Source organism: Crinia signifera, chromosome 1, assembly GCF_055691185.1.
Source record: "Crinia signifera chromosome 1, ASM5569118v1, whole genome shotgun sequence".
Lineage (NCBI taxonomy): Eukaryota > Metazoa > Chordata > Amphibia > Anura > Myobatrachidae > Crinia > Crinia signifera.
The window spans coordinates 478528713-478672891 of record NC_139217.1 but is presented as its reverse complement, the minus strand read 5'-3'; the positions used below and the strand labels follow the sequence as shown (position 1 = coordinate 478672891).

The 144179-nt window shown below is 48.7% G+C and overlaps 1 protein-coding gene across 1 annotated transcript; it reads left to right on the top strand.

The window, feature by feature from the left end:
* The first annotated feature begins 75259 nt into the window (after positions 1 to 75259).
* On the top strand, positions 75260 to 132514 carry LOC146032683 (kunitz-type serine protease inhibitor vestiginin-3-like). The gene is made up of 5 exons (XM_083158508.1): positions 75260 to 75491; positions 112126 to 112311; positions 120568 to 120624; positions 128792 to 128870; positions 132403 to 132514. Exons 1-5 carry the CDS (start codon positions 75428 to 75430, stop codon positions 132455 to 132457), a joined length of 441 nt encoding a protein of 146 aa, XP_083014634.1. The 5' UTR covers positions 75260 to 75427; the 3' UTR covers positions 132458 to 132514.
* The last annotated feature ends 11665 nt before the right edge of the window (positions 132515 to 144179 follow it).

Below are 144179 nucleotides of genomic sequence, written 5' to 3'. Positions count from 1 at the left end.
AACATTGTCTGATGCAGAGAGAGTTCCGTCCTGCTGAGGTTTACTCATTAAACCATAGTCTACCTACAGTATCTCTCATTAGACATACATGAGTCACAGGAAAAATAGAGGCAGAAAGGGTGCAGCAAGCACTCCAAAGAATTATGTGGGCTCTGATCTTCGTAAATACCTGGGTTCCCAAAACAACCCTGACATGGCTACAGACCCTATCTATGCCTCCCCGACTAATTCCTCTTTTTCAGAAGATTCTTCAGAGTTGAGAGAACCCCCTTCAATGTCCGAGCAGCCAAATAAGAATGATATACAACAGATATACCAATTATTACAGACGCTCCCTACCAAGTCAGATATCCCCACCAAGGCCGATTTTGCTTCCTTGGAAAATAAACTACGAGATGTGGTACACACTAAAATCACGGGGATAAAAGAAGAGATGACACAGTTGGGCTCACGTGCTGAGATCTTGGAGAGCTCAGGTGAGGAGATGAATACCTTTCACAAAGCCCTAGTGGTCACTATTAAACTACAAGCTGAGGAGATTCAATCCCTTAGAGATCATCTTGATGATATCGACAACAGGGGGCGAAGAAATAACCTCAGGATTAGAGGGATTCCGGAAGATATCCCCCAACAGAATTTACATGATGTCCTGACCAATATCTTCAATGAAATATTGGAAAATGACCCTAATGAATCAATCACTCTTGATAGAGCCCAGAGGCTTACAATCAGAGCACCCAAGAGATATCTGCAGACTTCACTAAGTCCTATCCTTTCAGCATTATGGCAACATGTGGAGGAAAAACGGCCACTTTACACCATCCAGAAGACGTCCCATCCTCCTTAGGAATTCCAGCTGTGGAGACACCAGATTGGCACTCCCTCCGTTCCCAGATTCTTCCTCCACAAGCCCCTCCATCCAGCTCTCCATTTCGACGTGTGGGAAAGTCTCCCAAGCCCAGCTCCCAAATTCATGCTTCAACATCTTCACCTTCTGCTGCATCTTCAAAAGCGAAGACATGAAAAATGACTTTCTGCTCATATACATTTCCTTTATATGGAGAAGATGGATGGAAACCTGTGGGCCCATGAATATTGGAGCCTCACATAAGTACAGTTCTTGATTATTTACTCTTTACTAACTTTATGGTGTCTAGGCCTCTCCAAGGTCAATTTATGGCCTTTTTCGGTACTCTTTTGGGGTTAACATGTCTAATCTTATTTAGATGATATAGTTTTACACTTTTTGGTAGATATTTTTGTCATTACCCTGACCTTAGCATATTTTGACAAATTTGTCATCTTTTTTTTTTCTATGATCTATTCATAGTAGTTGTTGACATTACGATTTCCAAGCATACCATCTTTTTACTATGCATGCTCCTAGATCACGCTATTTTTTCATTCTAGCCTAGAAATTGTTTATATCCAGTAAATTTTTATTATTATCATAATGTTTAATACAACCATTCTAACTGTCGTTTCGGGATTAAGCCCCGTTTGTCCCCCCTGTTGCCCACTGTGCACTGCACAACATGTCCCTAGGCCTGGTAGTGGTCTTAGTTCTATTTCCACCCAGTGGACTAGGAGCAGTGTATATGTTTTTGTTCTTTCAATTCTCAACATTGTGTCACGCTAGCAGTAGCACCAACTGGAGTGTAACGGAGGCTAGGTGCCTTGATGTAAGGTTTTTGCATAGACGACAGAAGGGAGGGATGCAATTGGATAAAAGAAAACCAGTTTTAATAAAGATACTGCGATACAGAAGATGAACTGTGGCACAAAGGTAATACTGAGGATATGAAATAACCAGAGTCAATGATATATAAAACTTATTGGAAAGTTCGTAGTGGATGGATAACGAGGTTGAAAACTGAAGATGACTTGAAGTGTAGATTTGAAGAATAAACATAAACTTGAATAGTTGATTTGAAGGATTTACTTGAAGAGATGATTGAATTGAAGATTGAATGATTGAATGAAAGATTGGATGATTGGATGGTTGGATGATTGGAAGATTGGATGGTTGATAGGATGAATCCGGGAAGTATTGCAGCAGGCCTCAGTAGCTGTGACCAGGGATAGTTGCAGTGGAAGTAACCATCTGGTGAGGAAAGGGTGATCCCCTTTGGGGGGCTAACCTTGTCAGGCCCGTAGAGGCGGCAGCAGGGTTCTGCAGGTGGATGGTCTTCACAGCAGGCGAGCAGGAGTGGATTCAGTCTGGAGATAGCTAACAGGCAGCAGCGCTTTGAGCAGGAGTGGGAGTCAGATGCCTAGGGAAAGGACATCATTGTACTGACTGCCTGTTTGGCCCAGCTGGTCAGTATTTAAAAGGAGAGAAACCAACAAGATGGCCGCCACTAGGGAAGGCAACAGGTTTCAGAATCAGGAAGTGTGTGCAGTACACTCCAGGCAGCGTGTCCAGCAAGGCCCAGGCAGAGTTCACAGCATCATGGCGCCTCAGTGTGGGAGGCATGGGTGGCAGACATGGTGGTCGTGACAGCACCCCCTCCTTTACGAGTGGCCCCAGGACACTCCTTAGGCTTAGCTGGACATTTCCTGTGAAAATCTTTGATTAGTTTGGGTGCGTTTACCTCTGTGGCATTGGTCCAAGAACTCTCTTCTGGGCCATATCCTTTCCAGTGGATAAGGTACTGGAGTCTCTTGTACCTTATACGAGAGTCCAGGATGCGACCAACTTCATATTCCACGGCTCTGTGAGTAAAGACTTTTGGAGATTTGGGGAGACTTGCATGATATTTGTTTAGAATCAATGGTTTGAGTTAGGAGACATGAAAAGATTTGGGAACCCTTAAATAATGAGGTCATTTTAATTTGTAGGCAATCGGGTTGATGATCTGCATGATTGGAAAAGGGCAGATGAACCGCGGTGCAAACTTCATTGAGGGGACCCGAAGGCGAAGATTCCGTGTGGACAGCCATACCTTATCACCTACTTTTAAATTTGGAACTGCTCTTCTTCTTCTATCGGCAAATTTTTTGTACCTTTGAGAGGCGCTGACCAAGGATTTCCTGACCTTTCTCCAATGGTGACGCAGTTGCTGGAGAGTCAAGGTTACCGCTGGCACAGATGTCGAAGGAAGTCGCTGGAAATCAGGAACCTTGGGATGGAAGCCATTGTTAATAATGAAAGGAGTAGAAGAAGCAGACGAGTGATATCGATTGTTATGGCCAAACTCGGCCCATGGCAATTCCTCAACCCAATCATCTTGAGAAGAGGACACATGTAAACATAAAAATGTTTCTACATCCTGATTGACTCTTTCCGTTTGGTCATAAAATTGTGGATGATAGGCTGTACTAAAGTTGATTTGCATCTTGAGAACTTTACACAATGCTCTCCAGAACTTGGCCACAAACTGAACCCCTCGATCGGACACAATCTCTTCGGGTAGTCCATGGACTCTGAAGATCTCTTTTATAAACAAATCAGCAAGCTTGGGAGCTGAAGGTAACCCCTTCAGAGTTATGAAATGCGCCATTTTCGAGAATCGATCGATAACCACCCATATGGTAATATAACCATCTGAGGATGGTAGATCTGTGATGAAGTCCATCGACAAATGAGTTCACGGTCCCCGTGGGATTGAGAGTGGCCTCAATGGACCTATTGGCGCAAGATTAGATGACTTATGTTGGGCACAATGAGGACAGGATGCAATATACTCTTGCACATCCTTTTTTAAAGCAGGCCACCAATATTTTCGGGACAATAATTCATAGGTCTTTTGAACCCCTGGGTGCCCGGAGAATTTTGAATCGTGGGCCCACCGCAAGACTTGACTCCTTGAATTAGGTCTGACAAACGTTTTACCTGGAGGCACCGATACTTGCACTGTGGTAGCAGCAAAGGCACTTGGATCCAGAATTGGACTTCCTTCAAAGGATCTGGACTCCTCCTCTGTTTCCCATGACCTACAAAGAGCATCTGCTTTGCGGTTCTTTACTCCTGGAGAGAAAGACAACTTATAATTAAATCTGGCAAAGAATAATGCCCATCTGGCCTGCCGAGGATTAAGACATTGTGCATTTTTTAGATAAAGCAAATTTATATGATCGGTAACAACGTTAATAATATGAACTGCCCCCTCCAATAAATAATGCCATTCTTCTAGTGCCATCTTGATGGCCAATAATTCCTGATCCCCTATGGCATAATTTTGTTCAACCGATGAGAATCTTTTTGAGAAAAACCCACAGGGGTGTAACTGTCCATCGCTCTTTGCCTGGGAGAGTACAGCTCCTACACCGATGGAAGAGGCGTCAACCTCCAATGTAAAAGGCAAAGTGACGTCTGGTTGGGCCAGCACTGGTGCTGTGATGAATTTTCTCTTGAGAGTGATAAAAGCCTTGGAAGCTTCAGGATTCCATTTAGAGGGTTTGGCACCTTTACGAGTGAGCGCAGTGATGGGGGCAACAATTGTAGAAAATCCTTTGATAAATTTTCTGTAATAGTTCGCAAATCCGAGGAACCTTTGGACCCCTCGGAGAGTATGAGGCTGAGGCCAAGACTGAGTTGCCTCTACTTTGGCTGGATCCATTTCTAGACCAGAGCCTGACACGATATATCCCAGGAAGGGTATAGAAGACACCTTGAAAATGCATTTCTCCAACTTACAGAAGAGAAGATTTTTTCTAAGACATGACAGTACCTCTCTGACGAGTTCTTGATGCTCCTGACGACTGTTGGAAAATATAAGAATATCGTCGAGATAAACCACAACATGTTTGTACAGAAGGTCTCTAAATAGCTCATTCATATAGGACTGAAAAACTGCGGAAGCTTTACTCAATCCAAAAGGCATAACGAGATACTCATAATGTCCATCTCTAGTATTGAAGGCAGTTTTCCATTCATCCCCTTCCCGGATGCGGATAAGATTGTAGGCTCCGCGTAGATCTAGCTTAGTAAAGATGGTGGCTCCCTTAATACGATCGAACAATTCTGTAATAAGTGGCAGTGGGTAACGATTCTTAATGGTGATTTCATTCAGGCCACAGTAATCGATAATCTATACAGAAAAAAGAGGTATAGGATAATCTGCGCTCCCAGACTGCAGCACTGTACACGCCAAGGATTACCAATCCCAAAATTCACAATACAAATACAACAGAGGACGAGTACAATTGCGCTGTCTGAATAAAATAATCCACCAATTTATAAGTAGATTTCCACCTGATGGGATAATCAGAGGGTCTGGGCGAGGGGTCAGAGAGATATAGATAATGGGGGTATCGCCCCCTGCAACTGACCTCTCTGCCGTGCCCTATGGGCATATAAAGGTATCTTTAATCCACATGGTATTCAGCCTCAATATTTTCAATCAGATCAGAGCTCACCTTGGGTCAATGCCCTATGGGCATATAAAGGTATCTTTCTCCTGTCTCCTTGATTCAGCAGGGTCCAATTATCACCAGTCACGGATCAGTGAAAAAAGGTAATTTTATTCCAATCACGACAGGTTATAACAATAAAAAATTAAAAAATCAGAAGATAAAAAGGTACTTGGGATAGGATCCACCGGAGCTAAGTCCGACCACCCTCACCTCACCCGGGTATAGAGAAGAAGGTAGGTGTCCTCAAGATGGAAAAAGTGACACTGGAATCCCAAACAAGTGCCTAGGCTCAGTTCCTCCAGCCAACGCGTTTCGGGCCTCACCTAGGGCCCTTTTTCAAGGTATGGAGGAAGGAGAGTGGGACCAGGTATATATACCTGTCCTCATTTGCATAAAACAGGGACATAATAAAAACCAGTCATGGATCTCATTAAAAAAACTTCCTATATAATACAATAAGACAGTGCTATTCGCTATCATTCAAAATCCGAAATGAAAGAAAACAAACACACATGTATATAAGCAATACTAATAGTATTGCTTATATACATGTGTGTTTGTTTTCTTTCATTTCGGATTTTGAATGATAGCGAATAGCACTGTCTTATTGTATTATATAGGAAGTTTTTTTAATGAGATCCATGACTGGTTTTTATTATGTCCCTGTTTTATGCAAATGAGGACAGGTATATATACCTGGTCCCACTCTCCTTCCTCCATACCTTGAAAAAGGGCCCTAGGTGAGGCCCGAAACGCGTTGGATGGAGGAACTGAGCCTAGGCACTTGTTTGGGATTCCAGTGTCACTTTTTCCATCTTGAGGACACCTACCTTCTTCTCTATACCCGGGTGAGGTGAGGGTGGTCGGACGTAGCTCCGGTGGATCCTATCCCAAGTGCCTTTTTATCTTCTGATTTTTTAATTTTTTATTGTTATAACCTGTCGTGATTGGAATAAAATTACCTTTTTTCACTGATCCGTGACTGGTGATAATTGGACCCTGCTGAATCAAGGAGACAGGAGAAAGATACCTTTATATGCCCATAGGGCATTGACCCAAGGTGAGCTCTGATCTGATTGAAAATATTGAGGCTGAATACCATGTGGATTAAAGATACCTTTATATGCCCATAGGGCACGGCAGAGAGGTCAGTTGCAGGGGGCGATACCCCCATTATCTATATCTCTCTGACCCCTCGCCCAGACCCTCTGATTATCCCATCAGGTGGAAATCTACTTATAAATTGGTGGATTATTTTATTCAGACAGCGCAATTGTACTCGTCCTCTGTTGTATTTGCACAGTAATCGATAAGGCCGCAACCCTCCATCCTTTTTCTTAACGAAGACAAACCTAGCCCCAGCAGGAGAGGATGAAGGACGAATGAACCCTTTGGCAAGGTTTTCTTTTATGTACTCTGACATTGCATGTGTCTCTGGCACGGACAATGGGTACGTACGGCCTCGTGGAGGATTTTTGCCTGGTAGCAATTTGATGGGACAGTCCCAAGGATGATGAGGAGGTAATTGGTCAGTAGCTTTCTTGCAGAATACGTCAGCGAAGTCTCTATATGAGGTAGGTAACCCTTCTGGGATTTGGAGGTTGACTTGACGGGATGGTGTCACCGTTTTAAGGCAGGACTTGGTGCAGGATGAACCCCACGCCAAGACCTGGGACGAGGCCCAATCAATACTAGGGTTATGGGCACGTAACCAGGGGAGGCCCAAAACAATTGGGTATGTTGACTTGGGTATGACAGGAAACTGTATTTTTTCTACATGCAACAGACCGATTTGTAGGGTTAAAGGTTGGGTTTGCAAAGTAACAGTCTCACCTAATATACGACTCCCATCCACAGCTGTTAGATATACTGGACGCTGAAGGGGAACAGTAGGTAATTGCCAACGTTTGACAACATCAGCCGTGATGAATCCAGGAGTGCTGGTAAATGTCGGAGCTGTTGTTTGACTTGTAGTGATACTTGAAAAATACAGTCTTTAGTATTTGGAGAGGTAGTAACAACTCCTAACCTGCCCTCTCTCTTACAGGTTAGGTTCTGGCGTTTCCCAGTCTCTTGGGACAAGAATCCATGGAATGCTGAGGATCAGCGCAATAGAGACAGAGATGTTCATCATGCCGACGTCTTCGTTCGGCTGAGGACAACTTGAAACGGTTAACCTGCATAGGTTCTTCCGTCGGTAGTGGCGGAGTTTTGGGTATAGTTAGATGCCGACTAGGAGATGCTCGACTTTTCTCTTGATGTCTCTCTCTGAGTCTTAGGTTGATCGTGCATAAGGAGATTAGATCCTCCAACTTGGAAGGCAGGTCTCTAGCCACTAGTTCGTCTTTAATTTTGTCGGCGAGGCCATTCAGGAAGGCTGCGAGGAAAGCCTCCTTGTTCCATGCTAGCTCAGCTGCCAGAATTTTAAACTGGATAAGGTATTGACCCACTGTCCTGGAACCTTGACGTAGGCGTAGTATCTCAGTGGCAGCAGAACTAATTCGACCTGGATCATCGAAGATAATTTTAAAAGTACTGATAAATCGAGCATACAGTAGTCTGACAGCAGTGGATCTGCTTTTTCCCATAAGGGAGATGCCCAATTGAGGGCTGGGCCGGTAAGTAGTGATATCACATAGGCAACCTTGGTCCGGTCTGTAGGCAAATACGAGGATTGGAGTTCAAAATTAATTTCACATTGATTTATGAAATCCCTACAGTTTTGGGGATTGCCGTCCAATTTGGTTGGAGTAGATAACTGGAGATGAGCTGTGACTCCTGTCGTTGAAACTATGGGTCTGGGCGATGGCACTGGAGTAGGAGTTGACCCTTGATTCAAAGTGGTCTGTATATTGTCCAGTCTTTTAGACAGGTCCTGGAGGGCATGAAAGACCTGCTCCTGGGCAGCTTCCTGGTGATCCAGGCGGGCCGTAAGTTGTTGAACAGGGGCAGTTCCTCGCTCCTGACCTGATGCTGGATCCATGGAGTCAGTACAAACTGTCACGCTAGCAGTAGCACCAGCTGGAGTGTAACGGATACTAGGTGCCTTGATGTAAGGTTTTTGCATAGACGACAGAAGGGAGGGATGCAATAGGATAAAAGAAAACCAGTTTTAATAAAGATACTGCTATACAGAAGATGAAATGTGGCACAAAGGTAATACTGAAGATATGAAATAACCAGAGTCAATGATATATAAAACTTATTGTAAAGTTCGTAGTGGATGAATAACGAGGTTGAAAACTGAAGATGACTTGAAGTGTAGATTTGAAGAATAAACGTAAACTTGAATAGTTGATTTGAAGGACTTACTTGAAGAGATGATTGAATTGAAGATTGAATGATTGAATGAAAGATTGGATGATTGAATGGTTGAATGATTGGACGATTGGATGGTTGGATGATTGGGTGATTGGATGATTGGAAGATTGGATGGTTTATAGGATGAATCCGGGAAGTATTGCAGCAGGCCTCAGTAGCTGTGACCAGGGAGAGTTGCAGTGGAAGTAACCATCTGGTGAGGAAAGGGTGATCCCCTTTGGGGAGCTAACCTTGTCAGGCCCGTAGAGGCGGCAGCAGGGTTCTGCAGGTGGATGGTCTTCACAGCAGGCGAGCAGGAGTGGATTCAGTCTGGAGATAGCTGACAGGCAGCAGCGCTTTCAGCAGGAGTGGGAGTCAGATGCCTAGGGAAAGGACATCATTGTACTGACTGACTGTTTGGCCCAGCTGGTCAGTATTTAAAAGGAGAGCTGCACTGTAATTGACTGAAGGTAATTGGTAGTGCAGCCTGGTTGGAGAAACCAACAAGATGGCCGCCGCCAGGGAAGGCGACAGGTTTCAGAACCAGGAAGTATGTGCAGTACACTCCAGGCAGCGTGTCCAGCAAGGCCCAGGCAGAGTTCACAGCATCATGGCGCCTCAGTGTGGGAGGCATGGGTGGCAGACATGGTGGTCGTGACACATTGCCCTTCATTGCCTTGATTCTACAATGTGAGCGTTTCCTTTTTTCCTTTTTCTATTCTTATCTTTCTTCCTCTTTCCTTTGCTGTGGTCCCCTATTAATTTGGAGTAAGCTACTCTTCCTGCTCCCTGATGGTTAATATTAAAGTTGTGTCCACAAATATCAAAGGCCTAAATATTCCCAAGAGGAGGTCTCGCGCACCTAGAAAAAGCAGATATTGCGTTTTTACAGGAGACGCACTTCCGGGAGGGGGTGGCTCCTCCTCTCGGGAAAAAAAAATTCCAGACTAATTTATTTTCCAATAACCCATTAGGGAAAACATTAGGAGTGGCGATTCTGGTTTCACGCCATGTGGCTATCTCAGATGCTATATGTCGCCCAATAGTCCCAGGGAGAGCCTTACTGTTAAATTGCAAGATCTCTAACTGTGACTTCTCCCTACTGAATTTGTATGCCCCGAACAAACACCAACCAGCCTTCATTGAAATTTTTTTGAACTTAGCTCAACCTTATTTGATAGGTACAGTGATATGTGGGGGTGATTTCAATTGGACAATTGACCCTAGACTAGATTCCTCAAACCCTGTTTCCACAGAACGCCTGGATAAATTGCACCGTAAGGTTCGAAAAATTTTACATGAATACCAACTTATTGACCCCCTGGCATATTCAACACCCCTCTACTAAGGACTACACTTTTTTCTCTCACCCAAAGTATATTCAAGAATAGACTATATTTATATCTCACATAGATTTCTAAACTTCTACACAAATCTCATATTGGACAAATCTCCTGGTCAGACCATGCACCTATTTCTCTAACCCTCAATCTCCTCTCGTCACATTCTCAAAAGTATTTCATGGAGATTAAGGGGGAAATTTACTAATATGGATTCGTATTTTAAAGTAGAAAAAAGTCGTATTCGTAGGGAAATAATCGTGAATTTCTGTCGTATTCGTGAAATGTTCATTTATCAAGTGCAAAATTCGTAGATTCGTGAAATTTGTATTGTCGTAAACATGTCATATTGAGATCGTATTCGTATTTTTAAATACGATTACGCATATTTACGAAAAGTCTACACCATCGATAGAATACGCCTGATTTTTGCATTGGCTAGGCGTATTTTCACCATTTACTAAAAATTCGTATTCGTGAATTCGTAAAATCGGATTCCTAAACACCTACGATTCGTAATCAAACTCGTGAAAAAAAATACACCTTCCTTTGCAAGGTGTATTTTGAAGTGTCTTTCGCCTGCTTCAATGGGACACATGTGTTATCATTTTAACAATACATCACAGACCATTGTAATCCCAAATGTGTGCCTTATAAAAGCCAAATAACTACCTACAAACACTTCCTGACTTCTAGCATGGCAGACTATATGCTATATCAGGGTGCTTCAGTGTGGGCTTTGAGAGACCTGATGTCTTGGCAGTGCCAAGGAAGAAGACGACTCATGCGCTGTCTCAGGCTAGCACAAACTGCTGGCTGTGTTGTACTTTCTGGCATCTGGCAGTTTTCAACATGTCACTGGCCAAGGCATTGGCATATCTCAGCCCACACTGTCCAGGTACCTGACCCAGGTGCTTGAAGCCCTTCAGCCACATATAGATGCCTCAATCTGCTTCCCAAGCCAGGAGACAGAGTGGCATGATGTTAGGGTAGCATTCCATCGCATTGCATGCATGCCAAATGTGCTTGGTGCTATTGACTGCACACACATTCCGCTGAGACCACCTCGGGATACTGCCCGTTCCTATTATAACCGACATGGAAGCACAAGCACCAACGTGCAGGTGGTCTGTGATGCCAATCTTAAGATCATGAGTGTGTTTGCAGGCTACCCTGGCTCATGTCATGACTCCTATATCCTCGGCCAGTCAGTCCTCTTTGATGAGTTTGAAGCCGGATCAATGGCAGAGGGCTGGCTACTGGGTAAGTCTCTAATACTGTATAAACTGCTGTATGCGATACATAGGGAATTGATTACACATGTGTGTTTATCTCTCTGGCTTTTTGTGTGATTATGAATACATTATAATCTGTCTCTGTCTCCCTCTATAGGAGCAGATGTATTAAGCTTGGAGAAGAGATAAACTGGAGATAAAGCGGAGAAAAGGGTAAAAGGAGATAAAGCACCAGCCAATCAGCTCCCAACTGTCTTTTTTCAAACACAGCTGATTGGCTGGTGCTTTATCTCCTTTTACCTTTTCTCCGCTTTATCTCCAGTTTAACTCTTCTCCAAGCTTAATAAATCTGCCCCATATCTCTCTCTCTATCTCTCTAAGGACCAGATGCACTAAGCTTCAAAAGTGATAGAATGGAGAGTGATAAACAACCTGCCAATCAGCTCCTACCTTCCATGTCACAGGCTGTGTTTGAAAATTGTCAGACAAGAGCTGATTGGCTGGTTGTTTATCACTCTCCATTTTATCACTTTTCAAGCTTAGTACATCTGGCCCTAAGACAGATGTCAGCGAGGCACCACTACACACAGATCAAATACACCTGTTACTGTTGTAAAGTCAGCTGTAACCAGCAGTTATGGTGACTCATACATCAGCTAAGTTGATCAAAGACATGGCCAGCAACTGACATCCTGGTACCAGCCAGCCCAGGAGAACAAGCCCCATACACATGTGTGAGAAGAACACACACTCATGCAGGAAAACATGCTGTGCTGTGGCCTGAGTTCATGTAACATTTGTAGTGTACAAATTGACTTTGTGTTAGCGTTGCACTATGCCAATTATTCTTTTATGATGGTAGTTCAATGTTTTCAACAACGTGGGTCAGAGCATGTGCAGTGCAGGTGGGCCAGATGTAACATGTGCAGAGTCAGATACATTTGGCTTGGGCAGTGCCGGTGCAAGGCGCCTGAGCGCCCCAGGCGGGGGGGGCACCCCGGCGCTCACCCGCTCTACGGGGGGGTGGGGGAGGAATACGGCCGCCATGCTGCTCCTGGGGGGGGGGGGGACACCACTCACCCTTAAGGAGGACCTCAGGTGACGGTCCAGCGAGCGAGCGGGCGGGCGGGCGGGAGAGCTCAGTCCCGATGCATGTTAATTGACATTTTCCTCCACCCGCACCGCGTACAGCCACTCAGCCGGGCAGCGCTGAGCACATGGCTCACCCTCAGACGCTGAACGGCTGTACGCGTGGGGGAAAATGTCGTTAACATGCATCGGGACTGAACTGCGCACAGCACAGTGAGCCCTCCCTCCTGCCCTGCTTCCAACCATTGCCTAGTGGTGGCGCCAGCCCTGGGCTTGAGTGTGTGGAAGCAGAAATGTAAAGAGCTGTGTTTTTACAAATAAGTACATTATTTAGGCTGCACAGGAATTAAAAATCATAGAAATATATAAAACTGTTTATATCCATGTTACATCTGCCCCACCTGCACTGCACAAGAGTTTGAAAATGTGGATTGTGAAATTTTGGTGTGCTGAGAGCAGAATAAATGTATGTCCACTAATAACCCTTGAGCAGCTAAAGCCCACCTGAAGCACTCACACAGTAAAACATACATGTATGTGATTGAACCTGTGATTTCCTAAACAAGATCAGTGACGCACAGCATTAATACACATTCAATTAGCAGGTCACATGATCAATAAAAACTGCAGTTAGTGGGTATAATGTTTACAACACTGTAATATTGCAAATGGCTAAAACCAGGATGAAAAGCAGTAGCCTTCTGGACTTTCAGAGTAATGAAGAAATGATGTCAGCTGCTGCACTGATGAGCTGTGCAAACAAGGGTGTGTCAAATTAGGTGAGGAGAATCATTAATTCGTATTGAAGGTTATGAGCAGATATTATGTTATTGTCTGCATATATATATATATATATATATATATATATATATATATATATATATATATAGTTCTGTACACACTTACAGATGTTATGTCTGATGTAAGTGTTGGGAACAAAAATCTGGAAAAGTAAGGTTGGGAATTACAAGGGCAGAAATGGTGGCAAACGCTTGTAAAGAGTGATGAGTATTGTGGTTTGCAGTGTTTCTGCAGACCTAACCTGTGCTATTGTGTTGTAATGCAAACAGTGTGTGCTATACATTAAACTGAAGTTTTGGCGCCTCCACGACTTATATATGGCTGTGAGAGACCTCCCAAGTGTAAAACAAATACACCAATCACGATTCTGGTTTCATTTTCATAGTGATGCATGTGGAATTAAATACAATTTTTTGTATTTCATTTCACGAAAATTCGTAAAATATCCTGGTTTTTAAACAAACTTCCCTAGGACATTTGTATTTCAATTTACGATTCTACAAAAATACGAAACATTTGTAAAACAAAATACGAATGGCTACGACATCGAAAAATACGAATTTTTCAATTACGACTACATAGTAAATTAAAGCCCGGAACACGACTTTTTCTACAACAATGCCATTCGTACACATTCGTAATCGGTCGTAGGTAAAATACGAATACGAATTTTTAGGTTTTCCATATTAGTAAATTTCCCCCTGAATGTCTCACTCTTACATGACCCTCTGGGGGACATTTACCAAAATGGATTCGTAGAAAAAAGGTGTATTCGTAGGCAGAAATACACCTTTTTTTTACAAATTTGTATTTTCGGGATTTACAATCCCAAAAATACAACAATTCGTAGTCCTAAAGATGGAACATTCGTATTTGTATTTACAAATACGAATGTCTACACCATCGATAGGATACGACAGAAATCACCATTCAAAAGAATGGTGGTTTCTGATTTACTAAGCAGCCGTACTAAAAATACGGCTGCTTAGTGGTGTAAAACACCCACGCAAATACGACAGGAAAATAGAACACCATTTTCCTGTCGTATTTGCTTTAAGCCTGCACGGATCAGTCAGATCCGTGCAGGCTTCAGTGTAAAAAAATATAAAAAAAATGTAATATAAAAAAAAAAACAGCGTGGGGTCCCCCCCACAGCCGTAACCAGCACCAGGCTGACGGAGCCTGGAGCCGGTAATTAAAAATCAGGGAACACGACAAATAGGGGTTCCCCGATTTTTAACAACCAGCCCCAGGCTCCTGCTCTGGGGCTGGTTCCCAAAATACGGGGGACAAAATGAGTAGGGGTCCCCCGTATTTTAAGAACCAGCCCCAGGCAAAACCAGCCAGCAGGGTAATGCCACAGCCGGGGGGAGACTTTTTATACAAGTCCCCCCCGGCCAAAGCATTAACCCTACCGACCAGTCAGCCTGGCCAGGGGCCCTGGGGGAGTGGGGACCCCCCCAATGAAGGGGTCCCCCCCCTCCAGGACTTACCTGACCAGGCTGAAGCCTGGTGCTGTCCTCGATGCCCCTGGGCGGTGGGCATCGAGCTGATAGTGGTGTAAAAAATAGAACAAACTATTGTTTTTTGCTGTGGCACTACAAGTGCCAGCAAGCCTCCCCAGCAAGCTGGGACTTGGAGAACCACAAGTCCCAGCCTGCTGGGCATTAAAGGGCCCGCTGGGTCTTGTAGTGCCACAGTAAAAAAAATAGTTAAATAAAACACACTGACACCCATTTTAAATAAAAGTTTAATACACACATTACACACATACTGATACTTACCTTTCTTGATCCCGTAGGTAGCCCTGGTCCTGATGTCCTGTGTCGTCCTCCAGGTCCATGTCGGCTGTCTGCGTCGTCCTCCAGGTCCATGTCGACGGTCCGTGTCGTCCTCCAGGTCCATGGCGGTGTCTGGGTCCGAAGAAATCCATGTTGGAGCTGTGGAAGGAAATCCTACTCACCTGGTCCTGCGCTGAAGAAGTCTTCTCTTGATCCGACGTAATCCAGGTAATGTTGAAGCTGTCGCCGGTCCCCGCTGTCTCCGCTGTCTCTGTATCGCGCTGAGGAGAGATGCTGAGATGTTTCATATTCGGCGCCTCTCCTCAGACTGAATTCTATTGGCCGCCTAGCGGCCAATCAGGAGCCGAGAAAGTCGGCTCACTTTAGCTGAAGAAGAGAGCTAAAGTGAGCTACACATGTCCCCTCCTGTGTATTTCTGATATACTTTATTGTTATTTTTAGAGCAACTGCAGCTGTGATAATCAAGTCGTCTAATGCCCCTGATGAAGTCACGTGGTTGACGAAACGCGTTGGGCCTGCTGTTATACTGAATTATCACAGATTTTGTCATATTGATTCCTATATATGATTATATCATCACTGTATTTTCTATGAGCCGTGTTATGGGCTTTTATTAAATTTTTATATTGTGTAAAAAAAGTTGTGTACTTTCACCTTTAAGCGCACTCTGTTCCTGTTCTGTATTTCTATCTGTTTTGGGTCTCAGCTAACGGGGGACTCTCAGAGTTGCTGCTATTCTATATTGGGGCGCGGACCTTTGGGTACTTTCGTTCTTTTTTTATATATATATATATACAAGACATGTTTTTTGCAGATCCGATGTTTTCAAGTCACATCCTATTTTTTCAAAAGATATATTGATGACCTGTTGTTATTTTGGGTTGGGGACCAGCATGTTCTCACTGATGCCATTGATATGTATAATTCCAAACCAGGTCCAATTAAATTTACCTTTGAAATAAGCAAATCCCAACTGCATTTTCTTGATGTGGATATCCAGATCACTAATAATCTCATTTCCACCACTGTCTATACCAAAAGTACGGACCGCAATACATTGCTTAAAGCCCAGAGCTGTCACCCTAAAAGTCTGATCAATGGACTCCCATATTCACAAATGTTACGTATCTTCCGCATCAATAGTGATAGAAACAACAGCATTAAACAAATTGATTGCCTTATTTCTAAATTCCTTGATAGAGGTTATGACCTCAAAACACTTTTACAACATAAGCAAAAAGTGCTTCAGCTGGATCGTAATACATTATTGACCCCCAAATCTAACAGTGTTCCTGTTAATGATAACCTTGAGAATACCAGAGTCCCGTGGGTGAATAAATTTAACCAAGCCTCCACCTTAATCAACAAAACTACTAGACATTATTGGCCAATTATCCAAAGTGATAAATCACTTCCGTTCAGCAATAAATCAATTATGCCTTGTTACTCACGAGGGAAAAATCTCCGTGACCTTTTAGTCAAGACACAAATCTCCATTCCCAAAAGCAACAAAATCTTTTTCCATACCAGTAAAAACGGGTGCTTTAAATGCCCATGTGTTACATGCCAGTATCTCCTCACTGGTGATGAATTTCTCCATCCCCATACTGGCCACAAATATAAAATTAAATACCGCTTTTCATGTGAATCCAGCTACATTATATACCTTATCGTATGCCCTTGCAGTCTTTACTACATAGGCAAAACGGAGCGCAAGTTTAAAGAAAGAATGGGTGCGCATCGCAGCTCCATTAAACAAGCTCTGCTCAGTGGTAATAGTGATCAGCCAGTAGCGCGACACTTTGCTGAGTGTCGACACGCGCTTAACACCCTTTGCTACCGCATAATCGACTGTGTTCCCCCTTCCATCAGAGGAGGTGATCGTGCCAAAAAGCTTCTGCAGCTTGAAGCACGCTGGATACACCGCTTGAATGTGGTCTCCCCTAAGGGTTTGAATGAATTCCTGCCACTGTCTGTATTCCGCTAATATGACAGAATCATATTTTCTATTCCCTATCATGTAATGTGAACTGTACTTCTATGATGCATATATATGTAACTCATTTTGCCATTTATTGTATCGGTGATATTTTGCTGATCATTGAAACTCTGCATTATTCTCACAGAATGTTTTCATGTTACCATGGTGATCCCTACAAACGTCCTTACGTTGCCTGCGGGCTGTAACTCTGTGACGTCACTCCCCATCTGAGGGGCGGTCGCTATTGCTCCGTCCTCAGACGCTGTTCCCCTGTATGTGTCTATAAAGGTATGTTTTATTGCACTTGTACTTTATCCTGATGACAAATGTAATACATTTGAAACGTTGTTGAAGCAACCAGTGTGTTGTGTGTTTATTTCGCATGGACTACAAGCCGACTGAGTGCCGCACCTTCCCACTACTTATATATATATATATATATATATATATATATATATATATATATATATATATAGGGTTGTTTTAGGCGGCACTCCGACGGCTTTCACAAGAATTATGACCACGCAATTTTCATCAAGATCTTTCGAGTTTAATGCTCGTCATCAGGAATATATATATATGGTTATGCTATACCATCAATGGAAAACTGTTCTACATCAGTCATAAACCATCAATGATTGTGAATTATCGTTGTTTGATGGCTATCCCTACTGCTGCCTGGCTGTAATAATCCCAGATGGCAACTGTGCTGAAACTGTAATGCTGACCTTACGGCTCTGAGTTACAGAGATCAGACTAGAGCAGCCGGAGAACACACGGCCACTGTGTACACATACAGTCCACAAGCAGGGGCATCCAAAGGTCAGTTGAGCCCAAGAAAAGGGGGGGGGGGGGCATGGCCAATGAATGGGGTGTGGCAACACCCCTTGAAAGAAAACATCATTTGTGCAGGGTGTAGGATCCTCTCCTCCTCACACACAGAGGGAGATAGAGGACAGGCTGTCAAACTCTGCCTCTCCCTGTCACACTGTGCCTCCCTCTTTCACACTGTTCCGCCCCCTGCCTCTCTCTGTCACACTCTGCCTCCCGTCATATTCTGCCTCCGCATCACACAGTGCCTCCCTCCCTCATTTGTGCATGGTGTGGGATCCTCGCCTCCTCACACACAGAGGGAGATAGAGGACAGGCTGTGGGCACTGAGCACATATGTGCTGAGCTGGGGATAGAGGCTGCGCTGTGGCAGCAGTCTGTCATCTCTCTCCCCACTGCCTAGCTCCCTGCAATGGGAGTCATTCTAAATTGACACAGCCGCCCTGTGTGCAGCGACTCAATACTGCTATACACAGCATTAATCCTTGAGGACCGACATCCACTCCTATTGCCGGCATTCCTAAGTGCTAATACTACGGCGCTGTGAAATATCCACCGAAACAGCAATTAAACACCCGGCTCCGAGCCGCTCTGCTCAATACTCCGGACCCTGCTTACGGCCGCCTGACTGATTGACACCTGGGCGGCATTCAGGTGTATACTAGTGCCTAGTGGGGCAGTACGGATGGTGTCAGGGTTACATTACTGCCTCACAGTGCTGAGGTCAAGGGTTCTATTCCCACCATGTGTTATATATACGGGGCAGTACGGATGGTGTAATGGTTACATTACTGCCTCACAGTGCTGAGGTCAAGGGTTCTATTCCCACCATGTGTTATATATATGGGGCAGTACGGATGGTGTAATGGTTACATTACTGCCTCACAGCACTGAGGTCATGGGTTCTATCCCCACCATGTGTTATATATACGGGCAGTATGGATGGTGTAATGTTAGCATTACTGCCTCACAGCACTGAGGTCATGGGTTCTATCCCCACCATGTGTTATATATACGGGGCAGTACGGATGGTGTAATGGTTACATTACTGCCTCACAGTGCTGGGGTCAAGGGTTCTATTCCCACCATGTGTTATATATACAGGGCAGTACGGATGGTGTAATGGTTACATTACTGCCTCACAGCGCTGAGGTCAAGGGTTCTATTCCCACCATGTGTTATATATACGGGGCAGTACGGACGGTGTAATGGTAAGCATTACTGCCTCACAGCACTGAGGTCATGGGTTCTATTCCCACCATGTGTTATATATACAGGGCAGTACGGATGGTGTAATGGTTACATTACTGCCTCACAGCGCTGAGGTCATGGGTTCTATTCCCACCATGTGTTATATATACGGGGCAGTACGCATGGTGTAATGGTTAGCATTACTGCCTCACAGCGCTGAGGTCATGGGATCTATCCCCACCATGTGTTATATATATGGGACAGTACGGATGGTGTAATGGTAAGAATTACTGCCTCACAGCACTGAGGTCATGGGTTCTATTCCCACCATGTGTTATATATACAGGGCAGTACGGATGGTGTAATGGTTAGCATTACTGCCTCACAGCGCTGAGGTCATGGGTTCTATTCCCACCATGTGTTATATATACGGGGCAGTACAGATGGTGTCATGGTTATATTACTGCCTCACAGCGCTGAGGTCATGGGTTCTATTCCCACCATGTGTTATATATACGGGGCAGTACGGACGGTGTAATGGTTATATTACTGCCTCACAGTGCTGAGGTCATGGGTTCTATTCCCACCATGTGTTATATATACGGGGCAGCACGGATGGTGTAATGGTTAGCATTACTGCCTCAGAGCGCTGAGGTCATGGGTTCTATCCCCACCATGTGTTATATATACGGGGCAGTACAGATGGTGTCATGGTTAGCATTACTGCCTCAGAGCGCTGAGGTCATGGGTTCTATCCCCACCATGTGCTATATATATGGGGCAGTACGGATGGTGTAATGGTTAGCATTACTGCCTCACAGCCCTGAGGTCATGGGTTCTATCCCCACCATGTGTTATATATACGGGGCAGTACGGCCGGTGTAACAATTATAGCATTACTGCCTCACAGCCCTGAGGTCATGGGTTCTATCCCCACCATGTGTTATATATACAGGGCAGTACGGATGGTGTAATGGTTACATTACTGCCTCACAGCGCTGAGGTCATGGGTTCTATCCCCACCATGTGTTATATATACGGGGCAGTACGGACGGTGTAATGGTTACATTACTGCCTCACAGCACTGAGGTCATGGGTTCTATCCCCACCATGTGTTATATATACAGGGCAGTACGGATGGTGTAATGGTTATATTACTGCCTCACAGCACTGAGGTCATGGGTTATATCCCCACCATGTGTTATATATACAGGGCAGTACGGATGGTGTCATGGTTAACATTACTGCCTCACAGCACTGAGGTCATGGGTTAGATTTCCACCATGAACTGTGCGGAGTTTTCCTCCCACAATCCAAAAATATACTGGTAGGTTAATTGGCTCCCAACAACATTAACCCTAAAATTAATGTGTGTGCGTGTACATGTGGTAGGGAACATAGATTGTAAGCTCCACTGGGGCAGGGACTGATGTGAATATTCAACTATACTCTGTAAAGCGCTGTGGAATATGTGTGCTCTATATAATAACTGGTAATAATAGTCTCTGTACAGCGCTGAGGAATATGTGTGCGCTATGTAATAACTGGTAATAATATTCTCTGTACAGCGCTGTGGAATATGTGTGCGCTATATAAATACCTGGTAATAATATTCTCTGTACAGCGCTGCAGAATATGTGTGTGCTATATAATAACTGGTAATAATATTATCTGTACAGCGCTGCGGAATATGTGTGCGCTATATAATAACTGATAATAATAGTCTCTGTACAGCGCTGTGGAATATGTGTGCGCTATATAATAACTGGTAATAATAGTCTCTGTACAGCGCTGTGGAATATGTGTGCGCTATATAATAACTGGTAATAATAATCTCTGTACAGCGCTGCGGAATATGTGTGCGCTGTATAATAACTGGTAATAATAGTCTCTATACAGCACTGCGGAATATGTGTGCGCTATATTATAACTGGTAATAAGTCTCTGTACAGCGCTGTGGAATATGTGTGCGCTATATAATAACTGGTTATAATAGTCTCTGTACAGCGCTGCGGAATATGTGTGTGCTATATAATAACTGGTAATAATAGTCTCTGTACAGCGCTGCGGAATATGTGTGCGCTATATAATAACTGGTAATAATATTCTCTGTACAGTGCTGCGGAATATGTGTGCACTATATAATAACTGGTAATAATATTCTCTGTACAGCGCTGCGGAATATGTGTGTGCTATATAATAACTGGTAATAATAGTCTCTGTACAGCGCTGCGGAATATGTGTGTGCGCTATATAAATAACTGGTAATAATATTCTCTGTACAGTCCTGCGGAATATGTGTGCACTATATAATAACTGGTAATAATATCCTCTGTACAGCGCTGTGGAATATGTGTGCGCTATATAATAACTGGTAATAATAGTCTGTACAGCGCTGCGGAATATGTGTGCGCTATATAAATAACTGGTAATAATATTCTCTGTACAGCGCTGCGGAATATGTGTGCGCTCTATAATAACTGGTAATAATATTCTCTGTACAGTGCTGTGGAATATGTGTGCGCTATATAATAACTGGTAATAATATTCTCTGTACAGCGCTGCGGAATATGTGTGCACTATATAATAACTGGTAATAATATTCTCAGTACAGCGCTGCGGAATATGTGTGTGCGCTATATAAATAACTGGTAATAATATTCTCTGTACAGTCCTGCGGAATATGTGTGCACTATATAATAACTGGTAATAATAGTCTCTGTACAGCGCTGCGGAATATGTGTGCGCTATATAGTAACTGGTAATAATAGTCTGTACAGTGCTGTGGAATATGTGTGCGCTATATAATAACTGGCAATAATATTCTCAGTACAGCGCTGCGGAATATGTGTGCGCTATATAATAACTGGTAATAATATTCTCTGTACAGTGCTGTGGAATATGTGTGCGCTATATAATAACTGGTAATAATATTCTCTGTACAGCGCTGCGGAATATGTGTGCGCTATATAATAACTGGTAATAATATTCTCAGTACAGCGCTGCGGAATATGTGTGTGCGCTATATAAATAACTGGTAATAATATTCCCTGTACAGCGCTGCGGAATATGTGTGCGCTATATAATAACTGGTAATAATATTCTCTGTACAGCGCTGCGGAATATGTGTGCGCTATATAATAACTGGTAATAATATTCTCTGTACAGCGCTGCGGAATATGTGTGCGCTTTATAATAAATGGTAATAATAGTCTCTGTACAGTGCTGCGGAATATGTGTGCGCTATATAATAACTGGTAATAATAATCACTGTACAGCGCTGCGGAATATGTGTGCGCTATATAATAACTGGTAATAATAGTCTCTGTATAGCGCTGCGGAATATGTGTGCGCTATATAATAACTGGTAATAATAGTCTCTGTACAGTGCTGCGGAATATGTGTGCGCTATATAATAACTGGTAATTATAGTCTCTGTACAGCGCTGCGGAATATGTGTGCGCTATATAGTAACTGGTAATAATATTCTCTGTACAGTCCTGCGGAATATGTGTGCACTATATAATAACTGGTAATAATAGTCTCTGTACAGCGCTGCGGAATATGTGTGCGCTATATAGTAACTGGTAATAATAGTCTGTACAGCGCTGTGGAATATGTGTGCGCTATATAAATAACTGGTAATAATATTCTCTGTACAGCGCTGCGGAATATGTGTGCGCTATATAATAACTGGTAATAATAGTCTCTGTACAGCGCTGTGGAATATGTGTGCGCTATATAAATAACTGGTAATAATATTCTCTGTACAGTCCTGCGGAATATGTGTGCACTATATAATAACTGGTAATAATATTCTCTGTACAGCGCTGCTGAATATGTGTGCACTATATAATAACTGGTAATAATATTCTCTGTACAGCGCTGTGGAATATGTGTGCGCTATATAATAACTGGTAATAATAGTCTGTACAGCGCTGCGGAATATGTGTGCGCTATATAAATAACTGGTAATAATAGTCTGTACAGCGCTGCGGAATATGTGTGCGCTATATAATAACTGGTAATAAATAAATAATAACTAGTGCCAGCAGCTTGGATTCTCATCAAAGCAGGACGGCCGGTGGAACGGTGCCGTTAAAACCCCAGTTATTCCAATACTGCAGGAGCCCAGCTGTAAACCTTCTGACAGCGAGGAGGGTCCTTGTGGACACCACCATCTACATCTATGTTCACCTGTGTTTATATAGTGCCCCCCCCCCCATCCATCCATCCATACCAGATGTGAGTATTTGGTGACTGTACTATTACCATTAAGGGCACCTTGATTCCAATTCATGGAGTAATAACCTGCACTATGTGGAACCCTAACCCTATTTTTAGTGTAATTGTTTCATAGATTATAGTTATTCTGTGTAATGTGATTTGTTTTAACTAAAATTGTTTTTAAATTTTTCAATCACTTATTGATTCATTATTTATACACCAAGCACCAAACGGTACTGTTTCTTTTTGTTTTACCAATCAGAGGGTGGCATCCCGCTACCGTAGAGGCTGCCAGTGTACAATACACTTACATAGCATTTACCCGTAGCTAACCATAACCCATAGACACCTGCTACTTCAACTCCCTGCAATGGGGCAGAGGGAAGGGGGATCTGGGCATCCCCAGCAGACCTGGGCCCGGGTAAAAGGCATCTGCTCCCCAGAGGTAAAACTATCATTGGTGCAGCAGGTGCACTGCACCGGGCACCTGAGGACTAATGGGCCCACTACTGCCGCTGTCACCATCTTCTGTCACCCACTGTTTTTCCCTATCACGCGCTACCTCCCATATCACACTCTAACTCTCATGTAACACTGTGCCTCCCCCTGTCACACTGTGCCTCTCCATGGCACATTGTGCCTTTCCTTGCCTCTCCATCACACTCTGCCTCACCCTGTCACACAGTGCCTTCCCCTGCTTCTCCCTGTCACACTCTACCTCCCCCTGCCCCTCCATGTCACACTCTACCCCCCATGCCTCTCCCCTGTCACACTTTGCCTCCCCCATCACACAGTGCCTCCCCTGCCTCTCCCTGTCATACTCTACTTCCCCTTGCCCCTCCATGTCACACTCTACCCCCCATGCCTCTCCCCTGTCACACTCTGCCTCCCCCATCACACAGTGCCTCCCCTTTCCTCTCTTTGTCACACTCTACCTCCCCCTTCCTCTCCCACTCTACCTCCCCTGTCACACTGTGCCTCCCCCTTCCTCTCTGTCACACTCTACCTCCCCCTGCCCCTCCATGTCACACTCTACCCCCCATGCCTCTCCCCTGTCACACTCTGCCTCCCCCATCACACAGTGCCTCCCCTGCCTCTCCCTGTCATACTCTACTTCCCCCTGCCCCTCCATGTCACACTCTACCCCCCATGCCTCTCCCCTGTCACACTCTGCCTCCCCCATCACACAGTGCCTCCCCTTTCCTCTCTTTGTCACAATCTACCTCCCCCTTCCTCTCCCACTCTACCTCCCCTGTCACACTGTGCCTCCCCCTTCCTCTCTGTCACACTCTACCTCCCCCTGCCTCTCCCACTCTACCTCCCCTGTCACACTGTGCCTCGCCCTGCCAAACTCTCCCTCCCCGTGTCTCTACCTGCCACACTCTGCTCCCCCTGTCACACTCTGCTCCCCCTATCACACTGTGCCTCCGCCTGTCACACCCTGCCTCCGCCTGCCACACCCTGCATCTCCCTGTCACACTGTGCCTCCCCCTTTCACACTCTCCCTGTCGCATGCTGCGGTATTGTGTATTATCACGGCGCCCACTACTCCATTTGCGTAGAGGGCTATTCAGGGTAGTGAAATTGCATCGCATTGCATGCCATATTGTATGGCATGCGATGCGATTTTCCTATGCTCTGCGTCAGTGAATCCATTAAAAACATATGATGCAATAAAAAATCGAATCGCATTGCATGCCATTATTGTATGGCATGTGATGCGATGAGATATCACTTACATAGGGTTTATTTAAAAGGGTTCTGCAATGATACAACAAATTCAGGACTTATTCAGGACTTACATGTCTGTGTAACTATGTCTGTGCCAAGGACTGGACTGTGATGTGATCCTGTGTTCTTTTCTGTCATTACAGGTAAATATCACTATTGCTATACTGGCCTGTCTGCTCCTGCAGCCTAACAGGGAATCAAATATATTGATTGGGTAATCTAAGACAGTGCTAATATTATTTATAGATTTGAGAGCTCTTGTATAAGTTTAAACTAATTTGTCTTCAAGTGCTGGCAATCTGCTATTTGAATGTTTGTTTATATTTGAGTTTTATTGCCTGCCTTGTAATTGGGGAGGGGTTGATTGTTCAGGCTTTGATTAGTTGTATTGACTTCACATGGACAGAATCCATCATTTATAAGGGAGCCTCACTAGGCTGTTGGGTTATTTTATAAGTGTTCTGTAATGATACAACAAATTCAGGACTTATTCAGGATGAAAACAGATGAACTCATCACCAAGACATCTTCAAGCCTAAGAAAGTTTAAAAACCCTTTGCTTTAACCTCTAAAATTGAACGTATGTACCTAACCTGCACTCCTATATACTCACACTGTCACTATGCTGCCTGTTTGTGTATGTGATTCATCCATTCTAATAACATAATCTGCTTCTATATTGCAATACTTGTGTTTGTACATTTAGACATTGCAAATTTGCTAATTGGAGCCATATTAGGCTGGTGCCTGCTTCACCAAATACAGGGTAACTCTACAACTGAAAACATTTACTTCACTGCATGCCATAGCATTGTATGCAATCTATGGTCAGCTGTGCTAATCAGCGTGCACTCACATATATGTACTGTATGCAATCTATGGTCAGCTGTGCTAATCAGCGTGCACTCACATATATGTACTGTATGCAATCTATGGTCAGCTGTGCTAATCAGCGTGCGCTCACATATATGTACTGTATGCAATCTATGGTCAGCTGTGCTAGTCAGCGTGCACTCACATATATGTACTGTATGCAATCTATGGTCAGCTGTGCTAGTCAGCGTGCACTCACATATATGTACTGTATGCAATCTATGGTCAGCTGTGCTAATCAGCGTGCACTCACATATATGTACTGTATGCAATCTATGGTCAGCTGTGCTAATCAGCGTGCACTCACATATATGTACTGTATGCAATCTATGGTCAGCTGTGCTAATCAGCGTGCGCTCACATATATGTACTGTATGCAATCTATGGTCAGCTGTGCTAGTCAGCGTGCACTCACATATATGTACTGTATGCAATCTATGGTCAGCTGTGCTAGTCAGCGTGCACTCACATATATGTACTGTATGCAATCTATGGTCAGCTGTGCTAATCAGCGTGCACTCACATATAGGTACTGTATGCAATCTATGGTCAGCTGTGCTAATCAGCGTGCACTCACATATATGTACTGTATGCAATCTATGGTCAGCTGTGCTAATCAGCGTGCACTCACATATAGGTACTGTATGCAATCTATGGTCAGCTGTGCTAATCAGCGTGCACTCACATATATGTAGGGTTTATAAATTACTATCTGAGCAACACCAGTAAGCTGGTATTAACTATTGCAAGTCTAATATAACTCTTGGCCTATAGAACTGTTCAAATACACCATGTACTACAAACTATTGCTCTGCTTCGCTCTCCATGGTTTTCTCTCAAAATCAGTCTCTTCTCTCTCTCTCCCTGAAGCTCAGCCCTCTATACACATTTCTGCCTCCATTATCCACACCCCTCTTATTAACACTCATGAGATTTTTACATATCTCTCTACATTGAAACAACATTCACAAACCACCTGCAGCTACACCTATCTCTCTCTACTGCTTCTATTAGCTGGTGACATTTCACTTAATCCAGGCCCCAGCTGCTTGCCCCGCTCGCAGGCACCTAACTCTCAGGAACATAGTAATCCAGCTAACCTCATAAACATCAAATGCCTCCCTTCATCCCCCAAATCACTAAAATGTGCGTTATGGAATGCACGCTCTGTTGGCAACAAATTAACATCCATCAACGAACTCTTTATTTCAAACAACTTCAACCTGCTGGCTATAACAGAAACATGGCTCTCACAATCAGACACAGCCTCCCCTGCAGCCCTGTCACATGGTGCTCTCCACTTCACACACTCACCCAGGCTTGGTGACAGCAGAGGAGGTGGGGTTGTACTATTACTATCCCAATCCTTCACATACACAGTTATACCACAGGTTCCATCACTCACATTCACATCATTTGAAGTAAATTCCATCAGAACTTACACTCCTTTCTCGCTGCGTGTTGCAGCTATCTATCGCCCACCTGGGCAGCCAACACGATTTCTGGAAGATTTTTCTGCCTGGCTCCCTCACTTCCTTTCTGCTGACATCTCAACCATCATCATGGGTGACTTCAACATTGCTATTGATAGCCCAAAATCTGCTGCTCATGCCTCCAAACTACTCTCTCTAACCTCCTCTCTCGGCCTCTCCCAATGGACTGACTCCTCTACTCATCGGGATGGCCACTGTCTTGATCTGATATTCACTAAGTTGTGCTCAGTGTCGGAATTCACCAATTCTCCTTTCCCTCTCTCAGATCACAACCTTATCACCTGCATGCTGTCCTCTAGTACTTCTAACTCAAAAACACAGAAATCCTTTAATCCACCTCAAGCCCGCAGAAATATTAATGATATTAATTTTCAAGTACTCTCCTCCTCACTGCAACAACAGCTTGCTCCTATTTCTGAATTCACCTCTCCTGAGATGGCGGTATCACACCTAAACCTAACCCTCAAAACAGCCCTGGATGAAGTGGCTCCAGTTACCCACCACACTCCACGTAGGCCTAGACGCCAACCGTGGCACTCTAAATTAACGAGACACCTACAAAATATCTCACGCAAAGCTGAGCGTAAATGGCGTAAATCTCACAGTCCAATGGATTTCTTTACATATAAGAATATCTACCAGTACTATAGTTATGCCGACTTTTTAATACATTTAAATCCCTTCTCAACCCTCCCTCACCCAAGCCACCAACCACTATCCATGCACAAGATCTTGCTTCCTACTTCAGGGATAAGATTGACAAGATAAGAGATGAATTGGTATGCTCCAACTCAGTTGGTGATATGCTCAATTCCATACCTGAGCCCTCTGAAGCATTTGCTTCATTTGATCCCACAAATGAAGATGAAGTATCTGCACTTTTCTCTGCCTCCCACTCTACTACCTCTCTTCTTGACCCTATACCCTCGCAAATAAGTAAATCTCTGTCTCCTGTGCTCATTCCAATCTTAACTAAAATCTGTAACCTCTCTTTCTCTACTGGTGTCTTTCCTTCATTGTTCAAACAAGCTCTTATTACTCCGATTCTGAAAAAAACAGAATTCTGATCCAAGCTCTCTCAAACTACCGTCCCATTTCTCAACTTCCATGCACCGCCAAACTACTTGAAAGACTTGCTTATACTCGCCTCACACACTTTATTAACTCGCACAACTTAATGGACCCGCATCAGTCAGGCTTTCGTGCCCAACACTCCACAGAGACAGCACTGACTAAAGTTGTGAATGATCTGGTCACTGCTAAGTCTAAAGGCCACTACTCACTACTAATTCTTCTAGATCTCTCTGCTGCTTTTGACACTGTTGACCACAGACTTCTCATACAAACACTACAATCCATAGGTCTTAAAGACACAGCCCTCTCTTGGTTCTCATCCTACCTCTCTAACCGCTCCTTTAGTGTTCGTTTCTCTGATTCTACCTCCTCTTCGCTACCTCTTTCAGTTGGAGTACCTCAGGGTTCAGTTTTAGGTCCCCTGCTTTTCTCAATCTATACCTCATCTCTTGGCAAACTAATCAGCTCCTTTGGATTTCAGTATCATCTGTATGCGGATGATACTCAGCTCTACCTATCCTCCCCGGACCTGTCCCCATCTGTATTGAGCCGTGTCTCTGAATGCCTTTCTGCTGTTTCATCCTGGATGTCATCTCGCCACCTCAAACTTAATATCTCAAAAACAGAATTAATTATATTTCCGCCAATAAATAGTAGTTACCAACCTAATATCTCTATCGCTGTTGAGAAGATGACAATCACTCCTACCTCTCAAGCTCGCTGCCTAGGTGTTATCCTTGACTCAGAACTTTCCTTTGTACCCACATTCAATCTGTCTCAAAATCATGCCACATGCACCTAAAAAACATATTTAAATTTCGCCCTTACTTTACACAAGACACTGCAAAAACTCTAATCCATGCTCTCATCATCTCACGCATTGATTATTGCAATAGTCTCCTTATTGGCCTTCCCAATACAGACTCTCACCACTACAGTCCATTATGAATGCAGCTGCAAGGCTAATCTTCCTAGCCAGACGTTCATCGTCTGCAAAGCTACTCTGTCAGTCACTTCATTGGTTACCTGTATTCTACCGTATTCAATACAAAATTCTTTTACTTACACACAAAGCCATAAACCAAACTACACCAACATACATATCTTCTCTTATCTCAAAGTATCATCCAACACGACCTCTACGCTCCTCCCAAGATCTGCGTCTCTCATCCACACTCATTACCCGCTCCCATTCCCGACTGCAGGACTTTCTTCGGGCTGCACCCACTCTGTGGAATGCCCTCCCAAGCACAATAAGACTCTCCTCCAGTCTCCAAACCTATAAGCATTCCCTGAAAACTCATCTCTTCAGGCAAGCTTATCAAATTCCGGAACCAGTCACAGAACCTTGCGTTCTGGTGGAATCGATGCAATAAAGAATACAGTATCTATCCTTATGTATCAATGCCTATTTCCCTATAGATTGTAAGCTTGCGAGCAGGGCCCTCCTACATTTTGACTGTCTGTAAATACCCTGTTTTGTTGTATCACTGTCTGCTATTGTAAAGCGCAACGGAATATGCTACGCTATATAAGAAACTGTTAATAAATAAATAAATAAATATCAGTTCTGATGGAACCTAGAATAATGCCATTTAATGGTAAAATTACATATAATCCTTATTGTGCAGGTGGTGGTGTCCCAAAGTGGTTGCTGCAGCTGGAAGCCCAAGTGGAAACAAGTGGCGGTTTACTTTTCCAGAGTAAGGGAATCCAAGTAAGACCAAAGTGACCCAGTAATTTCTGATCAGCAGGTTCTCCCTGACATGTTTCGCCGTCCAACTGACAGGCTTTATCAAAGGTGTAGCACCATGTGTAAAGTCCAGGTTTTTATACCCAAAGGCAGGAAGTCCATTTAAACAAATAATATATCAATTAACCAATTAGACATAATAAAAATGTATCTATATATATATATAAATATTCACATGTATACACTGTTATGCATAAAGCAGGCAGACCTATTATAGGAAAAATAAAGAATTATATTCACCCTTTGTAATCTGTAAAGAGAGGAGATCGCAATCATCGCGTCTCATTTCCGAACCTAAGCCGGGCTGGAACTTCCGGTGTTTGGAACGCTAGTGACACGCATCTCACGCATCACTTCCACCCCAACTTAGTTATTCGACAGCGTAAGTGCCCGATTTGCATGCGATTTGCGGCCGGTTCGATCCGCGATGCGATTTGCATGCAATTCCGTCCTAGCACCCCCACTATCCAAGTCAGCCCGAAGCGTGGCGAGCTCAGCGAGCCCTGTGAGGAGACGCGATAGTGTCTTCCCAACCTGTTCATACCCCCACTATCCACGTAGGCGTGGAGTTGATTTTATAAAGTGTGGTGAGCTCAGCGAGCCACCGAGCCCGAAGTGCGTCGAGCGCAGCGAGCCCCACAAGGGGACGCAGAAAACGATCCCGAAGCGTGGCGAGCAGACACAGACTACTTGATGTGTATTCCGCGTCCGCTCGCCATGCTTCGGGATCATTTTAAGCGTCCGCTCACCACGCTTCGGGCTCGGTGGCTCGCTACACTTTATAAAATCAACTCCACGCCGATATGTATAGTGGGGGTATGAACAGGTCGGGAGGACGTTTACCGCATCCCCTCGTGGGGCACGCTGCGCTCACCGCACTTCGCCACGCAAATCGGCCACGAAATCGTGGCAAAATGGCCGCAAATCGCATGGGATTTGCATGCGATTTTGCGGACGCCGTGACAATGCACAAGTACCGAAATCTCATTTATCTCAACATTTAATGGCGAGTACCGCCAAATAAAAGAGATTGTAAACAAAAACTTTAACTTGCTTAAATGTGATCCCCTATTAAGAGATCTGTTGCCTACCAGACCTAGCTTTATATTTAGAAGAAATAAAACTGTTAAAAACATTCTAGCTCGCAGTTTATTCAAAAACACAAACAAAGAAAAGAAGACCTTCTGGTTAAAACCTATGGCCCTTATTCTGATTGATGCGTACTTTTCCGCATACTTTCGGATAGCGTCTTTACGGCGTCTGCGCATGCGTCGAGAACGCAACGCGCATGTGCCACGCATTGACTCCGTACCTGTTCGTGCAAATCCCGTACAAAACTGTGCACCGCAATCAGTCTGGAAATATGGGCGTATTATGGGCGTCATGCGGAATGACACATGGGCGTAGTTTCAAAGTGGGCAAAACTGGGAGGAAACATGGGCGGACACGGGGGAGTACACTTATGTTGGGGGGCGTGCATTCGGATAGCACTCCGAATGCACGCGAACAAAACCGATAGAAATGTGCGGTGTCCATAAGCAAGTATTGCTTTGCGGAAACCACTCGGTCCTGCGGTAGGCGAACGGAACGCCTAATGACTACAAGCATTAACACCTGAACCCAATACAATCGACTCCTTTACTCATTACTCACTAATGGCACGCTTGTCAGTGCTTTAATTGAAACCATTGCTGCTTCAAGGAACCTTTACTAAACACACACATATGCTGTACTTGTCACACACTTTTAAACTGCTAAGAATGGACATCACTGAATATTAATACTATCAATACACATGTGTATTCTACATGTACTAATTAAACCACACAATTTTGGTTAACTAAAGAAATTTATTTAAATACATTTCACAGACAATGACACTGTGAAGCAATAAAAAAAAAAAAAATACAAAATACCAAAAACCATGCCAGGAATGTACCTAAATAAATTATAATACAAAATAAATATTTTATGCAAGTTCGAAGTTGTTGGTTTTCTTTGCACATTAAACAGTATATGTGTAGATTGTTTATAATATTTTACACAGGGACAAATACAAACCATTGTACTTCAATTGCTGTAAGGGTTAATGTGTGCAATGCATGTGTTAGGCATGGTTGTAAGGATATATTGGCATGTAATTGATTCCAATTCCAAATAAACCTTTTTTTAGGAGGATAGGTAATTGAATAAGTGGGTCATGTGATGTATTGCAGAATAGACATAATAGTGGGTAGTTTTGCGTAAATACACCGCTTCCGTGCGGATGCACCGCTTGCCATCCATTCGGATGCGGTATCACCGTGCATACTCTGTAATACCGTGCAGAATCTGAGTGTTTCCCCCGCACACGCATGGTTTGTATGTCGTCCGTAAACACGCCCTGTTCTTAAAGAGTGAGTCCGTCCGAATGCGGAGGACACGTGGGCGTTTCTACGGACGATGGCCGCACGCGGCCGCACTGACTGGCGTGCGGACCGCACCGTAAGAATTCGGGAATATCCGCACCGATCAGAATAAGGGCCTATATGTGGATGTTACAAATGTAATAAAACTAGACGTATAACATGTGGACACATCCAAGACAAAACCCAGGAGGTTGACATCTTGAATGAAAAATTATGAAATGAAATCTTTTATCAACTGTGAAACAGTATACGTAATATATCACTAACGTGTTCTTGCGGTCCTAAATATATAGGCTGCACAATACGTTCCCTGAAGGAACGGTTTAGGGAACACAGGAGAAATATAACACTCATAGTGTTTCGCAACATTATTTGATACACCATAATAGTGACCCAAAATGTTTAAGTGTCATAGGATTAGAACATATTGAAGGAACTATGGGGTTTATTCTAGTTCATTCTTTCTGACAAAATCCTTCTTAGATGGACAAAACCATGTGCACTGCAGGGGGGCAGATGTAACATGTGCAGAGAGAATTAGATTTGGGTGAGTTATTTTGTTTCTGTGCAGGGAAAATACTGACTGCTTTATTTTACACTGCAATATAGATCTCACTTTGAAGAAAAACCCCACCCAAATCTAATTCTCTCTGCACAAGTTACATCTGCCCCACCCGCAGTGCACATGGTTTTGTCCATCTAAGAAGGATTTTGTCAGAAAGAATGAACTAGAATAACCCCCTATGAGAGGAGGAGATCGTTGTAAGACCCTATGGAAGCAAGAAGTATATTGGATGCATAAAATGAATAATAATTAATAATAATAATAATATTATATCATATCTCTCTGTGTTTTATATACAGAAAAAGGATTTGAATTTTTGTTATGCTTTTCTTGTATAGATGCGCGATTATACTAAACGATATGATGGCGCTTGAAATCTCTAAACAGATAACTAAGGGCCTTATTCTGGTTGGTGCGTACTTTCCCGTATACTTTCGGATGGCGTTTTTTATCCGTCTGCGCATGCGTGGGGAACGCTATGCGCATGTGCCACGCATGGTCTCCTTACTTGTACTCAATAATACCGTACAGAAATGTGCACCGCAAACACTCGGGAAATATGGGCGTATTATGGGCGTCATTCGGAATGACACAGGGGCGTAGTTTCAAAGTGGGCTAAACTGGGCGGAAACATGGGCGGACACGGGGGAGTACACTTATTTTGGTTGGCGCGGACAGCACACCGAACAAAAAGGGAAGAAATATGCGGTGTTCATAAGCAAGTATTGCTTTGCGGACACCACTCGGTCATGCACTAGGCAATCGGAACGCCTAATCAGGACGGACGCACCTCAACCAATGTCAGCTGAACACAATACAATCACCTACTTTACTCATTACTTGTTAATTACACGCTTGTCAGTGCTTCTATTGGAACCATTGCAGCTTAAATGGAACATTACTAAACACACACATATATGCTGCATTTTTCACACACTTTTACACTGCAAATAATGAACACAACTTAATATTAATAATACAAATACACATGTCACTTCTACATGTATCAATTAAACCACACATAAACTCCCCATCAGGTATCCCCCAGGTCCACACCTTTCCATCTCACCATAAACTTAACCTAAACCTTAATAACTAACTTATATAATAAAAAAGACACAGACACAAGTGCTGGCGTTTCAAAATGAATGTCAATTTATTTTGACAATTAAACTAACTATATATATAATGGTGGCGGCACCAAAGAACGGTCACTATAGGAAAGTGGGGTTAAAGATGTTACCATACACACCATCGCTGGTGATCGCTCTCCCCGGTCATCCACTCGTGCTAGTGGTGACCACCCCCCGGGCGGAAGCATGGCCGATGACCATCGATGTCAGGAGAGAGCGACACCCCACTATCTACACACACACACATCAAGATCTTACAAGGATGACCGTTCTTTACCGCCGCCGAAGAGAAAAGAAATAGGGAAGGGTGGGTGGGGCTTTTTCAGACAGATGGAGTACTTCCTGTAAGTATGTTCCTTTTCTTCCCTGTCTGTACCCTCCCACTGCTCTGATAGGCCTTGTGCCCATCCTATTAGCATATCAGCTGACCTTCCAGCGTAACCTGGGGAACCCATCAGGGGTTTATGCTCACTCAGTGCTTATTCAGCATTCGTGGTTCTTAAACTCCCCATCAGGTATCCCCCAGGTCCACACCTTTCCATCTCACCATAAACTTAACCTAAACCTTAATAACTAACTTATATAATAAAAAAGACACAGACACAAGTGCTGGCGTTTCAAAATGAATGTCAATTTATTTTGACAATTAAACTAACTATATATATAATGGTGGCGGCACCAAAGAACGGTCACTATAGGAAAGTGGGGTTAAAGATGTTACCATACACACCATCGCTGGTGATCGCTCTCCCCGGTCATCCACTCGTGCTAGTGGTGACCACCCCCCGGGCGGAAGCATGGCCGATGACCATCGATGTCAGGAGAGAGCGACACCCCACTATCTACACACACACATCAAGATCTTACAAGGATGACCGTTCTTTTCCGCCACAGCAAGGCCCTAAGCCGCAGCACCGCCACCAAGTAGGAAACGCTCAGCACTGTGTATCTAACCAACTAAAGACATCGCCCAAAAACAGAGCCACGCCCTCCGGGCTCAGATGAACACCATCGCTCCTATACAGCGCACTCCGCTGAAAGCTGATGGCGTCATGGCGAATAACACCCCCACCATTGGTCAGCAGATATTATTCAACTGCAGCGTTCACCGTCTTCCGTGAACGCTCCAGGCGGGGGCAGGACATCGCATTCCTCCACACTATCCTCGATATAATGGAGGACCACACCAACTTACATGCAGGCAGATACAATGAAATAAAATAGAGGTCCCGCACAATCACAGAGCGTAGCTCCAGAGCGGTCACCCGCCCTAAGTCATTGCCACCCAGGTGGAATATAATGACTCTCGGGACCCCAAAATTTCGCAGGGCTCGAATCAGCCCAGCCTGCAGCCCTTTCCACAACATACCTCTCTCACCCAGCCACCTAACCTCCCCAGCTCGACCAAACACACGTACATCAGAGGCGATGTTTGCCCTGGAAGCCCAATAGACAAAGGAATGTCCAATCATCCATATGGACTTAACGTCCTGTCGACCTGAAATATTTATAGAGAGGTTAGAAGGCTGTCGACAAGCTTGCATACCACGCATTCACCACACTTGTTAGGAGAGAGGAATGAGAAAAACCGTGGCCAACCAGCTCTTGAGGCACAAAACACACCGTCTGGAGTAAACTAACAAGTACGCCATGCCTGATTGTAATTATAGCCGAATTGTGCCCCCAGACGGATGTAAAAAAAAACACCTCAAGGCCCCCACTGGAAGTTGACGAGCGCTTATGCGTCCAGTCGACCATGGTGAAAAGTGACAGATAAAGCTGGCCGAATGTACCTCCGGAATGCTGCCGAGCGCCATCGACCCAGAGATTGAATCTCTGCGTCGGAGCGGCCCTCCGCAGCCGCCGAGGTAGCAGCCCCAATCCTAAAGGAATGAGACCCAAATTCCTTAGGATCGAGACCCAAGACGTGACAAAATTGGTATTTGGTGAGCGGTGACCCATCCTCGTGCATCAGCCATGCGCCTGGAAGGTCCGGGCGCACCTGGGCGAAGGCCGAGACCAACGTCACAGGGCACGCCCTCTCCACCGTGCACGGGAGCAAGGACAGCCACCGCCCCCTCCCCGCCTGGTCCGTCTTGGAACGTCGCAGGTGACATAGCACCGAGTCAGCTTGGACCACCAAGTCGTCCACGGCCAAAGGCGAGGGCGTCCGTTTTGACGGGGCCACCAGCTCCCCAATCCTGAAGGCCCCGTGGTATGCCATCACGTACGCCGTGCGGAACAAGAGTACCTCGTAATAAGGCCAGCAGATGTCCCCCAGGGCATCCAGCAGTGCTGGAAGTAACGACATATCAATGGGACGCCTGCAGTCCGGGGGAGCGGGTGTAGCCCGCCGCCAACCACGCAACGCCCTAGACACCAAAAATGACCGGGACGGGTCCGCCCTACCCTGCAGTGAGGAGAAAAACGACACCCCTGCCAAAACCCTGCGCACGGAGGCGACAGAGCGACCATTGGAGTATGCACTCCATACAAAGGCCACCATGGCCGCTTCAGGTGTCTTACCTGCTTACGGAGCAGACAGTCTGAACTGCTCCCACTCCTGCCATCCAGCCTGATAGCAGTGGAGCGTCCGTGGCGCGATAGCCCGCATGGCTAGCCCCTCCATTCCGGCCTGATCATCTGCCAAATATAAGAGGGACAGCATTCACCAACAATAGATGCATCAGGAGCCAGGGCCCGAAACTTCTCCCAGTCGGCCCTGGACAGTGCGTCTGCCACAGAGTTCTCTACTCCGGGAACATGTTGTGCCACAAACTGTATGTTGAACAGTAAGCATCGCAGCACCAATCGCGCAAGCAGACGAACTACAGGCATGGAAGCTGAACCCTGCCTGTTAATAGAGTGAACCACTCCCAAATTATCGCACCAAAATATGATGCTGGAGTCGCGAAGCCTGTCTGCCCATAGCTCCAGCGCCACTACAATGGGGAACAGCTCCAAGAGCAGTAAGTTTTTTGTGAGCCCTTCCGACACCCATTCTACCGGCCATGGGGCAGCGCACCACGACCCGTGCAGGAAGGCTCCGAAACCCACCCCGCCCGCTGCATCAGTATACAATTGTAACTGCGCATTGGTGCACGGGCTCGCAGGCCAAATCAGGACACCGTTGAACTGCTCCAGGAAAGAGAGCCAAGTGCGTAAATCCCTCTTGATCTCTGCAGAGAGACGTACATAATGGAGGGGGTGCCTGACGCCTGACATGGATCTCTCCAACTTTCTACAAAAAACTCTACCCATGGGTATGACCCTACAAGCAAAATGCAGAAGTCCCAGTAGTGACTGAAGCTGGCGCAACTGTAGCTTACCCGTGGCCAATGCCAGGCTAATGGCTCTGCGTAGCCGAGACAGCTTGTCCTGTGGGAGGCGGCAACAGGCCGCCACTGTGTCTATTTCTATACCCAAGAAGGACAGGCACTGCACTGGGCCCTCCGTCTTGTCCTCCGCAATGGGGACCCCGAACTCCCTGAAAAGATCCTGCAGGTATGTCAGCAGAAGCTTGCATCGCTGGGAACCGGCAGGGCCCACACACAAGAAGTCATCCAAGTAGTGGGCCACCCCAGTTTCGCCTGAACCCGCCTCTACGCACCAATGCAAGAAACTGCTAAATCTCTCGAAATAGGCGCAAGAAATCGAGCAGCCCATCGGTAAGCACCTGTCCACGTAAAAACCCGTGGGCAGGCGAAATCCCATGAACCGGAATGATTCCGGATGGAGAGGGAGAAGGCGAAAGGCGGACTCAATGTCCACCTTGGCCAGCAAAGCCCCGTGTCCGTGGCTGCGCACTATATCAAGAGCCTGCTCAAACGACTGGTACCGCACACGGCACAAGTGTTCAGGGATGGCGTCATTAACAGAACTGCCCGGGGGGTGGGACAAGTGTTGTATAAGCCTAAACTTGCCGCTAGCCTTCTTGGGGACCACCCCCACCGGGGAGAGAACCAGGTTCTCTATAGGGGGAGATGGGAAGGGGCCCACCATCCTACCCAAGCTCACCTCTTTGCCCACCTTTTCCAACACTATCCCGGGCATCTGCATTGCGGATTTTAAATTACGGGGGGCATGCGCTACCACCTCCCCCTGGATTGGTAGGCGGAAACCCAGGAGGAAGCCTTGCTCTAAAAATTTTGCCTCCTCCCTACACGGGTACCGTCCCAGCCAGCCGGCCAGGCGGTTAACCCGTACAGGAGAAGGGGCCTTACTGAGGTGCGCCCCCGGCTGTTGAAGCCTGGGAGGTGCCTCCCTGCTTTCCCTTCCTGCAATCCCTAAATGGGTGATTGCCCCAGCATTTTGAGCATGCATGCTTGAACTTGCAAGAAGCTCCCAGGGCGCAACCCGCTCCGTTAAATGCAAAGCAACGCCCGGCGGGGGCACCCCCCGCCCTACCGCGAAAGGGTTGTTGTTGCTTGCGAGGGGCGGGGCTGGAGGCTGGTGTAGCCGCAGGAGCAACCGCAGGAGCAACCGCAGGAGCAACCGCAGGAGCGGCCGCCGGCTTTGGCCCCATCCAAATCTCCACGTCTTTACACCCCAACGCCATAATGGCCAGCCCTGACTGCTTGCGACGGAAGCTCTCATCATATGAGCGCCATGAGGAGTCGGCATCTGACAGGAACATCTGATGAATCATGTGCATGTAGCGCACCATGTTCATGTGTTCCTGCGGTCTTGTTTCTAAGTAACAAGCCGCGAACATAAACATGCCCGCCTGCCACCGGTGATAGGTGCAGTAGGCCTCCTCCCCAATACCCCCTCGCCTCTTCGCCGCGCGATATTCCTTTTCAGCCTGCGCCGTCATGGAGAAGAAGCTGACGTACTTCCCGTCCCTAATGCGTTCTTGAACGCTGCGCCTGAGTCCCCTGAGCACTGCCGTGTTCTCGCATTGGACTACCTTTCCCCTAGGGAACAACGGGGACCCCGAGCTACCGCTGGAACTGGAGTGCCTACGGCGCCTATGCCTGTGCCGCCTGCGGGATTTACGGCCTCCCCCCTCCTCCGACGTTCCCGAATCGGACCCGCCAGAGGAAGAGGAGGTATGCGCGGCCCTACGCCTGCGCCGCTTGCGCTTAGACGCTGACCCACCTGAAGTACCTTCCACTGGTACGAAGCTCATCTGGGAGGGCTCCTCCACCAAACCCACAGGCGGGGTCCCAGAAGCAACGATTCTGGGACCTTGTCTTGTAGCCACGGCTGGGGCTGCCCCACCTGACAGGGCTGGGGCAGGGATCACTGAAGTGGCCGGAGGAGCAGGACTGCCGTCCAGAGCCCCCCCTACCTGCGCAGGTGACTGCCTCATAAAATTGGATAGCAGGGACAGGAACTGCTGTACCCCCCCATCTGCAGCCGCAGGTAGCGGGGGGATTGAAATGGGTATGGGTGCAGGAGGGGCAGGGGGCTGAGAGCTGCGTATTGGGACAAGCCTGGCCCTTCTAAGCAGCTGCCGCCCAGCCAGGTGCAGAGAGGACCTCATCCCTGTGGCCCTAACTCCCGTGGGGGTGTCAGCAGGGGCTGCTGGCCCCATCTGGGCCCTATTCGGCCCCTGACCCCCTCCCCTGGCTCGCCCACGGCCTCTACTTGGTCTATTAATAGTGGGAGAGGGGGCTCCGGATGGGAGACCCCCTTGGGTCAGCCTGGAAGCCAGGATGGGGATGGATGAGGGGCGGAGGCTGGGTGAGGCCCTAGCATCATGGGGCTGAGTGTGGGTGTGCAGCCTCGCAGGCGCTGACCTGCCCCTGGCGCTGGACCGTGCGGAAGGCCGTGATCCAGGCCTAGCAGCCGCGCCATCGTTTATGCGGGGGCCTAGGCCTCTTCCGCGGACCTGTGCAGCACGGGCTCTACCCCTGCCCGACCCCCCTTGGACTCCGCGACCCCCGCCGCGCGCGCCGCGGCCTGTAGTGGCTGTACGCGAGGTCCGGCGCCGGGCCGCGTCACCAGCCGGCGCCGCGACCATCGCGCCAGTCTGTGCGGGCGGCTCAGGCGCCGCCAGACCCCGGCGCGATCCCCTCCGGTCCCCACTAGAACCACCAGGGACCACGCCGCTAGGCCCAGCGACCTCCCAGGCAGCCTCCGCATAGTCATGGAGGCGGGCAGGCGGGCGGGTAGCCCTGCGCGGCCTGTAGGCCATAATGCAATTGCGCAGGTAGGCTGGCTAATCCAACCAGGTAGAGAGGGACAGATGAAGATAGAGAGGGACAGATCTAGAAGACAGAAAGAAAGAATATAGAGTTGAAGGCTCCGTTTGTAAGGATACAATAGATATTTGCTGCAGAGCAGCGCTTGCCTGATCCTGCAGCAGCTTTTTCAGACAGAGGGAGAACTTCCTGTAAGTATGTTCCTTTTCTTCCCTGTCTGTACCCTCCCACTGCTCTGATAGGCCTTGTGCCCATCCTATTAGCATATCAGCTGACCTTCCAGCGTAACCTGGGGAACCCATCAGGGGTTTATGCTCACTCAGTGCTTATTCAGCATTCGTGGTTCTTTTGGGGGGGAACAAAAAAACATTTATTAAATTAACTTATAAAATAAATTAGAAATAAAAGGTAGCATACCTGCAATAAAAGTAAATAATATATAATAAATACATGTATTATAGACATACATAGCCACAGCAGAATCATTAGGAACACATCAGGTGGCTTCACAACAAAAGTATAGCACCAACACTTCAAGTACAGCACACAGTAATGGTAGCCAAAACGGGCCAACAGGGGAACCAAACATGACATTTGAACCGAGGGCAAATGTGGGGACCCTCTGCACGGAATTGGACACAGGATGCTGACACACACAGCTCAATGAAAGATTTGGGAAGACATAAGGGTGGAGATTAATGCGGACACAAGTTCATTTGCGAGCACGTTTGCCCCTGGCAGGCTCCTTGCCACGTGCAGCAGCTCTTCGCCCACGGCCACGGTCAGATGGTGGGTCAGGTGGAGCACATGCTGGGGAGGGGGTGGATGGTCTTCCCCCTCTGGCAGCAGGGAGTGCTGATGGTGGGAATGCACCAGAAACGGGTGACATTAGGAGCCTATTGCTGGCAACTAGCTCCACCATAAGATCATTATGGCGGAGGAGTTCATTTTGCCGCAGGGCTTGATCAGCCAGTACCTGCAGGCTAGCAGCAATAGCTTGCTGGCTGGCACTCATAGCCTGCAGGCTCTCAGCGATACTCTGCTGGCTGCTGGTCAAACCCTGCAACACCTCCTCGGCCCTACGCACCCGCTCTGATGCCGACTCTCCCTGCTGCTGAATATTGACAAGCACATGCCCCCACGTGGCCAATTCAGCCGCGGACATTGGCGGCTGCTGCTGCACGGGCCTGCTACTGGGGCCAGGTGGCACAGACTCCTCAACCTCCTCAAGAGATTGTTGACCAAGCGGTGGGGATGCTGGTGAAAGAGAAAATTCCAATTACCACACATTCCATGCAAAATTCAATACATCTACTTATGACATGGCAAATAATTACCTTCAAGCAAAGAAGCCATGACTTCCGCTGGGGACTCGCTGTCCATGGTGCTCACCCCCCAGACCTCCTCCACTGCAATGCAGCACTCGGCCATCTCCTCCAGGGGGGTGAGCTTCAGCTTTGAAGGCATGGGGCCAGCCCCAGAGGTGTGGCTGTGTTCCCACCGCTGGGTCAATTTCTTTTTGAGGTTCGTTTTGAAGTCGTGCCACCTGCAATAAAAGTGTACATATTAATACATGTCACTCCTCATGTTTGCTGTAACACCATTGCAATCTGAAACATAATACAACATGTGCCTCCTGACACCAAACTTAGATTATAATAATTTTGAAAAACAACCCTTAGAAGATACAATCACACTCAGCCTACAATAACTATCAATTCAATGACATGGCAAACATGTCTGTGGCTTCAAGCAACGTCACCGCCCATTGACCAACTCCATCTAATTTATAATGTAAACATTGCTGGACTTGTACTGCTCAAATGTAACACACATGAACTTGCCTCTTCTTAACGTGCTCCGCCTCACGAACTTGTGGAGCCACCGTATTAATCTCCGCCGTTATGTCCTCCCAGATCTTCCATCTCCTTGTGTGTGTCAACTTTTCCTGTGGGCACTCGATCAAATCCCGTGCCCGGGTCACCAGGATGGCAAGCTCCTGCGGTTCGTATGCCATGTTTCTGGTGGTTGGTTCCTCTGTTGCCCGATTGCGGCCACGGCCACGACCACTGGCACCGCCACTGCCACGGCCACGGCCACCGGTTGCTGTACTTGAAGTGCTGGCCAGGCTACTCTGTTGGGAAGCCACCTGCTGTGTTCCCAATGATTCTGCTGATGCTGAGGATGGGCCAGCTGCCAATTGGCCTGATGTCGATGGCCCATCTGGCTGCTCTTCCCCCAATGGCTGTTCAGGGTTGATGGGGACATAGGTGGTGCTGGAGTCCATCTGAGCAAATAGGTCCTGCAACTCCTGCTCTTCCTCAGATAGGGATGCAGACATGTGTGCAACAACATTGCATTTGCCAAACACACCTTTATATAGTATTTCTGTAATTGGCGTACATCAGCGACACCCTGCGTTCCGTACGGCCGCGTTCCGTACGGCAGCGTCAACCGTGCGGCGCATAGGCCACGCCCCTTGCTGCGCAAAAATATTTAAAAAAAACCTGGCAAACTGAGTAAGTCTGATTTAGTAGGTAAATGCAGATATGAACACCAATGACCAAATAAAACTGAGGTCAAACATGAAATGTATATGTGAATGTACATCTGTACTGTGAACTTGTTTGGTATGTAGTACAACTGACAATACCCATTCCATATGTAAATCCAGTCCACCACTTAGGCACAAGTAATCAGTGCTAGCATCCAAATCACATGTGAAAGCTCTCCAAATTCAGCCTTGATGCTAGCTACTTTTCAGCTGGAGCGGCGATGGTCTGATCTGAGGCGCCGGGAGCCCGAAAAGCTCCAGCAAATAAGGGCCAGCATTGCACGCTGTAAGTGTTTACACATTAAATGGCCAATTGTACATTAATGCTTACATGACCTTTTTTGTCCCAATAAGGTTACCTGGTTCATCATGAGTTAACCATGACATACTCTATCTGTGTGGTACCTCATGTTAGACATGCTGTAATGTGTGTGTAATATGTCATTTTTTGGGATGCATGATGAATGAACAATTCATGTGACTTATTTAACACTCTGCATTTTGATTTCCCTTACAGCACGTGACCGTGCAAGACGGGCCCGTGAAGAGGCCCAGGAGGTGGAGGCCCCCCCTGAAGAAGTGGCTGAGGAGGAGGCCACAGAAGTGGCCGAGGAGGAGGCCGCAGAAGTGGCCGAGGAGGAGGCCGCAGAAGTGGCCGAGGAGGAGGCCATAGAAATGGCAGAGGCGGAGGCCCCAGAAGTGGGCGAGGAGGCCACAGAAGTGCCAGAGGAGGAGGTGGCCGAGGAGTTGGTGGAAGAGGAGGAGCCATGCGAGGTGGTGGAGGAAGCAGTAATTGGTAGGTAAACATAAGGCATCATTAATAATTGGTGGTAGTACTATTTGTTAGGTACCACTGGTGAATCTAGTGTGTTTTACTCAATTATTATTTAATAAACTAAAGTGGGTTACAACAGACACACTTAGGGGTTAGAGGCCCAAGCTGCAAAGGTGGAATCTAGAGCCTCAGGTAGGTGATGCGTTTTGGTATATGGAGGGCCTTTCTATTTGTTTGGTGTAAGGAAGCGGCTTAGTGCAGCAGCTTCACCTATCTGGCAATGTGACTATGAATCCGGAAGTAAGGGGTAGAGGGACTAGGCTAGCCTTTAAATGTGGTATCCATCCATCCATGTATCCATGTATCCATCCATCCATCCATCCATCCATGTTTCTATCTATCATGCAGTTTAGCTATTAAGCAGTGACATGCAGGTATATATGTATGGCAAAATGTGGCATGTAGTATTGGATGTAGCTTTGGAGTAGATTGGTGAGTGTTAAGGTGAGTGTTAAGGCAGGAGATTTTCAGTCACATATTCATTAGTGTAAGCCAGTGTGTGTGTGTGTGTGTGTGTGTGTGTGTGTGTGTGTGTGTGTGTGTGTGTGTGTGTGTGTGTGTGTGTCTATTTTTATTTTTACCAATACAAACAGTATTGGCTATGTAATTGTTTTTATGTATGAATTCTCATGCTGTAGGTACTTAAGATTGACTGTACAAGGTCAACCTGAATAGCATAATTAATGTTGTTCCCCCTTTAACATGCCCACAGATCCACAGAGGCAAGCCGCCAGATTAAGAGGGGCCCTACTCAGGCTGCGGCAGCTCCTTATTGAGATGGTCGCAGAGGTGGAGGCTGTCTGTGACCTGCTTGTTTGATTTTTTGTTGGTTTTTTACTCTGTTGTAAATTTATAATAAATATTTGTGTTGACAGTTCAAAGTGGTATGTGTGTTATTATTTTTTTTAACAGTAAAAATATAACTATAAATATATATATTTAAATAATGGTGTTTAGTTATATAAGGTGCAAAATGTATATACATATTCATAGATAACACATGGGCGTAAAGGGGCAAGAAAAAACGTGGTGCACTTAGCATGATGAAAGGGTTAATGTAAAGTGGGAGTAAAGTGTTTAATGATTAATTAGAGAAATAATAGATGACCATTAAAAACAATCCCTGAATGAGGTTGGCTAATTGCATAAGTGGGTAGTGGCACAGATTTGGCTCTTATGAGAATAGTGTTGATTTGTGCGTAAATACTCCGCATCGGTGCGTACGGCCAGCTTCCCGTACGTTCTAACGCGGTAAGACCATGCTTACGCTGCAAGACCGTGCAGAATCTGTGCGTGTCCACCGCACACGCAAGGTTTGTATGTCGTCCGTACACACGCCCTGTTCTTAAAGAGTGAGTCCGTCCGAATGCGGGGGACCCGTGGGCGTTTCTACGGACGATGTCCGCACGCCACCGCACAGCGTTGGATGCGGCTCACAGGCCGGGGTGCCGCTTACACTGTCGAATAACTAAGTTGGGGTGGAAGTGATGCGTGAGATGCATGTCACTAGCGTTCCAAACACCGGAAGTTCCAGCCCGGCTTAGGTTCTGGAACTTGGAAATGAGACGCGATGATTGCGATCTCCTCTCTTTACAGATTACAAAGGGTGAATATAATTCTTTCTTTTTTCCTATAATAGGTCTGCCTGCTTTATGCATAACAGTGTATACATGTGAATATTTATATATATATAGATAAATTTTTATTATGTCTAATTGGTTAATTGATATATGGACTTCCTGCCTTTGGGTATAAAAACCTGGACTTTACACATGGGCCCTTATTCTGATCGGTGCGGATATTCCCGCATGCGGACGGACCGCCGATGTTGATCGTCTGCGCATGTGCAGAGGTCACTCTGCGCATGTGCAGGCGATTTCGCCGCACGGATTCTTTATACGCCGCACAGGGGGCGTAGAGGGGCGTGAGGGGCTACTTATCCTCATTACCCTATGCATACGCCCCCCGTTTCATGGGCGTTCCCATGCAAACGCGGGGCGTATGCATGGTAATGAGGCCGTGACGCGTGGGTACGGGGCGGGCATCTGACATCGCCGGATGTCAGCTGCCCGCCCCCATACATGTTTTCACACGGACAAGTGTCCGTGTGGTCTTGTGTTGCGGGACCTGGTGGAGCGTGCGGCCCTGCATTCGATGTTCGGCGACCATCGAATGCAGGGGCAGCTCCCAAGACGGAGGAGGCGTATCCCCGTCCAATTTCATGCGGATCGCCACATATCCGCGTACGGACGGCAGGTGGCGATCCGTATGGAAGGCGGGGATTCGCCTGCACGGTTGCGGCCGCATATTCTGATCGGGCCGCACCGATCAGAATAAGGGCCATGGTGCTACACCTTTGAAAAAGCCTGTCAGTTGGACGGCGAAACATGTCAGGGAGAACCCGCTGATCAGAAATTACTGGGTCACTTTGGTCTTACTTGGATTCCCTTACTCTGGAAAAGTAAACCGCCACTTGTTTCCACTTGGGCTACCAGCTGCAGCAACCACTTTGGGACACCACCACCTGCACAATAAATATTACAATCCGCATAATCGTGAGGATTCCCGGTACTCCAACAGGGGATAACAATCTCCCTCCAGCGTGACCACAATCCAGCAAGGTATATCAGAAAAGTGGGTCCCACTTACCATCCAGTTTTCTGATGGACTAACCCAAGGAAACCAAAACGCATAAATACCTCCATACCAAAAGGAATCAAAGCGGGACTCCAGACCAATAAGTATCAGACCCATTTCTTTTTACATTGCAATTTTATTTCAAATTGTATATTGTATTGTACACAGTTGTGACTACTGATTGATATATGTGTTTTTTATTTACATACCCAGTGCTTAAGGCACATAAATATTATTATTAATTTACCACACATACCACAAAATGGGATTTCCAAGTCCTTGAATCAGGTGAGTCTGAAGATCTTTTCTTCCTCAGAGGTACAGCTCGCAGGCAGCAGCGCGCCATCACAGGTCATATCCTAAACTTTGTTTTGGAGTCGTATTATTATTAATTTAATTAACCATTATATTTATTTTTAGCGCTCCACTTATATCCTTGTTTCTTTGTACTTTCTATAGGGGCGTGACACCCCCTAGTACATGCTTTCCCAACCACGGTCCTCAAGGCACACCAGCAGTGCAGCTTTTAGTGATATCCAGGCTTCAGCACAGATGGTTTAATCAGAATCCCTCAGATACTAATTAAGTCACCTGTGCTCAAGCCTGGATACCTACAAAACCTGCACGGTTGGTGTGCCTTGAGGACCGTGGTTGGGAATGCCTGTACTAGTAGGAGCAGCTTGACCAACCACCCTATTAGGTGCCCATAAAACTCCTAGCCGTAAGGCTATAATGGGCCCTACATACGCAGAGATTTGTGCCAGAGATACATAACGGGAGATTTCAAATCTGTCACAACTGTCACAGAAAAGTGACGTAAAAAACTGCACTTTATCACAAAAATAATGATATATGGCAGGGGTTCCCAATCTTTTTCTAGTCACGGCACCCTAGAGTATCAGAATTTTTCCACGGCACCCCTAGGCCCCAAAAAATATATATCAAATGAAGTAGATTGTGTTTCTATGTGCTTCTTAGGGTCAGTTATGTGGTAAAGGGCAGGATTTGGTTCTGATTGTGCACATTTTATGATTGGCAGCCACCAGCACTGGTTTTGTCCAGAAATAATTGATCATAAATAATTTGAATTGGTCCTGGACGACCAACCCGAGGCACCCCTGCAAGTGTCCCGAGGCACCCCAGGGAGCCTAGGCGCACAGTTTGGGAACCACTGTTATATGGTATAGACAGTAATTTCCTAAATAAACTTAATAAAATAAATGTCCTTAATATATAAACAATGGTGGCATAGTGCCGGTCCCCCCCCCCCTCACCCTCCCTCCCCCAAGCAAGTAGTGGCAAATAAAACAACTTAATCATTGGTGGCCAGTGCCCCCCCCCCCCCCAAAAAAAATCCTTTTAATTCATTGGTGGCTAGTGGACACCCCCCCCCCCCCCAAAAAAAATCCTTTTAAGTCATTGGTGGCCAGTGCCCCCCCCCCCAAATCCTTTTAATTCATTGGTGGCAAACGGCCCACCAAAATCCCTTTAATTCATTGGTGGCCAGTGGCTGGAATTCCCCCCAGCACCCCACCACACACAATCACTGGGGCGGCACAATGGGAGCAAAAAAATATATATATACTTACCCAGTCCAGAGTCCAGCATCGTGTCCTCTATCTCCCGCAGCGTCCTTTGTGAAGAGAGCGGGCGTGTCGCAGGAGGCAGCGTCAGCCGGTCAGTGGGACTGCAGGACAGGTGAGCATCGGCGGGGCGGGGTCTGCGGGCTTGATGGCGGAGTTCGGCGTCTTCAGTCGCTCAGAACAGCCCTGCTCATCTGCCCGCGGCCACACATGCGGGAGATGAGCAGGAGCTTTCTGAGCGACTGCTCTGAATTGTACGGCAGGTCCGTTCTGAATCTTGGACAGATTCAGAACGGCGGGGGTGCGCATGTAAATCGCTGTGTGGGCTATATACTCTCGAAGTCGAGTTGCATACACGCCATTTTAGAATGGTATGGCCATCTTGGTTCGCTGAGTGACGCAAATAAGGTATAATAACCAAGCTTTGTAATAAGGCGAACCCAGTGCGCTGCCATACTAAGACACATAAATTCATATCCCACACTCACAAATAATAAAATATAGTTAATATGGTTTTAATTCGCAGCACATAGTTTAACTGGTAATACACAATCTTTCCTGGACAAATTTTGCATCTATATGTTCCGTCTCTCATGCGCAGCACTCCGGTCCTTGTTAAAAGTTCGCAAGTCCTAATGGCCAACAGTTATGGATCAATTCCATAATCAATGGTCATTTTGCCATGTGCTCAGAGAAATCTAGGAGATCAGGATGCAGCTGGTTTCAGTGTTGATTTACGACCCCTATGACGATGCCTGAAGACAAAGGACACTGAAGTTCACTCCCCTGCACCAATCCGCAAGAAGCGACATCTGATCCCCTGACCAATCGAGACCTTATTAACCCCCCTTAATTTGGACACTATAAGAGAGCAGAACCTGCATTTGGGAGCTCTTTCTCTTCTACCCCTCATATCTCCGGGACTGTATTCTAACAGAATATAGTAAGCGTGGACCGGACAGTACAGCTCTTTAGATGAGACGGTAAACTTTTGCATTCCTGTATGTAGATTCTGTATTTTGTGGCTGGTTGTATTTTTATCTCTTTTTTTCCCTGTTAGCATAGATTCCATTGTTATATTGTATTACAGAGTGTATATCTTGTAATCTGTATTTTCTTATTTCTGTAACCCCCTGTTCTCCGCTAGTGACCTAAATATATGATACTGGGACTAAATCCCTTTATTTATCACTCTGTCTCTCCCTGTCACACTCTACCTCCCCCTGACTCTCCCTGTAAAACTCTACCTCGCCCACTCTACCTTCCCTGTTACACTCTGCATCCCCCTGTCACACTGTGCCTCTCCCTGCCTCTCACTGCCACAATCTACCTCCCCTTGCCTCTCCCTGTCACACTCTTCCTCCCCTGCCTCTCACTGTCACACTCTACCTCCCCCTGTCACACTGTATTTTCCCTGTCACAATGTGCCTCTCCATCTCACTCTGCCTATCCATCCCACTCTGCCTCTTCCTGTCACACTCTGCCTCCCCTGTCACACTCTGCCTCCCCTGTCACACCTTCCCTCCACCTGTCACATTCTACCTCCCCCGTCACACTGCATCGCCCCCTGCCTCTCCTTGTCACATGCTGCTTCCCCCTGACTCTCCCTGTCACACTCTACCTCGCCCAATCTACCTTCCCTGTTACACTCTGAATCTCTGTCACACTGTGCCTCCCCCTGCCACACTCTACCTCCCCTTGCCTCTCCCTGTCACACTCTTCCTCCCCTGCCTCTCACTGCCATACTTTACCTCCCCCTGTCACACTGTATTTTCCCTGTCACAATGCGCCTCTCCATCACACTCTGCCTCTTCCTGTCACACCTTCCCTCCCCATCACACCCTGCCTCTCCCCGTCACACCCTGCCTCTCCCTGTCACACCCTGCCTCCCCCTGTCACACCCTGTCACACTCTGCCTCCCTCGGCCCCCTGTCACACTCTGCATCTCTCTGTCACACTGTGCCTCCCCCTTTCACACTCTCCCTGTCACACCATGCCTTACTCTGCCTCTACCTGCACTTGAGCTCACCACTCACAAGTTCTGCCACTCCTCTCAATGCCACTGCCCACAAGGTGTACACACACACATAGCCATACTGTAGCTGTATTATAGGGGTATGCTGCTTGCCCAGTCTGCCTCTGCTCCTCACTGCCTACAATAGTATTCCCCTCCAGCTTGCTGGTGTCTTCTAGCAACATAAAACACAGGACTATTACTGTATGGGGGGAGCTGGCTGTTCCTGTCTGGGTGTATGTTGGGTTGTGGCCTGGAACCTATGATAACCCTGTTGCTGTGCCTGAGAAGACTCGACAGAAAGCCGGCACATCCTTTACTTTCTGCATGGGGCTAGCTGCCACTGGGGTGGGTGAAGCAAAATGGCCAGGCAGCTCCCAAAATTGGGACCCCTGAGATGCCTTGTTAAATTCGAGTTGCACACATGCCATTTTAGGATAGTATGGCCGCCAGTTTGGTTCGCAGAGTTGCGCAAATAAAGTATTATACCCGAGTCTGTGTAGCGAAGTGGACCATAAGCGCAGCCATACTAATACACATAAATTCATAATACCATACTTACACAAAATAAAATATAGTTAATTAAAGGTTTAGTGCACCACACATTGGTTAATCAGCAATACACTATTATGACTGTATAATGTTTAGTATCGTTATGTTCCGTTTCTCATGCGCAGCACTCCGGTCGTAGCGAAAACTTCGCAAATCATAAGGTCCGATAATTACGGCAAAAATCCATATTACATGTACTATTTCTGTTAGAACTGTGTGAGACAAAGGAATCAAGTTATAACCGGTTCTTGTTGCTTTTTTACGACCCCGACGACGATGCCATCACACATAGGACACACAGTGTACTTACACTCCCCCTGCACCAATCCAAATCAAGTGTAATACTTTACTCCAATCCCTGAGGACTTGACATTTGAACCCTTGACCAATGGAAACGGCCTTTGACCCCCCCTTTTGGACCCTATAAATATAGCAATCCCTGAGCTGGCTCGGTCACTTCGGCACTGCATCTATCCCTTCACCATTGACCGGGCTAAAGTTCTATTTGAACATAGCGAGCTCCGACCAGACTGCGCTGCGCATATTTGATGAGACGGTAAACGGTTGCATTCCTTGTGCTTACTTATACTGTTTATTGGCTGATTGTATTCTGTACCTGTTTTCTTTCCCTTAGTAGCTTCTCACTTGTATTTAGTATTGTTAAGCGAACTGTATCACGTGTTATATTGTGTTTCTTCTTTCTGTACCCCCTTGTTGTCCGCTAGGGACTAATACATTATTTGGAGAATCAATCTCCTCACTTTGAGTTATATACTTGTCTCGACTCTCATTCTCATCTAGCGATAAAAGTGTATTAGGGACATTGTCCTTAAAGGTATTCGCAGTTTAGGTACTGAGTACTGTGAAAGGATACTCAATTACTGGTATTGGTTTAGCGTGTACAATAACACGGAAAGGGTACGCTACGCTGTGTTCGCACGTAGCTAGGTTAAAAGGGTAAGCAGATTACGGATAGAGTACGTAAGCTGCGCATTTCACTTATTGTCCATCTGGTTATATTTATATCGATATTGATAATTGGGGGCTTCGTCCGAGCGTTACACCTTTAAAACATTGTACCAGGCGTGGTACTTGAGCCTATACCAGCAAAAGGGTGGAAAGTGATCATTTAACCATTGCTCGAGAGGCCAAGTCCGCGGCGGTACAGGGTTTGAAAGCTGCTAGCGTATGAACCCGAGGTATAATAAGTGAAATCCAAAGAGAAATTACGTAACGTGTTTAAAGTATATAAAGTGTTTTGTATTTAGTAAGCTGTACTTCTGCTTGCCACAAGTAGTTTAACAGGGAATAGTGTCTTGAATTGCTTGTTTATAGTACAGTATATGTGCCACGTGCAATGAAATTTCGCACACGGGGAGGCAAAGGCCTGTGTTTATTATAGTACATAGAGGATCCATTCTGTGCAAAACTATAACCTTTTACTGTTAGTTACTGCAGAGCCAGGGACTCCGCCACGTGGCGACAAGTTCTGGGCCTTTACAGTAACGTAAAGCGTCTGCTGTGTATTACGTAAGGTACGCACACACGTGCTTACGTTAGGAAACTTCGTATCTTAGTATGTAATTTACGGATTTAGTGCGGGATTTATTTTGCATCTTTATACGTAACATTCGGACCGAGTTAAGGGATTTATTTAGCATTTCTTAGCAATTACTGCATTCAGCGAAACCCGATTGCGACCTTACAAATACACTGTAGAACACGTGGGTGGCCGATCCATGCATATGTGGCTGTTCGCGGGCACTGCATACGCAGCACACATAGGAGCCCAGAGGGGGCTAGTATTAATCACAAGCTCTATTTAACAGTATACTAACATACTGTTGATAAAGCAGTAATTAATACAAGAAAGTATAGTGCTTTCAACTCAATTCTTTTCTCTTTCAAAAAGCAAACAATTCAAGCATTATTTTAATAGATTTCTATAGCCATTCAAGGGGTTTACACTCGCAATAAGTATCTGGTGAGAAACTACCAACCAGGGTAAGTTTTCTGTACATAAATATTGTAAGTTTTAAGTGTAAGGCCCAGGTGTAAATAGCATCCAGTGTGAAAATCATTGGGTGAACGGGCGCATGACTGTGTGACCCATAGCGCAGTCCAGATAGAAGGATAGTATTTGTGTGTTGAAATAGGACATATAGGTGTGCGTGACGACATGCCCATAGGAACTGCCCCTTTCGTGGACCCGTCTATTTGGATCCTCCGGAAGGGTACAAGAAGCTAAATCGGAACCCAGTGATCTGATTAGCCCCTTTAGAAAACCAGTTTTGAAGGATACAGGAAAAACAAGTTTTTTTGTGTTCTGCAAAATTCGGCCGCACCCTGCAAGTCGACTAGCGATTCGTTTCTAGCCGAAAGACTGTGGTGATTGAGTACACATCCTCGTAGACTGAGTGTCACGCTTAAGTGCGGAAATGTTTCAGGGTATTGAGAAGGAGTGCTTTGGGTACTGCTCACTGATAAATTACCCACCGGCCTCTCTTGGCATGAACCTTCCATTCCCATAATGGGGAACAGTAGCTCACACCAGGGGGTCGTGCTACATAGGGAAGAATTACGCCGACCACAAGGATCGGCGGCATTCATAATGTTCAGGAAGCACGGTGAACGAGCAGTTGTTTACCAAGATAAATGGAAAAAGATGACAGAGGGTAGCAAGTTAGAATTTCCTAGTGTTGGTAGTTTTGACACAGAAATCTTATCAGCAGTCAAAGATGAAATATGTTTACTCTCCTCACGTAAGAAAAGAGTGAAACACATTGAAATTCTTAAATTGTGGCAGAAGGAAGGTCAGGAACAAAGGGGAACTGCAATTGCAGATACAATCAGCCGTAGGAATGCAACCGCAACCGCTCCTCCCCCCCATATGTGGCGGAGGGGTTAATAACCGCTAAACAGAATATAAGCAAAAATGTAACTGTTACTAACTTGTACCCTGTTTTATCCCCTTACAAGGAAATCACAGAGGAAAATGATCTGCTGTTGACATCGGTAATCTCCCATGCAATTAACATGCATGAAGGAAAGGCTGAACCAGCAAAACCTGCTGTTGGGGCTCCAGCACAGGAAGAGAAGACGGCTGATGCCAACCATGCAGTTGTAGATACAGGTAAGAAAGCACCACACAGTACAGACACAATTGACTCCACACCAGGACCCAGTAATGCGGACGTGGTGCAAACGTACCCTGTATGCACACTGGAGGTTCCCTATGGTAAGGCAGAAAGAGAGGGTGTGATACCTACAAGGAAAATTACCATGTTAAATCCATGGACACGGTTAGAACTGCGGTCCATCATTTCAGATTTTCCTGATCCTAGGAAAGATCTGGCATTGTGCCAGAAATTTGTAAAGGATCTGGGAAACTCTGATGAACCAACCAACAAGGATTGGAGAATCATGTTGAGGGCCTGTCTCCCTACCCACATAGACATCCCGAAATTCCTTCAGGATAGTGGGTTGAAAGGGGACAAAGAAATAAATGATGAGATCAACCAGGAAAATATACGCCTAATCAACTTACAATTAGGGGTACATTTTCCTGCGGCAGTGGAATATAGCAAGATATTCACCATCAAACAAAAGGATGGTGAACCCGCTTGCGAATATTTCACCAGGCAAAAAAAGAGAAAGGAAGTGGCGCTGGTTTGATGAAAGGTATAAATGTTTAATAACAATTAAGAATAATCAGTACAATTGCACAATATAAACAAGTAATAAAAATGAAATAATAAAATTAATTGGGAATCAAGTGGATAAAAACAAATTAATTTGTTATGAATGGACCGGAAGCTGAAATGATAAATGGAGTAATATGACCAGTTCCGTGGAATATAGGGGTATAATGATGCAGATAATCAAGAGGCCCACTGGGCTGATAGTTACCACACGATGTCTCAGATGGTCTAGTCCCAGATACAATTAGGAGAGTGTCCTCAATTGAATGCGGTGGTGGGGCCACAATGGGCAATGACCCGATGTTTGCGGGGGCTTAGATGGTATATAGCCAGATACTTCCCACTCCGCTAGAGGTCCCAATTAGCTGTTGTTGAAAGGCAGGTTTCCTCAAGGTTGGTAGACTTGGGTGGTAGATGATGTAAGTGGCCAACCTCGATTCCTGCGCTCAGTGTGACCAATATGTCCAGCTGGGATGATGACCAATGGTGGTGGCAAACTGAGAGAGCGTGGGTGATGAAACAGGGGTGATCCAGATGGTAAGGGTGGGCGATGGTATTCAATAAATACAATTAGTCCGGTCCAGAGTAACTCCTAACGCGTTTCGCTGCTTAGGGGTGCAGCTTTATCAAAGGTGGAGTGTGTACTGTTAGCCATGGGGTTTTTATACCCATGGACAAATGAGTGAGTCATAACACCTGTGGTGTAATTAACAAACAACATAATCTATATAAAAAAAATTGTATCAACAGAAGGCAAAGCAATAGTAATATACACTAGGTTATTAGTATAAAGCAGGGATGTAGAAACGAGTGTTGTAAAACATATTATCAAATAATAATTGTAGTGACAGGAGAAATGTATGGAGACGATAATAAGCCAATCAGTATGAGAGATACTAGTTTTTGCATAATCTTGTGAGTCATTGTCATGGTGATCGGCAGCCAGTCCAATCAAAAGTCTTAGCTGTCCGATCACGTGACAATAAGCAGCGTGTTGCCGGGACCCGGAAGTGTCAGGGTCCTGCGTGCGATACAAGCCTCGTTTCAGGCTCCGTCAGTGAGAGGCTTCAAACACGTGACAGCGTGTCAAGCCTCGTATTGGTATTACACAGAGATTGGTCAAATTTCGAAGCATATTAAATCATGCTCTGTTTGTGGGTCCGTGCGGGAATCTATAATCAACATAAGAGATGAGGGACACTGGGACTTATGAATAAGAGCTGACGTGCAAATTATTAAAGAAACGGGGTCAAGATGAGAAGCCCGAGGTGTGTGTTCTTATATAAACACAAGGCAGTATATTTTTAATTAGACACATCTATAGAAGATTCAAACATATAGCATATAGTATAAACGGGCAGAGAGATAGCTTGGATCGGTTGTCATGGTATTCGTTGGGATCACGTGATGTTTATCAGAATCACAGTGTATAAAGAGCTATTCTGTATAAATCTATACATGATATCAATTCAAAAAGCATATGTATATATACATCATAATAATAATAATAAAATTAATAGTGATAATAAATAATAATAATAATAAAATATAAAATATATAATATATATAATATATGGTATTAATAATAATGAGTAATCAGTAGATAAATAAAAATAAATATGAAAAATGATAATAATAATAATAAAAATAAAAATAAATATAAAAATAATAATAAAAATAAATATAAAATAAAAATAAAAATAAAAATGAAAAAAATACATATAAATGAGGTCTGGTATATAACTAAGCTTAGGGACAGAGAGATGCATCTAGTGCTCGATAGAAAATAGAGTCACATGGAACACGTTAGGTCGATATCTAGTATCTCGTAACATATATGGTTTAAGTTGTGAGTGACCCAGAGAGATATTTTGGAGCTAATGGAAGCTCAACTAGATAACGCTATTGAGCTCCACGGCTTCATTTAGGCCATTCGGGAAAAGGGAGTCCATCCGATACATCCAATGGACTTCTTTCCTGCATAAAGATTTAAAGCGATCACCACCCCTTGTTGTTGTTGGGATGGATTCAACTCCTGTTAGGGTTAGGGAGCCAGGATCTCCATTATGTATATCAGCAAAGTGTCGTGAGACACTATGTGTGGATATCTTGTTTAAAATGTTCCGCCTGTGTTCCAGGAATCTCTGTTTGAGGGGACGGGTAGTCCGACCCACATAACAGAGATCACAGGCACAGCGCAGAACATAGATGACATAACAAGTATTGCAATTTATAAAGTTTTTGATATGGTAAGTGAGATCCTCACCATTCATATAGATACTATTGCATTTTTTGGGCACAAATTGACATGTGAGGCAACGGTTTGCCCCACATTTGAAGAAGCCATTGGCCATACTTGTTATGTCATCTATGTTCTGCGCTGTGCCTGTGATCTCTGTTATGTGGGTCGGACTACCCGTCCCCTCAAACAGAGATTCCTGGAACACAGGCGGAACATTTTAAACAAGATATCCACACATAGTGTCTCACGACACTTTGCTGATATACATAATGGAGATCCTGGCTCCCTAACCCTAACAGGAGTTGAATCCATCCCAACAACAACAAGGGGTGGTGATCGCTTTAAATCTTTATGCAGGAAAGAAGTCCATTGGATGTATCGGATGGACTCCCTTTTCCCGAATGGCCTAAATGAAGCCGTGGAGCTCAATAGCGTTATCTAGTTGAGCTTCCATTAGCTCCAAAATATCTCTCTGGGTCACTCACAACTTAAACCATATATGTTACGAGATACTAGATATCGACCTAACGTGTTCCATGTGACTCTATTTTCTATCGAGCACTAGATGCATCTCATTGTCCCTAAGCTTAGTTATATACCAGACCTCATTTATATGTATTTTTTTCATTTTTATTTTTATTTTTATTTTATATTTATATTTATTTTTATTATTATTTTTATTTTTATATTTATTTTTATTTTTATTATTATTATCATTTTTCATATTTATTTTTATTTTTATTTATCTACTGATTACTCATTATTATTAATACCATATATTATATATATTATATATTTTATATTTTATTATTATTATTTATTATCACTATTAATTTTATTATTATTATTATGATGTATATATACATATGCTTTTTGAATTGATATCATGTATAGATTTATACAGAATAGCTCTTTATACACTGTGATTCTGATAAACATCACGTGATCCCAACGAATACCATGACAACCGATCCAAGCTATCTCTCTGCCCGTTTATACTATATGCTATATGTTTGAATCTTCTATAGATGTGTCTAATTAAAAATATACTGCCTTGTGTTTATATAAGAACACACACCTCGGGCTTCTCATCTTGACCCCGTTTCTTTAATAATTTGCACGTCAGCTCTTATTCATAAGTCCCAGTGTCCCTCATCTCTTATGTTGATTATAGATTCCCGCACGGACCCACAAACAGAGCATGATTTAATATGCTTCGAAATTTGACCAATCTCTGTGTAATACCAATACGAGGCTTGACACGCTGTCACGTGTTTGAAGCCTCTCACTGACGGAGCCTGAAACGAGGCTTGTATCGCACGCAGGACCCTGACACTTCCGGGTCCCGGCAACACGCTGCTTATTGTCACGTGATCGGACAGCTAAGACTTTTGATTGGACTGGCTGCCGATCACCATGACAATGACTCACAAGATTATGCAAAAACTAGTATCTCTCATACTGATTGGCTTATTATCGTCTCCATACATTTCTCCTGTCACTACAATTATTATTTGATAATATGTTTTACAACACTCGTTTCTACATCCCTGCTTTATACTAATAACCTAGTGTATATTACTATTGCTTTGCCTTCTGTTGATACAATTTTTTTTATATAGATTATGTTGTTTGTTAATTACACCACAGGTGTTATGACTCACTCATTTGTCCATGGGTATAAAAACCCCATGGCTTACAGTACACACTCCACCTTTGATAAAGCTGCACCCCTAAGCAGCGAAACGCGTTAGGAGTTACTCTGGACCGGACTAATTGTATTTATTGAATACCATCGCCCACCCTTACCATCTGGATCACCCCTGTTTCATCACCCACGCTCTCTCAGTTTGCCACCACCATTGGTCATCATCCCAGCTGGACATATTGGTCACACTGAGCGCAGGAATCGAGGTTGGCCACTTACATCATCTACCACCCAAGTCTACCAACCTTGAGGAAACCTGCCTTTCAACAACAGCTAATTGGGACCTCTAGCGGAGTGGGAAGTATCTGGCTATATACCATCTAAGCCCCCGCAAACATCGGGTCATTGCCCATTGTGGCCCCACCACCGCATTCAATTGAGGACACTCTCCTAATTGTATCTGGGACTAGACCATCTGAGACATCGTGTGGTAACTATCAGCCCAGTGGGCCTCTTGATTATCTGCATCATTATACCCTTATATTCCACGGAACTGGTCATATTACTCCATTCATAATTTCAGCTTCCGGTCCATTCATAACAAATTAATTTGTTTTTATCCACTTGATTCCCAATTCATTTTATTATTTCATTTTTATTACTTGTTTATATTGTGCAATTGTACTGATTATTCTTAATTGTTATTAAACATTTATACCTTTCATCAAACCAGCGCCACTTCCTTTCTCTTTTTTTGCTTGGTCCTTGGGGCTGACAACCCCTTTTTAAGTGGCAGCTCTTAGCGAGACACCCTTGATAGCGCCTGTCGGTGCACCCCAGGGGGCACACCTTTCTTCAAATATTTCACCAGGGCCTTGCTAATGGTATCAAAACACACTGGTGTCTCCGAACCTAAGGAGGGAAATGATTGTCTCTGTGCTAGTGGAAGGGTTTAGAGAAAACCTGAGAGTTAGAGTTCAGACATCCTTCCCCAATTGGCGTGGAATGACAGTAGATGCCCTACGGGAATCTGCTGTCGAACACGACCTGAACACAAAGAAACACCGAGACCTGCAAACCAAAAAATTAATAATGGTCAGCATCCAAGCTCTCAGTAATGCCCCTAACATGGCCGCACACCACAAGAGCTCCAGAGACATAGGTAGAAGGCCAATAGTATGCTACAACTGCAATAAGGAAGGACATTACTCCAAACACTGCAGCTCAGGAAACCCCAGGAGATACAATGCACATAGATGAGACTGGGAGCCTCACCAGGGTGAGACACGGAGATACCCAACCCCTAGACAATGGGAGGAGGCAGACAGGTCACGCAACATGCCTCCCCCCCATTTGATGGCTGACTAAGTGCTAAGAGCAACACAGGTGTTGATATTGCTGGGGTAAGGCAAACCTTTTTGGTTGATACAGGGGCGGCCAGATCTGTTCTCAATACTCCTCTAAACTTGGGTTTCACTGATCAATCAGTAGCAGCAATTGGGGTAACAGGAAAAGGGCAACATTACCCACTGACGAAACCAGCAGACGTTACAATCGGGCCTTTGCATACCAAACATTCTTTCCTGTTGGCTGCAGCGGCTCCGACTAGCCTCCTGGGTAGAGACTTACTATGTAAGATGGGATGTGTCATCTATTGCACCCCCGATGGGGTATTTCTGGATACTCCTAGAAATCTTGCACAGGAAGTGCAAGATTTGCTGGACACTCCTCAAAGGCTAATGTTGCACTCAACTGTTATAGATTCAAACCCATCTAAGGTAGCTGAAATTACAGCTCAAATACCAAGTTCCCTTTGGACTAAAGATGGACAGGATGCTGGGTTGATGGCAAACGTAGCTCGAGTAGAGATCCGTTTAAAAGAAGGCAGGGTAGCCCCAAAAATACCACAATACCCTTTAAAACCTGAAGTTGAACTAGGTGTGTATCCTGTGATCCAACGATTGCTCCAGCAAGAAATCCTAATTCGAACCTCTAGCACGTCCAATAGTCCCATCTTTCCTGTGAAAAAGAGTGGGGGGAGGGGCTACAGACTAGTGCAGGATCTAAGAGGGGTAAACAAAGTAGTTGAGAGCCAATTCCCCGTAGTGCCAAACCCAGCTGTCATCCTGATGCAAATTCCACCTCACTGTACACACTTCACAGTCATTGATTTGTATTCTGCCTTCTTCTCTGTCCCTTTGCACCCTGACAGCCAATACCTTTTTGCTTTCACTTACAGAGGAGTACAGTATACCTGGACCCGACTCCCTCAGGGATTCATAGACAGCCCTAGCATCTTCTCCCAGGCCTTGCATGATTGTTTACAATCCTTTCAACCCTTGAGTGTTTCGATACTAATACAATATGTTGATGACCTATTGTTGTGTTCTGAATCACTGGAGTCATCAGTGGCTGACACTCGACAGCTGCTGATGCACCTCTCAGAGACAGGACATAAAGTATCAAAGGATAAATTACAATTATGCCAGAACAGGGTTAAGTATCTGGGCCACTGTCTTACCCAAGGGTTGAGACACCTCACTGACGACCGAATCCAAGCGATTCAAAACATGGTACTGCCGCAGACCCAGCACCAGATCCGTACGTTCCTAGGCATGTGTGGATATTGTCGCAATTGGATCCCAGGATTCTCTATTCTAGCATTACCACTACAAGAAATGGTTTCCTCAACTAAGCCAGATCGGGTCTCTCATACTGAGGAATCTGAGCTGGCTTTCGAGGAGTTAAAAGTGAGCCTAACAAAGGCTCCAGCACTGGGAATGCCAGATTACGGGAAACCCTTTGAACTGTACGGAACAGAATCAGCTGGGTGTGCGGCAGGAGTACTTGTCCAAAAACATGGTGATGCCAACCGACCAGTAGCGTACTACAGTTGCCAATTGGACACAGTAGCACGCTCACTCCCAACTTGCTTACGAAGCATAGCTGCAATAGCACAACTAGTAAGCAAGAGTGAGGATGTGGTGTTAGGACACGATTTAACTGTTCATGCTCCCCATGCTGTCTCTGCCCTACTAAACTCTGCCCAAACTCGACATGTGTCCTCAGCACGGTTCACCAAGTGGGAACTGGCGCTGATGGCCACAGTAAATATTACCACAAAGCGATGCAACACATTGAACCCAGCCACATTCCTACCTCATGTGCCCTCCAAGGCACAAAGGGTGGGGGTTTCTGGGAATGTTGCTGAAAATGGTAAGGCAGAGTTTAGTGAAGGTGAGAACAAACATGATTGCATGACCTACCTGAATCAGACCTTTACAGCACGTACTGACATAAGCGACAGCCCATTAAGTGAGGTAGACATAACCTTATTCACTGATGGTAGCTTTCATAGACAAACGGAGATGGTAGAGCTGTGCACAGGCTACGCCGTAGTAGATGGAGAAGGTATTCTTGAAGCTGAACCCCTAGTACCACCTCACTCGGCACAGGTAGCGGAACTGGTGGCATTGACCAGAGCATGTGAAATGGACAAAGGGAAATCAGTCAATATATATACCAACTCCAGATATGCTTTTGGAGTAGTGCATGATTTTGGGGCTCTATGGCGCCTCAGAAATTTCATGACGGCAGCTGGCACACCAGTGGCACATGCAACATATATCAGAAAACTTCTGGGAGCTATCTAGCTACCAGACAGAGTGGCTGTTGTCAAGTGCAAAGCGCATACATCAGAGAAGGATCCGGTGTCCCTTGGTAACAGCCGCGCTGATGAGGCAGCGAAAAGGGCCGCATGCCCTGTAAATATCTCTTCTCCCCCTACGAATCTTAGCACACTTAACATGGTATCCACATCAAAACTGATAGACATGCAGAATTTGTGTTCCCCACAGGAAAGAGCAGTATGGAAGTCGAAGGGATGTCGAAGTCCACCGGACTTTGGAGAGATGGACACGGGAAACCAGTGGCCCCCAGGGCATACCTTCCTAGTCTAGCCGAGGCGGCCCATGGGCTGACACACCTTGGGAAGGAAGGTATGTGCAAGCTGGTAAAGGCCTACTGGTGTGCACCAGGGTTCGCTTCTCAAGCAGGTAGAGTGGCAATGTCATGCCTCACCTGTTTGAGGAAGAACATTGGAAAAGCCATCCCAACAGAGCCATCCCACATCCCTCCTACAGAAGGCCCTTTCCAGGTAATACAAATCGACTTCATACAGTTACCACCCTGTAGAAATTTGAAATATGTGTTAGTATGTGTTGACATGTTTTCCAGCTGGGTGGAGGCTTTCCCCGCTGCCTCCAACACTGCTACTTTTACAGCTAAGAAAATATGTCAAGAGTTTGTCTGTAGATATGGTATCCCAAAGGTTATCAAGAGTGACAGAGGCACTCATTTCACAGGAGAAGTCTTCCAAATCATGTGTAAACTCCTGGGAATTAATAGTAAACTTCATACTCCATATCGAACCCAAGCGAGCGCCAAAGTTGAGAGAATGAATGGTACTATTAAGAACAAATTGGGTAAAGTTATGGCCGAAACAGGGTTGTTATGGCCAGAGGCACTGCCCATTGTGCTGTATAGCATTAGGACCACTCCCAGAGCTCCGCTTAACCTGTCCCCCTTCGAGATATTGTTCGGCCGGCAGCCACACGTCATGATAGACCCACAGGATGATCTAAAATGTAACAATGAACTGACTGTGCAATATATCCTAAAGCTAAACAAACAGCTGAGGAAACAGCAAAAGGAACTGAACTTGTTGACACCTGACATGCCTATTGAGAACTGTCATAATCTTAAACCAGGAGACTTTGATAGACCGTTGGGAAGGACCGTACCAAGTTTTGTTGACCAGCACTACTTCAATTAAAGTTGCAGAGAGAGAGACTTGGATACATTCGTGCCACTGCAAGAAAGCCAGTAACCCCGGAATCCCCTTGTGTAGAGAGCGAAAAAGAAGAAATATCGCTAGAGGCATTGTTCCGGGAGGATTGAAAAGCAGCCAAGGTCGAGCAACCTGTACGAGCAAAGTTAAAGGACCAGGCAAATACAAGGCCCCTGGTAGAGAGGATGGGAGGACTACAAGCAACAGGTTCATGGTTCTATTTCTATTCCCTTGTTTTCTTTCTATTTCCCCTTCACCCAAAGATACTCGGTGGCTGCCACACCCTAGAGCAAACGGAGCGGAGTTCTGATAGTGTACTAATCGACCCAGATCAAGGTGAAGTAGTAGTAGTAGTAGTACGTTTATTTATAAGGCGCCACAAGGTGTCCGCAGCGCCGTACATAGCAAACAAAAAACAAGTTACAAGGTAACGTACAGGGTGTGTTGAAAAATACAGTATAAATAGGGGTATAGCTGGTAGAACTAAAATCAGCATCAGTTCAAAATTAGGTGTCAAAATTGTCGAGGAGACTGAAGATGAAGTAGAGGAAGGGAAGAACAGGACAGGAGCACAGGTGAGGTAAAGAGGTAGGGTGAGTACGTGAGGAAGGAGGGCTCTACTCATAAGAGTTAACATACTAAAAGGAGGTGGGTGGACAAAAACGAAAAACAATAGGAATAAGCCTGTAAGCCTGATACTTTACCCATAACAGGAGATGGTAAGAGGTATGAGGGAAACGTAGTTCAAGGGCAATGTGATGAGTTATTGTCTGGTGAATACTGTGTTTGTAGATATTGTCAACCAAAGATGGAAGAAGAATGCATCCAGCGATGTCATTCAATGGGTAAGGCAACTACGAGCCGACATTCTTTGAGTGATTACCACCAGGGCGGGCGCCACCACTAGGCAAATCTAGGCATTTGCCTAGGGCGCCGGCCACTGGAGGGCGGCATTTCCCCCCCCCCCCCTGTGCCGCAGGGGTACCTGTCCTGCGGCTGTGTATATAAAGCTTGCAGCGGCGGCAGAGGGGGGTCCCTGCAGTCAAGAAATAACTAGCGCTATCTGCCTGGCTACGCGGAAGCGATTCTGTTGTGGAAACACTGACTGCACGCTGATTGGCTGAGATTCAGCCAATCAGCGTGCGCCGTGCGGCCAGTGTTTTCAGAATCACAACAGAAGCGCTTCCGCGTAGCCAGGCGGATAGCGCTCATTATTTCTTGACTGCAGGGACCCCCCGCTGCCGCCGCCGCAAGCTTTATATACACAGCCACAGGACAGGTACACCCCCCCCCCCCGGCACCGGGGCGCCCCCACCCCGACTCGCCTGGGGCGCTCCGGTGCCTTGCACCGGCCCTGATTACCACTCATTAGTGGGTAAGGTCTTAAACCAAACAGAATGCTGGGTGTGTTCACAAGTATTACACAAAAGAAGTTGTGTAGGCCTAGTCCCATATCCATTAAATATATCTGAGATAAGCGTCTTAAATAAGGGGAGGCCACTGGATAAGAAATACCTGTATACCAGGTCCCCTAGTCTTAGATTACATCCATACCAGGTGGATAAGTCCCTGGTGTGTATGAACTTCTCTAGTTCCAGACAGATTTGTACTTGGGAAGTGACATGGTACAACCAGACGATAACTTACTCCCAGCGTCCAGATGGAGAGCCCATTGATAAGGAATTGTTATTAAAGATCCGCACCAGTGGAAGACACTATAAATATGTTTACACTGTAAAGAAAAAGAAAATGATGGCTAGCAGAGTATCCGCCGGTTATTGTAATATGACCTTACAGCCAGAAACCTGTGAAGAACAGGTCAGGGAGCAGGGGACGGGAATGTTCTTATGGATATTGTGTGATAAAATCATGAAATATTCTGTCCCTTATTTTCTCCCTGATGATGTTTATTATATTTGTGGTAGAAGGGCATACAAATGGCTCTCCATGAACTACGTTGGAATTTGTTATTTAGGTAGAGTGTTACCCGAAGTAATGACCCTTACCCATGATGAAATGGTAAGCATACACAAAGGTATACCTCCTCCTTACACTCATACCCATTATGACCAAATCCACAAAAGGGATTTAACAATCAAGAAGGAACCCCTAGCTTCTGAATTGATACACAAATCATTCGGTATTCAACTCCTCATTGCATTAGACATTTCCCATACCGCCAGGGGAGTCATTAATTTTAAGTATATTCAAGCATTAGCAAGCTTGGTAGACAATATTACTGAGATTTATGATGACACCTTTAGATACACTGGGAGGGAGTTACAAGCATATAAAAAAGAGCTATTTCAACATCGGATGGTGTTGAACTATTTGACAGCCATGACAGGAGGATATTGTGTCACCCTCTCTACACAGTTTGGGGTAAAGTGTTGTACTTACATTACCAACAATACTGAAGACCCAGAAGAAATAATCGATCATCGGATGGATGAGATTCTTCAGCTTAAATGGGAATTTAAGTGATAAGGTCAGCGAATGGACCTCCTGGTTGAACCCAATGCATTGGTTCTCCGGGCTAGGAGAATGGGCGCAAGGAATCATAGCTAGTATCGGAAAACTACTCCTCTGCATCAGTGGTGCCATCGTAATCTTTGTGTTATTGTTTAAATGTGTTAAAATGGTGACCCGGGGAAAAACCAAACGTACTGAAATCATGAGTGTAAGAACGAGGGATGCAGAGGAAGACAAGGGTTTGGTATATGACCCTAGAATTGAAACCATCACCCACTAAAAGATACCATATCTGAAAAATTGTATATATTGTAACCTCCCTTGTTTTTATTTTTATCCCAAAAACTGTATATTATCCTTTGTCACCCTGAGTAGATTGTTCGATAAATGTGGCCCCTCGTTTATCCATAATCCTGTATGGCCTAGCGCAGATGGTTTACTCCCCTTCTATGTAAAATTCGAAGATCCCAAATTGTTTTGTTAGGATTATGAATTTCTGTTGTGTTTTTAGGAAATATTTTGTACTGTGACATGAAGATCGACATGGTGAAGAATGACGACATGATCCGGAACCAGGACAAGGCACCGGATCAAGACTCTGGGACCTACCTACGGGATCAAGATAGGTAAGTATCAGTGTGTGTGTAATGTATGTATTAAACTTTTATTTTTCAGGTGTCAGTGTGTATTTATTTAACTATTTTTTTTATTGTGGAACTACAAGACCCAGCGGGCCCTTTAATGCCCAGCAGGCTGGGACTTGTGGTTCTCCAAGTCCCAGCTTGCAGGGGAGGCTTGCTGGGACTCATAGTTCCACAGTTTAAAACAATAGTTTATTCTTCTATTTTTTTACACCAAGATCAGCTTGATGCCCACCGCCCAGGGGCATCGAGGACAGCACCAGGCTTCAGCCTGGTCAGGTAAGTCCTGGAGGGGGGGACCCCTTTATTGGAGGGGTCCCCACTCCCCCAGGGCCCCTGGCCAGGTTAACTGGTCAGAGGGTTAATGCTTTGGCCAGGGGGACTTGTATAAAAAGTCTCCCCCCGGCTGTGGCATTACCCTGCTGGCTGGTTTGGCCTGGGGCTGGTTCTTAAAATACGGGGGACCCCTAGTCATTTTGTCCCCCATATTTTGGGAACCAGCCCCGGACCTGGAGCCTGGGGCTGGTTGTTAAAAATCAGGGAACCCCTATTTGTCGGGTTCCCTGATTTTTAATTACCGTCCCCGGCTCTTTCAGCCTGGTGCTGGTTACAGCTGTGGGGGGGACCCCACGCTGTTTTTTTTATTTATTTATTTAAATTTCCTTTTTTTTTACACTAAAGCCTGCACGGATCTGACTGATCCGTGCAGGCTAAAGCCAAATACGACAGGAACATCAAGGTGTATTTTCCTGTCATATTTTCGTGCCTGTTTTACACCAATTAGCAGCTGTATTATCAATACTGCTGCTCAGTAAATCAGGAACCACCATTCTTTTGAATGGTGATTCCTGTCGTATCCTATCGATGGTGTAGGTATTCGTATTTGTAAATACAAATACGAATGTCCCATCATCAGGAATACGAATTGTTGTATTTTCGGGATAGTAAATCCCGAAAATACAAATGTGTAAAAAGTAGGTGTATTTCTGCCTACGAATAAACCTATTTTTTACGAATCCATATTGGTAAATTTCCCCCTAAATGTCACCCCAGACTCTGCACTTGTATAACAGGTGACAATGAAGGAGGGTCTGTAGGTACAACTACATGTTCTCTGTGACAGTGAGCAGTGCTGTGGGGAGAGAGGAAACCGGGTGTGACAGTGAGCAGTGCTGTGGGGAGATAGGAACATTGGGTGTGACAATGAGCAGTGCTATGGGGAGAAAGGAACATTGGGTGTGACAATGAGCAGTGCTGTGGGGAGAAAGGAACACCGGGCATGACAGCGAGCAGTGCTATGGGGAAAGAGGAACATTGGGTGTGACAACTAGCAGTGCTGTGGGGAGAGAGGAACACTGGGTGTGACAGTGAGCAGTGCTGTGGGGAGAGAGGAACACCGGGTGTGACAGTGAGCAGTGCTGTGGGGAGAGAGGAAACTGGGTGTGACAATGAGCAGTGCTGTGGGGAGAGAGGAACACCGGGCATGACAGCGAGCAGTGCTGTGGGGAGAGAGGAACACCAGGTGTGACAGTGAGCAGTGCTGTGGGGAGAGAGGAACACCAGGTGTGACAGTGAGCAGTGCTGTGGGGAGAGAGGAACACCAGGTGTGACAGTGAGCAGTGCTGTAGGGAGAGAGGAACACCACGTGTGACAGTGAGCAGTGCTGTGGGGAGAGAGGAACACCAGGGGTGACAGTGAGCAGTGCTGTGGGGAGAGAGGAACACCAGGTGTGACAGTGAGCAGTGCTGTGGGGAGAGAGGAACACCAGGTGTGACAGTGAGCAGTGCTGTGGGGAGAGAGGAACACCAGCTGTGACAGTGAGCAGTGCTGTGGGGAGAGAGGAACACTAGGTGTGACAGCGAGCAGTGCTGTGGGGAGAGAGGAACACCAGGTGTGACAGTGAGCAGTGCTGTGGGGAGAGAGGAACACCAGGTGTGTCAGTGAGCAGTGCTGTGGGGAGAGAGGAACACCAGGTGTGACAGTGAGCAGTGCTGTGGGGAGAGAGGAACACCAGGTGTGACAGCGAGCAGTGCTGTGGGGAGAGAGGAACACCAGGTGTGACAGCGAGCAGTGCTGTGGGGAGAGAGGAACACCAGGTGTGACAGTGAGCAGTGCTGTGGGGAGAGAGGAACACCAGGTGTGGCAGCGAGCAGTGTTGTGGGGAGAGAGGAACACCAGGTGTGACAGTGAGCAGTGCTGTGGGGAGAGAGGAACACCAGCTGTGACAGTGAGCAGTGCTGTGGGGAGAGAGGAACACCAGCTGTGACAGTGAGCAGTGCTGTGGGGAGAGAGGAACACCAGGTGTGACAGTGAGTAGTGCTGTGGGGAGAGAGGAACACCAGGTGTGACAGTGAGCAGTGCTGTGGGGAGAGAGGAACACCAGGTGTGACAATGAGCAGTGCTATAGGGAGAGAGGAACACCAGGTGTGACAGTGAGCAGTGCTGTGGGGAGAGAGGAACACCAGGTGTGACAATGAGCAGTGCTATGGGGAGAGAGGAACACCAGGTGTGACAGTGAGCAGTGCTGTGGGGAGAGAGGAACACCAGGTGTGACAGTGAGCAGTGCTGTGGGGAGAAAGGAACATTGGGTGTGACAGTGAGCAGTGCTGTGGGGAGAGAGGAACACTAGGTGTGACAGTGAGCAGTGCTGTGGGGAGAGAGGAACATTGGGTGTGAAAATGAGCAGTGCTGTGGGGAGAAAGGAACACCGGGCATGACAGCGAGCAGTGCTATGGGGAGAAAGGAACACCGGGGCCTGACAGCGAGCAGTGCTGTGGGTGTGAAAGGTTTGACAACGCTCAGTTCACAGAGCAATCAGAAGGCAATCCTGGAGAAAAGGAAAACAGTGATCACATGACTGTGGCTGCTGCCAGTGCATAGTAAAGTGGACTGGGCCCTCCCCTCTCATCAGAGCAGCAGGGCCCGGGACAGTTGTACCCCTGATGGTGGCCCTGGCTACACCTAGCTGGTCGCTGTGACAGTGAGCAGTGCTGTGTGGAGAGAGGAACACCAGCTGTGACAGTGAGCAGTGCTGTGGGGATAGAGAAACACCAGGTATGACAGTGAGCAGTGCTGTGGGGAGAGAGGAACACCAGCTGTGACAGTGATCAGTGCTGTGGGGAGAGAGGAACACCAGGTGTGACAGTGAGCAGTGCTGTGGGGAGAGAGGAACACCACATGTGACAGTGAGCAGTGCTGTGGGGAGAGAGGAACACCAGGTGTTACAGTGAGCAGTGCTGTGGGGAGAGAGGAACACCAGGTGTGACAATGAGCAGTGCTATGGGGAGAGAGAAACACCAGGTATGACAGTGAGCAGTGCTGTGGGGAGAGAGGAACACCAGGTGTGACAGTGAGCAGTGCTGTGGGTAGAGAGGAACACCAGGTGTGACAGTGAGCAGTGCTGTGGGGAGAGAGTAACACCACGTGTGACAGTGAGCAGTGCTGTGGGGAGAGAGGAACACCAGGTGTTACAGTGAGCAGTGCTGTGGGGAGAGAGGAACACCAGGTGTGACAATGAGCAGTGCTATGGGGAGAGAGGAACACCAGGTGTGACAGTGAGCAGTGCTGTGGGGAGAGAGGAACACCACGTGTGACAGTGAGCAGTGCTGTGGGGAGAGAGGAACACCAGGTGTGACAGTGAGCAGTGCTGTGGGGAGAGAGGAACACCAGGTGTGACAGTGAGCAGTGCTGTGGGGAGAGAGGAACACCACGTGTGACAGTGAGCAGTGCTATGGGGAGAGAGGAACACCAGGTGTGACAGTGAGCAGTGCTGTGGGGAGAGAGGAACACCAGGTGTGACAGTGAGCAGTGCTGTGGGGAGAGAGGAAACTGGGTGTGACAATGAGCAGTGCTGTGGGGAGAGAGGAAACTGGGTGTGACAATGAGCAGTGCTGTGGGGAGAGAGGAACACCGGGCATGACAGCGAGCAGTGCTGTGGGGAGAGAGGAACACCAGGTGTGACAGTGAGCAGTGCTGTGGGGAGAGAGGAACACTAGGTGTGACAGTGAGCAGTGCTGTGGGGAGAGAGGAACACCAGGTGTGACAGTGAGCAGTGCTGTGGGGAGAGAGGAACACCAGGTGTGACAGTGAGCAGTGCTGTGGGGAGAGAGGAACACCAGGTGTGACAGTGAGCAGTGCTGTGGGGAGAGAGGAACACCAGGTGTGACAGTGAGCAGTGCTGTGGGGAGAGAGGAACACCAGGTGTGACAGTGAGCAGTGCTGTGGGGAGAGAGGAACACCAGCTGTGACAGTGAGCAGTGCTGTGGGGAGAGAGGAACACTAGGTGTGACAGCGAGCAGTGCTGTGGGGAGAGAGGAACACCAGGTGTGACAGTGAGCAGTGCTGTGGGGAGAGAGGAACACCAGGTGTGTCAGTGAGCAGTGCTGTGGGGAGAGAGGAACACCAGGTGTGACAGTGAGCAGTGCTGTGGGGAGAGAGGAACACCAGGTGTGACAGCGAGCAGTGCTGTGGGGAGAGAGGAACACCAGGTGTGACAGCGAGCAGTGCTGTGGGGAGAGAGGAACACCAGGTGTGACAGCGAGCAGTGTTGTGGGGAGAGAGGAACACCAGGTGTGACAGTGAGCAGTGCTGTGGGGAGAGAGGAACACCAGCTGTGACAGTGAGCAGTGCTGTGGGGAGAGAGGAACACCAGCTGTGACAGTGAGCAGTGCTGTGGGGATAGAGGAACACCAGGTGGGACAGTGAGTAGTGCTGTGGGGAGAGAGGAACACCAGGTGTGACAGTGAGCAGTGCTGTGGGGAGAGAGGAACACCAGGTGTGACAATGAGCAGTGCTATAGGGAGAGAGGAACACCAGGTGTGACAGTGAGCAGTGCTGTGGGGAGAAAGGAACATTGGGTGTGACAGTGAGCAGTGCTGTGGGGAGAGAGGAACACCAGGTGTGACAGTGAGCAGTGCTGTGGGGAGAGAGGAACATTGGGTGTGAAAATGAGCAGTGCTGTGGGGAGAAAGGAACACCGGGCATGACAGCGAGCAGTGCTATGGGGAGAAAGGAACACCGGGGCGTGACAGCGAGCAGTGCTGTGGGTGTGAAAGGTTTGACAACGCTCAGTTCACAGAGCAATCAGAAGGCAATCCTGGAGAAAAGGAAAACAGTGATCACATGACTGTGGCTGCTGCCAGTGCATAGTAGAGTGGACTGGGCCCTCCCCTCTCATCAGAGCAGCAGGGCCCGGGACAGTTGTACCCCTGATGGTGGCCCTGGCTACACCTAGTTGGTCGCTGTGACAGTGAGCAGTGCTGTGTGGAGAGAGGAACACCAGCTGTGACAGTGAGCAGTGCTGTGGGGAGAGAGAAACACCAGGTATGACAGTGAGCAGTGCTGTGGGGAGAGAGGAACACCAGCTGTGACAGTGATCAGTGCTGTGGGGAGAGAGGAACACCAGGTGTGACAGTGAGAAGTGCTGTGGGGAGAGAGGAACACCACGTGTGACAGTGAGCAGTGCTGTGGGGAGAGAGGAACACCAGGTGTTACAGTGAGCAGTGCTGTGGGGAGAGAGGAACACCAGCTGTGACAGTGAACAGTGCTGTGGGGAGAGAGGAACACCAGCTGTGACAGTGAGCAGTGCTGTGGGGATAGAGGAACACCAGGTGGGACAGTGAGTAGTGCTGTGGGGAGAGAGGAACACCAGGTGTGACAGTGAGCAGTGCTGTGGGGAGAGAGGAACACCAGGTGTGACAATGAGCAGTGCTATAGGGAGAGAGGAACACCAGGTGTGACAGTGAGCAGTGCTGTGGGGAGAAAGGAACATTGGGTGTGACAGTGAGCAGTGCTGTGGGGAGAGAGGAACACCAGGTGTGACAGTGAGCAGTGCTGTGGGGAGAGAGGAACATTGGGTGTGAAAATGAGCAGTGCTGTGGGGAGAAAGGAACACCGGGCATGACAGCGAGCAGTGCTATGGGGAGAAAGGAACACCGGGGCGTGACAGCGAGCAGTGCTGTGGGTGTGAAAGGTTTGACAACGCTCAGTTCACAGAGCAATCAGAAGGCAATCCTGGAGAAAAGGAAAACAGTGATCACATGACTGTGGCTGCTGCCAGTGCATAGTAGAGTGGACTGGGCCCTCCCCTCTCATCAGAGCAGCAGGGCCCGGGACAGTTGTACCCCTGATGGTGGCCCTGGCTACACCTAGCTGGTCGCTGTGACAGTGAGCAGTGCTGTGTGGAGAGAGGAACACCAGCTGTGACAGTGAGCAGTGCTGTGGGGAGAGAGAAACACCAGGTATGACAGTGAGCAGTGCTGTGGGGAGAGAGGAACACCAGCTGTGACAGTGATCAGTGCTGTGGGGAGAGAGGAACACCAGGTGTGACAGTGAGAAGTGCTGTGGGGAGAGAGGAACACCACGTGTGACAGTGAGCAGTGCTGTGGGGAGAGAGGAACACCAGGTGTTACAGTGAGCAGTGCTGTGGGGAGAGAGGAACACCAGGTGTGACAGTGAGCAGTGCTGTGGGGAGAGAGGAACACCAGGTGTGACAATGAGCAGTGCTGTGGGGAGAGAGGAACACCAGGTGTGACAGTGAGCAGTGCTGTGGGTAGAGAGGAACACCAGGTGTGACAGTGAGCAGTGCTGTGGGGAGAGAGTAACACCACGTGTGACAGTGAGCAGTGCTGTGGGGAGAGAGGAACACCAGGTGTTACAGTGAGCAGTGCTGTGGGGAGAGAGGAACACCAGGTGTGACAATGAGCAGTGCTGTGGGGAGAGAGGAACACCAGGTGTGACAGTGAGCAGTGCTGTGGGGAGAGAGGAACACCACGTGTGACAGTGAGCAGTGCTGTGGGGAGAGAGGAACACCAGGTGTGACAGTGAGCAGTGCTGTGGGGAGAGAGGAACACCAGGTGTGACAGTGAGCAGTGCTGTGGGGAGAGAGGAACACCAGGTGTGACAGTGAGCAGTGCTGTGGGGAGAGAGGAACACCACGTGTGACAGTGAGCAGTGCTGTGGGGAGAGAGGAACACCAGGTGTGACAGTGAGCAGTGCTGTGGGGAGAGAGGAACACCAGGTGTGACAGAGAGCAGTGCTGTGGGGAGAGAGGAACACCAGGTGTGACAGCGAGCAGTGCTGTGGGGAGAGAGGAACACCAGGTGTGACAGCGAGCAGTGCTGTGGGGAGAGAGGAACACCAGGTGTGACAGTGAGCAGTGCTGTGGGGAGAGAGGAACACCAGGTGTGACAGTGAGCAGTGCTGTGGGGAGAGAGGAACACCAGGTGTTACAGCGAGCAGTGCTATGGGGAGAGAGGAACACCAGGTGTGACAGCGAGCAGTGCTGTGGGGAGAGAGGAACACCAGGTGTGACAGCGAGCAGTGCTGTGGGGAGAGAGGAACACCAGGTGTGACAGTGAGCAGTGCTGTGGGGAGAGAGGAACACCAGGTGTGACAGTGAGCAGTGCTGTGGGGAGAGAGGAACACCAGGTGTGACAGTGAGCAGTGCTGTGGGGAGAGAGGAACACCACGTGTGACAGTGAGCAGTGCTGTGGGGAGAGAGGAACACCAGGTGTGACAGTGAGCAGTGCTGTGGGGAGAGAGGAACACCAGGTGTGACAGTGAGCAGTGCTATGGGGAGAGAGGAACACCAGGTGTGACAGTGAGCAGTGCTGTGGGGAGAGAGGAACACCAGGTGTGACAGTGAGCAGTGCTATGGGGAGAGAGGAACACCAGGTGTGACAGTGAGCAGTGCTGTGGGGAGAGAGGAACACCAGGTGTGACAGTGAGCAGTGCTGTGGGGAGAGAGGAACACCAGGTGTGACAGTGAGCAGTGCTGTGGGGAGAGAGGAACACCAGGTGTGACAGTGAGCAGTGCTGTGGGGAGAGAGGAACACCAGGTGTGACAGTGAGCAGTGCTGTGGGGAGAGAGTAACACCACGTGTGACAGTGAGCAGTGCTGTGGGGAGAGAGGAACACCAGGTGTTACAGTGAGCAGTGCTGTGGGGAGAGAGGAACACCAGGTGTGACAAGGAGCAGTGCTATGGGGAGAGAGGAACACCAGGTGTGACAGTGAGCAGTGCTGTGGGGAGAGAGGAACACCAGGTGTGACAGTGAGCAGTGCTGTGGGGAGAGAGGAACACCAGGTGTGACAGTGAGCAGTGCTGTGGGGAGAGAGGAACACCAGGTGTGACAGTGAGCAGTGCTGTGGTGAGAGAGGAACACCAGGTGTGACAGCGAGCAGTGCTGTGGGGAGAGAGGAACACCAGGTGTGACAGTGAGCAGTGCTGTGGGGAGAGAGGAACACCAGGTGTGACAGTGAGCAGTGCTGTGGGGAGAGAGGAACACCAGGTGTGACAGTGAGCAGTGCTGTGGGGAGAGAGGAACACCAGGTGTTACAGTGAGCAGTGCTGTGGGGAGAGAGGAACACCAGGTGTGACAGTAAGCAGTGCTGTGGGGAGAGAGGAACACCAGGTGTGACAGTGAGCAGTGCTGTGGGGAGAGAGGAACACCAGGTGTGACAGTGAGCAGTGCTGTGGTGAGAGAGGAACACCAGGTGTGACAGCGAGCAGTGCTGTGGGGAGAGAGGAACACCAGGTGTGACAGTGAGCAGTGCTGTGGGGAGAGAGGAACACCAGGTGTGACAGCACTCAGTTACCAGCAGGAAATCCTGGAGAACAGAAAAGCAGTGAACACGTGATTGCGGCTGCTGGCGGTGGCTGTCAGTCTAGCAGCCGGGGCCACATGAAATGTTAGTCCCCCAGGGCACTTGTTGAATTGTTTGAGGTGCCGGCCCGTGACTATCAGTGACAGAGCAGCCCAAGGGGCACATGGCACCCTGCCTAGGCTGCCACTGACAATGGAAATCCTTAAAACCTGGACTGTTAGTGTACCTTTCAGACTGAGGCTGGGTAGCCGTTCTGGGTGTGGTATGACTGGCTGACAATCGGGATCCCGACTGCCGGTGCTGTAACAGGGGGGCCCCTTGTGGGCCCACTCTGCTCGCCATGCTGCAGGCTCGTATAGCCCATGTCAGTCGGGATGCCCCCTGTCGGAACACCGGTGTCGCTATACTGACTGTAGGGTGAATGGATATAAGAAGCTGTGAAGTGCAGCCCTCTTGGTCACGGAACGTCACAATGCATAATAATGTCCATATTATAAAGCTGTACTTGGTCACTTATCTCAGTGTCATCGCTAATGATTAATGATCTAACATAAATAAGACATGATGATGTCACCGATCACATGGGGAGAAGTTCCGGCTGGGTGTGGATAATCCTCTCTCATGTTATCATTATCCATGAATTGCTATAATAAAACCGATCCCCTTATCAGGAAGGACCAAGATCCAAAGCTCATTTCCAGGCATCCGGCTGGGAGTAGTCACGGTCTGCGGGATACTGTGTGCGACTTACCCAGGAGATATGCGCTGGTTGTGTGTTCTGTGTGTGGGACTACTGTCCGTGGTCTGTGACACCAATGCTCAAGGTAAGACCCTTCTGTCTATAAGTACATGTCTCTCATCTGACAGCTGCCTGGGCCCGGAAACATCCACAGTGCCCTGCCCGGCCTTCCGGGACGATAAAGGACACATGGACTCCATGCACAGAGAGCTACGGATAAGGGGAAACGCGGCAAGACATTATTAGTGAGGGTGATGGGCTCCCCCTTTCCTACATAGTGTATACTACAGAGCGTGACGGGGTCCCCCATCCAGAGTGTAATACAGAGAGTGACGGGGTCCCCCATCCAGAGTGTAATACAGAGCGTGACGGGGTCCCATATCCAGAGTGTAATACAGAGAGTGACGGGGTCCCCCATCCAGAGTGTAATACAGACAGTGACGGGGTCCCCCATCCAGAGTGTAATACAGAGAGTGACGGGGTCCCCCATCCAGAGTGTAATACAGATAGTGACGGGGTCCCCCATCCAGAGTGTAATACAGAGCGTGACGGGGTCCCCCATCCAGAGTGTAATACAGACAGTGACGGGGTCCCCCATCAAGAGTGTAATACAGACAGTGACGGGGTCCCCCATCCAGAGTGTAATACAGACAGTGACGGGGTCCCCCATCCAGAGTGTAATACAGAGCGTGACGGGGTCCCCCATCCAGAGTGTAATACAGAGCGTGACGGGGTCCCCCATCCAGAGTGTAATACAGATAGTGACGGGGTCCCCCATCCAGAGTGTAATACAGACAGTGACGGGGTCCCGCATCCAGAGTGTAATACAGAGCGTGACGGGGTCCCTCATCCAGAGTGTAATACAGAGAGTGACGGGGTCCCGCATCCAGAGTGTAATACAGAGAGTGACGGGGTCCCGCATCCTGAGTGTAATACAGAGCGTGACGGGGTCCCCCATCCAGAGTGTAATACAGAGCGTGACGGGGTCCCCCATCCAGAGTGTAATACAGAGAGTGACGGGGTCCCACATCCAGAGTGTAATACAGAGTGTGACGGGGTCCCCCATCCAGAGTGTAATACAGACAGTGACGGGGTCCCCCATCCAGAGTGTAATACAGAGAGTGACGGGGTCCCATATCCAGAGTGTAATACAGAGAGTGACGGGGTCCCCCATCCAGAGTGTAATACAGACAGTGACGGGGTCCCGCATCCAGAGTGTAATACAGAGAGTGACGGGGTCCCCCATCCAGAGTGTAATACAGAGTGTGACGGGGTCCCCCATCCAGAGTGTAATACAGACAGTGACGGGGTCCCCCATCCAGAGTGTAATACAGAGAGTGACGGGGTCCCATATCCAGAGTGTAATACAGAGAGTGACGGGGTCCCCCATCCAGAGTGTAATACAGACAGTGACGGGGTCCCGCATCCAGAGTGTAATACAGAGTGTGACGGGGTCCCTCATCCAGAGTGTAATACAGAGAGTGACGGGGTCCCCCATCCAGAGTGTAATACAGACAGTGACGGGGTCCCCCATACAGAGTGTAATACAGACAGTGACGGGGTCCCTCATCCAGAGTGTAATACAGAGCGTGACGGTGTCCCCCATCCAGAGTGTAATACAGACAGTGACGGGGTCCCCCATTCAGAGTGTAATACAGAGCGTGACGAGGTCCCCCATCCAGAGTGTAATACAGACAGTGATGGGGTCCCCCATCCAGAGTGTAATACAGACAGTGACGGGGTCCCCCATCCAGAGTGTAATACAGAGAGTGACGGGGTCCCATATCCAGAGTGTAATACAGAGCGTGACGGGGTCCCACATCCAGAGTGTAATACAGACAGTGACGGGGTCCCCCATCCAGAGTGTAATACAGCCAGTGACGGGGTCCCCCATCCAGAGTGTAATACAGAGAGTGACGGGGTCCCATATCCAGAGTGTAATACAGAGAGTGACGGGGTCCCCCATCCAGAGTGTAATACAGACAGTGACGGGGTCCCGCATCCAGAGTGTAATACAGAGAGTGACGGGGTCCCGCATCCAGAGTGTAATACAGAGCGTGACGGGGTCCCCCATCCAGAGTGTAATACAGAGTGTGACGGGGTCCCTCATCCAGAGTGTAATACAGAGAGTGACGGGGTCCCCCATACAGAGTATAATACAGACAGTGACGGGGTCCCCCATCCAGAGTGTAATACAGAAAGTGACGGGGTCCCCCATCCAGAGTGTAATACAGAGAGTGACGGGGTTCCCCATCCAGAGTGTAATACAGACAGTGACGGGGTCCCACATCCAGAGTGTAATACAGAGAGTGACGAGGTCCCCCATCCAGAGTGTAATACAGAGAGTGACGGGGTCCCCATCCAGAGTGTAATACAGAGAGTGACGGGGTCCCCCATCCAGAGTGTAATACAGAGCGTGACGGGGTCCCTCATCCAGAGTGTAATACAGAGTGTGACGGGGTCCCACATCCAGAGTGTAATACAGACAGTGACGGGGTCCCCCATCCAGAGTGTAATACAGCCAGTGACGGGGTCCCCCATCCAGAGTGTAATACAGACAGTGACGGGGTCCCGCATCCAGAGTGTAATACAGAGAGTGACGGGGTCCCGCATCCAGAGTGTAATACAGAGCGTGACGGGGTCCCCCATCCAGAGTGTAATACAGAGTGTGACGGGGTCCCTCATCCAGAGTGTAATACAGAGAGTGACGGGGTCCCGCATCCAGAGTATAATACAGACAGTGACGGGGTCCCCCATCCAGAGTGTAATACAGAAAGTGACGGGGTCCCCCATCCAGAGTGTAATACAGAGAGTGACGGGGTTCCCCATCCAGAGTGTAATACAGACAGTGACGGGGTCCCACATCCAGAGTGTAATACAGAGAGTGACGAGGTCCCCCATCCAGAGTGTAATACAGAGAGTGACGGGGTCCCCATCCAGAGTGTAATACAGAGAGTGACGGGGTCCCCCATCCAGAGTGTAATACAGAGCGTGACGGGGTCCCTCATCCAGAGTGTAATACAGAGTGTGACGGGGTCCCCCATCCAGAGTGTAATACAGAGAGTGACGGGGTCCCGCATCCAGAGTGTAATACAGAGAGTGACGGGGTCCCTCATCCAGAGTGTAATACAGAGCGTGACGGGGTCCCCCATCCAGAGTGTAATACAGAGAGTGACGGGGTCCCTCATCCAGAGTGTAATACAGAGAGTGACGGGGTCCCGCATCCAGAGTGTAATACAGAGAGTGACGGGGTCCCTCATCCAGAGTGTAATACAGACAGTGACGGGGTCCCTCATCCAGAGTGTAATACAGAGAGTGACGGGGTCCCCCATCCAGAGTGTAATACAGAGCGAGACGGGGTCCCCCATCCAGAGTGTAATACAGAGAGTGACGGGGTCCCCCATCCAGAGTGTAATACAGAGCGTGACGGGGTCCCCCATCAAGAGTGTAATACAGACAGTGACGGGGTCCCCCATCCAGAGTGTAATACAGACAGTGACGGTGTCCCCCATCCAGAGTGTAATACAGACAGTGACGGGGTCCCCCATCCAGAGTGTAATACAGACAGTGACGGGGTCCCCCATCCAGAGTGTAATACAGACAGTGACGGGGTCCCCCATCCAGAGTGTAATACAGAGAGTGACGGGGTCCCCCATCCAGAGTGTAATACAGACAGTGACGGTGTCCCCCATCCAGAGTGTAATACAGACAGTGACGGTGTCCCCCATCCAGAGTGTAATACAGACAGTGACGGTGTCCCCCATCCAGAGTGTAATACAGACAGTGACGGTGTCCCCCATCCAGAGTGTAATACAGACAGTGACGGGGTCCCGCATCCAGAGTGTAATACAGACAGTGACGGGGTCCCGCATCCAGAGTGTAATACAGAGAGTGACGGGGTCCCTCATCCAGAGTGTAATACAGAGCGTGACGAGGTCCCTCATCCAGAGTGTAATACAGACAGTGACGGTGTCCCCCATCCAGAGTGTAATACAGACAGTGACGGGGTCCCCCATCCAGAGTGTAATACAGAGTGTGACGGGGTCCCCCATCCAGAGTGTAATACAGAGAGTGACGGGGTCCCGCATCCAGAGTGTAATACAGAGAGTGACGGGGTCCCTCATCCAGAGTGTAATACAGAGCGTGACGGGGTCCCCCATCCAGAGTGTAATACAGAGAGTGACGGGGTCCCTCATCCAGAGTGTAATACAGAGAGTGACGGGGTCCCGCATCCAGAGTGTAATACAGAGAGTGACGGGGTCCCTCATCCAGAGTGTAATACAGACAGTGACGGGGTCCCTCATCCAGAGTGTAATACAGAGAGTGACGGGGTCCCCCATCCAGAGTGTAATACAGAGCGAGACGGGGTCCCCCATCCAGAGTGTAATACAGAGAGTGACGGGGTCCCCCATCCAGAGTGTAATACAGAGCGTGACGGGGTCCCCCATCAAGAGTGTAATACAGACAGTGACGGGGTCCCCCATCCAGAGTGTAATACAGACAGTGACGGTGTCCCCCATCCAGAGTGTAATACAGACAGTGACGGGGTCCCCCATCCAGAGTGTAATACAGACAGTGACGAGGTCCCCCATCCAGAGTGTAATACAGACAGTGACGGGGTCCCCCATCCAGAGTGTAATACAGAGAGTGACGGGGTCCCCCATCCAGAGTGTAATACAGACAGTGACGGTGTCCCCCATCCAGAGTGTAATACAGACAGTGACGGTGTCCCCCATCCAGAGTGTAATACAGACAGTGACGGTGTCCCCCATCCAGAGTGTAATACAGACAGTGACGGTGTCCCCCATCCAGAGTGTAATACAGACAGTGACGGGGTCCCGCATCCAGAGTGTAATACAGACAGTGACGGGGTCCCGCATCCAGAGTGTAATACAGAGAGTGACGGGGTCCCTCATCCAGAGTGTAATACAGAGCGTGACGAGGTCCCTCATCCAGAGTGTAATACAGACAGTGACGGTGTCCCCCATCCAGAGTGTAATACAGACAGTGACGGTGTCCCCCATCCAGAGTGTAATACAGACAGTGACGGTGTCCCCCATCCAGAGTGTAATACAGACAGTGACGGGGTCCCACATCCAGAGTGTAATACAGACAGTGACAGGGTCCCCCATCCAGAGTGTAATACAGACAGTGACGGGGTCCCTCATCCAGAGTGTAATACAGACAGTGACGGGGTCCCCCATCCAGAGTGTAATACAGAGAGTGACGGGGTCCCCCATCCAGAGTGTAATACAGAGAGTGACGGGGTTCCCCATCCAGAGTGTAATACAGACAGTGACGGGGTCCCACATCCAGAGTGTAATACAGAGAGTGACGAGGTCCCCCATCCAGAGTGTAATACAGAGAGTGACGGGGTCCCCCATCCAGAGTGTAATACAGAGAGTGACGGGGTTCCCCATCCAGAGTGTAATACAGACAGTGACGGGGTCCCACATCCAGAGTGTAATACAGAGAGTGACGAGGTCCCGCATCCAGAGTATAATACAGACAGTGACGGGGTCCCCCATCCAGAGTGTAATACAGAAAGTGACGGGGTCCCCCATCCAGAGTGTAATACAGAGAGTGACGGGGTTCCCCATCCAGAGTGTAATACAGACAGTGACGGGGTCCCACATCCAGAGTGTAATACAGAGAGTGACGAGGTCCCCCATCCAGAGTGTAATACAGAGAGTGACGGGGTCCCCATCCAGAGTGTAATACAGAGAGTGACGGGGTCCCCCATCCAGAGTGTAATACAGAGCGTGACGGGGTCCCTCATCCAGAGTGTAATACAGAGTGTGACGGGGTCCCCCATCCAGAGTGTAATACAGAGAGTGACGGGGTCACGCATCCAGAGTGTAATACAGAGAGTGACGGGGTCCCTCATCCAGAGTGTAATACAGAGCGTGACGGGGTCCCCCATCCAGAGTGTAATACAGAGAGTGACGGGGTCCCTCATCCAGAGTGTAATACAGAGAGTGACGGGGTCCCGCATCCAGAGTGTAATACAGAGAGTGACGGGGTCCCTCATCCAGAGTGTAATACAGACAGTGACGGGGTCCCTCATCCAGAGTGTAATACAGAGAGTGACGGGGTCCCCCATCCAGAGTGTAATACAGAGCGAGACGGGGTCCCCCATCCAGAGTGTAATACAGAGAGTGACGGGGTCCCCCATCCAGAGTGTAATACAGAGCGTGACGGGGTCCCCCATCAAGAGTGTAATACAGACAGTGACGGGGTCCCCCATCCAGAGTGTAATACAGACAGTGACGGTGTCCCCCATCCAGAGTGTAATACAGACAGTGACGGGGTCCCCCATCCAGAGTGTAATACAGACAGTGACGAGGTCCCCCATCCAGAGTGTAATACAGACAGTGACGGGGTCCCCCATCCAGAGTGTAATACAGAGAGTGACGGGGTCCCCCATCCAGAGTGTAATACAGACAGTGACGGTGTCCCCCATCCAGAGTGTAATACAGACAGTGACGGTGTCCCCCATCCAGAGTGTAATACAGACAGTGACGGTGTCCCCCATCCAGAGTGTAATACAGACAGTGACGGTGTCCCCCATCCAGAGTGTAATACAGACAGTGACGGTGTCCCCCATCCAGAGTGTAATACAGACAGTGACGGTGTCCCCCATCAAGAGTGTAATACAGACAGTGACGGGGTCCCGCATCCAGAGTGTAATACAGACAGTGACGGGGTCCCGCATCCAGAGTGTAATACAGAGAGTGACGGGGTCCCTCATCCAGAGTGTAATACAGAGCGTGACGAGGTCCCTCATCCAGAGTGTAATACAGACAGTGACGGTGTCCCCCATCCAGAGTGTAATACAGACAGTGACGGTGTCCCCCATCCAGAGTGTAATACAGACAGTGACGGTGTCCCCCATCCAGAGTGTAATACAGACAGTGACGGTGTCCCCCATCCAGAGTGTAATACAGACAGTGACGGGGTCCCGCATCCAGAGTGTAATACAGACAGTGACGGGGTCCCGCATCCAGAGTGTAATACAGAGAGTGACGGGGTCCCTCATCCAGAGTGTAATACAGAGCGTGACGAGGTCCCTCATCCAGAGTGTAATACAGACAGTGACGGTGTCCCCCATCCAGAGTGTAATACAGACAGTGACGGTGTCCCCCATCCAGAGTGTAATACAGACAGTGACGGGGTCCCACATCCAGAGTGTAATACAGACAGTGACGGGGTCCCACATCCAGAGTGTAATACAGACAGTGACGGGGTCCCCCATCCAGAGTGTAATACAGACAGTGATGGGGTCCCTCATCCAGAGTGTAATACAGACAGTGACGGGGTCCCCCATCCAGAGTGTAATACAGAGAGTGACGGGGTCCCCCATCCAGAGTGTAATACAGAGAGTGACGGGGTTCCCCATCCAGAGTGTAATACAGACAGTGACGGGGTCCCACATCCAGAGTGTAATACAGAGAGTGACGAGGTCCCCCATCCAGAGTGTAATACAGAGAGTGACGGGGTCCCCCATCCAGAGTGTAATACAGAGAGTGACGGGGTTCCCCATCCAGAGTGTAATACAGACAGTGACGGGGTCCCACATCCAGAGTGTAATACAGAGAGTGACGAGGTCCCCCATCCAGAGTGTTATACAGAGAGTGACGAGGTCCCGCATCCAGAGTGTAATACAGAGAGTGACGGGGTCCCGCATCCAGAGTGTAATACAGTCAGTGACGGGGTCCCGCATCCAGAGTGTAATACAGACAGTGACGGGGTCCTGCATCCAGAGTGTAATACAGACAGTGATGGGGTCCCCAACCAGAGTGTAATACAGAGAGTGACGAGGTCCCCCATCCAGAGTGTAATACAGAGCGCGACGGGGTCCCCCATCCAGAGTGTAATACAGAGCGTGACGGGGTCCCCCATCCAGAGTGTAATACAGAGCGTGACGGGGTCCCCCATCCAGAGTGTAATACAGACAGTGACGGGTCCCGCATCCAGAGTGTAATACAGAGTGTGACGGGGTCCCCCATCCAGAGTGTAATACAGAGAGTGACGGGGTCCCGCATCCAGAGTGTAATACAGACAGTGACGGGGTCCCCCATCCAGAGTGTAATACAGAGAGTGATGGGGTCCCGCATCCAGAGTGTAATACAGAGAGTGACGGGGTCCCCCATCCAGAGTGTAATACAGACAGTGACGGGGTCCCCCATCCAGAGTGTAATACAGACAGTGACGGGGTCCCACATCCAGAATGTAATACAGACAGTGACGGGGTCCCATATCCAGAGTGTAATACAGACAGTGACGGGGTCCCCCATCCAGAGTGTAATACAGAGAGTGAAGGGGTCCCGCATACAGAGTGTAATACAGACAGTGACGGGGTCCCCCATCCAGAGTGTAATACAGACAGTGACAGGGTCCCCCATCCAGAGTGTAATACAGACAGTGACGGGGTCCCGCATCCAGAGTGTAATACAGAGAGTGACGGGGTCCCGCATCCAGAGTGTAATACAGACAGTGACGGGGTCCCCCATCCAGAGTGTAATACAGAGCGTGACGGGGTCCCCCATCCAGAGTGTAATACAGAGCGCGACGGGGTCCCCCATCCAGAGTGTAATACAGAGCGTGACGGGGTCCCCCATCCAGAGTGTAATACAGACAGTGACGGGGTCCCCCATCCAGAGTGTAATACAGAGCGTGACGGGGTCCCCCATCCAGAGTGTAATACAGACAGTGACGGGGTCCCCCATCCAGAGTGTAATACAGACAGTGACGGGGTCCCCCATCCAGAGTGTAATACAGACAGTGACGGGGTCCCCCATCCAGAGTGTAATACAGTCAGTGACGGGGTCCCCCATCCAGAGTGTAATACAGTCAGTGACGGGGTCCCCCATCCAGAGTGTAATACAGAGAGTGACGGGGTCCCCCATCCAGAGTGTAATACAGAGAGTGACGGGGTCCCGCATCCAGAATGTAATACAGAGAGTGACGGGGTCCCGCATCCAGAGTGTAATACAGAGAGTGACGGGGTCCCCCATCCAGAGTGTAATACAGACAGTGACGGGGTCCCCCATCCAGAGTGTAATACAGACAGTGACGGGGTCCCCCATCCAGAGTGTAATACAGAGAGTGACGGGGTCCCGCATCCAGAGTGTAATACAGAGAGTGACGGTGTCCCCCATCCAGAGTGTAATACAGAGCGTGACGGGGTCCCGCATCCAGAGTGTAATACAGAGAGTGACGGTGTCCCCCATCCACAGTGTAATACAGAGAGTGACGGGGTCCCGCATCCAGAGTGTAATACAGAGAGTGACGGGGTCCCCCATCCAGAGTGTAATACAGAGCGTGACGGGGTCCCATATCCAGAGTGTAATACAGAGCGTGACGGGCTGCCCCATCCAGAGTGTAATACAGAGCGTGACAGGGTCCCCCATCCAGAGTGTAATACAGACAGTGACGGGTCCCCCATCCAGAGTGTAATACAGACAGTGACGGGGTCCCACATCCAGAGTGTAATACAGAGCGTGACGGGGTCCCCCATCCAGAGTGTAATACAGAGCGTGACGGGGTCCCCCATCCAGAGTGTAATACAGACAGTGACGGGGTCCCCCATCCAGAGTGTAATACAGAGCGTGACGGGGTCCCCCATCCAGAGTGTAATACAGAGCGTGACGGGGTCCCCCATCCAGAGTGTAATACAGAGCGTGACGGGGTCCCCCATCCAGAGTGTAATACAGAGCGTGACGGGGTCCCCCATCCAGAGTGTAATACAGACAGTGATGGGGTCCCCCATCCAGAGTGTAATACAGACAGTGACGGGGTCCCTCATCCAGAGTGTAATACAGAGCGTGACGGGGTCCCCCATCCAGAGTGTAATACAGAGCGTGACGGGGTCCCCCATCCAGAGTGTAATACAGAGCGTGACGGGGTCCCCCATCCAGAGTGTAATACAGACAGTGACGGGGTCCCCCATCCAGAGTGTAATACAGAGAGTGACGGGGTCCCCCATCCAGAGTGTAATACAGACAGTGACGGGGTCCCCCATCCAGAGTGTAATACAGACAGTGACGGGGTCCCCCATCCAGAGTGTAATACAGAGCGTGACGGGGTCCCCCATCCAGAGTGTAATACAGACAGTGACGGGGTCCCCCATCCAGAGTGTAATACAGACAGTGACGGGGTCCCCCATCCAGAGTGTAATACAGACAGTGACGGGGTCCCCCACCCAGAGTGTAATACAGACAGTGACGGGGTCCCGCATCCAGAGTGTAATACAGAGAGTGACGGGGTCCCCCATCCAGAGTGTAATACAGAGCGTGACGGGGTCCCCCATCCAGAGTGTAATACAGAGCGTGACGGGGTCCCCCATCCAGAGTGTAATACAGAGCGTGACGGGGTCCCCCATCCAGAGTGTAATACAGAGCGTGACGGGGTCCCGCATCCAGAGTGTAATACAGACAGTGACGGGGTCCCGCATCCAGAGTGTAATACAGAGAGTGACGGGGTCCCCCATCCAGAGTGTAATACAGACAGTGACGGGGTCCCCCATCCAGAGTGTAATAAAGAGCGTGACGGGGTCCCCCATCCAGAGTGTAATACAGACAGTGACGGGGTCCCCCATCCAGAGTGTAATACAGACAGTGACGGGGTCCCCCATCCAGACTGTAATACAGAGCGTGACGGGGTCCCTCATCCAGAGTGTAATACAGAGCGTGACGGGGTCCCCCATCCAGAGTGTAATACAGAGCGTGACGGGGTCCCCCATCCAGAGTGTAATACAGAGCGTGACGGGGTCCCCCATCCAGAGTGTAATACAGAGCGTGACGGGGTCCCCCATCCAGAGTGTAATACAGAGAGTGACGGGGTCCCGCATCCAGAGTGTAAAACAGACAGTGACGGGGTCCCCCATCCAGAGTGTAATACAGAGCGTGACGGGGTCCCCCATCCAGAGTGTAATACAGAGCGTGACGGGGTCCCCCATCCAGAGTGTAATACAGAGCGTGACGGGGTCCCCCATCCAGAGTGTAATACAGAGAGTGACGGGGTCCCGCATCCAGAGTGTAAAACAGACAGTGACGGGGTCCCGCATCCAGAGTGTAATACAGACAGTGACGGGGTCCCCCATCCAGACTGTAATACAGAGCGTGACGGGGTCCCTCATCCAGAGTGTAATACAGAGCGTGACGGGGTCCCCCATCCAGAGTGTAATACAGAGCGTGACGGGGTCCCCCATCCAGAGTGTAATACAGAGCGTGACGGGGTCCCCCATCCAGAGTGTAATACAGAGCGTGACGGGGTCCCCCATCCAGAGTGTAATACAGAGAGTGACGGGGTCCCCCATCCAGAGTGTAATACAGACAGTGACGGGGTCCCGCATCCAGAGTGTAATACAGAGAGTGACGGGGTCCCCCATCCAGAGTGTAATACAGAGAGTGACGGGGTCCCCCATCCAGAGTGTAATACAGAGAGTGACGGGGTCCCGCATCCAGAGTGTAATACAGAGCGTGACGGGGTCCCATATCCAGAGTGTAATACAGAGAGTGACGGGGTCCCGCATCCAGAGTGTAATACAGACAGTGACGGGGTCCCCCATCCAGAGTGTAATACAGACAGTGACGGGGTCCCCCATCCAGAGTGTAATACAGAGAGTGATGGGGTCCCCCATCCAGAGTGTAATACAGACAGTGACAGGGTCCCACATCCAGAGTGTAATACAGACAGTGACGGGGTCCCCCATCCAGAGTGTAATACAGAGAGTGACGGGGTCCCACATCCAGAGTGTAATACAGACAGTGACGGGGTCCCGCATCCAGAGTGTAATACAGACAGTGACGGGGTCCCACATCCAGAGTGTAATACAGACAGTGACGGGGTCCCCCATTCAGAGTGTAATACAGACAGTGACGGGGTCCCCCATCCAGAGTGTAATACAGAGAGTGACGAGGTCCCACACCCAGAGTGTAATACAGACAGAGACGGGTCCCCCATCCAGAGTGTAATACAGACAGTGACGGGGTCCCGCATCCAGAGTGTAATACAGACAGTGATGGGGTCCCCCATCCAGAGTGTAATACAGAGCGTGACGGGGTCCCTCATCCAGAGTGTAATACAGACAGTGACGGGGTCCCGCATCCAGAGTGTAATACAGAGAGTGACGAGGTCCTGCATCCAGAGTGTAATACAGAGAGTGACGGGGTCCCCCATCCAGAGTGTAATACAGAGCGTGACGGGGTCCCCCATCCAGAGTGTAATACAGAGCGTGACGGGGTCCCCCATCCAGAGTGTAATACAGAGAGTGACGGGGTCCCGCATCCAGAGTGTAATACAGACAGTGACGGGGTCCCGCATCCAGAGTGTAATACAGAGCGTGACGGGGTCCCATATCCAGAGTGTAATACAGACAGTGACGGGGTCCCGCATCCAGAGTGTAATACAGACAGTGACGGGGTCCCCCATCCAGAGTGTAATACAGACAGTGACGGGGTCCCCCATCCAGAGTGTAATACAGAGAGTGATGGGGTCCCCCATCCAGAGTGTAATACAGACAGTGACAGGGTCCCGCATCCAGAGTGTAATACAGAGAGTGATGGGGTCCCCCATTCAGAGTGTAATACAGACAGTGACGGGGTCCCCCATCCAGAGTGTAATACAGAGAGTGATGGGGTCCCCCATTCAGAGTGTAATACAGACAGTGACGGGGTCCCCCATCCAGAGTGTAATACAGAGAGTGACGAGGTCCCACACCCAGAGTGTAATACAGACAGAGACGGGTCCCCCATCCAGAGTGTAATACAGACAGTGACGGGGTCCCGCATCCAGAGTGTAATACAGACAGTGATGGGGTCCCCCATCCAGAGTGTAATACAGAGCGTGACGGGGTCCCTCATCCAGAGTGTAATACAAACAGTGACGGGGTCCCCCATCCAGAGTGTAATACAGAGAGTGACGGGGTCCCCCATCCAGAGTGTAATACAGAGAGTGACGGGGTCCCGCATCCAGAGTGTAATACAGACAGTGACGGGGTCCCCCATCCAGAGTGTAATACAGAGAGTGACGGGGTCCCGCATCCAGAGTGTAATACAGCGAGTGACGAGGTCCTGCATCCAGAGTGTAATACAGAGAGTGACGGGGTCCCCCATCCAGAGTGTAATACAGAGCGTGACGGGGTCCCCCATCCAGAGTGTAATACAGACAGTGACGGGGTCCCCCATCCAGAGTGTAATACAGAGAGTGACGGGGTCCCCCATCCAGAGTGTAATACAGAGCGTGACGGGGTCCCCCATCCAGAGTGTAATACAGAGCGTGACGGGGTCCCCCATCCAGAGTGTAATACAGACAGTGACGGTGTCCCCCATCCAGAGTGTAATACAGAGAGTGACGGGGTCCCCCATCCAGAGTGTAATACAGACAGTGACGGGGTCCCCCATCCAGAGTGTAATACAGACAGTGACGGTGTCCCCCATCCAGAGTGTAATACAGACAGTGACGGGGTCCCTCATCCAGAGTGTAATACAGAGAGTGACGGGGTCCCGCATCCAGAGTGTAATACAGACAGTGACGGGGTCCCATATCCAGAGTGTAATACAGAGAGTGACGGGGTCCCCCATCCAGAGTGTAATACAGACAGTGACGGGGTCCCCCATCCAGAGTGTAATACAGAGCGTGACGGGGTCCCCCATCCAGAGTGTAATACAGAGCGTGACGGGGTCCCGCATCCAGAGTGTAATACAGACAGTGACGGTGTCCCTCATCCAGAGTGTAATACAGAGCGTGACGGGGTCCCCCATCCAGAGTGTAATACAGACAGTGACGGTGTCCCTCATCCAGAGTGTAATACAGAGAGTGACGGGGTCCCGCATCCAGAGTGTAATACAGAGAGTGACGGGGTCCCCCATCCAGAGTGTAATACAGAGCGTGACGGGGTCCCCCATCCAGAGTGTAATACAGACAGTGACGGGGTCCCCCATCCAGAGTGTAATACAGACAGTGACGGGGTCCCTCATCCAGAGTGTAATACAGAGAGTGACGGGGTCCCGCATCCAGAGTGTAATACAGACAGTGACGGGGTCCCCCATCCAGAGTGTAATACAGACAGTGACGGGGTCCCCCATCCAGAGTGTAATACAGACAGTGACGAGGTCCCCCATCCAGAGTGTAATACAGAGAGTGACGGGGTCCTGCATCCAGAGTGTAATACAGACAGTGATGGGGACCCTCGTCCAGAGTGTAATACAGTCAGTGACGGGGTCCCCCATCCAGAGTGTAATACAGAGCGTGACGGGGTCCCGCATCCAGAGTGTAATACAGAGAGTGACGAGGTCCCACACCCAGAGTGTAATACAGACAGAGACGGGTCCCCCATCCAGAGTGTAATACAGACAGTGACGGGGTCCCGCATCCAGAGTGTAATACAGACAGTGATGGGGTCCCCCATCCAGAGTGTAATACAGAGCGTGACGGGGTCCCTCATCCAGAGTGTAATACAGACAGTGACGGGGTCCCGCATCCAGAGTGTAATACAGCGAGTGACGAGGTCCCCATCCAGAGTGTAATACAGAGAGTGACGGGGTCCCCCATCCAGAGTGTAATACAGAGCGTGACGGGGTCCCCCATCCAGAGTGTAATACAGACAGTGACGGGGTCCCCCATCCAGAGTGTAATACAAAGCGTGACGGGGTCCCCCATCCAGAGTGTAATACAGACAGTGACGGGGTCCCCCATCCAGAGTGTAATACAGAGCGTGACGGGGTCCCCCATCCAGAGTGTAATACAGACAGTGACGGGGTCCCGCATCCAGAGTGTAATACAGAGAGTGACGGGGTCCCCCATCCAGAGTGTAATACAGACAGTGACGGGGTCCCGCATCCAGAGTGTAATACAGACAGTGACGGGGTCCCCCATCCAGAGTGTAATACAGACAGTGACGGGGTCCCCCATCCAGAGTGTAATACAGAGCGTGACGGGGTCCCATATCCAGAGTGTAATACAGAGAGTGACGAGGTCCCCCATCCAGAGTGTAATACAGACAGTGACGGGGTCCCCCATCCAGAGTGTAATACAGACAGTGACGGGGTCCCCCATCCAGAGTGTAATACAGACAGTGACGGGGTCCCCCATCCAGAGTGTAATACAGAGCGAGACGGGGTCCCCCATCCAGAGTGTAATACAGAGAGTGACGGGGTCCCCCATCCAGAGTGTAATACAGAGCGTGACGGGGTCCCCCATCAAGAGTGTAATACAGACAGTGACGGGGTCCCCCATCCAGAGTGTAATACAGACAGTGACGAGGTCCCACATCCAGAGTGTAATACAGACAGTGACGGGGTCCCTCATCCAGAGTGTAATACAGAGAGTGACGGGGTCCCCCATCCAGAGTGTAATACAGACAGTGACGGGGTCCCCCATCCAGAGTGTAATACAGACAGTGACGGGGTCCCCCATCCAGAGTGTAATACAGAGAGTGACGGGGTCCCCCATCCAGAGTGTAATACAGACAGTGACGGGGTCCCCCATCCAGAGTGTAATACAGACAGTGACGAGGTCCCCCATCCAGAGTATAGTACAGAGTGTAATACAGAGAGTGACGGGGTCCCTCGTCCAGAGTGTAATACATACAGTGACGGGGTCCCGCATCCAGAGTGTAATACAGACAGTGACGGGGTCCCTCATCCAGAGTGTAATACAGAGCATGACGGGGTCCCCAATCCAGAGTGTAATACAGAGAGTGACGATGTCCCCCATCCAGAGTGTAATACAGACAGTGACGGGGTCCCCCATCCAGAGTGTAATACAGAGCGTGACGGGGTCCCCCATCCAGAGTGTAATACAGAGAGTGACGGGGTCCCCCATCCAGAGTGTAATACAGAGCGTGACGGGGTCCCGCATCCAGAGTGTAATACAGAGCGTGACGGGGTCCCGCATCCAGAGTGTAATACAGAGAGTGACGGGGTCCCGCATCCAGAGTGTAATACAGAGAGTGACGGGGTCCCGCATCCAGAGTGTAATACAGAGAGTGACGGGGTCCCCCATCCAGAGTGTAATACAGACAGTGACGAGGTCCCCCATCCAGAGTGTAATACAGACAGTGACGGGGTCCCGCATCCAGAGTGTAATACAGAGAGTGACGGGGTCCCGCATCCAGAGTGTAATACAGAGAGTGACGGGGTCCCGCATCCAGAGTATAATACAGAGAGTGACGGGGTCCCTCATCCAGAGTGTAATACAGAGCGTGACGGGGTCCCGCATCCAGAGTGTAATACAGAGAGTGACAGGGTCCCCCATCCAGAGTGTAATACAGACAGTGACGGGGTCCCCCATCCAGAGTATAGTACAGAGTGTAATACAGAGAGTGACGGGGTCCCTCGTCCAGAGTGTAATACATACAGTGACGGGGTCCCGCATCCAGAGTGTAATACAGACAGTGACGGGGTCCCCCATCCAGAGTGTAATACAGACAGTGACGGGGTCCCCCATCCAGAGTGTAATACAGAGCGTGACGGGGTCCCATATCCAGAGTGTAATACAGAGCGTGACGGGGTCCCGCATCCAGAGTGTAATACAGACAGTGACGGGGTCCCGCATCCAGAGTGTAATACAGAGAGTGACGGGGTCCCGCATCCAGAGTGTAATACAGAGAGTGACGGGGTCCCGCATCCAGAGTATAATACAGAGAGTGACGGGGTCCCTCATCCAGAGTGTAATACAGAGCGTGACGGGGTCCCCCATCCAGAGTGTAATACAGACAGTGACGAGGTCCCCCATCCAGAGTGTAATACAGACAGTGACGGGGTCCCGCATCCAGAGTGTAATACAGAGAGTGACGGGGTCCCGCATCCAGAGTGTAATACAGAGAGTGACGGGGTCCCGCATCCAGAGTATAATACAGAGAGTGACGGGGTCCCTCATCCAGAGTGTAATACAGAGCGTGACGGGGTCCCCCATCCAGAGTGTAATACAGACAGTGACGAGGTCCCCCATCCAGAGTGTAATACAGACAGTGACGGGGTCCCGCATCCAGAGTGTAATACAGAGAGTGACGGGGTCCCGCATCCAGAGTGTAATACAGAGAGTGACGGGGTCCCGCATCCAGAGTATAATACAGAGAGTGACGGGGTCCCTCATCCAGAGTGTAATACAGAGCGTGACGGGGTCCCGCATCCAGAGTGTAATACAGAGAGTGACAGGGTCCCCCATCCAGAGTGTAATACAGACAGTGACGGGGTCCCCCATCCAGAGTATAGTACAGAGTGTAATACAGAGAGTGACGGGGTCCCTCGTCCAGAGTGTAATACATACAGTGACGGGGTCCCGCATCCAGAGTGTAATACAGACAGTGACGGGGTCCCCCATCCAGAGTGTAATACAGACAGTGACGGGGTCCCCCATCCAGAGTGTAATACAGAGCGTGACGGGGTCCCATATCCAGAGTGTAATACAGAGCGTGACGGGGTCCCGCATCCAGAGTGTAATACAGAGAGTGACGGGGTCCCGCATCCAGAGTGTAATACAGAGAGTGACGGGGTCCCCCATCCAGAGTGTAATACAGACAGTGACGGGGTCCCGCATCCAGAGTGTAATACAGACAGTGACGGGGTCCCCCATCCAGAGTGTAATACAGACAGTGACGGGGTCCCCCATCCAGAGTGTAATACAGAGCGTGACGGGGTCCCATATCCAGAGTGTAATACAGAGAGTGACGAGGTCCCCCATCCAGAGTGTAATACAGACAGTGACGGGGTCCCCCATCCAGAGTGTAATACAGACAGTGACGGGGTCCCCCATCCAGAGTGTAATACAGAGAGTGACGGGGTCCCCCATCCAGAGTGTAATACAGAGCGAGACGGGGTCCCCCATCCAGAGTGTAATACAGAGAGTGACGGGGTCCCCCATCCAGAGTGTAATACAGAGCGTGACGGGGTCCCCCATCAAGAGTGTAATACAGACAGTGACGGGGTCCCCCATCCAGAGTGTAATACAGACAGTGACGAGGTCCCACATCCAGAGTGTAATACAGACAGTGACGGGGTCCCTCATCCAGAGTGTAATACAGAGAGTGACGGGGTCCCCCATCCAGAGTGTAATACAGACAGTGACGGGGTCCCCCATCCAGAGTGTAATACAGACAGTGACGGGGTCCCCCATCCAGAGTGTAATACAGAGAGTGACGGGGTCCCCCATCCAGAGTGTAATACAGACAGTGACGGGGTCCCCCATCCAGAGTGTAATACAGACAGTGACGAGGTCCCCCATCCAGAGTATAGTACAGAGTGTAATACAGAGAGTGACGGGGTCCCTCGTCCAGAGTGTAATACATACAGTGACGGGGTCCCGCATCCAGAGTGTAATACAGACAGTGACGGGGTCCCTCATCCAGAGTGTAATACAGAGCGTGACGGGGTCCCCCATCCAGAGTGTAATACAGAGAGTGACGATGTCCCCCATCCAGAGTGTAATACAGACAGTGACGGGGTCCCCCATCCAGAGTGTAATACAGAGCGTGACGGGGTCCCCCATCCAGAGTGTAATACAGAGAGTGACGGGGTCCCCCATCCAGAGTGTAATACAGAGCGTGACGGGGTCCCGCATCCAGAGTGTAATACAGAGCGTGACGGGGTCCCACATCCAGAGTGTAATACAGACAGTGACGGGGTCCCGCATCCAGAGTGTAATACAGACAGTGACGGGGTCCCGCATCCAGAGTGTAATACAGAGAGTGACGGGGTCCCGCATCAAGAGTGTAATACAGAGAGTGACGGGGTCCCGCATCCAGAGTATAATACAGAGAGTGACGGGGTCCCTCATCCAGAGTGTAATACAGAGCGTGACGGGGTCCCCCATCCAGAGTGTAATACAGACAGTGACGAGGTCCCCCATCCAGAGTGTAATACAGACAGTGACGGGGTCCCGCATCCAGAGTGTAATACAGAGAGTGACGGGGTCCCGCATCCAGAGTGTAATACAGAGAGTGACGGGGTCCCGCATCCAGAGTGTAATACAGAGAGTGACGGGGTCCCTCATCCAGAGTGTAATACAGAGCGTGACGGGGTCCCGCATCCAGAGTGTAATACAGAGAGTGACGGGGTCCCTCATCCAGAGTGTAATACAGAGAGTGACGGGGTCCCCCATCCAGAGTGTAATACAGAGCGTGACGGGGTCCCGCATCCAGAGTGTAATACAGAGAGTGACGGGGTCCCTCATCCAGAGTGTAATACAGAGTGTGACGGGGTCCCCCATCCAGAGTGTAATACAGACAGTGACGGGGTCCCCCATACAGAGTGTAATACAGAGCGTGACGGGGTCCCCCATACAGAGTGTAATACAGAGCGTGACGGGGTCCCTCATCCAGAGTATAATACAGAGTGTGACGGGGTTACCCATCCAGAGTGTAATACAGAGCGTGACGGGGTCCCCCATCCAGAGTGTAATACAGAGCGTGACAGGGTCCCGCATCCAGAGTGTAATACAGAGCGTGATGGGGTCCCGCATCCAGAGTGTAATACAGAGAGTGACGGGGTCCCTCATCCAGAGTGTAATACAGAGCGTGACGGGGTCCCCCATCCAGAGTGTAATACAGAGCGTGACGGGGTCCCCCATCCAGAGTGTAATACAGAGCGTGACGGGGTCACATATCCAGAGTGTAATACAGAGAGTGACGAGGTCCCCCATCCAGAGTGTAATACAGACAGTGACGGGGTCCCCCATCCAGAGTGTAATACAGACAGTGACGGGGTCCCCCATCCAGAGTGTAATACAGAGAGTGACGGGGTCCCCCATCCAGAGTGTAATACAGAGCGTGACGGGGTCCCCCATCCAGAGTGTAATACAGAGAGTGACGGGGTCCCCCATCCAGAGTGTAATACAGAGCGTGACGGGGTCCCCCATCCAGAGTGTAATACAGACAGTGACGGGGTCCCACATCCAGAGTGTAATACAGACAGTGACGGGGTCCTGCATCCAGAGTGTAATACAGAGAGTGACGTGGTCCCTCATCCAAAGTGTAATACAGAGCGTGACGGGGTCCCCCATCCAGAGTGTAATACAGAGAGTGACGATGTCCCCCATCCAGAGTGTAATACAGACAGTGACGGGGTCCCCCATCCAGAGTGTAATACAGAGCGTGACGGGGTCCCCCATCCAGAGTGTAATACAGAGAGTGACGGGGTCCCTCATCCAGAGTGTAATACAGAGAGTGACGGGGTCCCGCATCCAGAGTGTAATACAGAGAGTGACGGGGTCCCTCATCCAGAGTGTAATACAGAGCGTGACGGGGTCCCCCATCCAGAGTGTAATACAGAGCGTGACGGGGTCCCGCATCCAGAGTGTAATACAGAGAGTGACGGGGTCCCTCATCCAGAGTGTAATACAGAGTGTGACGGGGTCCCCCATCCAGAGTGTAATACAGACAGTAACGGGGTCCCCCATCCAGAGTGTAATACAGAGCGTGACGGGGTCCCCCATCCAGAGTGTAATACAGAGAGTGACGGGGTCCCTCATCCAGAGTGTAATACAGAGTGTGACGGGGTCCCCCATCCAGAGTGTAATACAGACAGTGACGGGGTCCCCCATCCAGAGTGTAATACAGAGTGTGACGGGGTCCCCCATACAGAGTGTAATACAGAGCGTGACGGGGTCCCTCATCCAGAGTGTAATACAGAGCGTGACGGGGTCCCCCATCCAGAGTGTAATACAGAGCGTGACGGGGTCCCCCATCCAGAGTGTAATACAGAGCGTGACAGGGTCCCGCATCCAGAGTGTAATACAGAGCGTGATGGGGTCCCGCATCCAGAGTGTAATACAGAGAGTGACGGGGTCCCTCATCCAGAGTGTAATACAGAGCGTGACGGGGTCCCCCATCCAGAGTGTAATACAGAGCGTGACGGGGTCCCCCATCCAGAGTGTAATACAGAGCGTGACGGGGTCACATATCCAGAGTGTAATACAGAGAGTGACGAGGTCCCCCATCCAGAGTGTAATACAGACAGTGACGGGGTCCCCCATCCAGAGTGTAATACAGACAGTGACGGGGTCCCCCATCCAGAGTGTAATACAGAGAGTGACGGGGTCCCCCATCCAGAGTGTAATACAGAGCGTGACGGGGTCCCCCATCCAGAGTGTAATACAGAGAGTGACGGGGTCCCCCATCCAGAGTGTAATACAGAGCGTGACGGGGTCCCCCATCCAGAGTGTAATACAGACAGTGACGGGGTCCCACATCCAGAGTGTAATACAGACAGTGACGGGGTCCTGCATCCAGAGTGTAATACAGAGAGTGACGGGGTCCCTCATCCAAAGTGTAATACAGAGCGTGACGGGGTCCCCCATCCAGAGTGTAATACAGAGAGTGACGATGTCCCCCATCCAGAGTGTAATACAGACAGTGACGGGGTCCCCCATCCAGAGTGTAATACAGAGCGTGACGGGGTCCCCCATCCAGAGTGTAATACAGAGAGTGACGGGGTCCCTCATCCAGAGTGTAATACAGAGAGTGACGGGGTCCCGCATCCAGAGTGTAATACAGAGAGTGACGGGGTCCCTCATCCAGAGTGTAATACAGACAGTGACGGGGTCCCCATCCAGAGTGTAATACAGATAGTGACGGGGTCCCCCATCCAGAGTGTAATACAGAGAGTGACGGGGTCCCACATCCAGAGTGTAATACAGACAGTGACGGGGTCCCTCATCCAGAGTGTAATACAGAGCGTGACAGTGTCCCCCATCCAGAGTGTAATACAGACAGTGACGGGGTCCCCCATCCAGAGTGTAATACAGAGCGTGATGGGGTCCCCCATCCAGAGTGTAATACAGAGAGTGACGGGGTTCCCCATCCAGAGTGTAATACAGACAGTGACGGGGTCCCTCATCCAGAGTGTAATACAGAGAGTGACGGGGTCCCGCATCCAGAGTGTAATACAGAGCGTGACGGGGTCCCCCATCCAGAGTGTAATACAGACAGTGACGGGGTCCCGCATCCAGAGTGTAATACAGAGCGTGACGGGGTCCCCCATCCAGAGTGTAATACAGAGCGTGACGGGGTCCCCCATCCAGAGTGTAATACAGAGAGTGACGGGGTCCCCTATCCAGAGTGTAATACAGACAGAGACAGGGTCCCCAATCCAGAATGTAATACAGCCAGTGACGGGGTCCCCCATCCAGAGTGTAATACAGACAGTGACGGGGTCCCACATCCAGAGTGTAATACAGACAGTGACGGGGTCCCTCATCCAGAGTGTAATACAGAGCGTGACAGTGTCCCCCATCCAGAGTGTAATACAGACAGTGACGGGGTCCCCCATCCAGAGTGTAATACAGAGCGTGATGGGGTCCCCCATCCAGAGTGTAATACAGAGAGTGACGGGGTTCCCCATCCAGAGTGTAATACAGAGAGTGACGAGGTCCCGCATCCAGAGTGTAATACAGACAGTGACGGGGTCCCTCATCCAGAGTGTAATACAGAGCGTGACGGGGTCCCCCATCCAGAGTGTAAAACAGAGAGTGACGGTGTCCCCCATCCAGAGTGTAATACAGAGAGTGACGGGGTCCCCCATCCAGAGTGTAATACAGACAGTGACGGGGTCCCCCATCCAGAGTGTAATACAGAGAGTGAGCGGGTCCCGCATCCAGAGTATAATACAGAGAGTGACGATGTCCCCCATCCAGAGTGTAATACAGACAGTGACGGGGTCCCCCATCCAGAGTGTAATACAGAGAGTGACGGTGTCCCGCATCCAGAGTGTAATACAGACAGTGACGGTGTCCCCCATCCAGAGTGTAATACAGAGAGTGACGAGGTCCCACACCCAGAGTGTAATACAGACAGAGACAGGGTCCCCCATCCAGAGTGTAATACAGAGTGTGACAGGGTCCCCCATCCAGAGTGTAATACAGACAGTGACGGGGTCCCCCATCCAGAGTGTAATACAGAGAGTGACGAGGTCCCACACCCAGAGTGTAATACAGACAGAGACGGGTCCCCCATCCAGAGTGTAATACAGACAGTGACGGGGTCCCCCATTCAGAGTGTAATACAGACAGTGACGGGGTCCCCCATCCAGAGTGTAATACAGAGAGTGACGAGGTCCCACACCCAGAGTGTAATACAGACAGAGACGGGTCCCCCATCCAGAGTGTAATACAGACAGTGACGGGGTCCCGCATCCAGAGTGAAATACAGACAGTGACGGGGTCCCCCATCCAGAGTGTAATACAGACAGTGACGGGGTCCCGCATCCAGAGTGTAATACAGACAGTGACGGGGTCCCCCATCCAGAGTGTAATACAGAGAGTGACGGGGTCCCCCATCCAGAGTGTAATACAGAGAGTGAAGGGGTCCCGCATACAGAGTGTAATACAGACAGTGACGGGGTCCCCCATCCAGAGTGTAATACAGACAGTGATGGGGTCCCCCATCCAGAGTGTAATACAGAGCGTGTCGGGGTCCCCCATCCAGAGTGTAATACAGACAGTGACGGGGTCCCATATCCAGAGTGTAATACAGACAGTGACGGGGTCCCCCATCCAGAGTGTAATACAGACAGTGACGGGGTCCCGCATCCAGAGTGTAATACAGACAGTGACGGGGTCCCCCATCCAGAGTGTAATACAGACAGTGACGGGGTCCCCCATCCAGAGTGTAATACAGACAGTGACGGGGTCCCCCATCCAGAGTGTAATACAGACAGTGACGGGGTCCCCCATCCAGAGTGTAATACAGACAGTGATGGGGTCCCCCATCCAGAGTGTAATACAGAGCGTGTCGGGGTCCCCCATCCAGAGTGTAATACAGACAGTGACGGGGTCCCATATCCAGAGTGTAATACAGACAGTGACGGGGTCCCCCATCCAGAGTGTAATACAGACAGTGACGGGGTCCCGCATCCAGAGTGTAATACAGACAGTGACGGGGTCCCCCATCCAGAGTGTAATACAGACAGTGACGGGGTCCCCCATCCAGAGTGTAATACAGAGAGTGACGGGGTCCCCAACCAGAGTGTAATACAGACAGTGACGGGGTCCCCCATCCAGAGTGTAATACAGAGCGTGACGGGGTCCCATATCCACAGTGTAATACAGAGAGTGACGGGGTCCCCATCCAGAGTGTAATACAGACAGTGACGGGGTCCCCCATCCAGAGTGTAATACAGACAGTGACGGGGTCCCCCATCCAGAGTGTAATACAGAGCGTGACGGGGTCCCATTTCCACAGTGTAATACAGAGAGTGACGGGGTCCCCATCCAGAGTGTAATACAGACAGTGACGGGGTCCCCCATCCAGAGTGTAATACAGACAGTGACGGGGTCCCCCATCCAGAGTGTAATACAGACAGTGACGGGGTCCCCCATCCAGAGTGTAATACAGACAGTGACGGGGTCCTACATCCAGAGTGTAATACAGAGCGTGACGGGGTCCCATATCCACAGTGTAATACAGAGAGTGACGGGGTCCCCCATCCAGAGTGTAATACAGACAGTGACGGGGTCCCGCATCCAGAGTGTAATACAGAGAGTGACGGGGTCCCCCATCCAGAGTGTAATACAGACAGTGACGGGGTCCCCCATCCAGAGTGTAATACAGACAGTGACGGGGTCCCCCATCCAGAGTGTAATACAGACAGTGACGGGGTCCCACATCCAGAGTGTAATACAGAGCGTGACGGGGTCACATATCCAGAGTGTAATACAGACAGTGACGGGGTCCCCCATCCAGAGTGTAATACAGATAGTGACGGGGTCCCCCATCCAGAGTGTAATACAGAGCGTGACGGGGTCCCCCATTCAGAGTGTAATACAGACAGTGACGGGGTCCCGCATACAGACTGTAATACAGAGCGTGACGGGGTCCCTCATCCAGAGTGTAATACAGACAGTGACGGGGTCCCGCATACAGAGTGTAATACAGTCAATGACGGGGTCCCCCATCCAGAGTGTAATACAGACAGTGACGGGGTCCCCCATCCAGAGTGTAATACAGAGAGTGACGGGGTCCCCCATCCAGAGTGTAATACAGACAGTGACGGGGTCCCCCATCCAGAGTGTAATACAGACAGTGACGGGGTCCCCCATCCAGAGTGTAATACAGACAGTGACGGGGTCCCGCATCCAGAGTGTAATACAGACAGTGACGGGGTCCCGCATCCAGAGTGTAATACAGACAGTGACGGGGTCCTGCATACAGAGTGTAATACAGACAGTGACGGGGTCCCCCATCCAGAGTGTAATACAGACAGTGACGGGGTCCCCCATCCAGAGTGTAATACAGACAGTGACGGGGTCCCCCATCCAGAGTGTAATACAGACAGTGACGGTGTCCCCCATCCAGAGTGTAATACAGACAGTGACGGGGTCCCCCATCCAGAGTGTAATACAGACAGTGACGGGGTCCCCCATCCAGAGTGTAATACAGACAGTGACGGTGTCCCCCATCCAGAGTGTAATACAGACAGTGACGGGGTCCCCCATCCAGAGTGTAATACAGACAGTGACGGGGTCCCCCATCCAGAGTGTAATACAGACAGTGACGGTGTCCCCCATCCAGAGTGTAATACAGACAGTGACGGGGTCCCACATCCAGAGTGTAATACAGACAGTGACGGGGTCCCTCATCCAGAGTGTAATACAGAGAGTGACGGTGTCCCCCATCCAGAGTGTAATACAGACAGTGACGGGGTCCCCCATCCAGAGTGTAATACAGAGCGTGACGGGGTCCCGCATCCAGAGTGTAATACAGACAGTGACGGTGTCCCCCATCCAGAGTGTAATACAGACAGTGACGGGGTCCCCATCCAGAGTGTAATACAGAGAGTGACGGGGTCCCCCATCCAGAGTGTAATACAGACAGTGACGGGGTCCCTCATCCAGAGTGTAATACAGAGAGTGACAGGGTCCCGCACCCAGAGTGTAATACAGACAGTGACGGGGTCCCTCATCCAGAGTGTAATACAGACAGTGACGGGGTCCCCCATCCAGAGTGTAATACAGACAGTGACGGGGTCCCCCATCCAGAGTGTAATACAGAGAGTGACAGGGTCCCGCACCCAGAGTGTAATACAGACAGTGACGGGGTCCCTCATCCAGAGTGTAATACAGACAGTGACGGGGTCCCCCATCCAGAGTGTAATACAGACAGTGACGGGGTCCCCCATCCAGAGTGTAATACAGACAGTGACGGTGTCCCCCATCCAGAGTGTAATACAGACAGTGACGGGGTCCCCCATCCAGAGTGTAATACAGACAGTGACGGGGTCCCCCATCCAGAGTGTAATACAGACAGTGACGGTGTCCCCCATCCAGAGTGTAATACAGAGAGTGACAGGGTCCCCCATCCAGAGTGTAATACAGACAGTGACGGGGCCCCGCATCCAGAGTGTAATACAGACAGTGACGGGGTCCACCATCCAGAGTGTAATACAGACAGTGACGGGGTCCCCCATCCAGAGTGTAATACAGAGAGTGACGGGGTCCCCCATCCAGAGTGTAATACAGACAGTGACGGGGTCCCCCATCCAGAGTGTAATACAGAGAGTGACGGGGTCCCCCATCCAGAGTGTAATACAGACAGTGACGGGGTCCCCCATCCAGAGTGTAATACAGAGAGTGACGGGGTCCCGCATCCAGAGTGTAATACAGACAGTGACGGGGTCCCCCATCCAGAGTGTAATACAGACAGTGACGGGGTCCCCCATCCAGAGTGTAATACAGACAGTGACGGGGTCCCCCATCCAGAGTGTAATACAGACAGTGACGGGGTCCCCCATCCAGAGTGTAATACAGACAGTGACGGGGTCCCCCATCCAGAGTGTAATACAGACAGTGACGGGGTCCCGCATCCAGAGTGTAATACAGACAGTGACGGGGTCCCGCATCCAGAGTGTAATACAGACAGTGACGGGGTCCCGCATCCAGAGTGTAATACAGACAGTGACGAGGTCCCCCATCCAGAGTGTAATACAGTCAGTGACGGGGTCCCTCATCCAGAGTGTAATACAGACAGTGACGGTGTCCCCCATCCAGAGTGTAATACAGAGAGTGACGGGGTCCCCCATCCAGAGTGTAATACAGACAGTGACGGGGTCCCGCATCCAGAGTGTAATACAGACAGTGACGGGGTCCCCCATCCAGAGTGTAATACAGAGAGTGACGGGGTCCCCCATCCAGAGTGTAATACAGACAGTGACGGGGTCCCGCATCCAGAGTGTAATACAGACAGTGACGGGGTCCCCCATCCAGAGTGTAATACAGAGAGTGACGGGGTCCCGCATCCAGAGTGTAATACAGAGCGTGACGGGGTCCCCCATCCAGAGTGTAATACAGAGAGTGACGGGGTCCCGCATCCAGAGTGTAATACAGACAGTGACGGGGTCCCCCATCCAGAGTGTAATACAGAGAGTGACGGGGTCCCGCATCCAGAGTGTAATACAGAGAGTGACGGGGTCCCGCATCCAGAGTGTAATACAGACAGTGACGGGGTCCCCCATCCAGAGTGTAATACAGACAGTGACGGGGTCCCCCATCCAGAGTGTAATACAGACAGTGACGGGGTCCCCCATCCAGAGTGTAATACAGAGAGTGACGGTGTCCCCCATCCAGAGTGTAATACAGATAGTGACGGGGTCCCCCATCCAGAGTGTAATACAGACAGTGACGGGGTCCCGCATCCAGAGTGTAATACAGACAGTGACGGGGTCCCCCATCCAGAGTGTAATACAGAGAGTGACGGGGTCCCGCATCCAGAGTGTAATACAGAGCGTGACGGGGTCCCCCATCCAGAGTGTAATACAGAGAGTGACGGGGTCCCGCATCCAGAGTGTAATACAGACAGTGACGGGGTCCCCCATCCAGAGTGTAATACAGACAGTGACGGGGTCCCGCATCCAGAGTGTAATACAGAGCGTGACGGGGTCCCCCATCCAGAGTGTAATACAGAGAGTGACGGGGTCCCGCATCCAGAGTGTAATACAGACAGTGACGGGGTCCCCCATCCAGAGTGTAATACAGACAGTGACGGGGTCCCCCATCCAGAGTGTAATACAGACAGTGACGGGGTCCCCCATCCAGAGTGTAATACAGAGTGTGACGGGGTCCTACATCCAGAGTGTAATACAGAGTGTGACGGGGTCCCGCATCCAGAGTGTAATACAGAGTGTGACGGGGTCCCGCATCCAGAGTGTAATACAGAGCGTGACGGGGTCCCCCATCCAGAGTGTAATACAGAGAGTGACGGGGTCCCGCATCCAGAGTGTAATACAGAGAGTGACGGGGTCCCGCATCCAGAGTGTAATACAGAGAGTGACGGGGTCCCTCATCCAGAGTGTAATACAGAGCGTGACGGGGTCCCTCATCCAGAGTGTAATACAGAGCGTGACGGGGTCCCGCATCCAGAGTGTAATACAGACAGTGACGGGGTCCCGCATCCAGAGTGTAATACAGACAGTGACGGGGTCCCCCATCCAGAGTGTAATACAGAGAGTGACGGGGTCCCATATCCAGAGTATAATACAGAGAGTGACGGGGTCCCGCATCCAGAGTGTAATACAGACAGTGACGGGGTCCCGCATCCAGAGTGTAATACAGACAGTGACGGGGTCCCCCATCCAGAGTGTAATACAGACAGTGACGGGGTCCCCCATCCAGAGTGTAATACAGACAGTGACGGGGTCCCCCATCCAGAGTGTAATACAGACAGTGACGGGGTCCCCCATCCAGAGTGTAATACAGACAGTGACGGGGTCCCACATCCAGAGTGTAATACAGACAGTGACGGGGTCCCTCATCCAGAGTGTAATACAGACAGTGACGGGGTCCCCCATCCAGAGTGTAATACAGACAGTGACGGGGTCCCCCATCCAGAGTGTAATACAGACAGTGACGGGGTCCCCCATCCAGAGTGTAATACAGAGAGTGACGATGTCCCCCATCCAGAGTGTAATACAGACAGTGACGGGGTCCCCCATCCAGAGTGTAATACAGACAGTATTACCAGTATCCCCCCCCCCCCCCCCCCCCACGGGCCTAACCAGCCCCAGGCTTAAAGAGCTGATCCCCTTTATTTCAAGAACCAGCACCAGGCCCAACCATCCAGCAGGGTATTGCCATAGACAGGAGGAGACTTTTTATACAAGTCCCCCTGGCCAAAGCATTAACCCCCTGACCGGTCAGCCTGGGCAGGGGTCCTGGGGACCCCCCCAATGAAGGGGTCCCCCCCTCCAGAATTTACCTACCTAGGCTGAAGCCTGGGGCTGTTCCCGGTGGCCCTGGAGCGGGGGCCACCGAGCTGATAAATGTGTAAAAGATAGATTACAACCATTGGGTTCTGCTGTGGAACTATGAGTCCCAGCAAGCCTGGACCGCATATTGGGACTTGGAGAACAACAAGTCCCAGCATGTGGACAATTAATAGGATTGCTGGGACTCTTAGTTCCACAGAGGAGCCAATAGTTACATAAAAACACACCTGAAAAATAAAATGGTATTACACACAGAGCCAGTCATACTGATACTTACCTATCTCCACCCTGTAGATAAGGGGTGTCAAATTCAAATTAATCGGGGGCCGCATCAGCAGTTTGGTCACCCTCAAAGGGCCGGTTGTATCTGTAGGACTATGTGTCCACTCTTTATTATCATAAATTATTGTCACTGCATTCAATTATTATTGTTTTTTGTAATAATGTCAGTAATAACTAGCAGGGAGATTGGCTGGGGGCCTGGGACAGGGCACAGTGACGTCAGATCGCCCAGCAGGTGACCTGGGCCTCTGGGTTCGCAGGACTATCGCTAGAGTTCTGGACTGGTGGTGACAGTGGGACAGATAATGATAATGACCCTGGACACAGGCAGCCGCACTGCAGATTTGTGGGCTCAGGCTGCGGCTGTGTGCTGCTGGCCTGGCTCTCTGCCTGCCCGGCCACGGACTCTGGACTGGACAACACAACTGTGCCCACCCCACTGCTGAACTTACAGTAAATATACTGAACGAACTGATGTCACTGTTGCGCAGCGCGGCACCACAGGCAGGAGGCAGCTCACCGCCGGGCCGGCGTCCAAGTCCGACAGGCAGCCGCAGCAGCATGCACGTCACGGTGTCACTGGCACTGCTGTCAGGCGGGCGTGTGTCACACATGGCAGCACCGTAGCCGCTGCCCGCAGGAGGAGCCGGGGAGGAGTCGGGCACTTCACACAGTGACACTAACAAGTCTGTGTCCACTGTCCTGCCTCCCTCCTCCTCCCAGCGAGCGCCGCGGCGGAGTGACTGTGTCACCCGGCTTCCTCACGTTGTTAGGTATGTCTCTCAGTCTCGAGTCGTCATGTGAGTGTCACTGAATGTGATGTGACACTCACACTGTGATGGCTTCCCGCAGTAATGTAATCGGCACCAGGCGGGGATGGGTGGCGGCGGCTGCGCGGGCCACATGACGAGGTCTGGCGGGCCGGATTTGGCCCGCGGGCCTTGTGTTTGACACCCGTGCTGTAGATAGTTCTGCATCCATTCATCCATCAGCTGGTCCAGAAGAAATCCATAGGGTACTTGTGGAAGGAAATTATACTTACCAGGGTCCTCCGGCGTAGATCGCGTCCTCTTATTTCTATGTAGCATCCAGGGGACTTGGCAAAAAAGCAACCTGGCGACACCCCACAGACTAAGGAGAAGCCGCATGAGTTTGTTTACATCGTGCGGCTCCTCCTCCCGAATACTGATATTGGCCAATCAGGAGTCGCTGGGCCGCCGGAGGACCCTGTTAAGTATAATTTCCTTCCACAGGTACCCTATGGATTTATTCTGGACCAGCTGATGGATGAATGGATGCAGAACTATCTACGGGGTCAATATAGGTAATTGTCCACATGCTGGGACTTGTGGTTCTCCAAGTTCCAGTATGCAGTCCAGACTTGCAGGGACTCAGCAGAACTCAATGGTATTAATCTATCTTTTAAACATTTATCAGCCCGGTACCCACAGCCCAGGGGTACCGGGGACAGCACCAGGCTTCAGCCTGGGCAGGTAAGTTCTGGAGGGGGGGACCACTTCATTGAGGGGGTCCCTACTTGCCCAGGACCCCTGCCCAGACTGACCGGTTATGTGATTAATGTTTTTGCCGCGGATCTTATATAATAAGTGTCCCCCGGCAGTGACATTACCCTGCTGGCTGGTTGGGCCTGGTGCTGGTTCTTGAAATACGGGGGACCCCTACTCTTTTTGTCCCCTGTATTTTGGGAACCAGGACCAGCCCTTGGGCCTGGTGCTGGTTTTAAAAGATACAGGGAACGCCTATGTGATTATTTACACCAGGACCAGCTCTGTTAGCCTGAGGCTGGTTATGGTCATGGTGGGATCCCACGCCATTTATTTATTTTTTTATTATTTTTTTCTTTTTCCCTTTTTTTTTTCACTGAAGCCTGCACATATCTGACTGATCCGTGCAGGCTGCCAGGACGAATTCGTATTTAGCTGCCACTATATACAAATCCACGCGCCATCGGAAAATACAAAGCAGTCAAATACAAACGCTTTGTAAATTCCATTCTGGAATACAAATTTGTAAATGAAATACGACGGCGATGCCAGTTGTATTAAGAATATGAATACAAATTTTTGCATTCATATTCTTAATAAATTTCCCCCGTTGTGTATAATCTGCACGACCGGGGGGCAGTATGTGTAATCGGCACAACAGGGGGCAGTATGTGTAATCATCGCTACAGGGTGCATTATGTATAAATCAGCACTAAAGGGGCATTATGTATAATCTGCACTACAGGGGGCATTATGTATAATCCGCACTACAGGGGGCATTATGTATAATCAGCACTAAAGGGGGCATTATGTATAATCAGCACTACAGGGGGCATTATGTATAATCGTCACTACAGGGGGCATTATGTATAATCAGCACTAAAGGGGGCATTATGTATAATCGGCACTACAGGGGGCATTATGTATAATCGTCACTACAGTGGGCATTATGTATAATCGGCACTAAAGGGGGCATTATGTATAATCGGCACTACAGGGGGCATTATGTATAATCGGCACTACAGCGGGCATTATGTATAATCGGCACTACAGGGGGCATTATGTATAATCGGCACTACAGGGGGCATTATGTATAATCGGCACTACAGGGGAGGGGGCATTATGTATAATCGGCACTTCAGGGGGCATTATGTATAATCAGCACTACAGGGGGCATTATGTGTAATCAGCACTACAGGGGCATTATGTGTAATCAGCACTACAGGGGGCATTATGTGTAATCGGCACTACAGGGGGCATTATGTGTAATCTGCGCTACAGGGAGCATTATGTATAATCAGCACTACAGGGGGCATTATGTTTAATGAGAGCTACAGGGGGCATTATGTATAATCAGCACTACAGGGGGCATTATGTGTAATCAGCACTACAGGGGGCATTATGTGTAATCAGCACTACAGGGGCATTATGTATAATGAGCGCTACAGGGGGCATTATGTGTAATCAGCACTCAGAGGGCATTGTTTGTAATCAGCACTACAGGGGGCATTATGTTTAATGAGAGCTACAGGGGGCATTATGTATAATCAGCACTACAGGGGGCATTATGTATAATCAGCACTACAGGGGGCATTATGTGTAATCAGCACTACAGGGGCATTATGTATAATGACCGCTACAGGGGGCATTATGTGTAATCAGCGCTACAGGGGGCGTTATGTGTAATCAGCACTACAGGGGGCATTATGTATAATCAGCACTACAGGGGGCATTATGTATAATCAGCACTACAGGGGGCATTATGTGTAATCAGCACTAAAGGGGGCATTATGTGTAATCAGTGCTACAGGGGGCATTATGTATAATCAGCGCTACAGGGGGCATTATGTATAATCAGCACTACAGGGGGCATTATGTATAATCAGCACTACAGGGGGCATTATGTGTAATCAGCACTACAGGGGGCATTATGTGTAATCAGCACTACAGGGGGCATTATGTGTAATCAGTGCTACAGGGGGCATTATGTATAATCAGCGCTACAGGGGGCATTACGTGTAATCAACGCTACAGGGAGCATTATGCGTAATCAGCACTACAGGGGGCATTATGTGTAATCAGCACTACAGGGGGCATTATGTGTAATCGGCACTGCAGGGGGCATTATGTGTAATTGTCACTACAGGGGGCATTATGTATAATCAGCACTATAGGGGGGCATTATGTATATTATTTTCTACAGGGGGTATTATGTATAATTGGCACTACAGGGGGTATTATTTCTACTCAGCACTACAGGGGGCAATTTGTGTAATCAGCATTACAGGGGGCATTATGTGTAATTGGCACTACAGGGGGCATTATATATAATCAGCACTACAGGGGGTATTATGTATATTCTTTTCTACAGGGGGTATTATGTATAATTGGCACTACAGGGGGAATTTTTTCTACTCAGCATTACAGGGGGTATTATGTTTAATCTGCACTACAGGGTTTTTATGTATAATCGGCACTAAAGGGGGCATTATGTGTATTCAGCACTACAGAGGGCATTATGTATAATCAGCACTACAGGGGGCATTATGTGTAATCAGCACTACAGGGGGCATTATGTGTAATCAGCACTACAGGGGGCATTATGTGTAATCAGCACTCAGAGGGCATTATGTGTAATCAGCACTACAGGTGGCATTATGTGTAATCAGCGCTACAGGGGGCATTATGTATAATTACCGCTACAGGGGGCGTTATGTGTAATCAGCGCTACAGGGGGCGTTATGTGTAATCAGCACTACAGGGGGCATTATGTATAATCAGCACTACAGGGGGCATTATGTGTAATCAGCACTACAGGGGGCAGTATGTATAATCAGCACTACAGGGGGCATTATGTATAATCAGCACTACAGGGGGCATTATGTGTAATCAGCACTACAGGGGGCATTATGTGTAATCAGCACTACAGGGGGCATTATGTGTAATCAGTGCCACAGGGGGCATTATGTATAATCAGCGCTACAGGGGGCATTATGTATAATCAGCACTACAGGGGGCATTATGTATAATCAGCACTACAGGGGGCATTATGTGTAATCAGCACTACAGGGGGCATTACGTGTAATCAACGCTACAGGGAGCATTATGCGTAATCAGCACTACAGGGGGCATTATGTGTAATCAGCACTACAGGGGGCATTATGTGTAATCGGCACTGCAGGGGGCATTATGTGTAATTGTCACTACAGGGGGGCATTATGTATAATCAGCACTGTAGGGGGGCATTATGTATATTATTTTCTACAGGGGGTATTATGTATAATTGGCACTACAGGGGGTATTATTTCTACTCAGCACTACAGGGGGCATTTTGTGTAATCAGCATTACAGGGGGGCATTATGTGTAATTGGCACTACAGGGGGCATTATATATAATCAGCACTACAGGGGGTATTATGTATATTCTTTTCTACAGGGGGTATTATGTATAATTGGCACTACAGGGGGAATTTTATCTACTCAGCAATACAGGGGGTATTATGTTTAATCTGCACTACAGGCGGTTTTATGTATAATCGGCACTAAAGGGGGCATTATGTGTATTCTGCACTACAGAGGGCATTATGTATAATCAGCACTACAGGGGGCATTATGTGTAATCAGCACTACAGGGAGCATTATGTGTAATCAGAACTACAGGGGGAATTATGTATATTCAGCACTACAGAGGGCATTATGTATAATCAGTACTACAGGGGCATTATGTGTAATCAGCACTACAGGGGGCATTATGTGTAATTGGCACTACAGGGGGGGCATTATGTATATTTAGAACTACAGAGGGCATTATCTGTAATCAGCACTACAGGGGGCATTATGTGTAATTGGCACTACAGGGGGGCATTATGTATATTTAGAACTACAGAGGGCATTTTGTGTAATCAGCACTACAGGGGGCATTATGTGTAATCAGCACTACAGGGGGCATTATGTATATTCAGCACTACAGAGAGCATTATGTATAATCAGTACTACAGGGGGCATTATGTGTAATTGGCACTACAGGGGGGCATTATGTGTAATTGGCACTACAGGGGGCATTATGTATAATCGGCACAACAGGGGGCATTATGTATAATTGGCACTACAGGGGGCATTATGCATGTGAGCAGCACTAACATGCCATGGAGGGGTTTTGCAAAATGTATAAGTATGCCACTGCATGTATAGCATTACCTGGAAATTCTGGCAACACTGGCGCCACCAAGAGAAGATGCATCTTATGCCATTAAACTACTGGCTATGGGTAATTAGAAGCATTACTCTGGGACATAGGGCCTTATTCTGATCGGAGCGGCCAAACGTGCGTACGTTCGCTAATAACGTACGCTATCCGCACGCGGCCGTTGGGGTTATGTCCACCCACAACTCAGCCGCATACGTACGGCCAGAAACAACGTCGAAGGGGAGTGGCGTACAAATGTGCGTACACCAACGTACACGGACGGGCCAGCCCTTACACTCCGACAACTGGCGTACAATTGAGCGTACACCACCGTTTACGGACGTCTCTCGTCCGTCTTCCCACCGACTTCTTGCGGCTATCTGAGCGTACGCCAGCTTGCACGGACGGGTCCCTATAGTTTTCAATAGAAAATTCAGCTTATGTCACCGCTCGTGAGAGTGAGCGTACGTCCGTGTACGCTGACATACCCTTCACATATATGGACCTGCAAATCTTGCCTTTCAACTATAATTATGAAAATTAATTAATTGATTGAATTAATTAATGTGCAAAATAGTGGTCATGGGCTTAAAACATTGCTGAAACATCCTTTGTAGGTGTTAGATGTGGTTTATGTTATTGTATCATAAATACAAAACCTATGTTTGTATTACAGTGAACACGTTGACACATGTCGACTTGTGTAGATTGAGTGTGCTACTGTGTAAAGTCTATGAAAGCACGTAGTGAATGTGTATAACTGTTTAACAAATACCTACCTTAGCATATATAAGCAGGTCTTAAAAAGATTCTTACCTTAAATTAAACAAACCTTTAAATGTCGAGAAGTATAGAAAGATAAGCTTCCAATGTGTTTGAGTGCTGTGTGTGACTTGCAGGTAGTGAAATCATGGTTTGGACTTAATAGACTGCAGCATTGCTTATTACATTCAAGTGTATGTGTTTGGTAGTAATCAGCGTAAATTAGCAAACCCAGGCCCACGCTGGCATGCGGTATCTGTAGGGGTGGTTTGAGATGGCGGTTGGCGGCCGCCTGTTTTGTGTCCGAAATGAACGGTGCTGTAGGCGATCGTGCGGTAGTAGCACCGCTCATTTTTGGTGCACACCCCCGTGTACGCCCATATTTACGCCCATTTTCCCTCATTATTTCGGCCGCTCCCCTCATCACGCCCCTATGCCGCCCCCAATGCCCGTACACTCGCGTATAGGTTTTTTCGCACGTAGAGACCCGTCCGTAAGCGTTGTGGAGTGTTCGCGCCTGCGCATTAGCGAATGTACGCATGCGCAGATCATAAAAAACACCGGGACGTCCGCGTACGGCCCGGCCGCTCCAACCAGAATAAGGCCCTTAGTGTGCAATGGGCATTACGGTGTGCGGTATAATGTTTAATGGGCTCACCTTTTTTCCATGCCACAACCCATTTAATTTCTTTAGTATCAAATTTTCTATGTTAGGTGTGCATTTTTAACTGTTAGCATCGGGACACACATGTTTATTGTATGACTTCATCTGTATGTATTTTCCAGTCTCTACAGATGATGTGTGTGAGCAGCCCCAGCAGAAAGGCCCCTGTTTGGCGCTGATTGTCATGTGGTATTATGACAGTACGCGACAAGTCTGCGACACATTCTTCTATGGCGGTTGTGAGGGAAATGGAAATAGATTTGAGAACAGGGATAACTGTACGAAGCTCTGTGTGATCCCTAAGAAAGGTGAGTGTGACCCCGATACATTGTGGTTTCTTCCGGTCATATTCGGTCCTCCTACACATCCTGCTCACCTTAGGGTTCCAGCCAGGTCTCCTCATACAGTACAGGGGACAATCAGTGGCACCATGTCCAATAATCCGTCTGGCCAAAACATACTATGGTGGCTGATCCCAGCCAAGCCGCTGTATAAATGTGTGCCAACGGCTCCGGATGCCAACGGCTATTTTCTGCCTGAGAACTCGGCACATTTACAAAGCTGGAGAATGCTCATGATTCGTGTTTTCGGATGGTAAAGTCATTAGTACATGGACGCCCCTGAAGCATCTATAAGAATGGTGTTTGGTCCCCCCCATGAGTATAACCAGCCCCAGCACCAGGCTCTTGGACACGTCCTGGTTCCAAAAATATGGGGGACAAAAAGAGCAAAGGTCGCCCGTATTTTTGCACATCCATCAGGGTAGTGCCAAGGCTAGAGCTGAAACTAGGATTTCTGGTGCCCGGGGCAAGTCAGTAATTTGCTGCCCGCCCTCGCCTCTGATGTGGCATCTGCGCATGTGCACGCGACCTACACGGCGAGCGGAGGGTGGAGAAGGGCGGATCCATCAGCATATGGGAACGCCCAGTGTTTTATGGGCATTCCACCAGATGTCAGCTGCCCGCCCTGTGCCCGCCCTGTGCCCGCAGATGGGTGTCTCTGAACTGCAAGCGCTGGAGAAATCATTCGATGGTCAGTGACCATCTCCCTCCCTGCGAATGGATGGTTATGTAAATCCGTGCGAGCGAGGGGGCGGCCGGGACTGGGGGCGGCCGGCACTGGGGGCAGCTGGCACTGGGGGCAGCCGGCACTGGTGGCAGCCGGCACTGGGTGGTGATCAGAATAAGGTCCATACTGCCTGGGGTTGGGTGGATGTTTGCTTGTCACTGGCTATGCCCCCCCACCCCGCACCCAGGGCTCCCCCATAGTTACAACCCTGCCAATTATTATAAAAGGTCCTGCAGTGTCTGGCCAGCCCTGGCGGAGTCTCCCCCATCCAGCCCACCCCTGCTAAGCCTAAAGCCCGGGTCTATTGCCAACATCCCTGGGCATTAGATGCTGGGTGATAGATTACGTATAAAATAAAGTTTTAAGCAGTCCCTACATGCTGAGTGTGACCGGACGCCTGCCCTTACACTCTGGCTACGCCCTTCAGGTCAACAGATGGCGGTTTCTGGTCCCACGGGTCCTGGCCAATAGGGGATCCCTGCCCATTACTGACTCCGCCCACTACGCAGTGGGCAGGGATAACGCTGCCACCCCCAGACTCCTACTACGTGGTGTCTGGAACCACGGATACCTTCTCAGGCCCAACCGCTGGCATCTAAGTACTGCCTGCTGGGGTGTATGCATCGATGCGCTGCTGACACACCCTTGACTGGCATCGGTTGGTTCCCCACTGGTCACGGACCAGACCTCTGCTTCGGTAGCTGGCAGAGCAGAACTTGGAGATGCTGGATCCTTTACCTAGAACAGCCGGAGAACGGAATTAGTGCAGTAATCCTATTGGTCGCAAGAGGAAGACGGACGTCTTGAGGCAAAGATATTTTATTGCTCAAATATAAGTCCTGAAAAGGACCCTCCCTATTACTAGGGGATCAGCTTACAGATTCAAGTCAGGCAGATGTGCAAATACCAGGGCTCACAGGCCCTCTTTCCAATACACATTACCACGGGGGTAAACCGACGCTGTGGTCTCCAACCAATCATCTTAAGTGCCAGAGCTGTGCATGCGTTGGGCACATTGTCCTCTATGGACAGAGGGGAGTGGTTACTCCTCTGAGTCACAGCCCACCTGGGGTGCTAGGTACCACCCAGGTGCCAGTCTGTCTGGCTAGGGGGAAGATTTCCCTCCAAAACATACTTCCAGGAGCCTGCCAGGGGACCAGCTGAACACCTCTAGCCCAGACGTAGGCTCCAGAAGGGTGTGGATATGGGCCTAGGTCGACATGGGTCAAGGTCCTAATGTGTCTCGGACAACATGGGTCTAGGTCGTCACAAGCATTAGGTCGACACAAGCATTAGATGGACAAGGGCAAGGTTGACAGTGAAAAGGTCGACATGGGGTATTTCACTGTTTTTTGACCCGAATGTCGACACAGTGGACATGGACACAGTTTGAAGTGGACCACTTCGCTCACAATGTTTCGGGCACGGTGCCGCACTGCGCTCAGCACACTATTTTATTCTCTCACCACGTCCTTGTGGATGTAGGGCATGAAATACCGCCTGTCGGCACATGTCGGCTCAAAAAACAGTGAAAACTCCATGTCGACTTTTTGACTGTCAACCTAGACATTGTCGACCTAATGCTTGTGCTGACCTAATGACCTGTCGCCCTAGACCCATGTTGACCCAAAGCTTGTCGATTGTGGATTAATGATGCTACATTACAGCTTCTCACAAAGAGTTGGGAAGGTGACGATGAGTTGATATTGTTAATGTTAAGCTCAAGCAGCTCCGGAGTGGTATAAGGCCCCGCAGGGTTCATTTAATGAGAAAAGTCTTTAAGGTAGATGGACAGAAGATGTTCTCAGTGTACAACGGGATTAGTGGCGTGAAATAATTAATATTGATGCAGTTCCTTTTATTCCCTTAATGAAGGGACATAGATGTAAGAATCCACTGTTATCCATTAATGGAACTTTCGGTACTTGTTTCCTAGCACGCCCACAATCGCATTGATCTTGTGCCCTTAATAGTGGTATGCGATGGCCCCCGACGCGATGGACCCGATTTCCCATTGAAATGCATTGAAAAGTTAAAAAATTGCGTTGGTCGCGTCGCATGCGGCTAAATAAGCATTAAATGGTCCCGACGCAATGCCCCCGATTTCCCATAGGGAACAATGTTAAATGGCTCAATTTACCCAAATCAACAGGGAACAATGTTAAATGGTCCAGAAACCCCCCAAAACACCCCTGAACAGTGAAATGGCCCCCCAAAATTAGTTAACGCCACCCCACGATCAACGTGAACCCGAAGCGTGGCGAGCGCAGCGAGCCCGCGAGGGGCGGCGGTACGCGTCCTCCGACCTTTTCATACCCCGACTATCCACGTCGGCGTGGAGTTGAGAATAGAATAGTGTGGCGAGCGCAGCGAGCCACCGAGCCCGAAGCGTGGCGAGCGCAGAGAGCCCCGCGAGGGGACGCGGATACCTTCACAGGTAAACGCGTCCCCTCGCGGGCTTCACAGGTGTCCGCGTCGCCACGGACACCTGTGAAGCCCGCGAGGGGACGCGTATAACTGTAAAGGTATCCGCGTGCGCTCGCCACGCTTCGGGCTCGCTGCGCTCGCCACACTATTCTATTCTCAACTCCACGCCGACGTGGATAGTGGGGGTATGAAAAGGTCGGAGGACGCGTACCGCCGCCCCTCGTGGGCTCGCTGCGCTCGCCACGCTTCGGGTTCACGTTGATCGTGGGGTGGCGTTAACTAATTTTGGGGGGCCATTTCACTGTTCTGGGGTGTTTTGGGGGGTTTCTGGACCATTTAACATTGTTCCCTGTTCATTTGGGTAAATTGAGGCATTTAACATTGTTCCCTATGGGAAATCGGGGGCATCGCGTCGGGACCATTTAATGCTTATTTAGCCGCATGCGACGCGACCGATTCGATTTTTTTACCTGCGATGCCCCCGATTAGAATCGGTGTGGCCGTGCTAGGAAACAAGTACCGAACTTTCCACAACCATTACAGAATATGCTCCAACCCTTGTAATTGGATTACAGCAGGACCTCTTAGTGTACAAGTCTCCAAATTCCTGCGGTAGCCAAGGAGGATGCTCCGAGTGCGGCTCTAGCTACAACCCGCTCGGCGATCATCTGCAGCCGGCAAGTCGCCGGTGATAATACGGCGGGGAGCAAGCCACACTGATCATCACCTGCAATAAAATAAATAAATTTTTGCTCTTCTTTATTGTTTGTGTGTCTGCACCCCAATGCACAGAATTTCTGTGTGTTAATAACCAGCCAGCTTGCTGCAGACCTTGGCCTAAGTTGAATGAAAACAACATTGTGAGCTGTAAAGTGGTCAAAATTGTCTGGAAATTAATGTTATTGAGGTTACTATTACTCTAGGGACAAAAATTTTTTTTTACCATTTTTGAAAAAATCCAAATCCAAAGCCTTTCAACACTGACAAAGGCAAATCCAGGCGACGAATCCAAATCTACGGCCCCGATACTCATCTCTAATAAATAATGCATGTGTCTTTTTCCATGGATGTAATTCTGTTTATGGATGGCACCGCAGGACTTTAACACATTATTGGGAGGAGTGCCGGCCACCCATCTGCTTCTCTCTCTCTCTCTCTCTCTCTCTCTCTCTCTCTCTCTCTCTCTCTCTCTCTCTATATATATATATATATATATTCCAAAGAAATCACAGCACTCCAGAAGCTATTTCATATAAGCAAAAGGTGTGACGTGGGTGATTATATATATATATATATATATATATATAGACTTCGAAATGACGCGGCACTCCAGACCATACAATCGGTGCAAAAAGACTTTATTTTCAAGCAACGTTTCAATACGTGGGTATTTTCTTCAGGCTTAACACACAAGTGACTAGAACCACTTATCGCTGCTTGAGAGGTGACCCTTCTAACATGTTTAGAATCGAATTACAGAATATTTTGCAAAGTGCGGTGGATTCAGGAGCTATCTCGGAGTCTTTAAAAAAAGCTTTACTTCCTGAATACCCCTTGATACCTCAATTTGGTACTCTTTACTTAGTTGGGCGCCCGTCGCGGTCATCGCGGGTACATTTATGTCTGGCCGCGACGCGACCGACGCGATGCCCGCGATTTCCCATTGAAACCCATGTTAAACATGGAAATTGTGTCGGTCGCGTCGCGGCCGGCCATAAATGTACCCGCGATGCCCGCGACGCGATGCTCCCGATTTCCCATAGGAATCAATGTTAAAAGGCGCGATGGACCCGATTTTACTGTTAAATGGCTCAATGGACCCGATTTGGCCATAGGAATCAATGTTAAATGGGCCACATTAACCCTTAAATGTCCCCCCCAATTTTTAACGCCACCCCACGATCCACGCCAACCCGAAGCGTGGCGAGAGCAGCGAGCCCGCGAGGGGCGGCGGTACGCGTCCTCCAACCTTTTCATGCCCTACTATCCACTAGGGCGTGGAGTGAGAATATAATAGTGTGGCGAGCGCAGCGAGCCACCGAGCCCGAAGCGTGGCGAGCGCAGCGAGCCCCGCGAGGGGACGCGGATACCTTCACAGTTATACGCGTCCCCTCGCGGGCTTCACAGGTGTCCGTGGCTTCGGGCTCGGTGGCTCGCTGCGCTCGCCACACTATTATATTCTCACTCCACGCCCTAGTGGATGGTAGGGCATGAAAAGGTCGGAGGACGCGTACCGCCGCCCCTCGCGGGCTGGCTGCGCTCGCCACGCTTCGGGTTGGCATGGATCGTGGGGTGGCGTTAAAAATTGGGGGGGACATTTAAGGGTTAATTGTGGCTATTTGGCCTCTGTGGCCCATTTAACATTGATTCCTATGGCCAAATCGGGTCCATTGAGGCATTTAACAGTAAAATCGCGGTCAATCAGCCTTTTTAACATTGTTCCCTATGGGAAAATCGCGGTAATCGCGGTCATCGCGGGCATCCCGATTTACCCGCGATGACCGCGATGACCGCGATTTTTACCCCCGACGCCCGCGATTTCAATCGCTGGCGCCCTTCTAGGTAAAGAGTACCCTCAATTTTATTGCATCCCTAAAATTCATAAGGCGATAGTGGATTCACCTGGCAGGCCGATTGTGGCGGCCAGGAATTCACTGATGCAGCCTACATCGATTTTTATCGATAGTATACTGCAACCATGCATTCGAGGACACCCCCGATATCTCCTTGATACCACCGCACTTCTTAGGAATTTGCAGAATTTACCAAGTGATATGTCCGATGTATCGATGTTTTCGATAGACGTAACAGCACTATATACGTCTATTCCCCATGATATGGGACTATCGGCACTGAGACGGTTTCTAACTAACAATACGTTGTACCAGGGCCCTAACATCGGACTGGTAATTGATTTGATGTCGATGATACTTACAAAAATTTTTTTTATCTATGGCGAGCGATTCTTCCTGCAGCTGATGGGCGTGGCTATGGGGGCGGCGGTAGCCCCCTCATATGCCAACATTTATATGTTTGAGCTCGAACAATCTTTATTTTTTGATACCCTTGAAGAATCGTTCAATATAATCGATACATTGATGATTTATTAATCTTTTGGCGGGGGGCACCAGAAGATATGATATCACTGATCGAGTCCCATAACCTAGGAGAGAGTCCCGTAAAATTCTCCTTCTCTTTTAGCAAAGAAGTGATACACTTTTTGGATGTTTGCATTACTATCAAGGGAGGTGAAATCTGTACTAGCCTTTATTCCAAACCCACAGATAGAAATAATCTGTTGGCATTTAATAGCTGTCATCCTAGATCCACCATTAGGAGCCTCCCCTACTCTCAGCTTTTGAGAGTTAGGAGGATAGTATCCGACCCTATAATGACTAACACCCAAATGGATGAGATGATTGGCCGGTTTTCAGAACGGGGCTATCCATCTTTAGAATTACAAGCGACCAAAGAGAGGGTGTTGGCTATTGACCGTAGTGATTTATTAAATCCTAAACAGGAGGGACCTGACATTGAAAAACGGTTACCATGGGTGACCACATACACCCATCATAGTCCTGAAACTGTAAAAATAGTGCGCCAACATTGGCCATTACTCCAGGCGGATACACAATTGGGGCTTAAAGAGACATTCTTGTTGCCTAGCTTTAAACATACTAAAAATATTAGAGATATTTTAGTAAAATCTGATGCTTCACCCAAATGTGTCAAAAAACCATCCAACAGATTGGGCTGCATACGATGCACTTGCACCACATGCAGCTTTATGATTCCAGGAGCCTCATTCAATCATCCCCAAACTGGGAAAGCGATACCCATTCGACATCTGTTGACATGTAATACCACACACACTGTATATCAAATTATTTGCCCTTGTGGGCTTTCTTATATAGGGAAAACTGAAAGACCCTTTAAGGAAAGAATGACAGCACATCGATCATCGATACGCATTGCACTCAATAAAGGGTCAAGTGACCAGCCGGTCCCCCGTCATTTTATTGAGGCAAAACATAATCTGTCCTCTCTGAAATATAGAATGATAGACCATATTCAATTCGAGGTGGGAATAGGGGACTATCATTATTGAAGTGTGAGGCACGCTGGATAGCCAGACTGGGCACGGTATCCCCATGGGGACTTAATGAATATTCAGGTATTAACGTTCTTTTATAAATAAATAAGTGAGGTATTTGATTTCTAAAAAACTTTTTTATTGTATAATAACGAAATACCCTATGACTAGATGGCAGTTAGTCATATTGATAAACAGTATCTTTCCATTCTTTGCTTTTCACTTGGTTGTAGGTTCCCCTTTTTTTGTATAGCCTTATATATATAAACCTTTTTTCCCTCTTCTTTATACCCACACTAGTCTGCCGAGCATGCAGACATCATTGAAACCACCATGTGTTTACTACACACCCCCAGATTATACATGTCTATATGTATATCATATAATTATATATGTTTTTCCTTTTACATTTTTTAATAATTGTTAGGTAGGGGTGATGGATAGATAATAAGTAAACAAATTCTTTGATATTTGTTCCAGATATTTTATAACAATGTATTCTTGTTTTTCCTTTTTTATTATTTAGTCTATGTTTGCACTTTATTTTTGTATAGTATTTTTTGCTACTGATTGCTTGTATGACACCTTCAGGTGAGACCCCAACCAATCTGCCGCATTGAGGCGGGGGAAGAGGTGGAGTTTCACCTGCACGTTGCTGCGCTGGTGGGTGGTCCCACTGACGCAGGATACACCTGTTTGCTATAAGTATGGTTCTAGTCACTTGTGTGTTAAGCCTGAAGAAAATACCCACGTATTGAAACGTTGCTTGAAAATAAAGTCTTTTTGCACTGATTGTATGGTCTGGAGTGCCGCGTCATTTCGAAGTCTATATCTACCCCTGGACGAAGGCACCTGCAAAGCTACTCATTCTCGGAGGTGTGCCCGGCATACAAACAAAGTCTATATATATATATATATATATATATATATATATATATATGTGTGTGTATAACATCTCCTCATGTGTCTTGTGCAGGGAAGTCCGGTGGCTCGTCCCTGTCTGAGGAACCCTCGGGATCACAGAGTGATGCAGGTAACAATCAGCATGATCCCCAAAGTACAGTAGCATGGCTATACGTCTGCCAATGACCCATACACCTGGGGAGTGCCACATATTGCAGGAAGCAGCCTACTGTACCCTTTAGAAGAGAAGTGCCCTCGTATGGTAAACTTAACGCTCATACCGCCAGTGGCGTTATTATTACACAGAACATCGGCTCCAACATGACATGAACCTGTGTAACCCAATGTACCATTACCCTCATGGGAACATTGCAGCCAATCAGACACATAAGGGGATATTTACTATATACTTTATCGCCGGTTACGGTTTTAAACACAACCCACTGGAGACCATCTGCAATCGCCATTGTGTATTTATCATTCATCGGGATTCAGCTTCGATAGAACCTGGCGCCAATGTCCTCACTTTCTGCAGACTACAAATGCCGGCAGATTGCATCTTTCAGAATAAAACCAACAGCAAATATAATGGCAATGCCATCCAACCAGATCCCAGCACACATCGCTACGGTCTGTGCATACAATGCTAATAAAGGGTTTAAAAATGGCCTGGGGAACAATCTACCCCAATTCCATCCCCATCCTGACCCTGACTCAGCCTGGGCTGCAATAATAACATCAGGGGAAAACAGCGGAAACTATAGATACGCCTGACCCTAATGGCTACAAAGGGCGGGATGTACTAAAGGGAAAATGCGGTAACACACCCGTTTTACCGCATTTTCCTATGTATCAATACCCGTCTGCCCCGTTTTCGCTAGGCAGGGTATCGCCACCCTCTGGGTGGCGATACCCTATAGAAGCCTATGGGCTTCTATGGCCGTCCGCCGTCCGCGCGTCCCCCTCCTCCTTTGATCTCCTCCTCCCCCTGGTGTCACAGCCAGGAGGACATCCGGCTTCAGGGGGGAGGAGGAGATGCAGGGGGACACTGGCAGCCTCCGGGAGGTGACGGAGACCCCCGCAGACCACATCACAGGTATCGCCGGGGTCTCCCCGTCACCGCAACCCGATGCTAGCCACATATGTTAGTACATATGCGGCAGCATCGCGGCGGCTGCCATGCGAAGGGCGGCGATGTATATTAATACATCCCGCCCAAACTCTCCCGACCGAGGGTTAGAGACGCTCCGAACAGAGGGTTACAGACGCTCCCGACCCAGAGGGTTACATATGATCCCGACCCCACGGGTTACAGATGCTCCCAACCCAGAGGGTTAGATGCTTCTGACCCCGAGGGTTACTATGATCCTGATCCCGAGGGTTAGATGCTCCCAACCCGAGGGTTAGATGCTCCCAACCCGAGGGTTACAGATGCTTCTGACCCTGAGGGTTACAGGGGCTCCTGGCCTCGAGGGATACAGGTGCTCCCACCCCTGATGGCTACAGATGCTCCTGACCCGAGGGTTAAAGACGCTCCGAACAGAGGGTTACAGATGCTTCTGACCCCGCGGGTTACATGCGATCCCGACCCAGAGGGTTACAGGGGCTCCAGACCTCGATGGATACAGGCGCTCCGAACCCAGTGTTACAGGTGCTCCTGACCCGAGGGTTACATATGATCCCGACTCTGAGGGTTACAGAAGCTCCTGACCCCGAGGGTTACAGACGCTCCTGACCCCAAGGGTTACAGAGGCTCCCGACCCCAAGGGTTACAGACGCTCCCAACCCCAAGGGTTACAGACGCTCCCGACCCCAAGGGTTACAGACGCTCCCGACCCCAAGGGTTACAGATGCTCCCGACCCCGAGGGTTACAGACACTCCCGACCCAGAGGGTTACAGGGGCTCCAGACCTCAAGGGTTACAGACGCTCCCGACCCCGAGGGTTACAGACACTCCCGACCCAGAGGGTTACAGGGGCTCCAGACCTCAAGGGTTACAGATGCTCCTGACCTAAGGGTTACAGGGGCTCCTGGCCTCGAGGGATACAGGTGCTCCCACCCCTGACGGCTACAGATGCTCCCGACCCTGATGGTTACAGACGCTCCGAACAGAGGGTTACAGATGCTTCTGACCCCGCGGGTTACATGCGATCCCGACCCAGAGGGTTACAGGGACTCCAGACCTCGATGGATACAGGCGCTCCGAACCCAGTGTTACAGGTGCTCCCGACCTTGAGGGTTACAGATGCTCCTGACCCGAGGGTTACATATGATCCCGACTCTGAGGGTTACAGAAGCTCCTGACCCCGAGGGTTACAGACGCTCCTGACCCCAAGGATTACAGACGCTCCTGACCCCAAGGGTTACAGACGCTCCCGACCCCAAGGGTTACAGATGCTCCCGACCCCGAGGGTTACAGACACTCCCGACCCAGAGGGTTACAGGGGCTCCAGACCTCAAGGGTTACAGACGCTCCCGACCCCGAGGGTTACAGACACTCCCGACCCAGAGGGTTACAGGGGCTCCAGACCTCAAGGGTTACAGATGCTCCTGACCTAAGGGTTACAGGGGCTCCTGGCCTCGAGGGATACAGGTGCTCCCACCCCTGACGGCTACAGATGCTCCCGACCCTGATGGTTACAGACGCTCTCAACCGCGATGGTTACAGACGCCCCTGATCTCGAGAGTTAGACGCTCTCGACCCCGATGGTTACAGATGCTCCGGACCCTAGTAGTGTTAGTAGTTTGTTTATTTATAAGGCGCCACAAAGTGTCCGCAGCGCCGTACAGAGCAAAGAAAAACAAATTGCAAGGTAACGTACAGGGTGTGTTGATAAATAGGGGTATAGCTGGTAGAACTAAAATCCGCATCAGTTCTGAAGTAGGTGTCGAAATTGTCGAGGAGACTGAAGATGAAGTAGAGGAAGGGAAGAACAGGGCAGGAGCACTGGTGAGGTAAAGAGGTAGGGTGAGTACGTGAGGAAGGAGGGCCCTACTCATAAGAGTTATCAGACTAAAAGGAGGTGGGTGGACAAACGAAAAACAATAGGATAAGAAGAAAGGGATGGGAACAGATGCAGGGGTAGGGTAGGCAGGATAGGAGGAGCGAAAGAGGTTAGGAGGAGGAGGGATAGGCTAGTCGGAAGAAGTGGGTTTTGAGGGAGCGTTTGAAGGAGGTAAAGGAATCAAAAAGCCTGATGGGTGGCGGGAGTTTGTTCCAGTGCAGGGGGGCAGCGCAAGAGAAGTCTGGGACACGGGAGTGGGAGGAGGTGATTAGGTGAGAAGTCAGGCGGTGGAGCGAAGAGGACGGGAGGGAGTGTGGATAGAGATCAATGAAGAGAGGTAAGGAGCGGTGGAGGAGGAGATAGCCTTGTAGGTGGTGGTGAGGAGTTTAAAGAGAACTCGGAAAGGAATGGGGAGCCAGTGAAGAGATAGACAGAGGGGGAGGTAGAGCGGCGGGAGAGGAAGATGAGCCTAGCAGCGGCATTAAGAATGGATTGGAGAGGGGCAAGGCGGGCGAGAGGTAGCCCGGAGGGAAGGATGTTGCAGTAGTCAAGGCGGGAGATGACAAGAGAGTTAATGAGAATTTTGGTCATGTCAGTGGAGAGGAATGGTCTGATGCGCGAGATGTTGCGGAGGTGAAAGCGGCAAGACTGTGAGAGAGCACGAATGTGGATGGTGAAAGAGAGGGAGGAGTCAATGATGACACTGAGGCAGCTCGTTTGGTCGGTGGAGGTGATCTCGGTTTCACCAATGCTGATGGAGATAGTGGGAGAAGAGGGGATGTTCGGGGGATGGAAGATTAGAAGTTCAGTTTTAGCCATGTTTAGTTTCAGAAAGCGTTGGGTCATCCAGGCTGAGATGGCCGTGAGGCATTTGAAGACCTTGGACAGGAGTGATGGGGATAGGTCATGGGAGGAGTGATAGATTAGGGTATCATCAGCATAAAGGTGGTAATGGAAGCCATAGGAGCTAATGAGGGTGCCCAGAGAGGTGGTGTAGAGGGAGGAGAGGGCCAAGGACTGACCCTTGGGGAACACCGACTGGCTGCGGGGTAGTAGGAGAGGAGGAGCTCGGAGTGGAGACGGAGAAGGAGCGATCAGAGAGGTATGAGGTGAACCAGGAGAAGAGCGTGCCAGTGATGCCAAAGGAGTGGAGCGTGTTGAGCAGGAGAGGGTGGTCAACAGTGTCAAAGGCAGCCGACAGATCAAGCTGGATGAAGATAGAGAAGAGGCCTTTGGATTTAGCCGATAGTAGATCGTTAGTGACTTTGGTCAGGGCAGTTTCAGTGGAATGTAAAGGGCGGAACCCGGATTGGAGGGGGTCTAGAATGGAGATAGCAGTAAGGTGGCTTTGGAGACAATTATAGGCCAGACGTTCTAGGAGTTTGGAGGAAAAAGGGATGAGGGAGATGGGCCTGTAGTTGGACGGAGAGTTGGGGTCCAGATTAGTTTTTTTGAGAATTGGGGAGACAAGAGCGTGTTTGTAGGAGGAAGGGAAGATCCCAGAGGATAGGGAAAGATTAAAGAGGTGAGCCAGGTGAGAGCAGACCGACGGACTGAGATGACGGATAATATTGGAGGGGATAGGATCAAGCTGGTAGGTGGAGGGAGAAGCGGATTAAAGGATAGAATGGACTTCTGCGGCAGTGGTGGGGTAAAATGAGGACAGGAGGGGAGTGGAGATGTAGGAGGGGAGGAGGGTAATGGAGAGGGTGAGGTCATGGCAGCAGTGATGGCAGTCCTGAGAGAGGAGATTTTGGTTGAAAAGTAGGTAGCATAATCAGCGGCTACGACGATGGAGGACAGAAGAGCTGGAGGAGGGGGGAGAGCAAGGAGTTAAAGGTGGTGAAGAGCCTGCGGGGGTTGGATGATTGGGAAAGGATGAGGGACTTAAAGTAGATTCCTTGGCCAGAGCAAGGGCAGAGCTGAAGGAGGAAAGAATGAATTTGAAATGGAGATAATCCGCAAGGGAGTGTGATATCTTCCAGAAGCGCTCAGCAGTGCAAGAGCACTTTTGAAGGAATCGGGTGATAGGCGAGTGCCACAGTTGGGGTTGGAGCATCGAAGGGGGATAGAGGAGGGAGTGCAGGCAGAGTCCAATGCCGAAGATAGGGTGTTGTTATAGTGGGAGGTGGCGAGGTACGGGCATGACATGGTGGCGATTGGGGCAAGAAGAGGACACAGCGTGTCCGAGAAGGCAGCAATATCAAGTGTGTTGACATTATGCCGTGAGAAAATGTGCTTGGGAGGGGGGGTGGGTGAGGGGGAAGCAGTGAGGGAGAAGGAGATGAGGGGATGGTCAGAAAGAGGAAAAGCTGAGATAGTGTAGTCAGTAAGGGAACAAGATCGGGAGAAGATGAGATCGAGGGAGTGTCCTTGGCTGTGGGTGGGAGAGGTTGTCCACTGAGATAGGCCAAGAGAGGAGCAGAGAGAGAGGAGTTTGGAAGTACCAGAATCAGCGGGGTTATCCAAGGTGATATTAGAGTCACCAAGAATGACAGAAGGTAGGTCAGAGGAGAAGTGTGGGAGCCAGGCGGCGAAGTTGTCAAGAAATTGGGAGATAGGGCCAGGGGGGCGGTAGATTGCAGCGACATGGAGGTGGTAGGGGTAGTACAGACGGATGGAGTGAGACTCAAAGGAGGAGAAGAGGAGAGAGGGTTCAGGGTGAATGACATTGTAGGTGCAGGAGGCTGAGAGGAGAAAACCCACACCGCCACCTTGGCGACCGTCAGGCCTGGGGGTGTGAGTGAAAGAGTGGCCACCGTGGGAGGGAGCAGCTGGAGAGACAGAATAAGAGGTGGAGAGCCAGGTCTCAGTGATAGCAAGAAGGTGGAATGCGCTAGAGATGAATAGGTCATGGATGGCAGGGAGTTTGTTGCAGATGGATCTGGTGTTCCATAGGGCACAGGAAAGAGTGGGGGTGGGTTGTGCGTTTATGTGGATAAGGTTCTTGGGATTACAGAAGTGAGGGGGGTCCTTGGGAGGGTGGGGTCGAGGGGTCAGGATAGGTATGGGATGGGAGGGGAGAGGAGCGGTAGGATAAAGTGAAGTTGAGAGATTAACAGCCATGAGGACCAGAGGTGAGAGGGTAGATTAGTGAAAGCAGACATAGAGCAGGGATTTGGGATGACAGACAGCATCTGTAGTAGATTGCGAGGATATATTAGATAACAGAGGCCCTTATTCTGGTTGGTGCGGCCAGAGCCGCACACGGGGCTCCGGCCGTACAAACCAATCCCCGCCCACCCTACGGATCGCCACGGCCGTCCGTACACGGACGGCTGGCGATCCGCATAAAAATGGTGGAGGCGTACGCCTCCACCATGGTGGGAGCTGCCCCCTGCATTCGATGGTCGTCGACCATCGAAGGCAGGTCCGCACGCCCCGGCAGCTCCCGCAAGCTGAGACCACACGGACAATCGTCCGTGTGGTAGCTTGTATGGGGGCTGAAAGCTGACATCCGGCGACGTCAGCTTTCCGCCCCCATGAGTTGCGTCATGCCCTCATTAGCATGCGTACGCCCCGCGTTTGCATGGGAACGCCCATGAAACGCGGGGCGTATACATAGGGAAATGAGGGCATGAAGCCCCTCACTCCCCTATACGCCCCCTTTGCGGCGTACTAACGTTATGTGCGGCGAATTCGCCTGCACATGCGCAGATTGACCTCTGCGCATGTGCAGACGGAAAACATCGGCGGTACGGCCGCACGCGGGCCGTACCGCTCGAAACAGAATAAGGGCCAGAGTGAGATAGCTTGGGATATGAAAGAGGAGAGAAGATAACAGAAAAGGAACAGCTGTCAGAGAGGAGACAAGTGGGTAAAATCAAGTTGATTGAGTAATCCAATAACGTATGAAACAACAACAAACGAGAGGATGAAAGGAACAGAGAAGTGAGGCAAATGTAAGCAGGCGTGAAGAGGAAAACAGAGTGCAATAAAAGAATGGCAAAGATAAGAGAAAATAACAGTAAATTAGTAAAATGAAATACAATGTTGGATAAAATATAGATAAAATGAATTAAATGTCAAAATTAAGCAACAGGTTACAATTAAATAAAAAGAAGATGCATATATCACAATAAAATTGAACACAAAAGTCTAAATTTTCTTATTCTAACTCACTAGCTTCTGTTTTAAACTCACAAGTCACTTAAGTCAGGGGTGTCCAAACTTTTTGCGACGAGGGCCAGATTTGGAGAAGTGTAAATGTGTGGGGGCCGATCATTCAGCCTGACATTCTTTGAATCATTAATCACATCAGAATGGTCACACACCCGGCCCCATTCACTGTATTTCCTCCAGCCTGCCCCTCCTTCACTGTATGTCCCCCATTCTGCACCCATTCATTGTTCCCCAGCCTGCCCCCCTTCTCTTAATGTCCATCAGTGCCTCCATTCATTGTATGTCCCCAAGCCTGACCCTCCTTCACTGTATGACTCCCATTCACTGTATGACCCCCAATCACTTTATGTCCCCCAGCCTGCCCCTGCTCCCCCTTCTCTGAATGGCCATCACTGCCTGCATTCACTGTATGTCCCCCACTCTGCCCCCTCCCTTCTCTGTATGTTTCCCAGCCCCTTGTGTGAGCCAGAGGAAGGAGAGGCAAAACAGGCACTGCAAGGACAGGAGATGCTTGGGCTCCCACTGCTGCCCTCCTCCGCTCTGCATGTTACGGGAGCAAGCTTCCCCACTCCTCAAACACTGCTGTCACTGTGATTTTGGAGTAGGGTGATATATACGATTGCAGCAGCAGGGGAGGACGCCAAACACCGCAAATCTGAAGGTGGCGGCTGGCACCTCCTCACTGCAGCAGATGTGCTTCCCACATCTGATGCTCTGCCTGCTTCTAGCTGGAGGCTGCAGGCCGCTTGAAATGACAGCACAGGCCACAATTGGCCAGTGCTGGGCCGGACTTTGGACATGCCTGACTTAAGTATTCAAGCTTCACTTTAGTCTGCAAGCTTCTCTCTCTCAATGAGCAAGGGGCTTCTGACCCTTAAGGTTACAGAAGCTCCTGACCCTGAAGGTTACAGGGGCTCCCGACCCCGTGGGTTACAGAGGCTCCCGACATTGAGGGTTACAGGGACTCCCGACCCCGAGGGTTACAGGGGCTCCCGACCTTGAGGGTTGCAGGGGCGCCCGACCCCGAGGGGTTACAGATGCTCCTGACCCGAATAATCTAATTGTTTTAGTTGTGTTGGTCACTGGTACAGATTATGAACTTTGTACACTATGTGACTCACTTTACCTGTTCTGTATATTCCTCATATCCTCTCCGATCTGTCTGCCCAGGTCTGATCATTGGGATTGTGTTTGGATGTGTATTCGGGGCAGCGTTCCTCATAACCCTCGGAATGTACCTAGTACAGAGGTAAGTTCTGTTCTGCACCTGGAATGAAGAGATATTTCTGTACATTGATGAGTAAAGGGGTACACGTGGTGCCAATTCGGCAGATGATAAAAAGGTTGGCCAGAATTGCATGGTTTTAAACATACAGCCGATCCCACTAAGTCAGAATTGCATAAGTCAGGGGCCATGCACCCCATCATGGAGCAATTTGAGTGGGAGGTCGATTAGGTCAACAGGGTAATAAATTTGACAGTCAAAAGGTCAACATGGGGTTTTTCCATTTTTTAACCTGAAAGTTGACACAGTCGACATGGACTCACCATGCCCCCCGCCTCTAATATTCCTCCTCCAACCCTGACCCCAGCCCCTAATATTCCTACCCCATCCCTGACCCCAGCCCCTAATATTCCTACCCCAATCCTGCCCCTAGCCCCAAATCCTCCTACCCTGACCCCAGCCCCTAATATTCCTACCCCAACCCTGACATCAGCCCCTAATATTCCTACCCCAATCCTGACCCCAGCCCCTAATATTCCTACCCCAACCCTGACCCCAGCCCCTAATATTCCTACCCCAACCCTGACCCCAGCCCCTAATATTCATACCCCAACCCTGACCCCAGCCCCTAATATTCCTACCCCATCCCTGACCCCAGCCCCTAATATTCCTACCCCAATCCTGACCCCAGCCCCTAATATTCCTACCCCAACCCTGACCCCAGCCCCTAATATTCCTACCCCAACCCTGACATCAGCCCCTAATATTCCTACCCCAATCCTGACCCCAGCCCCTAATATTCCTACCCCAACCCTGACCCCAGCCCCTAATATTCCTACCCCAACCCTGACCCCAACCCCTAATATTCCTACCCCAACCCTGACCCAAGCCCCTAATATTCCTACCCCAACCCTCACCCCAGCCCCTAATATTCCTACCCCAATCCTAACCCCAACCCCTAATATTCCTACCCCAACCCTGACATCAGCCCCTAATATTCCTACCCCAATCCTAACCTCAACCCCTAATATTCCTACCCCAACCCTGACCCCAGCCCCTAATATTTCTACCCCAATCCTAACCTCAACCCCTAATATTCCTACCCCAACCCTGACCCCAGCCCCTAATATTCCTACCCCAAATCATGACCCCAGCCCCTAATATTCCTACCCCAACCCTGACCCCCGCCCCTAATATTTCTACCCCAACCCCCGTCCCTAATATTCCTACCCCAACCCTGACCCCAGCCCCTAATATTCCTACCCCAACCCTGACCCCAGCCCCTAATATTCCTACCCCAACCCTGACCCCAGCCCCTAATATTCCTACTCCAACCCTGACCCCAGCCCCTAATATTCCTACCTCAATCCTGACCCCCGCCCCTAATATTTCTACCCCAACCCCCGCCCCTAATATTCCTACCCCAACCCTGACCCCAGCCCCTAATATTCCTACCCCAACCCTGACCCCAGCCCCTAGTATTCCTACCCCAACCCTGACCCCAGCCCCTAATATTCCTACCCCAACCCTGACCCCAGCCCCTAATATTCCTACCCCAATCCTGACCCCAGCCCCTAATATTCCTACCCCAACCCTGACCCCAGCCCCTAATATTCCTACCCCAACCCTGACCCCAGCCCCTAATATTCCTACTCCAACCCTGACCCCAGCCCCTAATATTCCTACCTCAATCCTGACCCCCGCCCCTAATATTCCTACCCCAGCCTCTAATATTCCTACCCCAACCCTGACCCCAGCCCCTAATATTCCTACCCCAACCCTGACCCCAGCCCCTAATATTCCTACCCCAACCCTGACCCCAGCCCCTAATATTCCTACCCAAACCCTGACCCCAGCCCCTAATATTCCTACCCCAATCCTGAACCCAGCCCCTAATATTCCTACCTCAACCCTGACCCCAGCCCCTAATATTCCTACCCCAATCCTGACCCCAGCCCCTAATATTCCTACCCCAACCCTGACCCCAGCCCCTAATATTCCTACCCCAACCCTGACCCCAGCCCCTAATATTCCTACTCCAACCCTGACCCCAGCCCCTAATATTCCTACCTCAATCCTGACCCCCGCCCCTAATATTCCTACCCCAGCCCCTAATATTCCTACCCCAATCCTGACCCCAGCCCCTAATATTCCTACCCCAACCCTGACCCCAGCCCCTAATATTCCTACCCCAACCCTGACCCCAGCCCCTAATATTCCTACCCCAACCCTGACCCCAGCCCCTAATATTCCTACCCCAATCCTGAACCCAGCCCCTAATATTCCTACCTCAACCCTGACCCCAGCCCCTAATATTCCTACCCCAATCCTGACCCCAGCCCCTAATATTCCTACCCCAACCCTGACCCCAGCCCCTAATATTCCTACCCCAACCCTGACCCCAGCCCCTAATATTCCTACTCCAACCCTGACCCCAGCCCCTAATATTCCTACCTCAATCCTGACCCCCGCCCCTAATATTTCTACCCCAACCCCCGCCCCTTATATTCCTACCCCAACCCTGACCCCAGCCCCTAATATTCCTACCCCAACCCTGACCCCAGCCCCTAATATTCCTACCCCAACCCTGACCCCAGCCCCTAGTATTCCTACCCCAACCCTGACCCCAGCCCCTAATATTTCTACCCCAACCCTGACCCCAGCCCCTAATATTCCTACTCCAACCCTGACCCAAGCCCCTAATATTCCTACCCCAATCCTGACCCCCGCCCCTAATATTCCTACCCCAGCCCCTAATATTCCTACCCCAATCCTGACCCCAGCCCCTAATATTCCTACCCCAACCCTGACCCCAGCCCCTAATATTCCTACCCCAACCCTGACCCCAGCCCCTAATATTCCTACCCCAATCCTGAACCCAGCCCCTAATATTCCTACCTCAACCCTGACCCCAGCCCCTAATATTCCTACCCCAATCCTGACCCCAGCCCCTAATATTCCTACCCCAACCCTGACCCCAGCCCCTAATATTCCTACTCCAACCCTGACCCCAGCCCCTAATATTCCTACCTCAATCCTGACCCCCGCCCCTTATATTCCTACCCCAACCCTGACCCCAGCCCCTAATATTCCTACCCCAACCCTGACCCCAGCCCCTAATATTCCTACCCCAACCCTGACCCCAGCCCCTAGTATTCCTACCCCAACCCTGACCCCAGCCCCTAATATTTCTACCCCAACCCTGACCCCAGCCCCTAATATTCCTACTCCAACCCTGACCCCAGCCCCTAATATTCCTACCCCAATCCTGACCCCCGCCCCTAATATTCCTACCCCAGCCCCTAATATTCCTACCCCAATCCTGACCCCAGCCCCTAATATTCCTACCCCAACCCTGACCCCAGCCCCTAATATTCCTACCCCAATCCTGAACCCAGCCCCTAATGTTCCTACCCCAACCCTGACCCCAGCCCCTAATATTCCTTTGCATTTACTATTGTGCCCGTTTAGGTGAGGGCTCTGAGAACATCTTGTTCCAGGATATATCACTAGTGTGTATCCACCTTCGTCTCATCCCCTGTTCTTTGTTTCATAGGAAGAAGCTGAAGAAGCAGCAGCACAAGCCAGTGCCGGCCACAGAGATGAGATAGACAAGAGGGAGAATGTGAAATGTTTTGTAACGGAAATAAATGAATAATAGAATAAAATTAGCGTGTGTTGGTTACGTTTGTTTGATAAATTTCTACAGAGAAAACCCGAGTCTAATGCTGTGTACACACGGTACCAATCTAGCATGAGATTCTGACTACATAGTCAAAATCGCAAGCAGATCGTATGCAGATTGCACAGGTTTTTACCTTGCGATCCCGATGCACACTCCCATGACTGCACAAATCGAGACCCAGATAGACAGGGCAGCAATGACTATATAGTGCAAATCGAATGTAGATAGTATGAATTGTATGTAAAAAGTACAGAGCTAGCAAAGATTGTATAGCAGTTGAATCTTATGTGGAATAGCAAGGGAATCTCACCGTGTGTACACACCATAATACATAACGGATACATGTATACACCATTACACATCACATACATAACGGATACATGTATACACCATTACACGCAGAGGCGGATTGGCGCACCCGGAAACCGGGCCGTTTCCCGGTGGGCCGGACCAGATTTCACTCTGGCTGGGCCGCTTACCTTTGTTAGAAACGGCCGCAGCACAGCCTGGTCACAAACGGCAGCATTGCCCAAAACAAATATGGCTGCCGCCTATATGCATATATTAAATGCATATAGGCGGCGGCCATATTGTTTTTGGGCAATGCTGCACTGTTTGGGGACGCTGGATGCCGACTAGGGTTACCACCCGTCCTGCTCCGGACTATGAAATGTATGGGAATTTGCTCCCCCTCCTGCTGCCAGGGGAAGTCAGGGAGCCTGTGTCGCTCAGCGCCGCAGCGTCGGGTATACATAGACTGATGCCGGCTGAAAGGAAGGGGTGAGGAGTGGACTCGGAGTAGGTCCGTGACGGCGGTGACGTCATCGGCGCTGTGAGGCCCTCCCCAGCTCTGCTTGTCCACATGCACTCTGACGCTGGGAGTTGGGACCAAGGATGGAGGGCTGCAATGGGAGCTCAGATGTCCAGGAACAGCCTGCCGCCAGTATAACAAGTAATGTATTGTACACAATACACACACTATATATATATATATATTCAAGGTGTCAACCTGGCACTCCCGGAGTGCTGGTACATCTGCCGTGGGTGCCTTCTGGCAGGGGGATATGCAGGTCTCGGCTAGGTGTGCAAGACGTCTTGCACACCTTGAAAACGGGGAGTGTTGTCCCCGAAACGTTGGTCACTATTGTGCAATAAAAGTTTGTTGCTTTGAAGTCCGTTGGAGCGCCGCTGATTGTTACTTAGCCGAGACCTATATATATATATATATATATATATATATATATATATATATATATATTATATATATGTGGGGGCATATGTGTGGCACTGTGGGGGCATATATGGTACTGGCCTACTGGGGGCATACTTAACACTGTGGGGGCATATATGTGTGGCGCTGTGGGGGAATATCTGGCACTGAGGGCATACTTAGCACTGTGGGGGAATATGATATCTGGCACTGTGGGGGATAAATGGCACTATGGGGGCATATATGTGTGGCACTCTGGGGGCATATCTGGCACTGTGGGGAGTCCGGACAGGTGGTGTTCCCGGACTATTCAATGTCCGGGAACAGGCAGTCAGGCAGGCGCAGCCGTGCATGGACCACACCCAGGTTCGCCTCCGACGCGTTGCGGGTCCTCACTTGGCGGCAGTGACCTCCTGCCGCTCAGCTGTCGTGTAGCATTTCCTCGCTTGGCAGCAGGAGGTCACTCTCTTGCTGAGTGAGGTGACTTCCCCAGCGCAAGATTTTGCGCCTTCTCCGTTGCCTCATGCTGTACTCATTTGTCGCCGCCATCGCAGCTGATCCAATTAGGCCTCCTGTATCTGGTAAACTTTCTTTTTTTTTTTAAATCATGTGTGTGCTGGCTATTTGTGAAGTGCGCAGTAGTTCAATTTGCCTTTGACTCCAACCTGTGGGGCATATGTATAATGGGCATCATGTGTGTGGCATATGTATAATGAGCATCAAGGTGTGGGGCATATGTATAATGGAGCATCGTGGTGCGGGGCATAATGTGTAATGGGCATCACGGTGTGTTGAGTAATGTGTAATGGGCATCACGATGTGTGGCATAATGTGTAATGGGAATTACAGTGTTTGGTATAACGTGTAATGGGCATTATAGCGTGTTGCGTGTGAATTACGGTGTGTTGCATAACATGTAATGGGTATTATGGCACGTGGTATAATATGTAATGGGTGTGTGATGTGTAGCAAGCATAACGGTGTAAATTTTTGGCGCGCACTATCCCTGTTGTCCTTAGTTTAAAAAAATTGTTGAGCCCTGGCATAACTCGTAATGGGCATCATGGCCTCTGATGCGCACTGTCACTGTTGTCCTTCTTTTATGAAAAATTGTTGAGCCCTGGCATAATGTGTAATAGGCACTATGGCATGTGGTATAATATGGATGTATGACGTGTAATAGGCATTATAGGGCAAATTTTTGGTGCCCGCCTTCGGCGTAACATGTAATGGGCATCATGGTGTGTGCCATAATGTATAATGGGCATCAGTGTGTGGCATAACGTGTAATGGGCATTACAGTGTCTGACATAACGTGTATGTGGTATTACTGTGTGCGAAATCAAGAATATTTGAATTTGAAGCAAATGTAAAAAAAATAAAAATAAGGTGGGTCAAGGGGCGGGCTGTGGGTGAGCTACTAGCCATGCCCCCCAGAGGCGAAAAATGGGGCGTGACCTTGTTTAAATAGGCCACGCCCCATATCAATAGGCCACACCACCTAAAAATCAGGCGCACCTCCGGCGCGCATAAGTTAACACCCCCCTCCCCCCTAGGGCTGCTTCAAATTATTTCCCGGGCTGCTTTTAATTCCAAATCCGCCCCTGATTACACGTCACATACATAACGGATACATGTACACGCCATTACACTTCACATACATAACGGATACATGTACACGCCATTACACTTCACATACATAACGGATACATGTACACACCATTACACGTCACATACATAACGGATACATGTACACACCATTACACGTCACATACATAACGGATACATGTACACACCATTACACGTCACATACATAACGGATACATGTACACACCATTACACGTCACATACATAACGGATACATGTACACACCATTACACGTCACATACATAACGGATACATGTACACGCCATTACACATCACATACATAACGGATACATGTACACGCCATTACACGTCACATACATAACGGATACATGTACACACCATAATACATGACGGATACATGTACACGCCATTACACTTCACATACATAACGGATACATGTACACACCATTACACTTCACATACATAACGGATACATGTACACGCCATTACACGTCACATACATAACGGATACATGTACACGCCATTACACGTCACATACATAACGGATACATGTACACGCCATTACACGTCACATACATAACGGATACATGTACACGCCATTACACGTCACATACATAACGGATACATGTACACACCATTACACGTCACATACATAATGGATACATGTACACACCATTACACGTCACATACATAACGGATACATGTACACACCATTACACGTCACATACATAACGGATACATGTACACACCATAATACATGACGGATACATGTACACGCCATTACACTTCACATACATAACGGATACATGTACACGCCATTACACTTCACATACATAACGGATACATGTACACGCCATTACACGTCACATACATAACGGATACATGTACACACCATTACACGTCACATACATAACGGATACATGTACACACCATTACACGTCACATACATAACGGATACATGTACACACCATTACACGTCACATACATAACGGATACATGTACACACCATTACACGTCACATACATAACGGATACATGTACACACCATTACACGTCACATACATAACGGATACATGTACACGCTATTACACATCACATACATAACGGATACATGTACACGCCATTACACGTCACATACATAACGGATACATGTACACACCATAATTCATGACGGATACATGTACACGCCATTACACTTCACATACATAACGGATACATGTACACGCCATTACACGTCACATACATAACGGATACATGTACACGCCATTACACGTCACATACATAACGGATACATGTACACGCCATTAAACGTCACATACATAACGGATACATGTACACGCCATTACACGTCACATACATAACGGATACATGTACACGCCATTACACGTCACATACATAACGGATACATGTACACACCATTACACGTCACATACATAATGGATACATGTACACACCATTACACGTCACATACATAACGGATACATGTACACACCATTACACGTCACATACATAACGGATACATGTACACGCCATTACACATCACATACATAACGGATACATGTACACGCCATTACACGTCACATACATAACGGATACATGTACACACCATTACACGTCACATACATAACGGATACATGTACACACCATTACACGTCACATACATAACGGATACATGTACACACCATTACACGTCACATACATAACGGATACATGTACACACCATTACACGTCACATACATAACGGATACATGTACACGCCATTACACATCACATACATAACGGATACATGTACACGCCATTACACGTCACATACATAACGGATACATGTACACACCATAATACATGACGGATACATGTACACGCCATTACACTTCACATACATAACGGATACATGTACACACCATTACACTTCACATACATAACGGATACATGTACACGCCATTACACGTCACATACATAACGGATACATGTACACGCCATTACACGTCACATACATAACGGATACATGTACACGCCATTACACGTCACATACATAACGGATACATGTACACGCCATTACACGTCACATACATAACGGATACATGTACACACCATTACACGTCACATACATAATGGATACATGTACACACCATTACACGTCACATACATAACAGATACATGTACACACCATTACACGTCACATACATAACGGATACATGTACACACCATTACACGTCACATACATAACGGATACATGTACACACCATTACACGTCACATACATAACGGATACATGTACACACCATTACACGTCACATACATAACGGATACATGTACACACCATTACACGTCACATACATAACGGATACATGTACACGCCATTACACATCACATACATAACGGATACATGTACACGCCATTACACGTCACATACATAACGGATACATGTACACACCATAATACATGACGGATACATGTACACGCCATTACACTTCACATACATAACGGATACATGTACACGCCATTACACTTCACATACATAACGGATACATGTACACGCCATTACACGTCACATACATAACGGATACATGTACACACCATTACACGTCACATACATAACGGATACATGTACACACCATTACACGTCACATACATAACGGATACATGTACACACCATTACACGTCACATACATAACGGATACATGTACACACCATTACACGTCACATACATAACGGATACATGTACACACCATTACACGTCACATACATAACGGATACATGTACACGCCATTACACATCACATACATAACGGATACATGTACACGCCATTACACGTCACATACATAACGGATACATGTACACACCATAATTCATGACGGATACATGTACACGCCATTACACTTCACATACATAACGGATACATGTACACACCATTACACGTCACATACATAACGGATACATGTACACGCCATTACACGTCACATACATAACGGATACATGTACACGCCATTAAACGTCACATACATAACGGATACATGTACACACCATTACACGTCACATACATAACGGATACATGTACACGCCATTACACGTCACATACATAACGGATACATGTACACACCATTACACGTCACATACATAATGGATACATGTACACACCATTACACGTCACATACATAACGGATACATGTACACACCATTACATGTCACATACATAACGGATACATGTACACACCATTACACGTCACATACATAACGGATACATGTACACGCCATTACACATCACATACATAACGGATACATGTACACGCCATTACACGTCACATACATAACGGATACATGTACACACCATAATACATGACGGATACATGTACACGCTTTTACACTTCACATACATAACGGATACATGTACACGCCATTACACTTCACATACATAACGGATACATGTACACGCCATTACACGTCACATACATAACGGATACATGTACACACCATTACACGTCACATACATAACGGATACATGTACACACCATTACACGTCACATACATAACGGATACATGTACACACCATTACACGTCACATACATAACGGATACATGTACACACCATTACACGTCACATACATAACGGATACATGTACACACCATTACACGTCACATACATAACGGATACATGTCCACACCATTACACGTCACATACATAACGGATACATGTACACGCCATTACACATCACATACATAACGGATACATGTACACGCCATTACACGTCACATACATAACGGATACATGTACACACCATAATACATGACGGATACATGTACACGCCATTACACGTCACATACATAACGGATACATGTACACGCCATTACACGTCACATACATAACGGATACATGTACACGCCATTACACATCACATACATAACGGATACATGTACACACCATTACACATCACATACATAACGGATACATGTACACGCCATTACACGTCACATACATAACAGATACATGTACACGCCATTACACGTCACATACATAACGGATACATGTACACGCCATTACACGTCACATACATAACGGATACATGTACACACCATTATCAGAGTGAGTCTATAATCATAGTCATATAGAATAAGTGGTGGAAGTGATTGTTGTTCCCTCTGCTGGCCACAAGGGACAGTACAGAATTTCCGCTGGCCTTAATTTATTAACAGTTTCTTATACACATAATTCTACAGCACTTAGAGTATTTGAACTTTCACATGTAAAACAGCATTATTGACTTTCTAGCTCTTTTCGCTGAGGAGATATTTGAAGGAATAGAAGTTATACACATATTCCCTACCACATGTACACGCACAGACATTCTAGGGTTAATGTATTGGGAGCCAATTAACCTACCAGTATATTTTTGGATTGTGGGAGGAAACTGGAGTACCTTGAGGAAACCCACGCAAGTACAGGGAGAATATACAAACTCCACACAGTTATGGCCATGGTGGGAATTGAACCCATGACCTCAGTAATGCTAACCATTGCAGAATCCATACTGCCCCAATTCAATTAATGAATAATTAATTCAAACAGACTTCTACAAAGAACTGTACAATTGTTCAGTACAGAAATGTGGAAACAATATAAATAACCTTCATATAAACATTATTACGTAATACAGTATACCCAGAATGCTGAGATCTGCAGAAATATACTTTATGGGACAATTGTTGTCATATACTGTGGATAATTACCCTCCCCCCAATTAGCCCCAAAGCTGCCAATAGTTGGGGATTTTTTTTTCACCTGCCTCAGGAATTTAATAATCTGCCCTATTTTCTTAATTGTCCATGAATGACTGGACCCAATATGGGTAAAGACACGTACAGTGCAATACTGAATGACTGGACCAAATACGGGTAACGATACGTACAGTGCAATACTGAATGACTGGACCCAATATGGGTAACACCACGTACAGTGCAATACTGAATGACTGGACCCAATATGGGTAACACCACGTACAGTGCAATTCTGAATGACTGGACCGAATATGGGTAACACCACGTACAGTGCAATACTGAATGACTGGACCCAATATGGGTAACACCACGTACAGTGCAATTCTGAATGACTGGACCCAATATGGGTAACACCACGTACAGTGTGATACTGAATGACTGGACCAAATACGGGTAACGATACGTACAGTGCAATACTGAATGACTGGACCCAATATGGGTAACACCACGTACAGTGTGATACTGAATGACTGGACCAAATACGGGTAACGATACGTACAGTGCAATACTGAATGACTGGACCCAATATGGGTAACACCACGTACAGTGCAATACTGAATGACTGGACCGAATATGGGTAACACCACGTACAGTGTGATACTGAATGACAGGACCAAATACGGGTAACGATACGTACAGTGTGATACTGAATGACAGGACCAAATACGGGTAACGATACGTACAGTGCGATACTGAATGACTGGACCCAATATGGGTAACACCACGTACAGTGCAATACTGAATGACTGGACCCAATATGGGTAACACCACGTACAGTGCAATACTGAATGGCTGGACCAAATACGGGTAACGATACGTACAGTGCAATACTGAATGACTGGACCCAATATGGGTAACACCACGTACAGTGCAATACTGAATGACTGGATCCAATATGGGTAACACCACGTACAGTGCAATACTGAATGACTGGACCCAATATGGGTAACACCACGTACAGTGCGATACTGAATGACTTGACCGAATATGGGTAACACCACGTACAGTGCAATACTGAATGACTGGATCCAATATGGGTAACACCACGTACAGTGCAATACTGAATGACTGGACCCAATATGGGTAACACCACGTACAGTGCAATACTGAATGGCTGGACCAAATACGGGTAACGATACGTACAGTGCAATACTGAATGACTGGACCCAATATGGGTAACACCACGTACAGTGCAATACTGAATGACTGGATCCAATATGGGTAACACCACGTACAGTGCAATACTGAATGACTGGACCCAATATGGGTAACACCACGTACAGTGCGATACTGAATGACTTGACCGAATATGGGTAACACCACGTACAGTGCGATACTGAATGACTGGACCCAATATGGGTAACACCATGTACAGTGCAATACTGAATGACTGGATGCAATATGGGTAACACCATGTACAGTGCGATACTGAATGACTGGATGCAATATAGGTAACACCACGTACAGTGCAATACTGAATGACTGGATGCAATATGGGTAACACCATGTACAGTGCGATACTGAATGACTGGATGCAATATGGGTAACACCGCGTACAGAGCAATACTGAATGACTGGACCCAATATGGGTAACACCATGTACAGTGCAATACTGAATGACTGGATGCAATATGGGTAACACCACGTACAGTGCGATACTGAATGACTGGATCCAATATGGGTAACACCACGTACAGTGCAATACTGAATGACTGGACCCAATATGGGTAACACCATGTACAGTGCAATACAGAATGACTGGACCCAATATAGGTAACACCACGTACAGTGCAATACTGAATGACTGGATGCAATATGGGTAACACCATGTACAGTGCGATACTGAATGACTGGACCCAATATAGGTAACACCGCGTACAGAGCAATACTGAATGACTGGACTAACTACAAGGACTGGACTAGCTACAAGTGTACCAAATGTAACGCAGCGTAGCGAACCTTTGACCGTCTTAGCAGCACGCTATACAGACACCATTAAAGCGGTATACTTCCGCTGTACCAAGTACCCAAACTGGTGTACACATGTAAGGATTGTTTCCTTATTACCCTCTGTTGCTTAGAGCGAATAAACGCCAAGACACAGTCTTAAATAAAGGGATTGAGTCCCTATATTATATTTCGGGCCCTAGCGGACAACAGGGGGGTTACAGAATGGAAAAAGCACATAAATACAAGTTATACCGTCAGTGATACAAGCTAATAGTTGAATCTACTAAACAAGGGAAAAAGAAGAGATGTGTTATATAATCAGCCATAACTATAGAAAATACATACAGGAATGCAAACCGTTACTATCTCATCTAAAAGCGCTGGCGTAGTCCTTGGTCTGAGCTCGCTATATATTGTTAGACTATAGCCCAGGGAAGTGGAGGGAAGAACAGACAGAATTTGGGCTGTGCTCCCATTTTTATAGTGTCCTTATAGAGAGGGGGATGCAGTAAGGGTCATCATTGGGAGAAGGATTAAATGTCTCTTCTCTTGGATTGGTGCAGGAAATGCACTTAGGTTCCTTTGTCTTCAGATGTCGTCATAGGCAGGGCCGTCTTTTCGTATGGGCTTAATGGGCACTTGCCCAGGGGCCCCAGGTGTATAAGGGCCCTATGCTGATAGATGAGGATCCCCTTTTTCCAGGGATACCAGAATTTTTAAAATCGGCCCTGTGGAACTGGAGATATCCAACTTCAAAGCAGCAGTCCACATCCGACCTGTTAATTGCAATTCCCTGTCATATTTCTCAGGTTCTCTCTGACTTAGAGTTTTTCTGAGGGTATATTCCACAATCTGGGACTCTCCCCTTTCTGTCGACACTAGAGCCTTGTCTCTATCATGCCCGGAACCAGAGATATCAGCCTTCTAGCAGCCGATCCCTGCTCCAGCTCCAAACATCTGGTGTACAGTTTTATATTTTTGTCAAGGGATTGCTCTGGCTCCTGATCTCTGATCCCCAAGTCCCCAGCACCTCCTGAAAGTTGGGACTCTAGGTTTTTATACTATTGAAGGCTAAGAAATTATTTCCAGATAATGGCGATATCTGCAGTCAAACAAGCTGCCCTTCCACCGGAAAATGATGAATCTTAAGCCCAATATATTATCCAACCCTCCCCTGCATATAAAACACCCCCTACCTCCCTGGAAGTCATTTACAAGGGACCCTTCATTCAGCTCAGTGCCCCCTTCCACATGATAGTGTTCACCCTCCCACCACCTGTGCAGGAGTGATTAGCAGAAGTTACTGCTCCAGGTCCTACATGTTGAATGGAAGATAGAGCACCCCATGCCACCCGTGGGACATCAAAGCTGCTCCTGATAGCACCCCCCACCCCTAGGAGGGGAGAATGGGTAAGGGCCCCAGTGCATTGCTTTGCCCAGGGGCCCACACTGCTGTTAAGATGGCCCTGGTCATAGGGGTCGTAAATCAACACGGAAACCAGCTGCATCCTGATCTCCTAGATTTCTCTAAGCACATGGCAAAATGACCATTGGTTATGGAATTGATCCATAACTGTTGGCCGTTAGGACTTGCAATCTTTTACCAAGGACTGGAGTGCTGCGCATAGGACACGGAACATAAACATATGAAATATGTACAGAAACGGTCGTGTATTATTGGTTAAACTATGTTCTGCGAACTAAACCTACATTTAACTATATTTTATTTTGTGTAAGTGTGGGATATGAATTTATGTGTATTAGTATGGCAGCGCTCAAGGTTCGCTTTGTTACATAAAACTTGGGTATTATACTTTATTTGCGTAACTCTGCGAACCAAAATGGTGGCCATACCATTCTAAAATGGCGTGTATGCAAATTTGACTTTAACAGTCCACCGTTTGGTAGTAAATATAAAACTGTCACATCTCAAAACCTTCCTAAAACCACAAAAGAAATTCATAATCCTAACAAAAACAATTTGGGATCTCTGAATTAAACATAAAAGGGGGAGTAAACCATCTGCGCTTGGCCAATCCTGGACTATGGATAAACGAGGGACCACATTTCACTAACAATTTACTCAGGGTGACTAAGGATAATGTACAGG

What these genes read in the sequence shown, in the direction of transcription:
- LOC146032683 (XM_083158508.1), top strand. Translation starts at nt 75,428, where the DNA reads ATGCGCTGGTTGTGTGTTCTGTGTGTGGGACTACTGTCCGTGGTCTGT. An exon ending in GGGATCACAGAGTGATGCAG is followed by an intron (nt 120,625 to 128,791) that starts GTAACAATCAGC and finishes CTGTCTGCCCAG; the next exon opens with GTCTGATCATTGGGATTGTG. An exon ending in GGAATGTACCTAGTACAGAG is followed by an intron (nt 128,871 to 132,402) that starts GTAAGTTCTGTT and finishes TTTGTTTCATAG; the next exon opens with GAAGAAGCTGAAGAAGCAGC.